This window comes from Solea solea, chromosome 1, assembly GCF_958295425.1.
Source record: "Solea solea chromosome 1, fSolSol10.1, whole genome shotgun sequence".
NCBI classification, from domain to species: domain Eukaryota; kingdom Metazoa; phylum Chordata; class Actinopteri; order Pleuronectiformes; family Soleidae; genus Solea; species Solea solea.
The window spans coordinates 28196001-28337548 of record NC_081134.1 but is presented as its reverse complement, the minus strand read 5'-3'; the positions used below and the strand labels follow the sequence as shown (position 1 = coordinate 28337548).

The following is a 141548-nucleotide window of genomic DNA, read 5'->3' as shown; positions in this document are numbered from 1 at the left end:
CAAATTTTCACCTGATTGTCTTTAATGTCAAAGTTCGTAACACTGACATTTTTACTTTAAGTCGTATTAATTTGGACAAACACTTTAATGTCATAGAAAAACGCGGGTTAAACAAGGTCAAACTGTGCTACAGGGCTAACTCTGTGCTAATATGCTAATACTGTAAAGAGCTAAGCTAGTCCGGCTGTTAGCCGTGATTGAAACAGCATTCGCTTGAATAGCTTGTCTGGGTTGATAGCCTTTTTTTTGTTTACTCAGGCTAATAGCTAGTACTAGCTACCCAGCTGGTTAATTAAGCTAATTTAGCAGAGCTGGTGTTGAGCTAATGGGAAGAACACAGCTAATTAGCCCTGGTTAGCATGTTTGACCCTGTGGCTAATGTCAACCTAGCCCATCCTAAGTTTTATTACAGCTGGCTAGCTAGCTTTTGTAACCCTCTTATGGGGAGTAGTGATGCTATGAATTAGCTTTTGTTATTCTTATGTTAGCCTCAGCTACGTCTGTTAAAACAATTGTGCAAGTAAATCCAGTAACAAACTTAGCCATTAGCGTTAGCTAGCAAAGCCCGGGGGCCACAGCTCGCCCTGACTTAGCCTACAGTGAGCGCAACAGGCTAGCAAAGAATTAGCCCCGCTAGCTTGATGAGGAAGACACAAGATTTAAAGGGGCAGCGACTAGGCTGCGCCTCCGCTCCTTTAATGTTCGCAGTTCTTAAAAAAAGCGGAGATTGAGGTAAACTGAAACCACGTCAGGTTTAGCAACAAGAAAACATTAGCATTCGTCAGAGGCTGAACACGAAAACCAGGGGGCGACGGTGAGACACAGGTGGGAGTCACACACTTTCACTCACGTACAAACAAAAACAAACATGTGAATTGTTCAGTTATAAAAACAAAAAAATTCCCATCCCGACACCCGACATAGCGATAATCGCAAAAACACACAAAAAAAAACACAACCTAAAATACTCGTTCACACGTTCATCTCTGTAGACACACATGGAATCAAGCGAGATATCATTCACACACTCATCGACTCACGGCATCAACGATCGATCGTGTGATTGATTTAGAAAAAATGTCGTAGAAACACACAAGTGATCGCGGAGAAGCCACGCCCACTCAACAGTCAAAAGTTCATGAGTGTTTTCCCACGTGAGTCGGTGTGCGAACGTGAAACCGAAGTGTTTTTGTTTTGTTTTCCAGTTACGAAACCTTTTCTTTTCCAGATGACCACCTGCCGCCTGCTGGTGATTCCAGACTACTGCAGCTGGTGAAGTGAAGAAGCGGCTACAGGGTCAAAGGTCATGGTTTTTTGTTAGCGTCTGTGATGTGTCGCCGTCGTCCAGCTGTGATTTAAATACAAAAAACGTCTCTGCGCCTTCAAAAAAAATCTAGAACAATAATAAATTGTAATTTTATTCTTTTTTTTATTGCTGAAATATAATAGATTTCCCCCGCACAAAAATAGCAATAATGCAAATCATTGTCATCGTAAAAAGCTATAAAAATGAGATACATCCTCCGAATAATGCAGATAAAGATGTAGCAAAAAAAAAAAAAACATCGGACAAGTTGGACTAGTAGTTTAAGGCACTTCAAGAAAACGAGGTTTTCGTCTTTCTGTCAAAAAAAGAAGAAAAAACATCTGGGCTGGTTTTTTTTAGCATCGTCATCATCATCTGTGATGACACAGCATTTTTCCACCGTATGGCACTGTGGTGATTCTCAGTCTACGCCCACCAGAGGACGCTCTCCGTTGGGGAGGATGTGCTCTAACGTCGGCTTGGCGTGGATCTCCAGCAGCTCCTGGATGAAGCCGTCAGCAGAGGGCGCTGTGGTGGTGGAGGAAGGGGAAGGGCTGGAGGGGGCGGGGTCTTTGGAATCGTCATTAATAGTAGTTGTCTTTGTGTCAGTAGCTTTGTCGGCCAGCGTTTGAAGTTCAGGTTTCTCCGCCGACTGCGGATCATCCGAGGAGACAGGGTTTGGCCGATGTGACTCCTCCTCTGCCGTGTTGTCCTCCAGCTTGCTGACGCCACTGACGCCCCCCTCCTCCTCCCCGGCGTCCTCGTCCTCCAGCTCCTTGGCTCCACCGCTGCCGCCACACTCGCTCTCATTCTCCGACGGCGGACAAGTGGAGGGCGGAGTCTGCGTGCATGAGTCGCCATCCTCGCTGGCGGCGTCATCGCCGGCACCATGCGGCTTCCGGTGAACTCGCTGATGGCGAACCAGGCTGTGCTTCAGTGTGAACGTCCGCTCGCACGTCTGACACTGGTACGGACGCTCGCCTGCAGACAGAGGGCGCTACACTTCAGAAGCTTTTCAAAATAAAACCAACAAGAATAAATACTGTGTGTGTGTTAGTCCTGGTTCCTGTGTGGGACCGAGTGTGCATGTGTGTTGGTTCTGGTACCTGTGTGGGACCGGGTGTGTCGGGTCAGGTCCTGCAGAGACCAGAATCGTTTGTTGCAGATGCCACAGATCTTCTTCCTCTTGTCCACTCGTCCTCCTTTCTTCTCTCCCTCCTCCACACTCTTTGGTTCTGTCGCCTCCTCTTCATCGCTCCTCTCCTCCTCCTCCTCCTTCTCCTCCTCTGACTCACCGCTCTCCCCCGCCTCGCTCTCTCCTCCCTTCACTCTTTCCTCCTCCACTTCCATTTCCGTCTCCTTCTGCTGCTCCTCCTCCTCCTCCTCCTCCTCCTTCTCCTCCTCCTTCAACTCCTCGGCTGGTTTGGAGTTGTTCTCTGTCACCTCCTCTCTCACTGACGTCGTCGGCGTATCCTCCACTGGTGCTGGAGTCGTCGGCGTCTCCTCAGAGAGGTGCGCCCTCTCGTGGCGAGCGAGGGTGGTTGCGTAACGGAAGCTCTTGTTACAGACTCGACACACGTGTTTATAGTCGGGCTGCTGCTTCACTGCAGGACTGACGGAGGAGGAGGCGGAGCCAACATTCTGCTCCTCCTTCTCTGGACTCTCTGTCAGTAGTGCAGGAGCAGAGGAGGAGGAGGACGAGGAGGAGGGAACAGAGCTTTGTTCTTCGTGGGCGGAGCCTGACGTTGTAGAGAGTTTGAAGTCGATGAGTTTTTTTCCAAAGTTCAGGTCCAGACTTTTGTTACTGTGACAGTCGTCGTCGTCTGTGACGTCCACCTGAAAACACACCAATACATGACTCAGCAATACTATCAACAGTTAATACGTGACTCAGCAATACTATCACCAGTCAATGATTAAAACAAGATCTCCGACTGTTTAAGCTTCTTAAATATGAGTATTTTCTTGATTTCTTTGCTCTGGATAACAAAGAAATCATTAAAAATGAATCATTTTGGACATTTGACAACATCATCATTTCCAGGTTTGACGAACACCAATCAAAATTCTTTAAGGTTTTCTGATTCTGATATTTTAGGGACCAAACAATTCATCGAGAAAATAATCGACAGATTAATTGATTATGAAAATAATCGTTAGTTGCAGCTCTACTCATCAGTAAGTGTTTTTCAGATGTTACCTTGCTGCTGCTGCTGCTGCTGCTGCTGCTGTTACTCGGTGGAAGCCGTTTCCTCTGAGCTCTGGTCTCTGGCGCCCCCTGCTGCTCCAGCTGCTCTGATGTTTCTGTCTCTGGGTGCTCGGCAACATCGTGAGCAGGACTGCAGCCTGTGCACCAAACAATGACGACAACACGGGTCAATACAGATGAAGAAAGGAATAACTGTTGTGACTCAATATTTACAAATAAACAATATTTAAGTGACTCAGCAGATTAGAAGTATCAGTGCTCGTTTCCATCGACTTACCGTGGCTTTCACTGGGGGTGGGGCTTGTTGGTGCTGACTCAGCCTCTTGGTCAGGGGCGGAGTTCTCTGCCATGGGGGCGGGGTCTGAGTCTGAGGAGGGGGCGGTGCTTCTGAGGTCTCGCACATCCGGTGCAACCTGTTCCGTCTCTGACTGACTCTCTGTGGGACACAACCGACAGTGATCAATACGATCAATAATAACAACATACGAATCAGAACGAGGAGTGGAGGTGCCGACACGTGCGTAATCCCGTAAAATCCGCGTCATGTTTGAAGTCCGAGCAGGAGAAGTGAATCGTGGGAACGCAAAGACGTAAATTTTGTATAATTGGAATTTGAGCGGAAAATTTGAAGAGAGAGCCGATCAGTGCCGAAATTTGCTCGTGAAAAATTTCTGCCGCGTTTTCTGACCTGCACTCTCGGGTGAGCCTTCTTCTCCGTCCTTCTTCGCAAGGGCACCGTTGCGTCTCAGAATCCTGTGGGTCACGCCGTGCTTCCTCAACAGGTGGCGCTCACAGTTGGATTTGGTGGAGAAGAAGGCATCACATTTGGGACAGGGAAACGGTTTCTGACCTGAAGAGAGACAGACGGGGAGGGTTTGGATGAGCTCCAGAAAATGGCTTTAGATCCAGGAAATGTTCAGTTTGTGCACGTGTGTGAGTCAAATTGACGATAAAGGTTTAGTGTGCGTGTGTTACCGGTGTGTGTTAGCATGTGTCTCTGCAGGGAACTGGCCCAGGGAAACACTCGCGGGCAGAACGGGCAGGTCATCTTCTGGACAGAGTTGGAGTAGGCGTTTTTCTTCCCTTTGGGTTGAGAAACTGCCGCTGGCTTCACCTCCTCCTTGACTCTTCCCTCCTTTTCCTCGCTTCCTCCAGTTCTGTCGTCATCTGGTGTGAAAGATGCCTCAGTTTATCGTCTGTCAGGAACTTTCATACGTCACTTTATTCACAGTGCGAGTCTTACCTCTCTTTCCACCCAGATCTGCTGCGCCGGTCTGGAGGTAGGTGCTGAACTTGTTGGTGTCGGTGGTGGCGAGCATCTTTTCCACGCTGGCAAACTCCCCGCTGGACTCAAGGTCGATGCTGCTTCCACTTGCAGCCGCCTTCTCCCTCATAGCCAGGGCAGCCAGTTTTTTCCTGGGCCGTTTTCTGCGGAACCAAAAAATACAAATTTAAGACAAAGATTTTCTTTGACCGAAAGACACAGGGAAAAAAAAACCCCACACACCTGGACAATCCCTCAGATGTGTCATCGCTCGGTGTGTTCAGACCGGCAGAGGGTCCTGAGGAGTCTGCAGCTGAATCAGACTGAGGGGAAGCAACAACTGCCTGGGGTTTACAGTCCAGGGCGGCAGCCTCTCTCTTCAGCAGATCTTGAGCTCCTGAGACAGAGTGGATGATCTGAGCGATGGAGGCCAGAGGAGGGAGGTCTTTTAGGGCAGGGGACGGTGAGGAGGTGGAAGAGGAGGCCGGTTTGGGCAGAAGTGGTTTAAGGCGCTGAGCTCGAGTAATATTGGGGAGAGAGGCAGGTGAAGGGTTGGATCCTGGTGGGAGCTGGTAGCACCCGAGCTGAGGGTGAGGGTGTAGAGCGCTCCCCGCCTTCTCATCCTTGGTCAGAGCAAGAGCGTGCAGCTGCTGCTCAACGATGCTGCCGCCGCTCTGCTCCGTCTTGATCTCCCTCTTTTCTTCATTTGCAGACTCTCTCCGCAGCCTCTTGGCGGGGATGGACAGATCGATGGGCTGATCCGCGGCAGAGCCGTCGAAGGTGGGGGAGATGCTCTCCAGTTTCACTCCTGAAGAACCCACCTGGCTCACAGCTCCACGACCTTTAGCAGAAAAATCCAGTGGTTGGTCCAGTTCTGTAGGATAAACCACATTAGCAAGTTCCTCCACCTTCACAGCTTGCAGCGCCTGGATCGGAGACGGACTGATCCCGTTCAGTGCCATCGGATTCAGCGGAGCAGCTCTGGCAGAGGCAACAGTGGCGGAGGGTACGGTGGCCGGCTGAAGCGTGGCGATATGTTCCTCAATCTCCCTCTCCTGCACCTCGGGGTGCTGCTTCAGGAGGTGGTGGATGCAGTTGCGTTTAGCCAGGAAGGCTGCTCCGCAGCGGCGGCACTCAAACGGCTTCCTCTGGCAACCGTTATTCGTGCGCAGATGGATCTGCAACGCGCGGTAGGTCTTCAGGTCCTCACCACAAAACCTGCACGTTGTCTCGGCGCATCCCATCTCAATGTCCTGGGTGGGTGTGGTGATTGGTGCTGCGATGTTTGCAGCAGTGGTGGAGGTTACGTACTTGATGTTCTTTTCAATGTCCTTCCTCGAGGTCTTAGCATGCTTCTTCCTGAGGTGGCGCTCACAGTTGGCCTTGACGGTAAAAGGATAATGGCAGACCCGGCAGACGTATGGCCGCTCACCGCTGTGCGTCCGCAAGTGTCTGATTAGTGTCGCTTTGTCCGGTGCCAGGTAATCGCAGATGTTGCACTTGTGTGGGGCGATGCCGAGGTGGAAGCGCATGTGAGCCTGCAGGACGCCAGAGAAGGCAAACACCTGGTCGCAGAAGCGGCACGGGTACGAGCCTTTAGCCGAACCTGTGTTTGTGTTGCTCCCCCCTTTGGTTCCTGGTTTTCTGCCACTAAGCCCCGCCTCCTCTTGTACAGCTGTGGAGGCAGCTGGCGGCGAATCAGACAGCGGTGTGTGAGCGTCGCCCATGCACTCTGGATCTATCTGCCCTCCGGTCCCAGCCGAGGACGAGGGCAGTGTTTTGAAGAGTGTGGGGGTGGGAGGGGGCAGGCTGGGGCTGATGCAGCCCAGTGAAGCCTGCTGGGAGCTCTGGAGGGGGGGAGGAGTCGTCGCTGTGAGGCTGGAGCGAGGTGTGATGGGAGGTTTGGGCTTCAGTGGAGCCTTCTGAGCCTGGACTTGACCTGGATGGAGAAGAGAGAGTCAGAGACAGTGAAGTAATTTTCTGTGTCTTGGTGAGCACCAGTATGTCTCAATCCTGGTCGTGGGGGCATGGACCTAAACCTGAATGAAGGTGAGTTTAAATAGCCTCCAACACCCACCTTGACCTCCTGTGATTCCAGGAGCTTTGGCCAGAGACGGTGGCGTCAGTCCCATCTGATTTGGCGCCGTCGTCGCCACCTTGAGGATCTGCTGGATGTCAGCCAACTCCATGATCCCTGCTCCACCTGCCTCACTGGGTTTGGCACCCGAAGATGCAGAGCTGGCCGTTGCGGCGCCGCCATCTGGTTGCAGGAGGAAGCCGGTCTGAAAGGGCTGCATGGACAGCAGGCTCAGTGCATCTTTCTGGGTCAGGCCCTGCAAGGCCGAGGCCTCCAGCAGTGGAATGCTGAGAGCTGCCAGACTGCCGACACCCAGCCCCAGGGTCAGGCCGAGGCCTCCGGACAGGTAGGAGGAGGCCGGCTCCAGAGGAAGGCTGGAGCATGGCGGCTCCACGTGGATCACCTTGATGCTGTCGAGATGAGCCTGATGGATCTCATCGTCCGTGGGACCAGACTTTACCTGAAACACAACAGAGGGGGAACTTTAATAATTCCGTTTCCTTCTGAATTAAAATCTGTGAAAACTTCCTATGCAGATGATGTGCTGTTGTTTCTTTTCTAGTTCCTAAAATTTTATTTTCAACGACAAAACTTGTTTATTTAGCAGAGATTTTTGTCCGTTTGCATGTCCAAAATGCGTAATGTAACTGATCAGTGTAAATGTTTATAAAACAAAACAAATCCAGTGTTTCCTTTAGTTTCTTTCTTAACTAAAATAACAACAATTAGCTTTTGAATCAAAGTTCGTAAACTGAATGTATTGAATATTTACACGCATAATTTCTATTTACCGTAGAAACATGCTGAAGCCCAAGAGCTTTCAGGAAGCCGGCCTGTTCCGGGGGCGGGGCTTCCTGCTCTCCGACCAGACCGGCGTCCTCGGCCGCGTCTTCCGCAGTGCCGTCCTCTCTTGCGCCCTCCATGTCTTCCTCCGTGTCAACGTGTGAGGTGGTTTTGTGGAGGTCGAGGGCGGAGCGGAGAGGAAACGCTTTGTCGCAGCTGTCACAGACAAAGCGGTGGAACTTACTGATACAGCGTCGGAGGTTCGTCTCGCACCAGACCTGGATCGTGACGGACAAACAGGAAAAGTTGGTAAAAACACGGACCCTGGTCATGTGACCCCAACACGTGCGAGCAGCAGTCTGTAGCAGGTTTTTTTTTTTTTTACCTGTGCGATGTGAGCAAACTTCTTGCAGGAGAAGTCAATGAAGGCCAGGTCGTTAAAGCCGGCGGGGATGGAGGGGTTGTTTTGGATGAAGGGGCGGCCGCTGGGGTCCTGTGGGAGGAGCTTATGAACAGCTGCGTTGTGACGCAGCAAACCGCGGTGAGTCCGAAAAGAAAGGCAGCAGAAATCGCACCTGGAAACAAACAAACAAGGAAACAAGAGTTGTTTAGTTCAAAAAATGTCACTGTTTCTCAAATTATTATTCAAATTATTTCTTTATTATTTGGGGCAAAGAAACCAGAAAATATTCACATTTATGACAAAATAACAGACACTTGGTTTTAATGAAATAAAAGATTATATAAGCTAATGGATTGTCAAAATAGTTCAAATAACGGCAAAAAAAACTTGTTTCTTTAACTTCGAACCTCTATTCTATGAGGGAGTATTAGGGCCAGCCAAAAAAATCCGGCACAAGGGGAAAAAGCAGGCAAAAAAAAATCCGGCACAAGAAAAAAAGAGTCAGGCAAAAAAATAAATGAATAAATAAATCTGGCGCAAGGAAAAAAAAGCCAGGCTTTACGTTATTGATATGATACAATATAATTTTTTTTTGCCTGTTTTTTTTTTTGCCTGACTTTTCTTTTTTTTTTTGCCTGCTTTTTCCCCTTGTGCCAGATTTTTTTTTTTTTGGCTGGCCCTAATACTCCTTCGTACTATTCTCGTATGTTAAGAAGACCTATGTTTAAATTTTAACTTTTTCTTATTTATTAACATTGGCCTTTAATACCTGTCTCATTTTATAGATTTTATTCCTGCTATTTTTTTCTCTTTCTTTTAGCACGTTTTGTTATTTTATGTTTGAATATTTCATGGGAAATAATTTTGCTGCAGGATTCAGTTCCTCAAAGTGGCCACCAGGTGGAGACATTTGTCCACGTGTGTGTGTGTGTGTATCTGCACGGCAGTGAGAATGTGAGACGACGAAAGTTTGACGTAAAGAAAAAAATAAAATAAAAACTCACACACTCAATCTTGGGGAAAAAATTTACACAATGCTGGATATTTCACAGTCCTCACAAATACACAATCACAAACACATATTTTCAAGTGTGTGTGTGTGTGTATGTGTGATAACAGCTGCTCAGTGTCACACACACTTATCACATCCATGTGTGTTTTCTGTCATAAACACTGATCTTGTCAGGACCAGTAGTCTTCATGGAGACCAAAAACCTGGTCCTAATGAGGCAGAATCTCAGTGTGTTTTTGTTTATTTTCTGTTTTGTTTGTGTCAAAGTTTTATATTAAAACAAGTTAAAAAAGTGATATTTTACTGACAAACTGAGGATCATTTGTTAAGTTTATTTAAATTCAAAGGTCTGTGGTGATCGATCTGCTGTTTGTTAATGTTTATCGATCACAAACATATGTGCATTTGTGTCACGTGACGTGTGAGACAAGTCCTCGTTACCGTGACGACTGGTCACTTTCACTTCAACTGTGTGTTTTCTTAAGTTAATGGAGCTTCAGTGACGTGAGCTAATGTGGCCCCTCCCACTTCCTCTCATCCTCTTACAGGCTGATTACTGAGGATTTACAGATAACGAGCTCAGCGCCACCTGCTGCCCTCTCCTCACCTCCATCCTTCTTTCTTCTGCCATCTCTTTTTCTCTCTCATCCCTCTTTCCCTCTTTCTCTCCTTCCCTTTTATCTGTACTTAGGTCAGTAGCGGTCCTCCGTGGCTTCTCCACTAATCCAATGTTGAGTGCAGCAGGTCCGAACTTGTTACGTCCTCTCTGTGCCGTGTCCAAAGTCAGCGTCAACGCGCAGGTTCGCGTTCACGTACTGTTCACCGTGCAAAATGCAGTCATTTGAGTTACAAATGAGAAAGTCTTCAAAGTTCTACTGTCCTATAAACATAGCAGTACTGGGCTCCTCCTGAACCTGAGTGCAGCAGGTCCAACCCATCACATGGATTGCTCAGTCCGTCTGTGCCGTGTGCAAAAAAAAAAACGACGTGGGGATAGCAGGCAAAATACAATAATCTCTGTTTCCCAAATGAGAAGTTAATCACGTCCTTCAGCAAAATTACTTATGTGTGTTAAAATGAGTTCAACGCCCCCCTCCAAAAGAAAAATGTGTGAAACCCCAAAATATTCCAATTGCTTATTTACTTAATTAGACAATCTGGAACCATGAACAGATTGTAATTTTTATTTGAAAATGTTAGACAATAAATCAATTGTCTGTGAATCAACTCATCTAATTATTGCTGTAATTAGGTTATTAAAAATAATAAAAAAAAAAAAAACATATTGTGATGTGACTAGCATTAAATCTTTACTCTTTAGGGCACCATTAAGGATTATTTGGATGCATACTTCAGCATGTGTTAATTTATACTCTGTAATAAAAAAAAATCCTAAACTACCACTATGTTACTGTGGGACTTTGTGTAATAGTATAAAGCCAACTTCTGCCAACAATCTGGAATCATATCAACAATACTTAAAATACTGCAGAAATGTAAGTGCACTCAAACCAACTGAGTTATTACTTCAACAATTAATTTTTGAGTTAGGTTAAATTCATGGGAATTAACTTTTCCTTCTTTCCTTCCATCTCTTCTGTCTCTCTATTCCTTTCGTCTTTCTTTTCTCTCTCTTTCTTTCCTTCCTTCCTTTTAATCCTTCCATCTTTTCTTTCTCTCTCTCCCTCTCTCTTTCTGACATGAATGAACCTTAAGTGTGTGTGTGCTTGCGGGGGGGCCTGTTAGGAGTTCTGTTGCCACGGCGACAGACGTTATCCCTGTTTTCAGGGCAGGAGGGTGTCGTCATGGTAACATGGAGCGGCCGAGCACGTCCTGAAAACACCTCCTCCTCCTCCTCCTTCCTGTGACTTATTAAGTTGTCCTCTCTCCCCCCTTTCTCTACCTCTCTCACCCACTGGTGACTTATTACCCTCCCCCCCATTATTCATCCGTTCATCTTAAAGCACCTCCTCCTCCTCTCTGATCTCCTCAGTGTAAAGTTTATTAAAACTAGTAAAAACAAAGTTAAATCCCAGCAGAGTGTGTGTGTGTGTGAGACGCACACACCTCAGCGCCGTGTCCGGGTGTGTGTCCATGTGGGCGTCCAGCTCCAGTCTGGAGCCGCAGGTCTTGAAGCAGATTGGACAGGGGAGAAGCTCCTCTTCCGAGCCTCGGGCTGACGATGTCACCGCTGACGTCATCGACTCCTCCCCCGCCGCCGTCGCGTCCTCCACCACCTGCACACACGTACACGTCTTTACGATCTGTTAACTTTACTGCGAGTGTTGTTTGCCAAGTCAGCATTTTAAACTCTTCACTCGTCTCCGCCCCAAAATGAATGCGTTTTTCGCACGAAAACCCGAAAATATGTGTCCAAATTCAGAAAAACGCAAACATTCCAAACATTAATTAACTTTATCCTGTTATCGTAGCTTTCATTCTTACTTTTATTCACATTTTTCTCGTCTCGGTACAAAAATCTGACTTTTGTGTGAAAGTTCTATGCACTAATGTTTACTCCGAGTCAGAAGTGGGCGTGGTTTAACAGAAGCCAAACGATCACTGACATTGGGACAAAAAGTGCTAAGTCACTGTGACGCTGAGGCCAAAGTAAAAAAGCGCGAGGATTCTGTAGGTTCAGGTTCTGTAGGAGGTTCTGCGCACCACAGTGTCTTTACCTTCTTGGTGGGCGGCTCCTCGCCATTCTCCTCCTCAGGTCCCAGACGCCGCTTCACAGACGGACGCCGGCGTTTGGCGATGGTGGGCGGGCAGATGGGGAGCATTCCTGTGGCCGGGTCTTTGTCGTGGATCTTCATGTGTCTGAACAACACAAACACACAAACACAAGAGTGAGCACAACATTTCAGACAGCGTGTAATCTGGACTCTGTTAGTACAAACTCGGTTAATCTGGACTCTGTTAAATGAATCTGGAGTTGGTTAATTTGCACAAATCTGGACCTGGTTAATCTGGACTCTGTTAATCTGGATTTGCTTGATCTAGACAAATGTGGACTCTGCTCGGGTAGTCTGTACTCACTTGATCTGGACTCTGGTGTTAATCTAGACTCAATTCATCTGAATTTGCTTAATCTGGGCTCTGCTCAATTCATCTGTACTCAGCTCAATTAATATGGACTCTGCTTGATCTAGACTTTTTTATTCTGGACTCCCTTGATTTGGACAAACCTGGACTCTGTTCTGTTAATCTGGATTAAATGGTGTTCATAGACAGATTTAGGTGTGAAAATGACTTTAAACAAACAAACAGGAAGTAAAAACAGGATTAATGTGTGAATATTTGATGCCAACTCATAATCTGAAGTTTTAACTATAAATCAATAAAAAGTGAAACTGTTTCAGTTTTTTAAAATAATTCTAAAAACATTTACTTACACACAAATCTTTCAAGTTTAAACATTAAAAAAGGAGAAAAACACTAATGAACATTTGCTCACATAAACAAAGACAAACATTAAGATTTAAAATGATATTAAAACAATATTTAATTATGGTGAACAGGTGTGTGTGTGTGAATATCACATCATTACACTGACAGACATGTGACAATGTCTGTGTCTGTGAGAGCTGCAGTTGCATTGTGGGTAATGTAGTCAGGTGTGTGTTTACAAAGTTTATCAAAGGTCAAGTCAGTCACGTGTGATGGGAGAACAGAGTCTACCAAGGAGAGGAAACAAGGAAACAAGGGAAGGTTATAAGAGGAGAGAAGAGGGAGGAAGGAAAGGAGGTGAGGAGGGGGTGGCAGGAGAGAGGTGTCAGTGCTAATAATAGAAGCTAACAGGCAGCGAGCTGGACGCCCATAAGAGGTCCTGACAAAGTCAGCAGATCTGAGATCAGCTGACAGGAAGCTGCTGATTAGAGCCAATCAGAGAGCAGCATCTTCACAGGCCCCAGAGAGTGCTGTGACCTCAGTGAGTGACCAATCAGAGAGCAGGAGACACACACACACACACACACACACACACACACACACACACACACACACACACACACACACACACACAAACACACACATTAAAAATCTACATCAGTTTAATTAAGTCTTTCTCTCACTGTTAGACAAACTTTTTCAACAGGAAACTGAAGTTTGTAAACCACTCACTCTCCCACACCAAACCCCATAGAGAAAATCTATGTCACAGTCACAGCACACTAAGTTCAAATGTTAACACTTCGACATTAAAAGTCCTTCGTTCATATTTATCTCAGTGACACAAAGTGACCACAAGAGGCAGCAGTAGACCAGCAGCAGACCAGCAGCTCCTGTGTCTCTGTGAGCTAAAATCACTGATTTTCTCTATGAGGTTTGGTGTGGGAGAGTGAGTGATTTACAAACGTCAGTTTCCTGTTGGAAAAGTCTGTCTCACAGTGAGATTAAGATGTGAACATGATCTTAAATTGAGTGGGATTGAGGAAGTGGCAGAAATTTGCTAATATTTTTATCACTTTAACAAGGGTTTAATCACCATTGTGTGTCTTTTTTTATCATCAGCTAACCTGCAGGGGGCGCTTGTTGAGTGAGTTTGGACTTGGATGAAATTGTAATAAATTTTTCCTTGTCAGTTTTGAAAGAAGAGGTGAAAGAAGACTTTCTTCCTCTGAAGCACTGCAAACTACAACAAACTTTTTCAGTCGAATCACAAGTTTTTATTCTCTACTTTTCACCAAACAAGGATGAGAATTCTTTTTCCTCCCTTCTTTCCATCCCTCATCTTCCTCCTGTCCTCTCCCCTCCTCCTCTCTCTCTGCCCGTTTGAAGACGGGACGAGTAGGAAAATCTCACGTTTCACATTTCAAAGGATGCTCTGCTGCAAAATGGATTCCTCCTCCCTCCTCTCCCACCCTCCCTCCCTCCCTCCCTCCACTCTGTTCCTCCCTCCATCCAAACAGGCCTCCTCTTTATTTTCCTACAGCAGCCTCACAGTAACAGCAGGCCTCACACAGACGCACTCGTCCTCCCTCTCTCTGCAGTTTGCATTGTAAATGAGCAGAGAAGAAAAAGGTGAACGACTCAAAAACAATTCCCTCTCTTCACTCGTTTATTGTACTCGCAAGATTTTAAGGGGAAAAAGAAATTACGCAACTGTTTCCAGGGTGTGTGTTGATGGAAATCAGCATCCAGAGCCTCAGCAGCCTGCAGGAGGCCACACACACACACACACACACACACAGACTCGACAAACCAGACGAATGAGAAGTAAAGCTGCTGCAGGACGAGGCGAGGACAGAAGATTCAAACAGAAACTGAGAATGACTTTCAATGTTTGAGTGTGGACAAACTTTTACTTTGACAAACTTTTATTGTGTAAACTGTGGGGTTGTGTTTAACTTAAACTTAAAATTCATTTATAGGGATGTCCCAATCTAATATTGATATCGGATATCGGTCCGATATCAGCCAAAAAACGCATATCGGATTAAATCTCCGGTATAAGCGCTCTGATACAATTAGTCCGTTCTGCTCCAGCACTTCCATCCAGCAGCACCCGTTGTGATCACGTGGGCTCTGCATGCTGGATGCATGTAGAGCCCACGCGATCACAACAACAGCATGTGTGTGCTACTGATATTTCAGAGGTTAAACATTTTTCTTTAACCTCTGAAATCAGAGGCTACAAAGCTGCACAGCGAGCGCAAGTTAGCCATTAGCACCATGCTAGCTCATCCTGAGGCGAGCTAAAACAACATTATTTCATAAACCAGCGCCACCTGTCGACTTTCAACAGCCTCCGTTTGTTAATTATACCCCAGAAACCAGCCATGCCAAGAGCTTCCTGTGTTTTAAATGTGTCCTGAAGACCTACTGTTGCTGACTATCGTTCTCTGTTTAAGTAATATCACTTGATCAAGCCAATTCTAACATTCCACACTACAAAATAAGTCATTAAAGTATGTATGATTCGTGCTAATATCGTATCAATATCTGCATCGGCCAATACTCAAGGCTGCAGTATCGGAAGTGAAAAAGTTGTATCGGGACATCCCTTACTTATTCTGACTTTTATTGTGAACACTGTGGGGTTGTGTTTGAGTGGGGACAAAGTTTTATTCTAAAGTATCAATGTCAACACTGATACTTTTGTTTCCTGTGATGTCGTTTTTTATAACGTCTCTTTTGCTTCTACACACACAAGCACACGCGCGCACACACACACTTGCATGGACCGTTGGATGTGATGGTGGAGGCTGGATTTAACTGATAAATGACTGGGCGTGTGTGTGTGTGTGTGTGTGATGGGGGTAGATGTTTTAAAGTTGTCTCCCAACTTCCTGTGCAGCCCCCCCCCCCCCCCCCCCCACACACACACACACACACACACACACAGGACCATTATAGTGAATAGTCTAAGTAGCAGCTTCCTCTGCCTGAGGTTATACTGTGTGCTTCTTTAGTGTGTCTCTTTGCCGTGTTTGCCTCTGTGCTGTGTGTGTGTGTGTGTGTGTCTCTGTTGTGTGTGTCTCTCTGCAGCGTGTGTACCTGTGCATGTTGCCGTTGGTGGTGAACGTCTGTCCACAGATGAGACATTTGTACGGCCTCTCTCCGCTGTGGACGAGCATGTGTCTGTCCAGTGAAGACGCTGAGCTCAGACATTTTCCACAGATGCTGCAGGAATGATCTGTGGCTCCGACGTCAGCATTGTGCTGCACACACACAATGTTTAAAAATGTACAGGGGGCAGAGCCTGAAAGTATTAGGTGTGTGTGTGTGTGTGTGTGTGTGTGTGTGTGTGTGTTTACCTGTCTGATGTGCATGGTGAGCTGGTGCTGACTTTGACAGCTCTTATCACAAAGTGGACAAATAAGTCCTCCAGTCTCCTCTTTGGTGGTTTCCTGAAAGACAACACACACACAGGGGTTTTGTTTGTTATTTTGTGTGTAATGACCCTTTAATGTTTTGTTTTTATTGTCAATAAATCACATGACACGAGTGCAACGTCACACCTGTTTACCCACAAACACCAGTGACACACACGCGCGCACACACATGCACACACGCGCACACACACACACACACACACGAAAGCAGCACTTTCCTTTTCCTGTTTCACTGCAAGGAAACAATGACACGTCAAGGAATGCCCCAGTGCATGATGGGAGACAAAAGAGGAGGAAAACAAGGGGAGGAAACAAAGAGAGAGAGAAGGAGAGAGTGTTAAACAACGAGAGGAGACAAGGAGAGGAGAGAAGGAGAAAAAGGTGGGAGGAAAGAAGGAAGGAGAGGAAACAAGTGGATAAAGGTGATGAGGGAACAAGGAGAGGAGGATAAAATAAATAATCAGAGGAAACAGAGAAAGTAGAGAAGGAAACTAGAGAGGACAGGTGATGAGGAACGAAGATGAGAGAAATAAATGGAAGAAGAAATGAGGAGCGGAGAGGAAACAAGGAGAGGAAGAGACAAAAGGAGGAACAGGAAGGAGGGATGCAAGGTAAGTGAGGAAAGGAAACAAGGATATGAAGTGCGTACCTGCGTCCTTCGTGGGTTGCGACTGGGCGGAGCTCTCATGGCTGAAGGGAGTGACTTGCTGGGGGAGGGGCTTCACACAGAGAAGTTTGAACGTTAAACGACAGTTTTGTTTTTTTCTTGAGAAATTAAAAACTTGACTTGAGGTTGTTACCTTGGCGACGGCCCGGCCGACGAGTTGGCCGAGGTGACGGTGCTGCCTCCGTCTCCGTCCGCGCCGCCGTTGATGCTCTCTGCCGCCATCATGACCGTGGACATCATGGCGTTGATGGAGGACAGGTCGCTGCCTCCTCCTCCTCGGTCTCCGTTCTGTAGCTTCTCTCCTCCACCCTCCGGCGCCTCCTTCACACCGTTCATCGCTCCTACAAACAAATTCACAGAGTTGACGTTGAATTTTAGGTTGAAATCGTTTTTTTTGCGATCTCTCATCTTTTCTTCGTACCTTTGAGGTTATTGTGCATTTCCTCGTCCGTCTCCTCCTCATTTATCACAGTGTTGGCTCCTCCCCCTTCTTGCAGCTCCTCCTCTGTGGAGTTTTCCATGACTGCTGTAATATGAAAAACACACAACACAATAACATATTTATATACTATCATAATTTTAAATCTGCCACACCAAACCCCATTCAAAAATGATTCAATTTAGGGATTTTCAGCGTATGGTGCCTCTGTGGTCTTTTCGTCCACAAAACTGCATTTACTTATTAGAATTGTGCCAGTTTTGGTTGTGGACGCACACCAAATCCTATTCAAAAATCTGCCCAATTAAGTTTTTACAGCAAATTAACAAACAAAATGTTTGTTAATTAACAAAATGATAGAGGATAAGGTAATACATTTTATCAGTCAGAAGTGTCTACTCATCATTACGGCTGATGAATGAAATCTGTCTTTTAAGAATCATAATGTCGTTTTCTCGCTCTGAAGAGCAAAACCTAACCCTGAGCTTTACAGTTCTCACACCTGCCTAAGCGAGGCCGAGCGAGACAGAGAGACACACAGGGCAGAGTAGAGAGAGAGAGAAAGAGAGAGAGAGGATGATGGAGAGGACTGAGGAGAAAGAAGAAGAAGAAGAAGAAGAAGAAGAAGAAGAAGAAGAGGGGGTTCTCAGAGGAGAGCAGAAGCTAAGAGAAGCTAATTGGCATTTCCTGTTTGGCAGCCCCCACAGGAAGACACTCTCCAGAACCGACCACTTCCTCCTCCAGCTAAAACTTAGCTCAGAGAGTTTGTGTGTGTGTGTGTGTGTGTGAGACATTCCTCGTTCAAAAGGAAAAATGAGAAAGAGAGCGAGAGAAGCAGTGAACAGAGCCAGGGTTAAAATGATGAAAAGTTGAATGGAGTTGGCAGCAGTGGTGATGAGATGATTGCATCATTAACATTTCAACCAAATAAGTTTGTAAAACTAAACCATTCACTCTCCCACACCAAACCCCATAGAGAAAATCAGTGATTTTAGCTCGCGGGGACACAGGAGCTGCTGGTCTACTGCTGCCTCGTGTGGTCACTTTGTGTCGCTGAGGTTAATCTGAACAGAGGATTCCAAATGCCGAAGTGACAAAATAAGACATTTAAACTTAGAGATGGAGGCAGCAGTGGATCAACAACTCCTGTGTGCTGTGATGTTAAAATCACTGATTTTCTCTATGGGGTTTTGTGTGGTCTGATTTTAGACACTAAACAAAATAATTTAAGTCAGTTTAAGTCGATATCTTTAAGAACACGCTCACGTCTTTATCTCACTGTTAGACAGACTTTTCTAATCGGAAACTGAAGTTTGTAAACCACTCACTCTCCCACACCAATACCCCATAGGGAAAATCAGTGATTTTAACATCACAGCACACAGGAGTTGTTGATCCACTGCTGCCTCCATCACTAAGTTCAAAAGTCTTATTTTTTCACTTTAGTCTTTATTCAAGAAACAGAAAAAAATGTGTTTACCTTGTGTCTTAAAATGTCCCTTTATTTCCTACTATCATATTCTATTTTTTTTTTCATTTAAATAATTTATTTACATTATTATTATTTAAATATTGAAGGAGGGGAAATGTGAGTGAAAGGAAAAAAGCGGGGGAGAAAGAAAGCATGAGGAGACGAGTGGAGCTCTGCGAGTGACTGGTGACAACTGGCTGTGTGTGTCGTTTCCACTGACCTCTCGTTCTATCACTGCTCTTACGTGACAAACTGTAACATGGTCGTGGCAGGTGCGCACACGCACACACACACACACACACACACACACACACACACACACACACACACAGAGAGAGAGAGTGATTGGTGAGCTGAGAGCGCTCAGACAGCACTTTTTACAGCCTAGAGAAACGAACAGCAACAGATGGCTGCAAGAGGAGAAAAGAGGAGGAGGGAGTAGGAAGGATGGAGAGGAGAGGAGAGAAGGAGGGGATTAAGCCATCATTCTTAGACACACACACACACACACACACAATCTTACACATCCATGCAGTCTGTAAGTGTGTGTGTGCAGTTGTGCGGACAGGAAGTTAGGACATTTTGTCTGGTCCTAACTTTCTGTCTTGTCTTAAAATGGCTGTTTACGTGTTTAGACCTGGTTTCAGGGTTAAATCAAGGGTTAATTTAAGGCTAAGTTAAGGTTTGAATTAAGGCTCAAGTTAAGGAAGGTTCAAATTAAGGGTTAAGTTAAGTGTTAAATTAAGATTCAAGTTAATGAAGATTTAAGTTAAGTTGTTAAGTTAAGTTAAGTTAAGTTAAGTTAATGTTCGGGTTAAGGGTCCAAACGTCATCTCTTCAACTTGTAAACAACAGTGGTGAAAAAAGCTTCACTCAGAGCTGCTAGCTTAAACTAAATGTGCTGACATCATCTCCAGCTAGCAGAGCTGTGTTAGCACGGCTAACAGAATCAGAAAAGTGGCCTGTCCTTCCCCTAAAGCTCGTAAATCCTCGGTGCCGCCACCTGACACGTTAAACACCAGCAGGGGGCAGTGTTGCACATCTGTCCCTGATCATAAAAAAACCTCCTGAGTCACTCCATTGTTTATAAGTCTAGCATTGTTACTAACATCTCACATGTAATGAGGAAGCACTTATCAGCCGATAGCAGGTTAGCATTGTTAACAGCCACACACAGGGGCAGAATAAAGCTAACGAGAGCTATGTGGAGCTAACTGACCAAAGTGACACGTGCTACATGAAGCTAACGGCTCTCGTCTTCCTCTTTTTTTTGTCCATTCATTTTTATGTCTCTCTCTTTTTAGCGGGTGTCAGCTAACGGTCTGTGTTTAGCCGTGTGAAGAAGTGAAGATGAGGATGAATGGATGAGTTGGGGGAGGAGCCACTGACCATATGTTAGCTATTTATGACCCGACTGTTTTTACATCCTCTTCATCACACACACACACACACACACACACTGATGTAATTAAATCTACATATATCTGTATATATCTATATTAAATATTATTAAAGTGATGCTGATGTTTCTGTTTAATGACTGAACTGAAACTCTCTCTTTTATCTCTGTCTAAGTCTCTCTATCTTTATCTCTCGACCACAGCAGGAAGTTCACACTCACAGAGAGAGAGCGAGAGAGAGAAAGAGAGAGAGATTGATGGCTATTCTCTATCTTTCTTTGACCTCAACGATGCTTCCCCCACTTTTCCCCCTCACTCAGCTGTCGTTAGCCATCATCCTCTCCTCCTCGTCTACTTATCCTGTTCTCCTCCATTTCTTCTCCTCTACTTTTCCTCTTCTATTTCTTCTCCCCTACTTTTCCTGTTCTTCTCCTCCCCTACTCCTCAGATAAACTACTCCTGTTTAGATCCTTACGTCTAAAGAATCCTCACTGACTTCCTCTCAGCTGATGTTTAAATGACTTTAAGACTGTTTGTCAAACGTCTTTGTTTATATCCACAAACAGGTTGAGTTTTTTAAAGATTTCTTTGTTTCATGGAGCATAGAAAGCTGAAAATATTCACATTTAAGAAGCTGAAAAATCACACAAACTGGATTTAAATGATGACATTTCTATTAAAACAGCTGCATTTAGTCACTGATTACTTGTAACCGCTCACATTAAGGAGCTGGAACAATTTTATTTTGACTGTAACTTTATTTTTATCATTTTTATACAGGTTTAAAGGTTTAAGTGAAGATGATATTTGTGGGATTCTTTGCTAAAAATGAAGAAACTAGTATTTTATTTTAGTTTTCTGTGACTTAGTTCTTGTTTTTGTTTTGTTTCTCCCCATCTTTTCTTTAACTTCTTCAGATTCTTTATCTCCCTCTCATTACAGATTGACCGGTGTGTGTGCGTGCATGTGTGTGTGTGAGTGTGTGTGGAGTTTAGACCTGACATAATAAAGTGTTCAGATAACATTGACGGCGTGTCAGCTCTACTGTATCACATACCAGAGAGGGGAGGGGGGAGGAGGAGGCGGGGGCAGAGTCTGAGGGGTGGAGTCTGTGGGATGGAGGAGGAGAGCGTCTCAACCAACCAGTGAAGAGAGTGACTGTGGAAAATGTCTGCCAGCTATCGGCCAATCAGCATGCAGATTCCTCTACATACACATACACATACACACACACATACACACACACACACTCAGTCTCATCAGTATCTTTATATATTAATATTAATGTTTGTTCTTTTTTGTTTCATTTAAAATAAAGAAAATTAATATTATCATATTGTTAATAATTATTATAAATATTTGATTGATTTCACAGACATTTAAGAAAAGGTGAATTTATTTATATACTCATTCATATTTTCATAATTATCTGATCTTAGGTGAATAAATAATTTAATTTAAAGGGTTGTTCCGTGTGCTTTTGTGGGACAGTTTGAGGCAGTGACGACAAAAGAACCCCAAAAACATCAACAATGAAGAGAAGCAGAGACACAGAGTCAACGCTTCAGAGGACAGAGAGACGGTCACGTGATCAGCAGGTGGTCATGTGATCAACAGGTGGTCACGTGATCAACAGGTGGTCACGTGATCAGGAGACAAAAGCCAGAAGCAGCAACTGATGCAGTGGTTTCTGTTTTAGGTGCAAAAAGTGAGCAGCGGAAACAAGCAAGAGACAAGGAGGAGACAAGGAGCAGGGAGAGGACGGGAGGAGAGGAGACGATGACAAGGAAAAGTGAGAAGGAAATGAGGAGACAAAATGACAAAGAGAAGACAGAGGAAATGAGGAGTGGAGAGGAGAGACAGAAACAAGGAGAGGTGAGGAGACACGATAACAAGACGAGGACAATAAGGAAAGGAAACAAGGTGTCAAGAGAAGACAGGAGGGACATAAACAAGGAGAGGAGAAGATAACAAGGAAAGAGGGAGAGAGGAGACAAGGAAAGGAGACAAGAAGGTAACAAGGAAATGAGCAGACAAGATGAAGAGAAGACAGGGGAAATAAGGAGAGGAGACAATGTGTGAGGAGGAGAAGAAAGGAGGAAAAGTGAACGAGGAGAGGAGAGACACTGAGGAAAAAGGGGAGAGGAGTCAAGGAAAGTAGACTAAAGGGGAGGAGAAGGCAACAAGGAAACGAGGAGACAAAACAAAAAGAAGACAGGAAAACAAGGAGTGGGAAAAAAGGGTGCGAGGTGAGGAGAGAAGAGGGACAGACAGAGGAGGGAGAGGAGACAAGGAAAGGAGATGAGAAGGGTACCAAAGACATGAGGAGACAAAGTGACAAAAAGATAAGGAAAGGAAACAGAGGTGCAGTGGTGTTGCTGTGTACAGCCGGCAGTTCAATGAATGAATGGATGAATGAAGGGATGAAGGGAGTGGGAGGAGGAGCATATTTACCCGTCCTTTTTCGTAAAGCAACGTTCGCTCGTGTCTCGGGGCGGGACAGTATGGGAGGGGGCGGGGTTTGTTGTGTGTGTGTCTGCAACCACTGCTCACACTGCAGGGGGAGAGACACAGAAACACAGTCAGTGACACACACACGCACACAGTGTGACAACATGATCATGTAAACACACACAAGACGCTCACACACAGGGATGACCTGCTGTGCTGTGAGCGCCCCCTGCTGCTGAGAACCAGCCTAAACACAGGCGCTCAACTCTGAGTGACTATATGGCTGCCAGTGGGGACACGAGAAGTAAACCACTCACTCTCCCACACCAAACCCCATAGAGAAAATCAGTGATTTTAACATCATAGCACACAGGAGTTGTTGATCCACTGCTGCCTCCTTTGTTCAGACTGACCTCAGTGACACAAAGTGACCACACAAGGCAACAGTAGACCAGCAGCTCTTGCATCCCTGTGAGCTAAAACCACTGGTTTTCTCTTTGGTGTGGGAGAGTGAGTGGTTTACAAACTTTTTTTTCTTGTTTATGGTAATAACACATGTAAACACTTATACTGATAACTAAAAATCAACTGATTAATTGAATGTGAAATGTCACTCTCCCACACAAAACCCCATAGAGAAAATCAGGGATGTTAGCTGCTGGTCCTCTGCTGCCTCGTGTGGTCACTTTGTGACACTGACATAAATCTGAATCAAGGATTTTTAATGCTGAATCAATAAAATAAGACATTTGAAGTTAGTGATGGAGGCAGCAGTGGATCAACAACTCCTGTGTGCTGTGATGTTAAAATTACTGATTTTCTCTATGGGGTTTGGTGTGGGAGAGTGAGTGGTTTACAAATGTCAGTTTCCTGTTGAAAAAGTCTGTCTAACAGTGAGATAAAGACATGAACATGTTCTCAAGATATTGTAAACTGACGTAGATTTATGAGCTGAGACATAAAATAAACTTTCACTGAACCTCTGTGGCCATTTTTTTGGGTCCAGAAGAGAAGAAACAAACTTTATACATCCAGATAAACACACACACACACACACACACACACAGGTTTGATCAAACACTAACAGCAGGTACAGAGGTCGACATTGAAACAATCACTGCTGTCAGATAACGAGAAAAATCAGATGACACAATTAACAGGTAACAAAGAAGATACTGCTATCAGCACAAGGTGTGTGTGTGTTTGTGTGTAACTGCTGAGACAGCATTATTGACTACTGATCATCACTAACAATATATGATATTAACACTTTAAATAAATAAAAAAATAATAAAAATAATAGTTAAATGAAACTATAACTGCAACGATAATAATTAAAAGGTGGATGACATCAATTGAAATTGCAAAGGTTTAGGTGACGACAGGAGGCGTCGCTGCTGCACTAAAGGTGATAATCTGCTGCTGTGGGACGAGGGAACGAGGGAGGAGATGGAGGAAGGATGGAAGGATGCAGAGTGGATGTATTTATAGATGGATGGATGAGGAGGGAAAGAAGGAGGGAAGGCAGGCAAAGAGAAAGATTAAGAGCTTAGTGTGTAGATAAGACTAATTAGGAGGCAAGTGAGGATGCACAGAGAGGAGGAGGGGGGGAAATGTGGTAAATTACACCTTTAATGAAAGCAAAATACAAACTTTTTTTTAAGTGTTTCACTGCTGTTAGCACCACACTCATATAAATTAACCCCAGCTCACACAGGTCGTAAAGCGGCTCCTTCCTAAACCGGGGTTTATCACCACGTTCCCGCTCCGACACACAAAGCCCCCGCTAAGCCATGAGCTAATGAGCTAGCGCTGGGGCCGCTATCTCACCGCCACACAGATGCACAGCAACGCCGTGTCTGCAGCTTTAAAACGGCGCTAAATGCTTTTAAGCCGTCAACGAGAGATGAAAATGTTTTTAAAAAAAACAACAGACACAAGCGGCGCTGACATCTGAGGCCGTTCTGTCGAATTCTGATGACTCATGTTATCACAACTAATGACTCGTCAGTCTAAAAAGAGCTAATCTAAAAAAGTACTAAACGTTAGCATTAACAACCTTAAGTTGGCTAATTAGGGGCTGAGCCACGAATGATAGGGGCCCAAACAGCTCCCGGAACAAATTTGGGGGAGGACCCTATTCAGATTATTATTATATACGTGGCTTTGCGGTCATTTTTGAGGGGGTTAACGTGCATAAAAACTCCTTAAACTTGGTTAATTCCCAGACCCGTGTGTTGCTCAGGGGCTCTACAGCACCCCCTAAAGTAAAAACAGAGGCCAATTTGAAAGGTTTTGCAGATACAAAACGGTGCGGCCATGGCAACCCTCGACCTTTTGGCGAATTTCGACATTGGCCACGAAACAGGAAGTGCCCTATGACTTCAGCATAGTTCCACCAAATTCCCTGAGACTTGGTGGGAAGATATTATAGACTAAGACGAACAAAAACATCCCCCATAACCATGGCCTCAACTTAACAGGAAGTCTCGGGGTGAAATATTTTGAGTTTTAATTAAAAGTATTTAAGAAAAAAAAGCTAATCTAAATAGGTTGTAAATGTTAGCGTTGACTATTTTAACAGGTAATTGTTCCAATTTTGTCACATGTCGCAACACTTCTGTTAAAGTTATTAGCTTTAAGGCTATTTTCCCCACATTTTCATGACTCATGTTGGCCTCAGACTATTGATAACTGCTAGTATGCTAACTGTAGCATGTTATCTGCTGGTGCTAAAAGTTAAGAATTAGTTTTGTTGCATCAGTAGAATAAAGGTGAGCCTCCTCCATCTGTTTTTTCCTGCTGGATTAAGTTTCCTTCTTTACTACCAACTCACAACTCATGAAACATTAACCAGGGGTGGCGCCGCAGTGCGCTGGTTAGTGTATGTTACACTGTAACCGGGTGAAGCGGGGAGTTGGCAGGAGAAGTGACGATGCAGAACCTGAGAGTGGGTTTGAGGATGATGGGACCGGGGATGAGGAGGCCTGTAACTCACTCTGATGGTAAAAATAACTCGCCAAGCAGGATCAGGAATGTGTGTGTTTTAGAATGCTGCTCTGCTCCGGGTTTGACAGGCATGGACAAGTGCAGAGGGCCTGGAGGAGGAGGAGGAGGAGGAGACGAGGATGCAGGAAAGACAAGAGGAGATGACAGGAGAAAGATCTAACTAATAAAATATAAATATCTCACTGTTAGACAGACTTCCAACAGGAAACTGACATTTTTAAACCACTCACTCACTCTCCCACACCAAACCCCATAGAGAAAATCAGTGATTTTAACATCACAGCACACATTAGTTGTTGATCCACTGCTGCCTCCATCACTAAGTTTAATTGTCTTATTTTGTTAATTTGGCATATGAAATGCTTGTTTCAGATTTACCTCAGTGACACAAGGTGACCACACGAGGCAGCAGTAGACCAGCAGCTCCTGTGTCCCTGCAAGCTAAAATCACTGATAGAGAAACTCCAAAGTCCATAGAGATAATCACTGACTTTCTCAATGGGGTTTGGTGTGGGAGAGTGAGTGGTTTACAAACTTCAGTTTCCTGTTGAAGTCTGTCAAAAAACCTAAACTATCCCTTTAATATGTACATCATATTTAATACTACTTCTGTGTCAGACTGCTAAAAAGGAAGGACACAGGGTAAGGAGAAAAGGAGATAGGAGGGGGTAAACTGGTCGAAACTGGGGGAAAAAAATCATCTCAACAGCTGTTTAAATCACTCACACACACACACCCACACACACACAGTAGACTGTGTTAAGGAAACAGGGTGTAACGCTGCATGGATGGAGAAGGTTGAGCAAGGTTCAAGTGAATTTGAAAAGTAAGAGAGAGAGTGTGTGGATGGCACGTTCACTGACTTAAAAAAAACAGGAAGTGAAAGAAGAAGAAGAAGAAGAAGAAGAAGAAGAAGAAAGAAAGAAAGAAGTGAACGTCTTGTCAGAGAAAATCTGGTTGGACCAGACGAGCAGCTTCACTCTGCAGCTCTGACTAAACTCTGCTCTGATTGGCCAGCTGCCCCGCCCCCCCGCGTGTAAGCACAGAGCTGATTGGCCAACAGCCCTGTGGCCCTGGCAGAGTGCCTGAATCCTGCCTCAAGGACATAAACACCTCCCCCTCTCCTCTCTCCGTCTCTCCTGTTGTTTGAGTACTCGCTCTGTCACAGCATCCTTATCACCTCAGATGAGTCAGTACTTGCAGTTACTGGTTAATTCTGTGTTCATGTCTGATCATGTTTCGAGTGACAGCGACTGTTCCACACGCCTGACAGAGACCCTGAACGCACCGCCAACGACGCCGTCAAGTGTCTCACCGTGAACCTGACACGACGGGAACATCATCGGGTTTCAATAAAGACAGGTTTACAAAGTAAAAGCCTCAGTTACTGAGGGTCCATGCTGCAAATAACCTGTAGCCCTGCAGTTTTCAAAATAAGAGCATGTGTTTGTTTGTCCACGCTAAAACACAGGGACGTAGTTTTCAAAATAAAAATCTCAATTTTCTAATGGTACACACTAAAATACAGCCTTGCAGTTCTCAAAATAAAAGTCACAGTTTATATTCGTCCACGCTGAAATACATCCCTGTAGTTTTCAAAATAAAAGTCATGGTTTTTTTTTCCGTCCACGCTAAAACATCAAAACTAGTTCTCAAAACTAAAAATCTCAACTTCTGATGGTCCACACTCAAATGCAACCCTGCCATTTTCAAAATAAAACTCATGGTTTCTGTTCATCCACACTTAAACACAGGCAAGTAGTTTTCAAAACAAAAGTCTCAGTTACCATTCATCCACACTAAAACCAAAAATAAGAGTAGGTGTTTCTGTTCGTCCACACTAAGTCACAACCCTGCAGTTTTCAAAACAAAAGTTTCAGTTACTGTTCATCCACACTAAAACACAAGCCTAAACTTTTTTTTTTTCAAAATAAAAGTCCCACTTCCAAAACACAACACTAGAATTTAAAAACTAGAACGGCCACCGGCACCATTCCCAGTTTCCGAGGGGCATAACCATAGCAACAGTGATACCATCACATCCCAGCATGTTATCATAGACGTTAATGATGCCTGCAGGGTCCTCTCTGGTGTGTTTAGATGCATTTAAAGGCCTGAACGGTGCCTTTGGGGTCCACATTAAGACGCTCATTACGGTCTAAACAAAGAGTGAGGGACAGTGGCTTCTGCCCATCATCATGACAAAGCACTTTTACTTCCTGTATTTGAACGCGGGGCTGATTCCTCAAATGAACATGGGAAACAAAAAAGAAATAAAATAAAAAAAACTCATCAGCTGACTTCTTATCATGTGTGTGTGTGTGTGTAATGATTTACTGTCTTCTCTTTTTCCAGCTTTCTTCTGTAATTACAGCCACTGTGGTAGAAGGAGGAGGGGGGGATAAGTCAGAATGTGAAGGGAGGGGGGGGGGGGGTAACTGTCAACATGCTCAGCAGCTGTCACACACACACACACACACACAATAACAGGTGTCGGCGACAGCCAACGACCTCTGCTCTCTCCTCTGTTAGACTTCTATTCATCAAGCCATGCTAACAGATGCTAACCTGGACGTGTGTGTGTGTTTCAAAATTAAAGATCTATTCACTCGTGAGTCACCTGCATCACAGACACTTCACCAGATTATGTCTTTACTGTTACAGTGACTGACACACACACACTTGATTTCCTGCACATTAATTAGTCATTTCTGATTTGAAAAACAGAACTTCAGTTACATTTCCTCCGTTTCTACTTTCATTTAACTGTTTTTAAATCGCGAACATGTTCCACCCACTGCAATAAGTCAAAAATAAGTGAGTCTGTGTGTTTAGATTAATTCGGCATCTGTTTTGATCCCATGTACCCTAATCTAGTATTGATTAACAACGATTGATCAATCTGGCAGCCATAATTTTTAAGGATAGACATAATATCAGGACGTGAAGTCAAAGTGTCCTCATGTGTCTCAGTGTTTATGGACATTTTGTCCCCACACAGAACACACACACAGTCTTTACACATTAATCTCTTGATTTCCTGCATGTTAATCAGTCATTTCCTTTTTAAAAATAGAACTTCAGATATATTTTCTGCAATTTTCTGGCTATTTAACCGTTTTTAAAAAAACAAACATTTTCCATCTACTACAATCAGTCAAAAACAAATGAGTCCGTGTGCTTAGAAGAATTTGGCTTCTATATTAATCATTTATAGCCTAATCTAATATTGATTAATATTGATCAATTAATCGGGCAGCCGTAACTTAAAAACAAAAAAAAGGCACGAGGGACACAGCAGACAGAATAATAAGAGGCAAAGTCAAAGTGTCCTCATGTATCGCAGTGTTTGTGGACATCTTGTCCACATACGGAGGACACACACACAGTTTTCCAATTACTTGCGTTCCTGCAATGATTAAAACAGAACTTCAGTAAAATGTCCACGTTTTTCATTTCATTTAACCGATTTTAAAAATACAACTTTCCACCTGCTGCATGAAATCAAAAACATGTTTGTCCGTGTGCTTAGAAGAATTCGGCATCTATATTGATCACATGTAGCCTAATCTTCTATTGATTAACAGTTGATCGATCAAGCTGTCATTTTACAGAAGAGACTAAGAATAAGTCAAAGTGTCCTCGCGTATCTCTGTGTCTGTGGACATTTTGTCTGCACACAGAGAACACAGAGACACACACACACACACACTTCAGCTGTTTTAAAATAGCGACTGAGTGAGTAAAGATGTTACATTTGTGCAGAAACATTAGTCTCGGACTCTGTTCATCACTTCATCCCTGCAGGAGTCCCTCTCTCCTCCTCCTCATGCAGTTGTTTCTACGCTCAACAAAGACACACATTCATCCTTTAGACGAACACACACACACACACACCGCCTGTATGTCTGCTAACACAACTGGAAGTATGTGTGTATAGGAGAGAGAGAGTGAGAAAGAGTGAGAGAGAGAGAGAACACATACTTACATACTTGCAGGCTGACAGCTACTGTGTGTGTATGTGTGTGAGTGTTGGAAAAATGTGCACGCACACACACACACACAGCTGGCCACATCCATAACACTACGAGTGTGTGTGATTCAACAGGCTGCTGCTGTTGAGTGTGTGTTGCCTCTAGGCCTCAGAGCGTGCTCACACACGCTAGAGTCAGTTTGAGATGTGGACTAATTCAACACAAACACACACACACACACACACACACACACACATACACACACACACACACACACACACACACACACACACACACACACACAGGTGATGAAAGAGTTTTCAGAGATGGAGAGAACATAAAAGAGGAGGGATGAAGACGAGTCACACCCAAACTTCTATTGTTGTTGTTGTTTAAACTCAGTGGAGCAGGAGGAAGAGGAAAAAAGACACATTTATCTCGGCTTTCTTTCAAAATAAAACTCATGGTTTCTGTTTGTCCAAGTTAAAACACAAACATGTAGTTTTCAAATATAAAACGTATGGTTTCTGTTCGTCCACACTAAAACACAAACATGTAGATTTCAAAATAAAACTCATGGTTTCTGTTCGTGCACGCTAAAACACAAACATGTAGTTTTCAAAATAAAACTCATGGTTTCTGTTCGTGCACGCTAAAACACAAACATGTAGTTTTCAAAATAAAACTCATGGTTTCTGTTCGTCCACACTAAAACACAAACATGTAGTTTTCAAAATAAAACTAATGGTTTCTGCTCGTCCACGTTAAAACACAAACATGTAGTTTTCAAAATAAAACTCATGGTTTCTGTTCGTCCACACTAAAAACACAACCCTCCCACTTTCAAAATAAAACTCTGAGTTACAAAGGGAGATAAAGGAAGCAAAGGAGGCAAGGGAAGGAGATGAGGGAGGTTTAACTGGTCCAAACTGGGGTAAAAAAAAGTTTGTCTCCTCTGTAACAACAGCTGTTAAAATGACTAACACACACACACACACACGATGGGAGGGTTACAAGCAGCGAGCGATCTGATTGGCTCAAAGTGCGGCCTTGTACTTTAGCCTGTATCAGAGAGAGAGAGAGATTATGGAGGTGTAAAGTTGAAAAGGGGTGAGGAGGGGAAAAGACAGGGAGAAGGAGGGAGAGGAGAGAAAGAACAAGGGAGAAAAAGTTAGTGAGAGAGGAGGAAGAGAGTAGATGATAAAAGGGAGGAGAATGGAGAGATGCAGGAGGACAGAGAGAAGAGGGGGAGGAAGGGAATGGGGGATGGGAGTTAAAGTGGAGGAGGAGAGAAGGATGGAGAGAAAGAGGGAGGAGGAGGAGAAGAGGAGCAGCATCTCCTCAGCTGAACTGAATCATCTCATTACATGTGAATTCTTCTGACACAAAGACAAGCTTTATTGTGAAAGGAGGGGGAGAGACTCTCTCTTTCTCTGAATCTCTCTCACTCGAGTGTCGGCCATCTTGTTTTACAGCATCTTTTACAGAGTGAGAGCAAAGGGCTTGAGCAGATAAGCTGTTAATGTGTGACTGTGGGTGAGGACGAGGAGGAGGAGGTGGTGATGGACTTTGTCAAAGTAAAACCTCCTCCTCCTGTATCACTGCTGAAAAAACACTGCTGCATCCTTCACTTCCTGTCTGGAGAGGAAGCAGGATGAGGAGGAGGGGGAGGGAGTGTGTGTGTGTGTGTGTGTGTGTGCAGAGTGAGCATTCCTCTGTTTCTCCCTCCCTCCCTCCCTCCCCCACAGAGGTGAGGAGCATTTTAGTTTCTTAACTATTAAAAACTACCTCTTCTTTAAATGCTTTTATTTTGAAGTCCTCATGATAAATGGCGAGGTGGCAGTCAGAGTGATACGCTCAGGTGTGTGACCCGAGAGGAAGAGAAGACAACGATGGAGGAGGAAGAAGAAGAAAAAAGGGACAGTGCATGATTTTAAGCATTAAAAGGAAAGAGGAAAAAATGTGAAGGGGGGGCAACAAAAATGTAGAAAATGAAGGAGGAGGAAGTGCAGGCTGAAGAGAGGACAGAAAATGTGATGGACAATGGTGGTTGTTTTTTTTTTAAAAGGGCAGTTCATGGTTTTAATTTACGGAAAAAGAGGAGGAAGAGGAAAAATGGAGGGAGGGAAAGGTAGAGAAAGAGGGAGAGGGGAGGAGAGAAGGGAGTGTGGGAGAAAAGTGGGAAAATATGGAGAGAAGGAAAAGAAAATGGAGGAAAAGGATGAAAAACATGAAGAGAAGAAGAAGAGAGAGAGAGAGAAAAGTGTGTGTAGGGCGTGGTGTGCGAGGAAGACCAGGTTTCAGTTGAGTGAAAAGACTCAGGGCCTGTGTGTGTGAGTGTGCCTCCAGGACACACACACACTTTCCCCTAGCAGTCTTTATTGTCTTCCCACTCAGAATGAATGGAGTCTGGTGGTCACACCTATGACGACTACTGCAAACCCCCCAATACACACACACACACACACACACACACACACACACACCTGAGGCCACGCCCACCACACAAACACACGCATACAGACACACACACCTGAGGCCACACCCACCACACACACAAACATCCCCCATCCCCTCTAACACACACATCCCTAACTTAAGAAACCCACACAAACAGACCTCCAGTGAAATTTTTTACATTTTTCTTTTCATCTCACTGGTTTTCGCGGGGGGAGTTCCCGTCTGACACAGGTGATCAATAAATACATTGATCCATCAGTGTGAAGTAATTCGGCATCTACTTTGAACGTCTACGACCAAACACCTGGTATTGATTAGTCCTGATCGATCAGACCTGCTGTGATCACAACACGAAGAGAAAGACAGACATAGACAGAGCGGGAGGACGTCACCGTGTCCTCGAGTGTCTCAGTGTCCACACAGCGCGTGCACACACACACACACACACACACACACCTCATCACTTGCTGCACCTTCAAAAAAGAGTGTCTTACTCTTTTTTAAAATGTTGCATTTGTGATGTTTTAGGAAACAGGAAAAGGAAAGGAGGCAGGGTAAGGAAACAAGGGAGAGAGGATGGTGAGGTAGCAAAGGATGAAAGGGGAGGATCTGAGGAGAGGAAAGTGAAAAGGGGCAAACAAGGAGAGGAAAGGATGCAGGGTAAGTAAAGGAGGAGAGGATGGTGAGGTAGGTAGGAGAGGAAAGGAGGAAAGAAGATGATGGTAAGGACAGGAAAGGGCAGGAAACAAGGAGTGGCAGAGAGGAGAGACAAGAAACACACGCACACACACCTTTTTACATCCTGCACCTTCAGAATAAAAGCATCTTCCTGTTTTTGGTGCGTTTCTGAAGTTTCTGTTTTGAAGGCGAGGGAACAGGGAGAGGAAAAGGGAAGCAGGGAGGAGGAGGCAGGGGGAGGAAAGTGAAATGAGCAAACAAGAAGAAGACATAGGAAAGAGAAAAAACAACACACACACACATGCTGCACCTTCAAAATAAAAGCATTTTTCCTTTTCTAAAGGAGAGGATGGTGAGGTAGGAAGACGATGAAAGGAGGCAAGGGGGGATTTAAGGAAAGGAGATGAAATAGTAGAGGTACAGAGGACACACACACACACGCACACGCACACACACACACACACAGGGATGCTCATGGATGGAAGGAGAAGAGAGAGAGGGAGAAAAAAGTCTGGGGGCATGTTGGTGTTGTGGTTGTCACGGCAACGAGGCGTGTCCTGTGTGCAGAACAAACAATGGTACCTTTTCACAGGAGGGAGGGGCAGAGTGTGTGTGTGTGTGTGTGTGTCAGATTACAGTCTTACTAACAGTCAGATTAACAGGGATTATTCAGACTCAAGTCTGTTTGCTCCATTCACGGCCTGCTGCTGCTGCTCTGACACACACACACACACACACACCCCCACACACTGACCTTAACCCTCACACAGCTGAATGCGAGTCATAACATAAGGAGGGACACACACACACAAAGTTAGTGAAGTAGTGATTGCAGTTAAAACATTATCTATCTGTACTGATTTCACTGTTATTTGCATGCTCTCTCACTCAAAAACTGCAGAGTCAGCATGGACGTTGGGAGGAGGAGGAGGAGGAAGCGGGCGAGCGAGCTAGAGACAGACAGGGCGATGAAGAGAGAGAGAGACTGGAAACCTCCCTTCAGAGCCTCCAACATGCCTCTAGTGTATGTGTGTGTGGGATGTACCACTGTGCAGCTGCGGGGGGACGACACAACAGGAAAGTTCCACTTTAACGGCACTAATTTATTACTATTAGTTTGTTTATAACTCCATGATCATGTGATCACATGACGAGGTTCACAAAAGCAGCAGATGAAAGCAGTGAGTGAACTATGAGACTTTTTAGTTTGTTTTTCAGAATCCGTGATGAGTGTTTTGTTTTGATATTTAATAATTAAAAACAAAGCTTCTTAAATGGGAATATTTTCCCGCTTTCTTTGCTCCATAAAGCAAATAAATCAGTTTTTGTTTGTGGACGTCGTCATTTCCAGGTTTGTGGATGAATAAATAATGAAAATAACCTTTAATCGCAGCTCTACATTGAAGTAAATCACACATTTAAAGCCTAAATAATGTGTGTATTTTATAATTCTATATTATAATTTGTTGCAGTTTAATTTTCAATCTATTTATTTAATTTAAACTTTTAAACTGTTATTTTATTTTGAAATATTGAAAAATTATCAAATTCTTTTATATAAAACAGTTTGCTGACACAGAGCCAGCTTGATGTGCCCCGCCAAAATAAAAGCCCAAGCGCTATAAACTCACTTTAAACTTCCTCATCATCTTCTTTTTTTTTTTTTTAAACACTGATTCACTGAGGGTGAAACACAGCAGACTCCGCCCACACCGCGTCCCCGCAAAGCCTGTGTTTGCGCGTGTGTGTGTGTGTGTGTAAAAGCTGCAGATGTACAGTGGAGGAATGAAGCTGAGTGCGTGTGTGTCACAGTGTGTGTGTGTGTGTGTGTGTGTGTGAGGCAGACCTGTTGTATGGGATGCCAGAAGAGACAGTGTGTGTCTCTTTGGGTGTGTGTGTGTGTGTGTCTTTGGGTGTGGTGAGACTGTCTTGCTGATAAGCAGCTTGTGGAGCTAACTATCACTGTGTGTGTGTGTGTGTGTGTGTGTGTGTGTGTGTGTGTGTGTATGTGAGAGAGAGAGAGTGACGGCTGACACACACACACACACACACACACACACACACACACACACACACACAGGTCCACCTTCACCCTGTTTGCAGCAAATAAAACCGTATTTACTGCGAGTCCAAAGTCCGAGGAGCTCGACTGTGAAAGAATGTCACAACGGCCGGAGGAGGGAGGAGGGGGAGGAGGAGGAGACAGGTGATATGTTAGAGGAGAAGGGGGTGGATTTGAGGAGCTGATGCTCACAGAGCGTTATCTCTCAGCGTTCCTTTATGATTCTGTACATTTGAAAAGAAGGTGCCAGTTGCAACATTCACTCAGAGACAGACAGACAGACAGACAGACAGTCACTCACTCACTCACTTCTGCGTCAAAGAAAAAGATGGTAAAAGTGAAGATGCAAAATAATCAGCTGAGAGGGACAAACACAGTGTGTGTGTGTTACATGTCCTACTTTAGCCTCTATTCATCCTACGTCTCACGTTACACTCGTCCTCTCCTCGCCACTGTCACAACTCTGTACTCATCATGTGACACACATCACCTGTGCAGGTGTCAATCTGAGACAAACGTCGTCCGCAAACAATCAAACTCTCGCTTATTGATCAATCGTTTCTGCGGGGGATCAATAAAAAAACATTTGTCACATGTTTACAGCTTCATCGATCAATAATCAATAACACAGAAGTCTTTTCTTTTGTTATTTGGAGAAAAGGCGCATCAAAAAACGCAGATTCATCGCTAACAACGTGTCATGTGACGGCTCCACATTAATCCCCGCCCACATCAACACGAAGCGGGTGGTTGCTTTGTAACGGAAAACACTCCAGTTTTCATGCTAAAAGTCAAACCAAGAGATTTCAAAATAAAAGTCTCCGTAACTGTTCATCAACGCTGAAAGACAAACCAAGAGATTCCACAATAAAAGTCTCAGTTTCTGTTCATCAATGCTAAAAGACAAACCAAGAGATTTCACAATAAAAGTCTCAGTTACCATTTATCTACAGTAAAATAGAGCCCAAAGATTTTCCAAAATAAAAGCCTCAATAACATAAAAAACCACTAAGGAGCTTTCAAAATAAAGGTTTTTTCTTAGTAACTACACTAAGAGTAAAAAAGTCAGGATTTTATAGTTAAAAAGTCAGGTTTAAGAGTAAAAAAGTTAGGGTTTTATGGTTTCAAAGTCAGGTTTAAGAGTAAAGTCAGGGTTTTAGGGTTAAAAAGTCAGGTTAAAGAGTAAAAAGTAAGGTTTAAGAGTAAAAAAGTTAGGGTTTTATGGTTTCAAAGTCAGGTTAAAGAGTAAAGTCAGGGTTTTAGGGTTATAAAGTCAGGTTAAAGAGTAAAAAAGTTAGGGTTTTATTCAGTTTTCAAAATAAAAATGTGAGTTTGTTAGTTTAAGTAAAAACAACAAGCAGCAAAGTATCACCATTACAAATGAAATAAAAAAGTTTTTACACAAACTTTTTTTGTAGAAACAAAACAGTTTCCAGGTTTGTGTGTGAACGACACAGGAAGAGAGTGATGAGCCATTTGCTTCCAGACAGAGGTGTAAGAGTGTGACTCCCACCCATCCCCCACCCTCCTCATCCCTCCTCCCCCACCACCGCGCTGCTGCTCCATCTACATCCACAGAGACACCACACCCAGATCAGAAACAACAGGCTGCTGCATCTCCGCCCTGCTGAGGCCCGAGAGGCTCAAACTGGTTTGACACCATCATCATCGTCATCGTCACCACGCATCTTAATCATCTGTTCTCCTCTGTGGTCACATGACCGTAACATCCATCCATCATTGTCCTGATACACTCACCGGGTTTTCACATCAACAATCACTGAACTATTAACTCACCGACTTGTCTGAGTTTAGTTTAGAGTCTTTGAGAGAGACTGTACTACACTAAGAGTAAAAAAGTCTGGGTTTTATAGTGAAAAGTCAGGTTTAAGAGTAAAAAAGTTAGGGTTTCATGGTTATAAAGTCAGGTTAAAGAGTAAAAAGTCAGGGTTTTATGGTTATAAAGTCAGGTTAAAGAGTAAAAAGTCAGGGGTTTTATGGTTATAAAGTCAGGTTAAAGAGTAAAAAGTCAGGGGTTTTATGGTTATAAAGTCAGGTTAAAGAGTAAAAAGTCAGGTTTAAGAGTAAAAAAGTTGGGGGTTTATGGTCATAAAGTCAGGTTAAAGAGTAAAAAGTCAAGTTTTGAAGGTTTAAAAAGTCTCAGCTCCAACAAACAGGTTAAAAAACAGTTTTCTGTGTTTTTAAACTTGTGTCTCTAAAAACATCTAAAGTTTTAAAGCCAGGTTTAACTGTTTTACTGTGTCCACTTCAAACTTAAAAGTTAGGTTTCGAAAGTCAGGTTTTCAAATGTAAAAGTGACCTTTTAGAGACTGATTATTAAAGTTTGAACGATGTGTTTTTTTTAATTTACACTTTGAAGCTGATTTTCTTTAGTTTTAATCAGGTTTTAAAGTTGACCCAAAAAGTCACATTTGTAAGTTGAAAAGTTAATACATGACATTTTTACGTTGTGTATTTAAAAAGCTGATTTTTTTTTAAGTTCTAGACTCTAAACTAGAAACCACGAGGACGTCATTTGAATAAAAATGTCAGCATCACTGAGTTATTTCACTCGCACCTGTTGGATGTGACATTAAAACTCCTGAAGTCAAACATTCACCTCCTCTGCTCACCTTCCTCCTCCTCCTCCTCCTGCTGGTCGGGGGATGGAACATAATCTTATCTAAAAAAGGCGTGTCTATAAATAGAGGCTGGGCGCAGAAACACATGAGTGATGTTGTTCTGTGTGTGTTTAAAAAACCTCAGCAGGACGTAAATGTAAAGCTGCTGCTTCAAAAAAACACTTATGGCAAACGACAAAAAACAAACTTCGTCTTCAAAAAACGACTATACAACTTTATAACTTTATAAACTTGAAAGTGAGTCACGTGACCTCTGACCTCAAATAACGACACCCTGATTTAATTCAGAGAAAAACATTTTAAAATAAATGTTTAAATGTTTTTAGCTCGGACAGAAAGAAAAGACAAAAACACGTTTGACTGGTATTTAACTTGTCTCAACTTTGTCAATGAACACAGACGTGTGTGTGTGTGTGTGTGTAGGTTAATGCGTCTCCGAGGGAAAACAAGAGCTTTTAATTAGCGGTTTCACTCGTGTCCCTGTGGACAAAAGGATCCAACTGAGATTTCACATTAACACACACACACACACACCGCATCTATTAATAAAGAGTATTTATTCCTCCCAATTACAGCCATTAAATACTTTTAATTATGTCCATATGTTTGCGTTCTCTTGTTTACATTACATTACATTGGGAGTTGTGATACGATGTGGACTACTACTGAATTAATTGATTTTTTTTTTCAATCATTTAAACCAGTTTGTGTGATTTTTCAGCTTCTTAAACGTGAATATTTTCAACATTTTCTGAACCAGATGAATTGATTAATCAAGAAAAATAATCGTTAGTAGCACATATAGACAATATAAATACATGTGTGTGTATATATATATATATATATACAAAAAACCCATTAATCAATTAATTCAGTCAAGAAATGTGTGTGTATAGGACTGGTTTCCGGTGATGGACAGAGAGAAACCAGGACTGGATGTTTGAGAGTAAACAGATGAAACACTCACAGAGAATCACCTGCACACGTGCAACAGCAAACACCTGAGTGTCATGTCTTTACATGACTGTAACTGCAGGCTGTGTATGTGTGTGTGTGTACGTGTGTGTGTGTGCGTGTGACTTCATTTCCCACAGAAACGCTTCACACTCACAACCGAGGAGGAGGAGGAGGAGGAGGAGGAGGATGCTCCTCTTGCACAAGACACTCTTTGTGCGTGTGTGTAAGCGTGTGTGTGACATCATGGACTACATCATCTCTCGTCAGCGTTTCAAAAGGTCCACCTCCACAGAAGGAGGAGGCTCCATCGTCATTTTTAAAGATTCGTTTTCATATTTTTACTTTAATTTATCAACGATTTGGTTCATAAAATGTTTAAAAACCTGAAAAATCCTTACGTTCTCGACTGTAATGTTGATTTTTGTTGTAAAATCTATGATCGTCAAATATATACCATACCGAGTTATCGATCTTCTCTGCAAATATCAATTTAACACAATTACTTTCGTTATAAACCAGTTTTTTTATGTACATACAGCATATATTGGATCAATTTTAAATTTTGAAAACCAACAGTGTCACCTCCACAGACACCAGGATGTCAAAGAAGAGTCATATTAATAACGGAAAACAACAATAAAAACAAGTACATTAAGTTTTTCAACAACATATAACTATTTCAGCTTCTTAAATGTGAAAGACAACGATTTTTTCAACCAAAAACAACGAATCAAAGACGGACAAATGATTAAAAATAAGCGTTGAAGTGCGAGTACGTCATAAACAAACGTCTCAGGTAAAGAAATGTAGTGTTTGTTTGTTTTGAGTGACGGCAGGACACTGATTAATCAGCTGATGATGACATCATCAAACAAGATCAATACACAAGCTCGTCAACTCTCTGCTGCCGAGAGAGAGAGAGAGAGAGAGAGAGAGAGAGAGAGAGAGAGAGAGAGAGAGAGAGAGAGAGAGCGCGAGAGAGAGAGAGAGAGAGCTGTCGCCGTGGGCCCAGCTCGGCCTCAGTGTTGAATTTCGTGTTGGAATGCTAACTGCTCATCCAGATCTCTCCTCCTCCTCCTGACAGAAGAGGAAGACGAGGACCAGAGAAGCCATCAACACAAGTTTTAAAGAGCTCAAACTCACAGAAAAACACAAGATCAAACTCACAAGTGTTTAAAAACGTCACCAGGACGACAAAGTCAAAGTACGAGTACAATGAACGAGCAACTGAAATAAATGTCCAAAACGTCGCAACAAAGGTCAACAAAAGTACCTTAAACACAACAGTGGCAGAGACACACTGTGCATCCCACAATATTCGCAACAGCACAACACAAACGAGTCAAACTCATTCATTTAAAAACTTAAGATTAAGTCACAATCAATGTGTTGTTTGGTGTAAAAACAATGTTTTTAAAAAGGAGAAGTTAAAGAAGAAAAAAAGGGACATAAAAAGCATCAAAATGCTGAATTTACACATTTAAACGAGCTATAATCCCAGAGTCCAGATTAAAACCACTTCAGATGCCTTAAAAACCTTACGACCGCAAAGATGCTGGAAATCCACAAGTGTGACCGTTAAAGGACTTTAACGTCACTGATGAGAGTCTGCGAGTGAAACTGTCCAAGAGGTCAAAGGTTAAGATAAACTCAGCGATGACGTTAAAATATCAAACATATTTTAAAAATAACATCAGTAAAAAGATTCAATAAAGTCACAACTCACATTCTAAAGTTGTGTGATTTAAGGTTTTATTTCCGTGTTTATGTAAAAATACATTTTGGGGAGGGGCATCTTAAAAGCTAGCTTCCCATATTTCAGCTAAAGAAAAAATGGCCGCACATCAGAGGTTTGCAACTTTTCGGAGTTCAAATGGTTGCCATGGCAACCACCACACACCTGTGAGCAACAATTTTCTGAATCTCCGGAGTAAATTAAGATTATTTGCCGAGTCATCGAGTCAAAAAGTTGATGGGGAAAAAAGGATGAATTATCGTTTCCCTTAAAGTCAAAACTCTAACTTTGCAGATTAATCTGATAATAATTCATCTTCCTTAACCACAGTTACTTTGAAAGACTTATTTTGAAAATTCACATCCATGTATTTGGATGTAAACATCATTTATGACTCGATAAAGTCCAACAAACGTGTGTGTCAACTAACAGAAAACTACTGTAAACTTGCTTTTATTTTCCATAAATAGCATTAAAGTCTTAACTTAATGCAAACTGGGATCAGACCAAAGATAAATGAGGGGGGTTTTCTTTTAGATAAAATGTGTAGAAAAAGCAGCCGAATTTCGAAAAATAAACACAGCAGGGGTTTGTATAAACTCGTGTTAGTCGCTGGAAATAAACTTAAAGTCATCTTAAAAGTGCTTTTTTGGTGAAATATTAACTCAACAAAGTTGTGCAAAGTTCAAAGTTCCTGAGCAGCGAGGAGGAGAGAGAGGTAGAGAGACATGGGGCAAACACTGGGGGAGAGAGAGAAAATCCCTAGCAACCATGATCTCACCAATTTCAGCGGAGAGTCGGAGGAGAAACAGCCGAGCAGAGCAGCTCTTCTCCGGCACAGTGACAAGTCCAGTCCCGGCCCCGGCTCCAGCCCCTGCCGCGGCTCCAGCTCCTGCTCCAGCCGCGGGCCTGTCCGTCAATCATTGACGGGCTTCAGTGACACCGTGAACCCGCTTCAGAGGAGTGAAGCTCCGCGCAGAAGAGAGAGGAGCATCCTCCTCCTCCTCCTCCTGTTAGCAACACGGAAAATACACGCACACACTCACGGCGGAGGAGCTAACGGCTAAAGCTAGCCGCCGCGCGAGGAAAAAGTTAACGGAGTCGACGTTTGAACCGCGGGAAGAGTTTAAAGTGCAGTTTAAAGTGAGTTAACGTGTAAAATGGAAGTTAACGCGTCGAAAAGATGATGTCGAAAGAGAGAAAAGAGAGGAGGAGGAGGGGGAGGAGGGTGAGGTGAGGAGAGGGAGGGGGGAAGGATGCAACAGGCGTCACGTCGATGCTGCTGCCGCTGCGCGTCACCGCGGACGCTGCACGAAAAGTACCCGAAACGCGGCGAAAAGTCGCTAAACAGTGATAGGAACTCCGCCACGTCGAGGGAGTCACGGGCCCGGTCCGCCGCCGCGCCGTCCCGGTGCTGTTAATTAGTCAACGGCGCTCGGTTTGTGGTTGAAAAAATGTCTGAGCAAGGTCACGGCAGCGCTGTCAAGCTAACCGGCGTTAGCACGAGTCGCGACCGGAAACGGCCATATTGTCCCTTCAAAATAAACCGGGCTTTATTTTTTTTGTCTTGAAGTCAACTACACAATTGTACTGTAATAACTTAATTTGACAAATGTTCCGAGTTTACATTCATAAATAAACGTGCATATTCTGCCATAAAAGTATGCAGAATTGTGATTTTTGAGATTGACACACCCCAGCACTGACACTAACAGACAAATACTTCCATTATTAATATATATAGGATGAACTTATTAAATTCACATGTTACTTAAGTAAGTGATGAAATGGAAGCAGAGTGAAGACATGTCAGAGTCTAAGATGGCGGCGGCCACTGCAGCAGCACGGCGACAGGAACACCACACACATGAACTGATGACAAAGCAAAAACTCGCCCTGCCTGTTTCACATAGCATCACTTCAGCTGTTCCTAATTTTCTGAACATGACACACACATGCACCTCAGTGCCTCCAAATACAACCACAACAATAAATAAACACACACACAAGTAAGTGTTGACAAACCTGATTTTGAAACGTTTGTAGCCGATGCCGAGTTAAAACTGAGAAGTTATAGAAGTTATTTCAGGCAATAAACAAATGCACTGAAGTCAAAATGCCAAGAATGAAGTCAAAATGAAGTAATCCCCCCTTAAAAGTGGAGTTAAAATTGAAATAATGTAATAATAGGAAGCAGTTCCACCAGAAATTGTGAGCGTTGAGTCAGAAAAGTCAGTTAATCAGGAAGGTAGCAACAACTGAGAGGGAAAAATAAAGAAATAATAAAAGTAGAAATAATGTGAACAATTAAAACAATTCCACTTTAAAATTGTGAGTTGTGATTCAGTTCAAGTTGAATTTTAAGTCATTTTGTGTTCAACACACACACACCCACACCAATCCCCACAAGATCACCGTCATCATCAACAGGTGCTTTTACTTTGAAAGCGCACTGCGGAAACGGCGACGCGGGTTGCCGCCAGCTTACCGCGGGTGTCTGGTAGCTTTACACATGGCCACTAACAGCGAGGCTCCGACCAAAGTGCACCCGAGATATAGATGCTCGAGTCCGGCGGAGCAGACTTTGAACCCCCCGCTGCTGCCGCCGCTGCACCGACAACACCGTGCGAAACCCCCGCCCCCCCAACCCCGGTGTGCACGCGCCACAGGCCGCGAACAAGAAAAAGTTTCCAACAAGAAAACAAAAAAGCAACGACACAAAGTAACGAGAGCGAGTGACTTTAAGGAGTGAATGAGGAAGAGAAGTGAGGCTGAATTCCACCGCTTGGATGCGCATCAAACTAGGAAGAGGAGAAAAAGTGTGTGTGATCGCATCAACACACACACACTCACACACACTTTAACACACACGGAACCAGAACCACACACACATGAAGAGAGAGCGAGATGGAGAGAGAGACACTTACGCTTCACTTTGTTGGGGTTGGGCTGTTTGCGGCGAGACATCGTGGCGAGGATGAGGATGATGGTGGTGGTGGGTGAGGATGACGATGATGAGGATGATGATGATGAGGATGATGATGAAGGAGCAGGAGGGAAGGGAGGGGGGGCGGGTGGTGTTTGTGGCGCTGGAGAAAAAGAGGGGATGAAGGGGAAAAAAAGGGGAGAGAGGAAGAAAGAGAGAGAGAGAGAGAGAGAGGCAGCAAACTTGCTCCGGAGAGGAGAGGAATCAAAATGGCGTTTCCGAAGGGATGTGCAAACTTGGACAAACTTTACTCCGGCTTCTCCTCCTCCCTCCCTCCCCCCTCTCCTCCCCTCCCTCCTCCTCCTCCACCTCTGCTGCTTCTCTTCCTCCCGTCTCTCTCTCTTTCTCTCTCCTCTCTTTCACTCTCTCTCTCGTTCTTCCAAACAGAAACAAACTGAAGCTAAATATCGATGTTTGTTTGTTTGTTTGTTTTTATTTAACCCCCCGCCCTCCCTCCCACTCTCTCTCTCTCTCTCTCTCTCTCTCTCTCTCTCTCTCTCTCTCTAAACCTGATAAGTAAAGCTCATCACGTGTTTGCGTCTCAGTCTCCAGGGGGACGTGGCCATCACCGAGCATCTCACACACACACACACACATACACACACGCGCGCACACCTTTCATCGGTTAATAAAAAAAACACTGTGTTCAAACTGCACGCGCGCACTTCCAGTAAAAGGATGAAGTTTGCGCGAGTTTAGTTTATTGTCACGTGATGTAAATGTGTGTGCGTGTTCACGTCTGAGCTTTAAACTTTAAAAAGAAAAACATCAAACACACACGGTGGTGGAGCCGCGGCGGCAGATATCGCGAGGTTTCAGGTAAAGAGGGAGGTGTAAGTTGGGAGGCAGGTATCGCGAGGTTTGAAGAGAAGAAGAGCATGATGATGGTGTGTGCGTAGGGAGAGGTGTGAGTGAAGTCACTTTGATGTTGAGGTAATAAACACAGAACTTTAAGTAAGTAAAAAGTAAATTCCACCTTAAAACAGGGATGAAAGTAAAACTTTAAGTAAAGAGTAAATCAAGTTAAGTAAACTTTAAGTACAAAGTGATGTAATTCCACCTTAAAACAGAAGTTAAATTCAGTGAAACTTTAGCTAAAATGTAATCCAAGTTAAGTAAAACTTTAAGTAAAATTAAAGTAATTCCACCTTGAATTGAAATAAAAGTAAAGTAAAACTTTAATTATAAAGTTAATGTAATTCCTTGTTAAAAGAGAGGTACAAGTAAAGTACAAAGTGATGTAATTCCACCTTAAAACAAAAAGAATTTAGTAAAAAAAAATTAAAGTAATTCCACCTTAAATCTGGGGTAAGAAAAAGAGTATTTTCATCTTAAGTGAAATTAGTTGTGGCCCTGTGACCTTCATGTAAATGAATGAATGAATGTTGAGTTTTATTGTGAAAAACTGGACATTTGATGATGAGGATGTGTGTGTGTGTGTGTGTGTGTGCGTGTGTGTGTCACTGTCTCTCAGACTAAACTCAGTCACTGAAGCTGAAACTAAATTTAAACTTTCTCCCACTTTCATTGTTAAATTTAGACGCAGCAGCAACTCCTCTCTCTCTCTCTCCTTCTCTCTCCTTCTCTCTCCTTCTCTCTCCCACATTCCTGCTCAGCCTCCATCTCCAGATACAAACCCCTCCCTCTCCTCATCCTCCTCGCCCCTCCTCTTCCTCCCATCATTCCCTGCTGGAGAGAGAGACACACACACACACACACACACATATCTCCTCCTGCCTGCAGCAGCAGCAACAGGCTGAACCAGCCTGATGAAGTGATGATGATGAAGGGTGAGGAGGGGGCGGAGTGGGGAGGAGGGGGAGGGTCTGGGTGTTTCCCTATTTATTTAGAAAAAGTGACTTAAGTTTAGATTAGAAACAAAGTGACAGGAAACAGTTTGAGCTGCATAAACTACTGTAACATTAACATATATACACGTATATATACATACATATATACATGTACATTTACCTGATAAAGTACGACAGTAACTGTGAAGACAGATGCTACAGTGTGTCCACATTTACCTTTAACTCACTTCACTGAAAAAATATAAAGTGGTTCTTCAAAAAGTCCTCAATTTAAGAGAGGAAAGTAATTCCACCTAAAACCTAAAAATTAAACAACAGAGTGAAATAATTCCACCGTAAAATGCCATCGTAAAGTAAGAGTAGTCATTCCACCTTAAGATGTCAAACATTAAAATCTTTAAAAAGGTAACAGATTTAAGTAAGTCCACCTTATAAAGTAACACAGTGAAGCAAATCCACCTTAAGGAATCCAAGTGAAATCAAAATTAATAATTCCACCTTAAAAATGTCAATTAAATAACAACATAGAGTAATTCCACTTTAATATTATATAGTGAAGTTGGGAAGTGAAGCAATTCCTCCTTAAAATCTGAACTATATTAAAAGAGCAAACTAATTTAAATGTATAAAGTAATTCCACCTTAAATTGTTGAATAAAGTAAATGTATAAAGTAATTCCACCTTAAATTGTTGAATAAGCTGTTCTACAGTTGTCCTGAAGGGGGCAGAGTTTCTCCCATTCAGGCGTTTTTCAGTTTATTAGGAACACTGTGGTGTTCCTAATAAACGGAACTTTTATTTTGTTAAACTAACATTAAAGCTCCCGTAGACGAGTTTCCTCTGTCTTTAAAGTCAAGTAAAGTTGTAACGCTCCTCCTGCTCCTTCTGCTCCTTCTGCTCCTTCTGCTCTTCCTCCTCCCTTCTGCTCCTCCTCTTCCTCTTCCTCCATCACATAGTGTGATGTTATTTATTGGACTGTAACCATGGAGCTGTTGCCGAGGAACCAACCATCGCTAACAAAAGGGTGGATTCATCCATTCATCCAGAGGAGGAGGAAGAAGAGGAAGAGGAGGAGGAGCAGCCGAAGCATCACTGAACTCAGCAGCAGTGTTTCCTTTAAACACTTGATACATTTGTTGTTGTTGATGAAACTTTACACACTCCTCCTCCTTCTTTAAGGTCGAATTACTTTACACTTTTTTTATTCAACAATTTAAGGTGGAATTACTTTACACTTTTCCTTTATTCAACAATTTAAGGTGGAATTACTTTACACTATTACTTTATTCAACACTTTTTAGTTAAGATTTAAAGGTGGAATTCCTTTACACTTTTAACTTAGTTAAGATTTTAAGGTGGAATTACTTCACACTTTTACTTCAGTTAAGATTTTAAGATGGAATTAACACTTTTACTTTAATCAACAACTTTAAGGTGGAATTACTTCACACTTTTGGTTTGTTTAAGGAGTTTTTTGCAGCAGTAACAGCAACAGCAGTAACAGTAAACAGCAGCAGTAACAGCAGCAGTAACAGTAACAGCAGCAGTAACAGTAACAGCAGCAGTAATAGTAACAGAAACAGTAACAGCAGCAGTAACAGCAGCAGTAACAGTAACAGCAGCAGTAATAGTAACAGAAGCAGTAACAGTAACAGCAGCAGTAACAGCAGCAGTAACAGTAACAGCAGCAGTAGCAGTAACAGCAGCAATAACAGTAACAGCAGCAGTAACAGCAGCAGTAATAGTAACAGTAACAGTAACAGCAGCAGTAACAGCAGCAGTAACAGTAACAGCAGCAGTAACAGCAGCAGTAGCAGTAGCAGTAGCAGTAACAGTAACAGCAGCAGTAGCAGTAACAGCAGCAGTAGCAGTAGCAGTAGCAGTAACAGCAGCAGTAGCAGTAGCAGTAGCAGAAACAGCAGCAGTAACAGTAGCAGCAGCAGTAACAGTAACAGCAGCAGTAGCAGTAGCAGTAACAGTAACAGCAGCAGTAGCAGTAACAGTAACAGCAGCAGTAACAGTAGCAGTAACAGCAGCAGTAACAGCAGCAGTAACAGTAACAGCAGCAGTAGCAGTAGCAGTAACAGTAACAGCAGCAGTAGCAGTAACAGCAGCAGTAGCAGTAACAGCAGCAGTAGCAGTAGCAGAAACAGCAGCAGTAACAGTAGCAGCAGCAGTAACAGTAACAGCAGCAGTAGCAGTAGCAGTAACAGTAACAGTAACAGCAGCAGTAGCAGTAACAGTAACAGCAGCAGTAACAGTAGCAGCAGCAGTAACAGTAACAGCAGCAGTAGCAGTAGCAGTAACAGTAACAGTAACAGCAGCAGTAGCAGTAACAGTAACAGCAGCAGTAACAGTAACAGTAACAGCAGCAGTAGCAGTAACAGTAACAGCAGCAGTAACAGTAGCAGTAACAGTAACAGCAGCAGTAACAGCAGCAGAAGCGTCAGCAGTAACAGAGCCTGTCTCTGTTACTGCTGACGCTTCTGCAGCTAACACCTGTCCACAGTGTGGGGGGACAACGAGCACATGCTGCTCTGTTTCCTCACACACACACACACACACTGTGTGAGTGTGTGAGTGTCTGTGTGTGTGTTCATCATCACACTCTTTTTTTCTCCTCTTCAAACACAGAGAACGAGGTTTGAAAAGTCTCACACATGTGGAAGTTTGAGCTGCTGAGCGAGAGAGGGGGAGGGGGAGGAGAAAAACCGGTTTCCAATAGTGACGGATGATTTGTAGGTAACAGTTGTTTGCTGTTGAGCCCGAGGCCGAGGCTGAGAACACAACCATCAAACACTCTGATTTGTCACAAAATTGACGCTTTTTTCTGGTTAAAATGACAGATACTGACACAAAAAGCTGTTAAATATGGAGGTTTATGTTGTTTACTGACCTACAAACACTCACTCTCCCACACCAAACCCCATAGACAAAAACACTGATTTTAACATCACACACACAGGAGTTGTTGATCCACTGCTGCCTCCATCACTAAGTTTTAATGTCTTGTTTTGTTAATTCAGCATTTAAAATGCTTTGTTAAGATTTTACTCAGTGACACAAAGTGACCACACGAGGCAGCAGTAGACCAGCAGCTCCTGTGTCACCGTGAGCTAAAATCACTGAATTTCTCTATGGGGTTTGGTGTGGGAGAGTGAGTGGTTTACAAACTTCAGTTTCCTGTTGGAAAAGTCTGTCTAACAGTGAGATAAAGATACGAACGTGTTCTTAAAGACATCTTAGACTTAAACTGACGTATATTTTGTGAGCCAAGTCTTTTGTTAAGTGTCATGTAATTAAATGTATTAAGTTTACTGTTAAACAAACTCATATTTTTAAAATAAAAACATATGACAAACACTGAGAAACGGGTGTTGACATGATGTAATGACATGTGCAGACTGTAGGGGGCGCTACACACAATAGTCCTGCGTGTGTATGGTATCTGGACAGACCAGTTTTCTGATGCTGACACATTAGATACAGTTGCCATGACGATGACTCACCTGTTGCTGTCAGGGACGGGGGGGGGGGGGGGGGGGGGTCATTTCGAGGGTCAAAATACACACACACACACATATATAAACCAGAGGGATCTTTGACCTTCCAGTCAAACTCACGTGATCATAAACAGAAAAATAAAAAAAGTGAACTTTAACGTCTTTAAAGACACAGTACGTGACCCTCAGGGCCACCGTAACACATGACCTCATCACAGTAAAGTCAGTTTGGTGTGTGTGTGTGTGTCGTCGCAGCTGCTTTGACACAAACAGCTGGACCAAGACGTCCACATACAGACTGAGGACAGCTGCGGGACAACAAGAGGACAACTGAGGAGGAGCAGGAGGAGGAGGAGTCAAGTGAACAGACAGAAATCCATCTTTCATTCTACGTTTATGTAAAACTCTTTAGACTCATTTAATTATTTATACTAAGAAAAGGAAACAAAGTAATTTCATCTAAAATAAAAGTAAAAAGTCCTTCTACTTTAATGTTTATATAAAAAGATAACAATATCACAGAGTAAATTTATTTCATCTTAAAAGTGTAGTAAAAAATAAAAACAGTTCCCCCTTAATGTTATACAAAGTAACAGGAGGGGAATTCCACCTTAACATTCTTGAGTAACAGAGAAGTCATTCTGCCTTAAAAGTTTTCAAATGAAAGTAACAGTGGAGTAATTCCACCTTCAAATGTAGAAATAAAGAGTTAAGTGATTCCACCTTAAAGGTTTTAACATAAAACAATGCAACCTAAAATCTTAAATTAAGGGACAGATTAAAGAAATTCCACCTTAAATTGACAGACACACACACACACACACACACACACACACACACAGACATACACTGAGAAGATTTGAATAATCTCTAATTCCTGATCTTTATTTATTAAAACTAGTTCATGTTAATTTTCCAGATTAAATAAAATAAAATAAAATAAAATAAAATAAAATAAAATTAAAATGAATGAATCAAAGTTAACAACTTTCATTGTGTTAATGACAGAAACACTATGAATAACTAACAAAATAAAAGCACAATAAGAACAGTGTGTGCTTTCATTTTGGAGGTCAGTGATGATTAAAGATGTAGAAAAAGCCTCTGACTCCATCTAGTGGTCAAACTCTGTAACTGTCATCACAAAGACAAATGTTTCCATGTTTGTCAGTGAACGTATTTTGAAAGGATTTTAAAGGGACAGTTCAAGGTTTATAAACCACTCACTCTCCCACACTGAACCTCATAGAGAAAATCAATGATTTTAACATCACAGCACACAGGAGCTGTTGATCCACTGCTGCCTTCATCACTAAGTTACAATGTCTTATTTTGTCAATTCAGCATTTAAAATGCTTTGTTCAGATTAACCTCAGTGACACAAAGTGACCACACGAGGCAGCAGTAGACCAGCAGCTCCTGTGTCCCCGCCAGCTAAATTCACTGATTTTCTCTATGGGGTTTGGTGTGGGAGAGTGAGTCGGTTTTACACGATTTTCTGAAAGTAAAAGATTTAGACATTTTTAGTTTCACTGTGTTCATTTTATTTTCACTCAGGGTCACGTGATCCATGTTTACATCACTGAAGCTACGTTTACACACGCATAATAATCACTGTTCAAGTTTGTCTTCTGCTGAAAAATCATCTGAAAACAACTTTTTTTACTGATCATTAAAAACACGTACCGTCAACAAAAACAGTACGGGACAATATTAGCAGAGATAAAGGAGACTAAGCTCCAGCAGGAGGCGCTCCGCTGCCCGGGCGCTCCCCATTGAGTCAAATCATTCCTCCTGCAGCCAGGAGGAGGCACTCTGCCCCCTCCTCTGGGAGCATGGCACAGACTCCTCCTCCGTTCATTTCTTCTTCTCAACACGGCGGGATCGTGAAGATGCAGCGTTGGTGGACGGCGTTAGTCGGCGGCGCCGGGTTTTAAAGGCGGGTCGTTTTCTTCTGACAACACCGGGAACGTTTTCTTCCCTCGCCTCTGGACGTGATCCTCGTTCCTCTTCTCCAACGCCACGATCTGTCACACAGACGACAGGGAGGGGCTTAGGACAACGGCACAACATGGACACTCACGATAATAATGTCACAAAAACATCACCATAATGTCATGATAATATCACAACAACATCATGATAATATCACAACAATATCACAATAATGTCATGATAATATCACCATAATATCGTGATATTATCACATCGTCAATTAAGTTTAGATAATGATGTTATTAAAATTTATGTCCTCACAACAACAACTTTGCTGAAACAGAGTAAAGAAAAGAAGTGTGTGTGTGTGTGTGTGTGTGTTACCTCAGCTATAAACTCCGCCTCGTCTTCATCAGCCACAGAAATGTTGAGTCCAGTGACGGCGTTGAAAAGATCGTATACGTTCATCGCGTCACTCACTCCTTTCTTCTGGAAGAACTACACACACACACACACACACACACACACACAGACATTATAAAGTACAGAATAAAAAAGAACAGTTTCCTGCTGAAATGTGAAAAAAAAATAAGCGTGTTACCGTGGAAACGTTCCTGCAGTCTCTGAAGAGGAACTCCAGGCCGTGAGGGTGAGTGGGTTCAACTGACTGACTCACATCTATGAACCACACCTGTGAGACACACACACACACACACACACACACACACACACACACACACACACACAGACAGACAGACAGACAGAGAGAGAGAACAACACAATATGAAGCAAAAACAAACACAACGATGGAGAAGTGAGTAAACAAAGAAGAGGTTTTACTTTGCCCTCGTGCCACAGCATGTTATATTCACTGAGATCAGCGTGAACCAGGTTACACTCCTGATACATCTGCTGCATCATCTGTGAACACACACACACACACACACACACACATACATTCACATCAACAATAATAATATTAATGATAACAGTGGTGTGTGTTTGTGTATTTGTGTGTACATACATGCAGAACCTGGAAATACGCCCTCTTCATGTCGTCAGAACTCAACTTGATGTCTTTTAGTTTAGGAGCAGGGATGTGGTCTTTACCGATGAACGACATCACCAGGATGTGTTTCTTCAACAAAACCACCTGAGGACATGGAATCTCCGCCTTCTTCATCCTGAACACACACACACACACACACACACACACAGTCAACAAATACACAACAGAAATTGCGTCACAGCACGGTTAGCCATAGTAGAATTTTCAGAGTTAGCAACATAATTAAAACTGTGTTGGTAGCGAAAAATGTGTTTGCGGCAAATGAAGTGCGCTACCAGCAAACATAGCGTTAGCTGCATTAGCAGCAAAAAACAGTGTTAGCAGCACAAGCAGCAAAAACAGTATTAGTGTTGGTAGAGAAATTGTTTTAGCAGCAAAAATAGTGTTAGCAGCACTGGCAGCAAAAATAGTGTTAGCAGTGCTAGCAGTACCAGTAACATTAAGTGTTAGCAGTGTGATGAGCATTAACAGTGTAAGCAGTGTGAGTAACATTAACAGTGTTAGCAGCATCAGTACCATTAACAGCGTGAATAGCATTAACAGTAGCAGTAGCATTAACAGTGTTAGCAGCATCAGTAGCATTAACAGTGTTAGCAGCATCAGTAGCATTAATAGTGTGAATAGCATTAACAGTAGCAGTAACATTAACAGTGTTAGCAGCATCAGTAGCATTTAACAGTGTTAGCAGCATCAGTAGCATTAACAGTGTTAGCAGCATCAATTGCATTAACAGTGTTAGCAGCATCAGTAGCATTAACAGTAGCAGTAGCATTAACAGTGTTAGCAGCATCAGTAGCATTAACAGTGTTAGCAGCATCAGTAGCATTAACAGTAGCAGTAGCATTAACAGTGTTAGCAGCATCAGTAGCATTAACAGTGTGAATAGCATTAATAGTAGCAGTAACATTAACAGTGTTAGCAGCATCAACAGTGTTGTGCAGTATCAGTGGTGGTGTGGTGGGCGTGGTCAGTCACCTGGTCAGGTTGTGCATCTCTTTCTCCGCCCACAGCCTGATGACCTTGCGTGGGTTGAGTTTACTGAATCTGTCGATGAAGCGATAATCGTCTTTGATGTAACGATCTCTGTTCTTGAAGTCGTTGAGCGTCGTTTTGAAAACCTTCAGGACAACCTCGTCGGGAACAGGCTCCTCCCCCTCCTCCAGACTGACAAAAACAACAACATTTTTTTTTTTTGTATTTTTCCTGTTTTTTCTGCCTCTGAGTGTTCAGCGACTGACCTGCCGCCATCAGCGTGGAAGACGACCGACTCTTTCCCGGTGCTGATGCAGCCGTTGATGTTCTCCAGGACGCCGGCGTTCACCATCTTATACATGAGCAGACGAGTGCGAGGGTCCACCGCTTGTTCCTGACAAGAGAGCACAGACGTGTTTGAGTTTAAAATGTGAGGAGGAGGAAGTTGCATGTGTCATTTCCTGTGGCTGCGAGTCATACGTACGGCAGTGGAGTGCTCCTTCTTCTCGTGCAGCCTGGCGCTGCGGCGCTGCTCGCTGTAGCAGTGCTGCTTCAGAGAGTTAAACACCTGATTGGGCAACTTCAGGTCCATCCCCAAACCGTCACCCACAAGGACTTCAGGAGCAAACTGGAGGAGGAAGAGGAGGAAGAGTGGGCATTAACATCCTGCTGACCACACCTCTTTTATGTGTCCACTGATTTGATTTGTTGGGGTTTGATCGTGGAAGTTCCATGATACAGTTCTAACTCGACTCAGTTTGGTATCACAGACAAGAGGGAGGGGCTTAGGAGATCGCCACTCACAATAATAATGTCACGATAACATCACGATAATATCACAACAATATCCCCAATGTCAAGATGACACCACCATAATATCACTATTATCACTATCTGCCACCAGTGACAAAAGACATGGTACCCGTGTACACAGTCTCACAGTGAGTTCTCATCAATAAAACTGCACTTTCCATGTGGAAAGTTTCCACAGTCTTTTGTATTATGATGTTTTTATTTTTTGGAAAAATGCTTGGTTTTCACCGAACCCGTAGTCATATCGCATCATATCGATATCGAGATATCTGCCATGAATATCGAGATATGAAATTTTGTCCATATCGTTCAGCCCTAGTCATCTGTAACGATAGTAACGTCTGTTATTCAGTTGTTATTCAATCATTAGAATCTGTACTAGAATCCGTACTTCCTGCATGAGCGGACAGTCATTGAACTGAAATACCACTGAGTGAGTGAGTGGTCTTACGTTGTCCATACGTGCTGCGTTCTTGCGACCGCAGGTCACCTCGTCGTGTTTAGTCGTGATGTTCTTGCCTTTTCCTGTGAAACCTTTACGAGGCGTCGTCTGAGGCTTGTCTGCAGACACACACACATTAACTCTGTGACACACACACACAGTGTTTGTTATTGTGTCCACCTCCTGCAGTTACCTTACCTGCCCTGTAGGGGTCGTGTCTGGTGTCTTGCCAGTCCACCTCGTCCTCGGAGCTGTCGCTGTCCTCATAAGGGTGGACTTTCCTGTAGTTCTCAAAGGAGATGGACACTAGACACGAGACACGACACACACACACACACACACACACACACACACACACACAGTCACTAAACCACATTTAAATTAAGACAACTCTTAACTTAAATCCGAACAGAACTTTAATGATATCTTTTAAAAAGTTTCCCCATGAATTCAGTATCGTTTCAAGAAATGTTGTCATCTCAATGCTGTAGTACATATGCCAGGCCTGTGTGTGGCACTGTAACGCAGCCACAGACAAACAGCAGACAATGTGGAGCATGCGCATAAAAGCTAGTGTGGGTGGGGCTATGACATCATCATAAGTTGCGTACTGATTGTGTTTTAGGACTCCAGAAATGTCAGATTTGCGTGAATTAAAAAAACCTTCGTGGATTCTACTGATTTCGTTCTTGTGTGTGCGGCCCTCTAAGTTAGCTGCTATAACAAAAGGAAGCAACACAAAGGCGGAGAGAGCAGCTATTTTGAGAAATCACAGGTGTCAGTCAAAATGTCATCCTTCAAAGCTGACACAGTAGTTGTTGCAGTGCTCTTCCTGTCGTGTCATGGTTGTGCGTGTGTGCGTTTACCTTTGCTGTCTCCGTTGAACTTCTTCTCTTCGCGACGCAGCTGGTCGTCAAACTCACGATCAAACTGCATCTGCAACATCTGAGCGAGCATCAGGTCGCTGGTCGTGTCAGCACCGGTCTCGTCTGACAGCAGCAGGTCAGACACTGATCTGAAAACAACAACAGCAGCAGGTCACACACTGATCTGAAAACAACAACAACAGCAGCAGCAGGTCACACACTGATCTGAAAACTGGAAAGTTACAACTGCATCGTAAAGAAAAAAAAAAATTGCAATCTCGATTCACAAATACACATGATCTCATTTCTAAATGACAGCGATTCTTCTGCATTTTATTTCTGCTGCAGCGCAAATAAAAAAATTCCTATTTTCCTCAAACGCAGCCTTCTCTCTCAACATAGGAAGCTCCTTTACGTCACGTGATTGAGCGGAGGCGGAAGCACAGACCATCTTCTCGTGTCTCTTCCTGTGACATCAATCAGTGCACGGCAGTCGGACGACGTCACACATAGTATTGGCCCAGCTCACTCCCTGTGAGTTCTGCATTCTCATAGTGTCCATTTCATGTTATATAAATCGGAATTTACAAAGTTAGTGAGTCCATTCAGAATCGTCCACGTCTGAATCGCGACGCAACTCAGAATCCACAATATTTAAACCAAAATAACCCTTTCCCATCTTTACATTTCACTTCAAGGTAAAGGGGAAACTTTGAGTCGGACAGAAACATAGTAATGTGATTTATATCATGATAGAGAAGATATGATAAAGTTTTTAAAAGCCGATAACAGCCGATAATATCGTGCATTCCTAGGGTTTAGAGTTAGGACCAATTGTTATATAAATTAAAGAGGTCATCTGAGAGAGTTACTTCTGATGTCAAATATTGGCCTGATTGATCAGTTTATTTTCACGTCTGATAAAGACGATGAGCTTACTCAGTGAGATCAGGGAACTCATTTTCGTCGTCCAGCTGTTTGGCCAACTGTTCACTCATCACGTCAGTCAGAGAACAGGCAGGAGCGTCCACGATCACTGACCCCCACGGACTCTGCCATACACACACACACACACACACACAGATTATTATCATCATAAAAAAACAACAGTTTAATGCTGAATGCCCTGCTGTGTGTGTGTGTGTGTGTGTATGTTGCAACCTATGATTATTTTATTTCTTCAATAAAATTTGAGTTGTTTAGTTCAGAAAATGTGTATAAATATTGATCAGTGTTTGACCTGTTCTCAAATGTCCACAAACACAGAATGATTCAGTTTAAATGATTTTATTTGTTTTTATGGAAGCTGAACAATCTCATTTATCATGTTAACGACAGCAGCAGTTGCCATGATGAGATATTGTCACGATCTTGCAAAAAACAGTGAGTATTTGCAAAATCATACATTGTGATATCCTCATTAAATGTGGATATTTTATATTTTATTTGCTCCTTAAAAACAAAAACAGGAAAAATGTGTATAAAATGTTTTTTAACATGAACTGAACCTGTTAACTAACACGATTCATATGGCAAATGATTAATTTTTGTACTAAAATTAAACCAGTGACTCATTATAAAACATGTTCAAACATGTCTCATCTTAGCCACGCCCACCACGTCATGACCTAATTTAACACCCACATATATAAATGTAGAGGCTAAATTAATCACAATTACATACGTTTTAAGTGATTATTATAGATATGTTTAATGGCAACACGTGGTCAAACTATATTTCAAATGTTATCCTCACGATTTAATAAAGAGTTCAGTTAATAAAACTATTTCTACAACGATGTTTATAACATACTGTCAGTGTTTGAAATGTGTCGAATCTGACTAGCATTAGCAACTAACACAATCGAGCAGAGTTAACGGACCCAAAACAAACAAATACGTTGTTTTACCTTCGGTGTTGCTGTCGTGATTCCTGTTTGATCCATGTTTGCGACGACGATTAATCGACTCTTTCTTCGGGAGACTGAATGGCGGCTAGCAACGGCGGAGGTAATGTTAGCACGACCCGACAGGGTTTGTTTTTTTTAACTGACGATGCGTAGTGACGTGTCTAACAGTGGTCACGAGTCGTTAGTGTTAAAAAAGAGGACGAAGAGTCGGTGTCCGTGATTAAAAATGTCGGGTTTTATCGAAGTGACGCAGCTGCCTTTTAAGAGTCCACCAGCGATCACAGAGAGAGACCTACACAGCAGCAGGAAATGCGTCACCGGCGCACCTTCACAATAAAAGCTTCCGCCAGTTTGTTTCACGATTTTCTTAACATGAAAAATATTTGAATGTGAGTACGAAATTATTTTCATATTTTAAAAATAACAAATAACAGTACCAACATAATAACGTATTTTATATTGTTATTGTTATTATTATTATTATTTTTATTATTATAAGAGAACGCGTTACAGTGTGTAAAATTGCCGTTATGTATCAGAGTAAGAAATGTGCTCTGAATAATTCAGGAAATAATCGGGCTTTTTTTTAAGAGAAAACTTGATTGAAAATTATGCATAAATGTGTTATATATATACAATATAATGTTTTATACACATACTATTATTAAATAAAACTATAAAGTAAAAGAAGATAAGAATACATATTCTGTTTATTCTATTGTACGCGCCCTCCGCTATAGGGAATCCAGGTTGTCTCGTGAACGCGCACGGACGCACAACACACACACACACATACACACACACACACACACAAGCGCGTGCAGGTTCGCACAGATCACACCAGAAACCAGAGGAGCCCTCCTTCAAAATAAAAGTCTGGATTTTGTGACAGGAAAATATTTTAAAAAGTCCAGACGATTTGATTATTATTTATTGTTATTGTAATTATATCATAGTATCATTATTAGTATTATTATTATTATTATTATTATTATCATCAACAAAATTATTATTATTATTATTATTATTATTATTATTATTATTATTAATAGTAATAATAATAATCAATACACGTTAATAATTATAGAATCATTGTTCAAAACTATTAAATAAATGATTATAAATAAAATTATTGACTGTACATACGCTGTCTTTGCTGCTCATTCAGAAAAACATATCTATTTAAATTGTAATTATTTAATTTGTCTAACTTTTATATTGAATAAAGACACATTTGCAACTAAAACATGTTCTTTATATATACGGTATATATAGTTATTATATACAGCGTTTATTTAAAATAAATAAACCTATAAAAGTCTATTTCCATCAGAAAAACCTGTGGAAATAATAGCTTATTAATTATGAACATGTATGTCATATAAAACAGATAATAGTTTTAAAGTATGATGGATTTTTTTTAATTGAAACAATTAAAATTATTAATGTAAAAAATAATTTCTCTTCATTTAATGTAAAACAAAATTATTATTATTATTTTAAATTTTGTTTGTTGCTGTGAGACAGTAAGTTTTCCTGTTCGTCTTATTTTGAAGGGTCAGACAGGAAGTGTCTGTGTGTACGTGTACGCGTTGACAGTCGCCTCCTGACGTCGTCTCACGGTGTAAAGTGAGAACGCACCTCAGTATCTTCCTCCTCCTCCTCACGTGTCCTCGCGCCTTCATCGTCTTTGACGACATTTTCATTTTATTTATATTACATTTTTTTTACATTTATTAGATTTTAATTTTTTTGGATTCGGATTCGGACGCAGATCTCTTTTGTCCGCGCGGGAGACCGATGTCCTCCGTCCTCAGCATCAGCAGGAGCTTCATCATCATCCTCCTCCTCCTCTTCATCATTAGTGAGTAGTTATTTTTTTAATCCGAATGAATGAATGAATGAATGAATGAATGAGTGAATTTAAAGATGATGGTGAAAAATCACAGTTCACCTCTGGAGGACGCTCTCAGTCCCTGTCTCCTTGTGAGGACCCACACACATGTCTTCTGAGCGATGGACAGATAGACAGATGTACAGATAAATAGATGGACAGATGAATGGGTGAGGGACGTTCATGTGTCTCCACTGATCCACAGCTGAGCCTCAGTTTCATGACAACATCAGATGGGGGACTCCATGTTTAAAGGGGCGGAGTCAGGCACGTACAGGGGGCGTGGCTAAACCGAAGGTGTCACTCGTTGACCCTCAGCGACTGACTCATGCTAACACTAATAACATGGAGCTCTGATGGGTCACGTGATTTGGACGATAATGAACAAATGTTTGTTTAAAAAAGAAAAAAAAATCATATTTTTACAAAAACAAATTAAAAAAATCATACATCAAGTGTGTCTTTTAATCAGTCAACTAATACATTTATCGAAATGCGTTAAAAATTTGCTGTTTGGCAAAATAGTGCTATATAAATATAAGAATAAATGGAATACAAAGATAAAAGGATAACATTCGCAAAAATAACCATATAATATTTTTATAAAATAAAAGCACAAAAATCCAAATATTATCATTAAAAAATTCAAAAAACTCTGCTCTGATATAGAAGAGACTAGGGAAGAGACTCATGCTAATGCTAATAACATGGATCTACTGTGTCTGTGATGCTAAGCTATGCGCTAACATGAGAACAGTTTTCATTTTTTTTTATCAGTTTTAACCTCAGGTGGATTATTTTGTGTCTTTTCAGTTTTTAGAATTTTTTAATAAAATTTTTAAAAATAAATATTATTTTATGGGATAAGTTTTTGAAAATATCTTCGTTTTTTTTCTGTCCTGATGTCCTTTTTTGTCTTTTTAATAATTTTTGATACATTTCTGTTTTTTTTAAATCATTAATGACATTTTCTTTCATATTTTTTGAGGTAACTTTGACCTTTTCTTTTTTTCTTTCTTTCTTTCTTTCTTTCTTTCTTTCTTTCTTTCTTTCTTTCTTTCTTTCTTTCTTTCTCGTAGTTTGAAGAATTCCCGTGTCAGTTGTCTTATCTGACCTCTGACCTCAGGGCTGCGACTCATCGCCATGACTCAGCAGAAAGTTGACGACTCAGAGTGACGAAGCAGAAAGTGAAAAGATGACGAGGAGCCGGGACACGTGAGACTTCCTGCGTCGATGATGTAGAGGACGACGACGATGATCACGTTTACGCCGTTTTTCTGAAGACACCACAAAGTCGACGGAGAAAAAGCAGCGAGAGACCGAACTGTCGCAACGTTTGATCGTAAAAAAATCGGAGTTTGTAGGAGGAAGAAGAGGAGGCGTGACAATGATGAGTCACCTTCACGCCGATCTGAGCTTGGACACGACGGAGAAAGCTCGTTTGGAACTGAACGAGAATCCCGACACTCTTCACCACGACATCCAGCTGGTCCACACTTTTCCTTCTTTATTATCTTATCTATTGTACTATTTCAATTTTTTTTTTTTGTAAAAAAGTGTAAAATTTTGCTAAGAAAATCATATAAAATCAAAGAATATTTGATTATTTAGCTTTGATTTACAGTCAATAGTCACCAGACATAGACGACAACAAACAAATTTCTTTTTAAAAGAATATTTTTGCAAAAAAATATTTGTCAAACATTTTCCCAGTTTTGGGATAAATAAAGTTTGCCTTTCAATCAGTCGGGTGGATTGAAAGTTTCAAAAAAAAAAAAATCCCGTTCACACAAAACAGCGGGATGTTTGCTTGAATTGTTTTTTTTTAGCAAATAAAATGTTCATATAAGATTTGACTTTTTAGCTTTGATTTGCAGTCAGTGGGTCATGTGACACTGACACTCCCGAACAAATGTACGTTCTTTTTTCATACATAAAAAAATTGTCCGATTTTTTCCCAGTTTTTATTAAATAAATGATGTTTCAAGAAAGTGTGATAAGATAAAAGATAAAATTCCTGTTCACAAAAAACAACGAGAACAGTTAAAATTTTTGCTCAATTTTGTGACTCAAAATAGTTGAATTTGAGTTTTTCTTGTATTTTATATGGAAACTTTTATTTTATAAAAATATCGTGACTGAATGTTGAACTTGTTTGTTCGCAGGTAACGTTTTTGACTCCACTTCTCTGATTACGCACTAAATAAATCTGTCTTTGTTTCTTTTTAACTTTTGTTATTTTCGCGGCGTCTCCAGGTTCGGGACATGATCGTGACGCGGCCCGACATCGGTTTCCTGCGAACGGACGACGACTTCATCCTGCGCTTCCTGCGAGCACGAAAGTTCGACCAGATGGAGACGTTCCGGCTGCTGGCTCAGTATTTCCAGTTCCGACAGCAGAACCTCGACATGTTCCAGAGTTTTAAGGTAACGATGTGTCGATGACACCACGCTCTATATTTTATTTACCACATTTTATCAACGAAAAACCCGACGTTCACACATCGTAACTCACTCAGGTTTTCCTACGTCCTCTGTGGACAAAGTCAGAGTGATGTCATTGGTTTACCGTTTTTTTACCGTTTTGTTTTAACTTCGGTTTTTCCTTGTTTGTCTTTCACGTTTTCCTGCGCTCCAGGTGGACGATCCCGGCATCAAGCGAGCGTTGATGGACGGGTTCCCGGGCGTTCTGGAGAGTCCGGACCAACACGGGCGGAAAATCCTCCTTCTGTTTGCGTCCAACTGGGACCAGAGCAGGTAACCATGGTAACCGTGTGCTGCAAGTGAAGTTGTTTATTTGAATGACTCATGTTGTGACATTGATGAATGAATGAGTGAATGTGACCTTCAAGATTTTAGTTAAAGACTAAAAAATAGTCACCATTGATTATCTCCTCCTCCTCCTCCTCCTCCTGCAGGAACTCCTTCACAGACATCCTGAGAGCAATCCTTCTGTCTCTGGAGGTTCTGATTGAAAACCCTGAGCTTCAGATCAACGGTTTCATTCTCATCATCGACTGGAGCAACTTCTCCTTCAAGCAGGCGTCAAAGCTCACGCCGAACATCCTGAGACTGGCCATTGAGGGCCTGCAGGTGCCCTATGTGTCTCTGACGTGTCCTCTCTTTGTCTCTAACGTGTCCTCTCTTTGTCTCTAACGTGTCCTCTGTGTCTCTGACGTGTCCTCTGTTTCTGACTTGTCCTCTCTTTGTCTCTAACGTGTCCTCTGTGTCTCTGACGTGCCCTTTCTTTGTCTCTAACGTGTCCTCTGTGTCTCTGCGTGTCCTCTCTTTGTCTCTGACATGTACTCTGTGTCTCTGACGTGTCCTCTCTGTGTCTCTAACGTGTCCTCTGTGTCTCTGACGTGTCCTCTGTGTCTCTGACGTGTCCTCTCTGTCTCTAACGTGTCCTCTCTGTTTCTCTAATGTGTCCTCTGTGTCTCTCTGACGTGTCCTGTGTCTGTGACGTGTCCTCTGTCTCTCTGACATGTCCTCTCTGTCTCTGACGTGTCTTCTGTGTCTCTGACGTGTCCTGTCTCTGATGTGTCCTCTCTCTGTCTCTGACGTTTCCTCTGTGTCTCTGACTTGTCCTCTGTCGCTGATGGTCCTCTGTGTCTCTGACGTGTCCTCTGTCTCTGATTTGTCCTCTCTCTGTCTCTGACGTGTCCTTTGTCTCTGACTTGTCCTCTCTGTGTCTCTGACGTGTCCTCTCTGTCTCTGACGTGTCGCTCTCTCTGTCTCTGATGTGTCCTCTCTGTCTCTGACGTGTCCTCTCTGTGTCTTCAGGACAGTTTTCCCGCTCGTTTTGGAGGAATCCACTTTGTGAATCAGCCGTGGTACATTCACGCCATGTTCACCATCATCAAACCTTTCCTCAAAGACAAGACCAGAAAGAGGGTGAGGACACTTCTTCATCACTTCATCACTCCTCCTCCTCTTCTTCATCTTTGTCGTTTTGTTTTTCTTGTTTCTTAATTTCGTCCTTTTTTTCATCTTCTTTTTTGCACGTCTTCTCTCCTTTTTCTCCTCCACTTGTTTCTCCTTCGCTTGTTTGTGTACTCCTCCTAATCTTGTTCCTTCTCCTCTTCTCCTTGCTTCCTCTCCTCTCTTCCTTGTCTCCTCCTTCTGTTATACCCCTTGTCTCTCCCTCCTCTTCATCTTCTGTACTCTTTTCTGGTCTCCTGCTCCTCCTCGTTTTGCTCCTACTCCTCCTCTCTGTCTCTCCTCCTCCTGTCTTTGCTCCTGCTCCTCTCTCTCTTTCTGTCTCTCCTCCTCCTGTCTTTGCTCCTTACTCCTCTCTCTCTTTCTGTCTCTCCTCCTCCTGTCTTTGCTCCTGCTCCTCTCTCTTTCTGTCTGTCTCTCCTCCTCCTGTCTTTGCTCCTGCTCCTCCTGCTGCTCCTCCTCAGATCTTCCTCCATGGTAATAACCTGAACTCGCTCCACCAGCTCATTCTTCCCGACTGTTTACCGTCAGAATTCGGCGGAACGTTGCCGCCGTACGACATGGGAATGTGGGCGCGAACTCTGCTGGGACCGGATTTTAACGACGACACGGAATACACGCTGACGTACGACGCCCTGCACGTCAGGGAGAACGGAGGAGGAGGAGGGGAGAAGGAGATGATGATGAAGAGGTCACAGTCTGTGGCTGAACCAGGACGACTGAGACACAACGACAGAGACACCAGTTCACCACTGCTGAGCCTGGACTGAACACATGAACACTCATGTACACACACACACACACATTAACACATTAAAAACACAAACACATATGAACACATGAATACACACACACACAGAGGTATTTCTCTCTTTAAATCACACTCATCATGTCGGTCTTTCTGTAGTTGTGAGGACATTCTGACTGAATGTAGGCCCCGCCCCCTGACCACACCCACACTCACTCACACGCGTGTTTGTGCATCACTTTCTCTCTGGATTTCGTAAACTCGACAAATTGACAAACATGAGAATCAACGAAGTGACAAAGAGCGACGCCGACGTCAAAGGATCGTGAACCAGCATTTTGTCGCAGAACAAATGCGCTGTCAAAAAAACTCTGAAAACTTCGAGACACAAGCGTTACGTCAGCAAACGCAGCATTCGCAAACGTGGCGTCGACAAAACAAACGCGACTTTAAAAAAAAGTTAACGGAAAAAGAAACGCGACATTGGCAAATGACTGGAATCAACATTTAGTTGCAGAACGGCGTCAGCGACGAACAAATGTAACTAAAAAATACTTTAGTGTTAAGTATAGTAAGTTTAGATTACGAACAAAGTCACAAAGAACGGAGTTGCAAACAAATTCATGAAAATGTGAATCCTGCAAAATCCGGGAGTGATGTGAAAATTTGCGATGTTCTCTCTGGTTCACGTTAAAGTATTTGCGCTTGGTGCTAAAAAATTGCGCGACGCTATGTTGCGCAACTTTTGGAGATTATCGAGTTCAAGTTTAAAACTACATTTCTCACAATGGTTTTGGGGGGGAAGCAAACAGGAAGTCAAATGTCACCAACGTGTTGGTGACGATGTCACACTGCGAGTTCGTTCGTGTTAGCGTAACGGCTAGGTTTGCAAACTAGCAAGATAAGGTAGTGTGAGTTTTTTTTCCATACGTAAACACAGCATCGCAACAAATCACACACACACACACCAGTAGGGGGCAGCACTGTGTATATGACACATAAAAAAACCCACAAAAAATAAACAGTAGACAGAAATGCTGACTCAGCTCGGGGCAGCCATCTTGTCTTGTGAATTTGCGGGGATGACAAGTTTGCGAATTACGTCTTCAGGGGACGCTGCGCCTGAAACTTCCGACAAATACCCTGGAAAAATGACTACTTTCGCGTCTTGTGGAACTCGCTCTCAGCGAGTCGTAGACGACGGTGACGACTTGCGATTTTGCGTCCTCTCATGCGAGATTTCAAAATAAAAGCGCTGCACAATGGTGAATGGTGAAATGACGCATGGTCGCGCGTCTCCGATCTTTCTGACTAACGAATGCGTTAAATGCCAAACGTTGACCTTTAACCTCTCCTGCAGTGGAAGGAGTGTTTGTACTGAACTTAACTGATGAAGATTGTATATTATTGTTACAGTATTATTGTTATGACCCTGCAGAAAAGGGGCGGCGGCACACTTCTCGTGAACAAACCGTACTTTAGATGAGAGGAAATCATTTATTTATCGCAGTGACTCGACGAGTGTGTGATTGACTGTTTTCTGCAGTGTTCGATTATTCGTCATCAGGGCTAAAGACTGAGCTGATCTTCACTCGACTGTATTTCCTTTCAATGAATGTATAGAATTAAAACATTTACACTGACGTCGTCTCCTGTTGTCTGTGTTTTATGAGAAATGTAATAATATTCAATAAAATTAAAGCTGTTAACACGTCTTTATCTCAGTGTGAGACAGACTTTTCAAACAGGAAACTGAAACTGTAAACCACTCACTCTCCCACACCAAACCCCATAGAGAAAATCAATGATTTTAATGTCACAGCACACAAGAGTTGGTGATCCACTACTGCCTCCATTACTAAGTTCAATTTTCTTAATTCGGCTTTTAAAATGCTTTCAGATTTACCTCAGTAATACAAAACAACCACACGAGGCAGCAGTAGAGCAGCAGCTCCTGTGTCCCTGTGAGCTAAAATCACTGATTTTCTCTATGGGCTTTGGTGTTGTTTACAAACTTCAGTTTCCTGTTGGAAAGTCTGTCTCACAGTGACATTAAGACGTGAACACGTTCTTAAAGATATCTTTTACTTAAACTGACATAGATTTATAAGATGAGTCTTTCATTAAGTGGCTAAAATCAATTTAGCTTCTCATTTCGACATGAGCTGAAAGATGAAGAAAGAAACAAACAAACTCTGTTTATTTTTACACATTTTTTCCTGTATTTTCATATAAATATAAATCATTTTTTCCACGTTTCTTAAGGTCGTTGATGTGCAAAGGTGAAGAAAAACCAAAGTTAAAATAAAGTTGTGTAGTGATCGAGCGGAAAAAAACATTCACTCAGTGTTTCCTCCAGTTGTTAGTGTTCTTGTTGTGATGTGAGTCCACAGAGCAGAACGTCAGGACGCAAGGACGTCAAGACGCCAGGATGCTCGGACTCTCAGGAACTCCTGTACCTTTGAAGAAAAAGTCAAAAACTGTCAAGTGACACTAAACTTCCCACCAAGATTTCCACGTCCTTACAAACATAAACCAGGTCCAGAACCAGGTTCTGTGAGTGTTTCTGGTCAAAGGTCAAGTCAGTAGTACGTCTCAGAAAAAAAAATAATAATTAAAAAGACACATTGAAATTTGAATTTCCATCCTTTGTTCCTTCATCTTCTGCAGTTTTTAGTAGTTCATCCACAAATGAAGCAGCTCCACATTCACACTGGTCTGAGTGCTGGTCTGGGTCCTGGTCTAGGTCCTGGTCTGGCCTAAATGGTGCTGAGGGTCTGGCGCTGGTACTGCGTTAGCTCCGGGTGCCAGACGTCAACGATGAAGATGAGGCGGTAACTGTTGGCGTCCTGCCAGACCTCGTGTTCGAAAGAGTCGTCAAAGATGAGGACTTTGCCCTCGTCCCACTCCCTGAGACACAGACACATGAGGAGACGAGGACCAGGATAGAGACGAAGACGAGGACCAGGACAAAGACAAAGACGTTAGCGAGGCGGAACGAAACACTGTTTGTGAAAGTGAAATTTTTGACTGACACCTGCTCAGTCTGCATTACTGAGTCAGCGTTTCCAACTATTGTTTTCCTGAGTGATTGTAAATGCTGAGTCAGCATTTGTAACAATTTTCCTCCCCCCGTTTCTTGATTATTATGTGAATGATGAGTCAGCATTTCCAACTTCTGTTTCCCTTATGATAGAAAAACGCTGAGTCAGCATTTCCACCCTGTTCCAACCTTATTATTAGGAATGCTGACTCAGCATTCCGACTTCCGTTTCTTGGAAGATCGAGAATGCCGAGTCAGCATTTCCAATTACTGCTTCCCTAATTATTGGTAATGATGAGTCAGCATTTCTATGCAGTGGAATCAAACCCCAGTGTTTTTTCACCCAGCAGCTGATTGGACTAATCTAGTAATGACATCACAAGAAGATGGATGAGGATGAGGATGGTACCTGGTCTGGTCAGTGCAGCGGATCCTGCAGCCTGGTTTGGGGATGACGAGGCCGAGGTGCATCCTCAGTCTGCAGTTAGTGGGACCTGTGTGAGGCCACACATGAGTCCCAGGCTGCATGACTGAGAACTTAATCTGAAAACACACACACACACACACACATATTAATGACTTATTTCACTTCCATCTAACTATAACCAGAGTTAGCTGTGTGTGTGTGTGTGTGTGTGTACCTGTCCTCTCTTGCAGCCTGTAGCCTCAGGATGTCTCTCCATCATGGAGCAGGTCTTGGGGACGTTCTGACAGACGTTTCCAGCTTTCCTTCCTGAACAAAACAATCAGAATCAGCTTATAACATTTAAGAAATCAGAAATAGACGAGAGAATAAACACACACACAAAAAAAAATTAAGAGTGAGCTGAAGTTTGTAAACCACTCACTCTCCCACACCAAACCCCAAAGAGAAAATCAGTGATTTTAGCTCACGGTGACACAGGAGCTGCTGGTCTACTGCTGCCTTGTGAGGTCACTTTGTGTCACTGAGGAAAATCTGAACAAAGGATTTCAAATGCCAAATTGACAAAATAAGACATTTGAACTTAGTAATGGAGGCAGCAGTGGATCAACAGCTCCTGTGTGCTGTGATGTTAAAATCACTGATTTTCTCTATGGGGTTTGGTGTGGGAGAGTGAGTGGTTTACAAACTTCAGTTTTCTGTTGGTAAAGTCTGTCTCACAGTGAGATAAAGACATGGACATGTTGTTAAGATGTCATAGATTTAAGCGATGTAGATTTTATAAGGCGAGTATAAACTTAATACACCAACATTTAAAAAAACAAACAAACCTGAACTGTATCTTGACATGATGTATTTATAGTGTGTGTGTGTGTGTACCTTGCTGCCACAGTGTGTACTGGCCCCACTCTCCTTTCTCTCTCAGGTTTTCCTCCTCAGGTACGAACAGTCCAGTGTTCTGGTCCATCACGGCCAGAGCCTCGTCCCTGATCGTCCTCCAGTTCTTTTCCAGCATCTACACACACACACACACACACACACACACACACACACACACACACATACACATGCATGTTGGACATTCATGACTTGAGGGGACATTGCATTGACTTACATTCATTTCCTGGAGACTTACTCTAACTTAATCCTAACCCTGACCCTAACCTTACCCTAACCCTAACCTCAACCTAACCTTAAAACATATCTTCACCTTAAAATGTAGTTATTTACGTTGTGGGGACTTGTTTTTTTTCCCCACAAGGAAGACAAGTCCCCATAATGTGACTGCGTAAACAGTTTTAGGTCCCCACAACCTTAGTAATACCCGCACACACACACACACACACACATGTTCGACATTCATGACTTGAGGGGACATTGCATTGACTTACATTCATTTCTTGGAGACTTACTCTAACCTTAACCACAATTACTACTGGCCTAATCCTAATCCTAACCCTAACCCTAACCCTAACCCTAACCCTAACCTCAACCTAACCATGAAACATATCTCCACCTTAAAATGTAGTAATTTACGTTATGGGGACTTGCTTTTTGTCCCCACAAGGAGGACAAGTCCCCATAATGTGACTGTGTAAACAGGTTTTGGTCCCCACAACATTAGTAATACCTGGTACACACACACACACACACACACACACACACGGTGTTACCTTGACCAGGTCGGTGTACCCGGTCTCTCTGGGCGTCCACCAGGGCTGAGCCTTCAGTCCATCCACGTTGTACAGTGACCTCTGCCACACGGACGCAAAGTGTCCACGTTTGTGACCCAGCTCGTACCAGTGATACGCCTGAAAACACACGCAACATAACACTGAGCTCATAAAATCTTTAGGAATATAAACTTTTACAACAGGAAACTAAAGTTTGCAAACCACTCACTCTCCCACACCAAACCCCATAGAGAAAATCAGTGATTATAGTTCGTGCTTACACAGGAGCTGCTGGTCTACTGCTGCCTCATGTGGTCACTTTGTGTCACTGAGATAAATCTGAACAAAGAATTTTCAATGCCGAATTAACAAAATAAGACATTTGAACTTAGTGATGGAGGCAGCAGTGGATCAACAACTCCTGTGTCCCTGTGAGCTTAAATCACTGATTTTCTCTATGGGGTTTGGTGTGGGGGGAGAGAGCTTTTAAAGCTGTTTTTGGTGGTCAGCACTGACTACGTGTCAGTACCGCGCGTGTGTGTGTGTGTGTGTTACTTACACTGTCATCTCCGACTCTCTGCAATGCGTCTCCCAGGTGGAAATAAAAACGTCCATCGTCCGTCCCTGGTTCACCAGACTCCAAACCTTCCTGTGGACAGAGGAAGGCAACAGAATTAAAAAAGAAATACATACATAAAAAATAAGATTTTCTGTGTATGTGTGTGTGTGTGTGTGTGTACCTTCAGGTATGGTATACTCTCTGCGATCATGTTTTCAGACTTTAGGACGAAACCATAGTGAACTTTAGCAAAGCCGTTGTCAGGGGCAACCGCCAGGACCTGGAGGGGCGTGGCACAGGGGACAGTCAGCCAATCAGTGACAAAGTCAGACATGAATAAGTAAACAAACAAACAAACAAACAAACAAACAAACACACCTCCTCGTAGACCTTCTTGGCACCTTTGTTGTCTCCTAGCAACAGGTAGGCAACACCCAGGTCGTTCTTCAGGCCGACGTCATCAGGAAAGTTCTGAACCAACAGGCCCAGCGTCGCCACAGATCCTCGCATCCGACCTGAGACACACAGAGATGTGGAGTCACCGCCTAGTGGACGTTTGGTGCCACTGACCAACAGTTTCAGGTTCTTTTGTTTATTTAGAAGAAAATTAAAGGTCAAGAGGCTTAAGACCAAATGTAATCTTAACCTTAGAACTTTGGCCACACTTAGACAGACTTTTCCAACAGGAAACTGAAGTTTGTAAACCACTCAGTGATGGAGGCAGCAGTGAATCAAGAACTCCTGTGTGCTGTAATGTTAAAATCAATGACTTTGTCTATGGGGTTTGGTGTGGGAGAGTGAGTGGTTTATAAACTTCAGTTTCCTGTTGGAAACGTCTGTCTAACAGTGAGATAAAGACGTGAACGTGTTCTTAAGACATCGTAGACTTAAACTGACGTAGATTTTATGATCTGAGTCTTTTGGTAAGTGGAATTTATGTTCCAACCCTGATGCATGGTCACCACACTTAAAAAACCTGTACTATACCTTAAACAAGTGGTTCCCAACCTTTTGTCCTTGAAGCCCCCCTTGCTTGTGCCCAGGACAAACCAGGCCCCCCTGACCCGAACCCTTGTCCAGGGCACGCACACAAAGAATAAAGAAAAAAGTTCACATGCAAAAATAAACAGCAGTTGTAGGTTTTTCTTCCTATTCTCACAGTATGTATAGATAAAACCTGTCCTGTGCTTCCATTAAATCAAAACTAAGGTTTTGCCTTGTTTTCTTTTCTTTTTTTTCTCACACACAGGAACGTGATCAAGTGTTGGTGATAAATAGCTTAATATATTGAAAGGTGGGCCAAAGAAAACTAGTTTTTATTTGGGTGATACTGACTTCTAATTATCCAGTAGAGTGTCTGTTTGGGATGCACAAATATAAATACATTAACCTCACAAACTCTTGGAACCCAGGTTGGGAACCATGGCCTTAAACAACCTGGGGCCCGTTTCAGAAAGCAGGTTTAGTGAAAACTCGGAGTTAGTTAACCCTGAGATGAGGGAAACTCTGGTTTTTCGGTTTCACAAAGCCAGTTCAGCTTAATGCCGAGTCAGTTACCCTGGCAACATACTCCGTGAACCTAACCTGCTCGCTGGCAGGTTTTCTTCAACAAACCCTGAGTTTCTCTGTGTCTCCTCCTCCTGCTGCTGAGCCTGAAGCAGCTGTCTGACACTCCGTCTCATTTCCTCATTTATATAGTCGATATCAAAACAAGTATCAGAGCGCATTCACCTGCCAAATTAATGACATTTATGTCTTTCAGAACATCGAAATCCCAATCACATGTTACTTCCAGTGTGCGAACTATACTGCAGGTTTCGGGGGGCTCACGTATATGGGGGGGGTTGCAGGACGGACGCTTGCGCGTGCCTCAGAGCAAGGACTTGAGGTGTATTCCACCGGCTCTACTCGCCTCGGCACGGCACGGCACGACACGGTTTAGGTTGCATCTCCACTAAGTACAAACGCAACACATCCATTATTACAAGCCTGTACGTCTACTTGTCTTAAGTCAGCACATATCAAATCCAACCTCCACACACACATCACATCTGAATCAAATCAATCAAAAAACAATATTACGCCCCCATAATCTCACAAATCATGTTTCCAGGGGAGCTCATGTCTCATTAAGCCCGTAGTTCACACCAACACTGTGACTGTGTGCACATTAAGACTCTGTCAGATTGTTTTACCGTGTGTTACTGTAGGCTCATCATCACTGTAGACACTCTCTGGTACTGTAGACATCATGTTGTGAAATGTTTCTGTCATAGATCACATCATGATGGAGATTATAGCTGATGTGAATATTTGTGATGCAGCTGGAAACACTTGAACTTCACTGTAGTTTAGAAGTGACTTTTTGAATCTAACTGTAGACAAAATCTAAATGTTTGACAGCATTTCAGTGACTGTGTTACACTGTGTTATATTTACACGTGGAATTATAGTCATGAAATAGCGTTGAGCAAGATGTTTTAATGTAAAATAGAGTCAAAAAAGTGAGTCAGTTTGAACATTGACTCTTCAGTTGGACTTTATATTTATAGGTCCTTTAGTAAACTATGTTTTATCAGTTTGATCCATATTCTCATCTTCAGTTTGTGTCTCGTCAGGTTACAGCTGAATAAATATCAAATCAAATGTAACATAATGTTAGGACTGCAGCATTTCAGCATCCATTAATGAAATTAAAGTCTGTTAAATGATGAATGAGTGGATTACACTGTATAAAATGTGATAGTGTTCATTTATTGACTCCTCTCTTCACATAAATGTCATGGTCATTGGCATGTGTTAATATTTCTGCTCAACTGGATAAAAATGGAGGCTGTGCTCTTTGATTACCCGTTGCCATGGTGAATCATAGTATCAGAGCTCCATTGATGACAGCTTTTTTCATTCCTAACGCACACGCTTAACTCAGAGTGAACATACTCAGAGTTGATTGAACTAATGCTGATCAGCTGTTCTGAAACCGAAAACTCAGAGTTTGACAGCTCAGAGTTGGCCAACCTAGAGTTAAGGTTTTAACTCAGAGTTTGTAGAACCTGCTTTCTGGAGATGAGACAGTGAATACTAACAGATCCGGCTTAAAGGGGACAGATTATGCAAAATCAATTTTTTAACCATTTCAATACTTATTTTTGGGACTCTGGAGGCTGGCGATCAGCGGTGCTGTCCCTAAGTGTTTTTAACTGATTTACAGTTCGGCGCACGCTCCCATGTTGATATTGTCAGAGAACTAGTGGAGGGAGGGGGAGAGGAATGGAGCGGAGGGCACAGGAGCTGAGTGAGTGAGCGCAGTAAAAAGGACAAATCAGAAACCCCCTGGAAGAAGTGGGTGTGTGTTTGCCTGTGTCTCATTTGCATGTAAAGGGACCAGGCACAAAACCGAGCGTTCTGAAAGGGGCAGTTTTGGCAGGGTTATTGAACTGCTATGGTGCTTCATCCTTATGGTATTTTGACCAAAGCATGTCACAGACAAGTTCATTAGGACACCAGGGAACTATTTTAACTTGGGGAAATAGTGTATAATATGTCTCCTTTAAAACAGGACAAAAATCCTGCAGTACCATCTACTGGCCACAAGATGATGCCAAAGGATGTGATTAGGTAATCACACCAAACCTGGGACCCATTGAGAAAATCAGCGATTTTAGCTCACGGGGACACAAGAGCCGCTGCTCTGCTGCTGCCTCGTGTGGTCACTTTGTGTCCCTGAGGTTAATCTGAACAAAATACTTTAAATGCCAAAGTGACAAAGTAAGACCTTTTAACTTAGTGATGGAAGCAGCAGTGGATCAACAACTCCTGTGTGTGTGCTGTTAAAATCATTGATTTTCTGTGTGTCAAAAGAATCATGCGACTGGACTGTGTGACGTCTATGTGTTACCCAGAAACTGCTGCCTCTCAGCGCGTCTCTTTAGCGCCGCCCTCAGGAGGTCAGGGGTCGCGTCGGGAAGCTCCGCCGCCTCTCTGTAGGAGTTGATGGCTCTCTGCAGCATGTCGTTACTCCGCAGCTTCTCCGCCAGGTCGTCCTCCACCTGTAAGTCAACGGCATGGTCATTAGCGCCGACTCATCGCTACACTGACGCGGCGGATATGCGGGTTGCGCGGCGCAGCACCTGGGCTTTTCCATAGCGAGCGCGTGGGCTCAGAGGATTCTGCTGCACCAGGGTCTCGAAGGATTTTAGCGCCTCCTCCACTTTACCCTGAGACACACACACACACACAAAACCATTAAAATACAGAATATTTTGAAGTTAAAGGGATAGTTCAACTGTTTAGCTCAAAAAAAAAACTTGGCTGGTTCTCAGCAGCAGGGGGCACTCACACCACAGCCAGAGTCGGTGTCTGTACCTTTTTACGAAGCTTTTCTGCTGCATCGAGCTCTGCTTTAATGGTTTTGTCCAACTTATTCAACAGTTTTGGTTTCTTCTTCTTTGCTGGAGGAGAGAGAGAGAGAGAGAGAGAGAGAGAGAGAGAGTTAGAATAATACGTTTTTAGACATTTGTTGACTTTTTGTTTAAATCTTAAATCTAATACTGTGTGTTTGAGTCTGTGTGTGTTCTCACCCTCAGCTTCTTTGTGTGTCTCTCTCTGTGGTTCTGGGTCAGTTTGTCGTTCTGGTTCCTTCTCAGCTTGTGTAACAGGAGCCTCTGACGGCGACATCGACAAAAACATCAAAACATTTTCAATCCAATGAAATTAGCTCACAAACGTTCCAAAAAACACAGAAACCCCTAAAAAACCACTGAAACCCCCTAAAAATATACTGTACCCCCCAAAAAACACTGAAAACCCTTAAAAAAAAACACTGAAAACCCCTAAAAAAACCTCTGAAACCCCTTAAAAACCACTGAAACCCACTAAAAAAAAACACTGAAACCCCAAAATCCCATGTAAAACCCAGAGAAATTAAGTGAATAGTCAAACATTTACCTGCTTCCTGTGAAAACTTAGAGCTGGTGACAAAGTGTCCAGACTCCACTGCTGAGGAAACAGAAAACCAAAGGTCAAAGGTTAACGAGTTCCCTGACGTCATCACAGCTCATGAATCATGAGGTTCATTGTTTGGTGGAAACAGTGACTGTGACTCACCAGTGCTCTCTGCTGGTGGAGGATCCTCCACTAAAACTACACAAGACAAAAAGAGGTGCAGGTGTTTGTTTGTTTGTTTATTTGTTGTTGATATTTAAACATGTTCATCATTTTTACCTCCGCTCGTGTCAATGGTGCCGACATCGTCGTCTGAAACAAAAACACATTATGTTTGTTCTGTTATTAAAGACAAACAAAGAAAGTCCATAAAGTCAGGCGTACTGACCTTGTGGATGAAGACTGTCTCGAGGATCATCTGGAACAAAGTCGTCTTCCACCAGAGGAGGGAGGGGCACAGCAGCTGGAGACACACACACACACCTGCTCACAACACATCATAGAGAGAGAGGGAGGGAGAGAGAGAGAGAGAGAGAGAGAGAGAGACAGACAGACAGCACTAACCTTGTATCTGTGACTCCACATCCTCTGATCCAGATTCTGACACACAAACACACACACGTGAGAGTGTGTTCACTGAGTGTGTGTGTGTTCACTACTACACACACACACACACACACACTTATCACAGCAGCAGCTCCTGTCATTTATTACTACACACACACACACACACACACACACACACACACTCACCGTCATCATGGAGACCAGGCCCAAGATCCTTTTCTGAAAAGGACAAAGAATAACAAAGAGTTAATAATAAAAAATATATACATTTGTTAAATTGAGACATTATCATATGAAGTCATAAACAAAGCTGTAGGCCCCTCCCCCTGCTGCTCTGCAGCCTGCTGAATAGCTGTTTCTGCTACAGACTCCCTCACTTCTTCAACATGGAAGAAAGAAAGTCATTTTTTAAACGAGAAAACTTCAGGGAAAGATGCTGAAAAAAACATTATGTTAACTATATGTATACATATATATATATATATATACAGTATATACAACATATATATATACCATATATATATATATATATATATATATATATATCATGTATATAACTATAAATATTTTTATTTTTGACTCATTTGTCGACTAAACTGAAGGAAACACAAACGTGACGATTATGAGACTCATTTATTCATTCTGAAAAACTGCTGAGTCATGGTAAGTTTTATCTTTGTTTTTATTTTAATCAATTAAATTAAGTGTAGTCAGACAAACGGTCAAAAACCTTTTAAGAATTTTAAAATAACATTTAAATGAACCACTCACTCTCCCTGCACCAAACCCCATAGAGAAAATCAGCGATTTTAACATCACAGCACACAGGAGTTGTTGACGCACTGCTCCTCCATCACTAAGTTCAAATGTCTTATTTTGTCACTTCTGCATTCAAAATCCTTTGTTCAGATTTACTTCAGTGACACAAAGTGACCACACGAGGCAGCACTAGACCAACAGCTTCTGTGTCCCCGCCAGCTAAAATCACTGATTTTCTCTATGGGGTTTGGTGTGGGAGAGTGAGTGGTTTACAAACTTCAGTTTCCTGTTGGAAAAGTCTGTAAAGACGTGAATGTTTTCTTAAGACATCGTAGACTCAAACTGACGCAGATTTTATTGAGTAAGTCATTTGTAAAGAGGGTTAAAATGGAGTGGGCGGGGCTTGTACAGTGAGTTTTTTTGTGGGTGAAACACAGAGCGTTGTCTTGTCTGACACTGATCTGGGATCAGTGTTGGGTTCAGTTGAGGTCGAGCGGGAACAAGGCTGCTTTACTCAGGTGTCAGGTCAGTGTTTGTGTGTGTGTGTTGTTACCTGTTTTCTCGTCAGGTGAATCTCCCACACTCGCTCTCTGTGCCTCTTTCAGACCTGTTCCACAGTTTGAAAGGCGTCAAATGTAACAATTTGCTGTCGTTACACAGTTAATAACAAATGAAATGACAAACAAAAGCATCATCTACTCTTCTGTTTCCATTACTGATTGTCTCGTTTTTGTCAGGAATCAATAAAAAAAAAATAGGGTAATTTCTTTGACCAGAGTCGTAAACAGACAAGAGGACACGTGGAAAACACAGAAAAACGTGTCAGTGCCTCAGTGACTCGACAGCGAGGAGGCGTGGCTCTACGATGGCGTTTGTGTGGAAGGAAATGAGCTAAGTGTGGAGGAAACTGGAGGAGAGAAATAGCACTCAAGGGAGGAAGTGTTTAGAAGTGTGTGTTCACCACATTTATCTTTTATATCACACGTTCTACTGCACACTGAAGAATAAAAGTATAAAAGAGTCATTAACTAGATATTTTGTGGAGATAAATGCTTTTCTGCTGCTTTCAAATCAAGTAACGTGTCATTTCTGTTCTGTTTTTCTGAAATATGTATTAGTGATGGGCATTTCTAGCAAAAACGAGGGTAAGAAACCCTGTAAATGCACATGAAGTCCACAAACTGCATGATGTTGCTGCCACCTTGTGGTAACAGATGCATTTCAATGTCGTGCCCGTCCCTGATATTTATCTAGTTTATGTTATTGCTGTACGCTTCCGTACCTACTTCACAATTCTGTAAAAACCAACAAGAAACAAACACATTTCCATTCCATTTATTTATCTCCTTTTGAAATAAAAGCCGATTTTTATAAGTGTCAAAGGACTAAATTAAAACATGTGAACGGAACAAAACGTGGAAAAAACGTTTCTTTTTCAGTATCACAGACACTGCAGTTATTGTGATCATCATTACCCTTGTTCATAAAGTCCATAACGTCTCAATAGAATTTCACTGTGAGACAGACTTTTCCAACAGGAAACTGAAAGTTTGTAAACCACTCACTCTCCCACACCAAACCCCATAGAGAAAATAAGTGATTTTAGCTCACAGGGAGCTGCTGGTCTACTGCTGCCTCGTGTGGTCACTTTGTGTCATTTAACTAAATCCAAACGAAGGATTTTAAAAGCCGAAAAGACATTTTAACTTAGTGATGGAGGCAGCAGTGGATCAACAACTCCTGTGTGCTGTGATGTTAAAATCACAGATTTTCTCTATGGGGTTTAGTGTGGGAGAGTGAGTGGTTTTCAAATGTCAGTTTCCTGTTGGGAGAGGCTGTTTTTGGGGCAGAAAAATAAATGTACGTTGTAAAACTTCTCTAAATATCTATTAAGTGTTATGATTTACAACAAACTCTCAAGTATAACTCAAAGTCACTGAGGCGAATTCTGTAATTCAACTCCTTTTCAACATGAGGAGGTTTTAAATAACACGACAGCAAAGACAGTAAAGTCATGCAGTCAGCGGCTGTAACACGACACTGTTGTTACACAGTGAAACAAAGACACGATCGGGGTTAAAAGGAGAAAAGAAACAGTGGTGTGGATTCTCTGGTCCGGCTCACTCGTCTTCATTCACACCCTTTTTATGAAAAAGGTGCAGAAAACGAACCCGAGTGGTTTCCACCGGAGACGGACGTCACCGCGAAACCTGAGTTCCTGCTGCTGCTCATATTTACATCCAAACCAGACTGAACGAAAACACTCGTACTGTCTCCACACTGCACAAACCCCGTTAAAAATGAGAGAGACTTTCAGAAACAATGACACACAAGCCCCAAAATCTACTTCATTTGTTTGTATCAATGAAGAACGAAGAACACTTTCTTCTAAATTCAGTTTACGAAAAATTTTGAAAAAAACTTAAAATTGTGACAAAATGATATCCCAAAGTCACTAAGTTAAAGAAAAAGTTGTCGTATGAGGTATTGACACGCTGAAAACCAGGCTGAGACACAAAATGGCTGCCAGCGGAGACTCGTGGAAAAAATTATCCAACAACAGACTCGGCTTAAGTTTAGGTCTACGATGTCTTTAAGAACATGTTCATGTCTTTATTTCACTGTGAGACAGACTTTTCCAACAGGAAACTGAAGTTTGTAAACCACTCACTCTCCCACACCAAACCCCATTGACAAAGTGCCCACACGAGGCAGCAGTGGATCAACTCCTGTGTGCTGTGATGTTAAAATCACTGATTTTCTCTATGAGGTTTGGTGTGGGAGAGTGAGTGGTTTACAAACAGTGTCTCACAGAGAGATGATGTCGCGTACGTTTTATTGCGATCATTGTAGACTTTATCGCTCAGTACCTCGTACGACACTTCAAAGAACTTGACCTACGACCTTTGGAGGTTTTGGTGGATCTTTAACACTCGCCGGGCCCGTTGAATATATAGCGTTTTTTTGGACGTAGCCGTTTCATTGCGAAAATACGTAGCGTTAGCGCTAACTTTGTGCGTCACTTTTGCGTTTTCTTCTGACTGCTAACACCTTCTTCTCCTCGGCTGTCGCAGATCTCAGGTGAGAGATGTCTGGGTTTCTCGTCTGAATTTCTCGTCTGGTGGTGTTGAGCTTTGCGATGTTTCGCAGTTTCTCCGCCTCAGTCTTGTCACGCAGAGCTCTTTCTCGGCTGAGCCTCTGTCTCTCCATCGCCTCCCGCTCTCGTCCTCCTCTCTCCTCCTCTGCATTCTGTCGCTCCCTCTCTTCCCTCGCCGCTCTTTCCTTCTGCGATCTTTCTCGATCCGCCATCTCCTTGGCCAACCGCTCTCTCTCCTTCTCCTGGGCGATTCTTGGTCTCTCTTCCTTCTCTCGCGCTGTTCTCGCCATCCTCTCCCTCACTTGCTTTTCTCTTTCCGCTCTCTCTCTCTCCTGAGCGACGCACTCTCTCTCTGTCCTCTCTTTTTCCGCTCTTTCCTTGGTGATCCGTTCTTTCTCAGCTTTCTCTCTCTCCGTCCTCTCTCGTTCCTTCATGATCCTCTCCGCTTCGGCGACCCTTTCCTTCTCTTGCTCCTCTCTCTTCCTCCTCTCTCTCTCCTTGGCTATTCTCTCTCTTTCTCTGGCGATACGTTCCCTCTCTATCCTCTCCTTCACCAGTCTTTCCTTCTCCACTTGTTCCCTTTCTTCTCTGGCTACCTTTTCTTTCTCCACCCTTTCTTTTTCTAACTTTTCTTTCACCACCCTTTCTTTTTCTACCTTTTCTTTCTCCATCCTTTCTTTTTCTACCTTTTGCTTTTCAATCCTTTCTTTCTCCATCCTTTCTTTTTCTGCCTTTTCTTTCTCCATCCTTTCTTTTTCTACCTTTTCTTTCTCCATCCTTTCTTTTTCTGCCTTTTCTTTCTCCAACCTTTCTTGTTCTGCCTTTTCTTTCTCCAACCTTTCTTTTTCTACCTTTTCTTTCTCCATCCTTTCTTTTTCTGCCTTTTCTTTCTCCATCCTTTCTTTTTCTGCCTTTTGCTTTTCAATCCTTTCTTTTTCTACCTTTTCTTTCTCCATCCTTTCTTTTTCTACCTTTTCTTTCTCCATCCTTTCCTTTTCTGCCTTTTCTTTCTCCATCCTTTCTTTTTCAATCCTTTTATTTTCTGCCTTTTGCTTTTCAATCCTTTCTTTTTCTGCCTTTTCTTTCTCCATCCTTTCTTTTTCTGCCTTTTCTTTCTCCATCCTTTCTTTTTCTTTTTCTGCCTTTTCTTTCTCCATCCTTTCTTTTTCTACCCTTTCTTTTTCTGCCTTTTCTTTCTCCATCCTCTCTTTTTCTACCTTTTCTTTCTCCATCCATTCTTTTTCTGCCTTTTCTTTCTCCATCCTTTCTTTTTCTACCTTTTCTTTCTCCATCCTTTCCTTCTCTTCCTTCTCTTCCTTTTCTCTCTTGGTTCTTTCCTCCTCCTCCTCCTCCTCCCTCCTCTTCCTCTCCTCTCTCAGTCGATCCTCCTCCTCTCTCCTCTTCCTCTCCTCTCTCAGTCGCTCCTCCTCTTCCCTTCTCTTCCTCTCCTCTCTCAGCCGCTCCTCCTCCTCCAGTGTCTTCCTCTTGGCGGCCCAGGCCGCCTCCCTCTGCTCCGCCTCCTCGGCGAGGAGCGCCCTGATCTCAGCCAGTGCGATGCGGGCGATCCTCTTGGCCTCCATCTTCTCGTGGATCGCCCTCAGCTCCGCCCTCAGAGCCGCGCGCAGAGACTTGCCTTGCACCGGAGGCTCTGAGGTTCGAGGTCAAAGGTCAAAGGATTTTAATTTTAACAGCCACAAAGAAGAGCAAAGAAAAATGCATCATCCTTCAGGGTGAGTGAAACATGCAGAGTCACTGCTCGTTAAAGTGCTGACTCACACCAAACAAGGGAGTGTTGAGGATGCAGCCAATCACAACACGGCAGATGCTTCTGTTCACCACAGATCGGGGGTCAAAGGTCATATTAGAGGAAGACGCTGGAGGATCCGATGTTCATGCGATCTTTGAATCAAACACGCACTGAGATCAAAGCTCTAACCTTTAATTTGTTGACCGGCGTCTGCCAATGTCTTCTTTTCTAGGACACACATACACACACACTTTTGGTTCCGGGGTCAAAGGTCAAAACATTACACCACAAAAGCACTACAAGACGAGCAACATACATAAAAACTGCCGCAAACTCACACCAGAGACGTTAGCGAGCAAAGACGGAGCATGTCGTTCGACAAATATGTCCAAAGAGCAACAAATGCACATCATTCCTCAAGATGTTTTTCATTTAGTTTTTACAAGACTTCACGTAGCGACGGAGTGTCTGTAGAGTAGCAGAAAAGGTTTATTTATCGCAAGTCAATAACCGCCGTCACATCATTTGCATATTTTCTTTAATTTCGTGCTGCCTTGAAAAAAAACCTGCGACAATAACAAGTTAAAAAAAACATAAAACCCCAAAACAAACATTTCTGAGCATTTTAACCCAGATTAATAACTGAAATCACATTTGTTTGCAACTATGTGCATATTTTGTTATCAGCGGTTCCCAAACACTGGGTCGGGACCCACAGATGGACCACAAGACATTACTTTTGGGTCAAGACGTATGTATTTTTAAGTAGCGTGTATAAAATGATGTCAGGTGTTACAGATACGTTGTGACATGACGCACAAATTTGCCCACTTGCGACTTGAGTCACGGTAATTCGCTGTCTTTAAAAAAAAGTGGGTCATCGTATGGGAAGTTTCGGAAACACTGTCCGTCCGTCCGTCCGTCCAGACCAGGGGTCGACTGATACTGACACTGATTATTTCTCGAAACGTCCGTCATTGTTAGCGACATTTTTAACTTTTAACAAGAAATTTACATTTTCAAAAATGAATAAATAAATCGATAATACCGAATTCTCGACTGCGACGTCCGAGTTCAGGCGTAAATGGAAACGCAGAAGAATGTCAGTGATTGTTCAAATAAAAGGCTGATACTGATAAACGCCAAAACCCTTGGCCGCCTCATTGGTTGTCACCTAGTCCAGACCCGGCTTAGTCCCGCAGTAGAACCCAAACTTCAGGTGCGGGATCAACATGTGTCATAAAACTAAAGTTTAATAATTTGGAACTTTCAATGTCATGTTTTTGTTTCTTTAAACACAGGAACAGAGCGCTATTATCCACTGGCAAAAGCTAACAATGCTAACCCCGGAATACATTTGCGCTCCTGAATTGCGGTGAACTCACTCCCAGTTTCCCAGTTCTGACGTCCAAGTTCATGCGTAAATGGAACGCAGCAGAATGATGTCGCTGATTTTTAAAATAAAACGCTGATACCAATAATCGGCAAAATCCCAAAAATCAGCCTTGTGGATAATTGGTTGATCCCTAGTCCAGATCCGGCTTCAGGTCTGGGCTCCTCCTCCAGTGGAACCAGACCAAAACAATCTGGTCCAGGTCCCTGCCTGGTTCTCATTGGTCGGCAGAGAGACCAGGGAGCCTCGTTACGGGCTGTGGCTCTGCCTCCCGTCTTCTCATTGGTTCTGGAGGTCCAGTAGGAGCCCTTTAACCTCATCATCATCAGAGGAGGAAGAGGAGGAGGCCCCGCCTTCTTTATCCTCCTCTTTCTCCTTCCCCTCCCCTCTCTCTACGGGCGAGGACACTACATCGTAGAGGAAGGTGAAGAAGCCAAAGATCCAATCAGAGCCCTCCTCAGCTAAAATATCGAGAACGTCCTCGAGCGACTCAGTATTTGCGCTGCCGCCGCCATCTTTGGTCAAGCCTGACGGAAGAGAGAGAGGGAGGGAGGGAGGGAGGGAGAGGGAAGGAGCGAGGGAAAACAGACCGGGTGCATGAGAGAGAAAGGTGAAGGAAACAGGACGCATCGAGGTAGGATGGAGGGATGGAGGGAAGGAAGGAAGGAGAATAACCGCAACAAAAAAGGATAAAGAATGATGATGATGAGAGAGAGAGACAGACAGAGAGAGAGAGAGAGAGAGAGTCAGTGAGTTAAAGTGAGAAACCACAGACATGAAAGAAGCCTCACGTTCCTGTCTCGCTTGTGTCAGGTGACGAAACCGACATATTCGGTTTCACAAAAAACTTCACAATCATGTCCAGACAGACTTCCTCCACAGGCTCTGAAGCCCTGCCCACATTTGTGCCAAAACACACACACCAACGTGAAAAAAATAAAAAGTCTACTAAAACTAAAAATTAATCTTTCGGACCTTCAAAAACAGCTTTGTGAAAGACAGTCATCGTGTTATTGATTATTTCCTTATTTCGAGACTAGAACTGCAACAATATTAATAAATTACTAAATGTTTCCACTAATTAAAACTCTCACTATGAAAAAATTCACTAATGAAAAATTCTCAGATTTTTCATCTTATTAAATGTGAATATTTACTGGTTTTCGGCTCCATATAACAAAGAAATCATAGAACCCCATAGAGAAAATCAGTGATTTTAGCTGGCGGGGACACAGGAGATGCTGGTCTACTGCTGCCTCGTTTGGTCAATTTGTGTCACTGATGTAAATCTGAACAAAGCATTTTAAAAGCGGAATTGCCAAAATAAGACATTTGAACTTATTGATGGACGCGGGTTAGGGGTGGATCAACAACTCTTGTGTGTTGTGATGTTAAAATCACTGATTTTCTCTATGGGGTTTGGTGTGGGAGAGTGAGTGGTTTACAGATGTCAATTTCACATAAGGTGTGAATGTTATCAGTGTATGTGTGTGAGCATAGGCGCCGATCCCGTGGGTGCTCCGATGCTCGAGCACCCACTGAAAAAGTTGAGCACCCACCGGGGGATAGCCATAAAAAAAAACAAAAAAAAACAAACAAACTAAATAAATAAAACTGCATCTTTAAAACCAACTGCACATATCGGAATCACATTATCCAATGAAAAGTATTACAGCTCTGTGCATGAGCATAGTCACATTGCTTGTATAGCCGGTTCAGTGTCACAGCACCGTGGACAGCGCTGTTTGTGTGTGTGTACAGGTGCAGCACGATTGATAGACAGAGACCGTCTCACTCAGTTTAATCTTGTAAATCAAACTTTCGGCTGAAATTAAATTAACCCTCTATTGACGTAAACGACGTAAAGTGAGGACAGAGAGACGGAGGTTCCAAGTCCATCAAAATAGGCTATATAGCATGAATTAGAAAACTAAGAAATTCTTTGTAAAATCAGATGTTCAGAAGCAGTGAGCACGCCACCCCTATTTTATATATAATTTTATATATATTTATATAATTTTATATATATTTATATAATTTGGGCACCCACGGGCAAAAATAAAAATCGGCGCCTATGTGTGTGAGTACAACCATAAACCCATGAACAGGTGACGTCGCTCACAGATTCAGCCGTGGTTTAGTGTCACCGTGGAAACCTGAGGCACTGACACGACTACAGACCACACGTCTCACACACTCACAAGCTCACGAGCAGCAAACCGAGCGATCAAAGTCCACTCACCGAGCAGGACTTTAGCGTCTTCCACGTCAAAGTCTCCGTCTCCGTCCGAGTCGTAGGCCTTCAGTTTACCTAGGGGACGAAAACGGAGTTAAAATAAAAACGTTCGTGAAAAGTGAAAATTTACAAAACTACAAAAATGAACTGAAATGATGCTCAACAGAGATAATATATAAGTTTGCAGCACGTTTTCGAGAACATATTTTCTTATATTTAACTGTTCGAGTATATATTATTGCTGGATAAATATTTTTGAAGCTAGAACAGTAATGGTAATGGTAAAAAAGTGTGTGGGCCTAAAATGGAGCCTTGTGGAACACCACAATTCCAATTATAGCTTTAACATTATGAATATTAAGTACTGTATTAACATGATCTTGCTGTCAAACTATGGAAGAGGACCAGGGTCACATGTGAAACTGTTTTTGAAACAAAGTCAGAATTCTGAGATTTAAGTCAAACTTGTGAGGAAAAAAATCAGAATACTGAGATTTAAGTCAAACGTAAGGAAAAAGTCAGAATTCTGACATTTAAGCATGAGATTGTGACTTTTTTTGGTTTGATTTTGTTGTCACATGTGTGGTCCTAATCCTCCTCCTTAGTCAAACCCTCAGGTTTTTATAAGAGCATAATTATACACACAGAAGCAGCAGAGATTATGAGATTACATGGATCATTGAAATACATCTCTCTCTGTATATGTGTGTCCTACACCAGATTAAATGGAGTCTGGGTTCATTCAGTGGAGACAACATTGACTCTGGTGGATTCACACAGTGTGACAGTGTTACCTTGTAAAACCTCAGAAAAGTTTGTGTGAAACTCCTTTGCTCTGGCTGCGTGCAGAGAGAAGAGGAGGGGGAGGAGGAGGACAGAGAAGGCGGAGGAGGGGGAGGAGGACAAAGAAGGTACAATCATCACCTTTACTGTTTTTATACCAGAGAAGAAAAGGCCTCACTTCCTTTCGTCTCTTGTGCTCACGCACAGAGGAGAACAGTCTGTGGTTATCATTTATCATCTTCACACACAGTTTCTCTTTATGTTTCATGGAAGTCGATCATGTTTCAGCCACAAATATACACAGTCACTGGGTGTGTGTGTGTGATACAAAGAAAGAAGAAGTACTCGTTCAAGTTAATACAAGGCTAATTATGACCCATATCATCCACTTCCCTAAAATATGACGTGTATTTGAGAAGCAGCAGCAAACAAAACGGCTGCCTGCGGGGACACGAAGAAAGACTTCGCTAAAAAAAATCAGTTTCAATTTTACGACATCTTTATAAGAACATGTTCACTGATGTCTCCATCACTAAATTCAAATGTCTCCTGAATTTGGATTTACTTCAGTGACACAAAGTGGCCCCACGAGGCAGCAGTAGACCAGCAGCTCCTGTGTCCCCGGGAGCTAAAATCACTGATTTTCTCTATGGGGTTTGGTGTGGGAGAGTGAGTGATCCCGCACATGGAGCTGTACTCAAAATAAAATGACTCCGTGTTTACGTTGTTGTTCAAAGTCATCTTGCTACTCACCGATGACGCTGTCATAGTCCACAATGTCAAAGTAGACCACAGCCATGGAGGTCCACACTCCCAGCAGAGCCAGGACCACAAACCAGGTAAACATAGAGTGTTTGGAACCTCCTCCTCCTGCGTCTCCTCCTCTTCCTCCACGGCTGCCTTCTGTCCTCTTTCCATTCTTACTTTCCAGAGGTGGTACTTTTGCCTCTGAGGACAAAAACACAAAATCATTTAAGTTACATGATGAGCTGCAAGAACAAAGTCTGTGAGGTTCGTAATCTCAAGTTACGAAAGGAACACAAAGCATATAATCTGCCAAGGGTATAATAATAATAATAATTTATATAAATACATAGAGATAGATAGAGAAAATCAGTGATTTTAGCTGGCGGGGACACAGGAGCTGCTGGTCTACTGCTGCCTCGTGTGGTCACTTTGTGTCACTGAGGTTAATCTGAAGTAAGATTTTCAAAAGCCAAACTCACAAAATAAGACATTTGAACTTAGTGATGGAGGCAGCAGTGGATCAACAACTCCTGTGTGCTGTGATGTTAAAATTACTGATTTTCTCTATGGGGTTTGGTGTGGGAGAGTGAGTGGTTTCCAAACTTCAGTTTGCTGTTGGAAAAGTGTGTCTCACAGTGAGATAAAGACGTGAACACATTCTGAAGACATCGTAGACTTAATGTTAATGTAGATTACATTAGAGGCGTCTTTTGGTAAATGTCTAAAATCAGTTTTTCCTTGTTTTCACTGAACTATCCCATTAAATATTACACTTATTTATCAGTAAAACACATTAAGAATGTTGCTGTTTTTCTTTTTGTTTTAGAATTTCTGCTTCTGCAACAACAGCTGTGACCAAAATGATAAAGGTTTCAGTATAAACGGAGAGAGAAAGAGGAAAAAGATAAGATCAATGTCAGGAGCTGTAAAAAAAGGGCAGGGACCCAGGAATAGAGCGAGGGACATAGATTAAACATGAGCCTAACAGAGAGAGAGAGAGAGAGAGAGAGAGAGAGAGAGAGAGAGAGAGAGAGAGAGAGAGAGAGAGAGAGAGAGAGAAAACAGCTGCTGGTCGTCCAGTTCTGTAGTCCATGTAGTCCAGCTGTGATACAGAGCAGCGGTGACTCCATCAAAATTCAATGATTTCTCCCTTGGATCTTAAATGACATCGCCAGAAAACGTTAGAGCCAACTCTGAGTAAAAGGCTTTTATTGTGAAAATCGACTGCAGGATGTTAAAGCTCAAATCAAAGCAAAAACAAAAACCACACACAGCTAACCTGTTACAGGTAGATGCTAACCATGCTAATCCATGCCAAACCAGGCTCCTACCTGAGTCTGAGTCAGTAGGTGTGACCTCCTCCTCCGCCTCCTCCTCCTCCTCCTCATTAAAAACCCCTGACCAACACAAACCACGCCGAATGAGAATCAAGCCCAAACTGAACCCAACCTGGTAATTCACACCTTACCTGTTTGCTGAGCCACAGTCTCCACCTCCTCAGCACTGACCTTCTCTACCCAAGCTGAGGAGGGCAAGGAGAAGGAGGTGTCATAGCGCTGCATGAGTGAGTCCAGAACCAAAAAAAACCCGGTTATAAGCCACAGAGAGAGAGAGAGAGAGAGAGAGAGAGAGAGAGAGAGAGAGAGAGAGAGAGAGAGAGAGAGAGAGAGACAATTTCAAAACCAAGTCTGAATTAAAAAATTGGAAAATTGGAAAAGCAGAAGTTGAAGTAAAACAGAGAGAGAAAAGGCTGCTGCTGCTGCTCTGATTGTGTTGAGCTGAAGTCTGAACCTGATCCACACTATTATTAGAGCTGACAAACCCAGAGACGAGTGTGTGTGTGTGTGTGTGTGTGTGTGTGTGTGTGTGTGTGTGTGTGTGTGTGTGTGCAGATGCCAGAGAGGACAGAAGTACACACCAAATAACCTTGACACTTTGTTTGTCCACACACACACACACTCACACACACACACACACACTCACACACACACACACACACACAGCTGGTCTCACTGGGATTGATCAGGGTTTTTCAAATGTGTTTAACAAAAGTCTCACCTCATAAACTCCATGTCACACCAAACCCCATAGAGAAATTCAGTGATTTTAACATCACAGCACACAGGAGTTGTTCAAATCTTAAACATCTTCATAAAGATTTACCTCAGTGACACAAAGTGACCACACGAGGAAGCAGTAGACGAGCAGCTCCTGTGTCCCCATGAGCTAAAATCACTGATTTTTTCCAACTTAACCCCTAACCCTTGGAAAAGTCCGTCTAACAGTGAGACGAAGATGTGAACATGTTCTTAAAGATATCATAGATTTAAACTGATTTTATTACGTTTTTCAACACTCTCCCACACCAAACCCCATAAAGAAAATCAGTGATTTAAGCTAGCGGGTACACAGGAGCTGCTGGCCTACTGCTGCCTCGTGTGGTCACTTTGTGTCACTGAGGTAAACTTGTATGCGGTACTTTTTTTTTTGTCATTCACTTTTGATTGATTTTTGATTTTATATACAAACAAACAAAACAAAGAACATGAAGACTTTTAGACGAGTGCAATAACATCAGGGAAAAAGTAGAGATGTACATAAAAAGACTCGTAAACACCACCAGACATGAAAGCAAGCAACAAAAAGGGGGGCTAAGATGAGAGTAGATAAATAAAAGTATTAATGATGGACAGATGATCAGCAATTACCTGAAGTCCGGTTTGATGGTAGAAACATAGGTAATCCACTTTTGCCAATTTTCAATAAATACCTCTTTTTGTGCTCTCAGGTTGAAAGTAATTCTTTCCATTACAAAGATGTTGTGCACAATATCAATCCATTCATCTATACTAGGTGTCTCCCTCTTCAGCCATTTCTTGGTTATGGATTTCTTACACGCCACCAGTAATATTCTCTTTACTTATTAGCGAATGGTATGTTGTAAGCCCTAAGGAGGTCCATTCCTTGAATCTATAGTCGTGTTGACTAGGTATGAATTATGGGTCATATGCAAACCACTTTAAGATTTCAAATGTCTTTTTTAAATTGGACTGTTTCAATAAATCACTCAAAATCTGCAATGAATTTGTGATCCATGGATTATCGTGATCTGTAAGGTGTTTGCGTAGTAATGGATCGCCAATCAACGCCGTGACTGGAAATCCTCTCGCCATTGTTTGTTCAATATTTTTCCATCCGGCCTTGTAACTTGGAGTACACCAACCTATTAAAGGCCTAAGTTGGGCTGCCTTTTAATAGTCCTTTAGAATAGGAAGAGCCAGTCCTCCTTTTTCTTTCGATAGCTGAAGTATTCTATAACGTATCCTAGGTTTCTTCCCAGCCTATATGTATCTAGAACTTACTTATCCCATTCTTGGAATTGTTTTTCTGATGCTTCTAAGGGTAATGACTGAAAAAGGTATAAAAGCCTTGGCAGGATGTTCATCTTGATGGATTCAATACGTGAGCTGAGACTCAGATATGGGATCAAGCTCCATCTATGAGTATCTTCCTTAATTTCCTTATTGAGAGGTTTATAATTGATTTCTGCAATCCTTGTCAAATCTTTAGAGATATTAATTCCCAGATATTTTATAGATCTTTCATCCCAGTTAAGACGATATTCCTGACGGAGATCAATAGGAGGGTTGTAGTCAAAACTAAGAACCTGTGTTTTTTGAACGTTTAGTTTATAACCCGAGAAAGAGCCATACTCATCTAAACATGTCATTAGAGCTGGTAAAGAACGTGATGGATTACTAAGATATATTAACACGTCATCTGCAAATAATGCCAATTTCTGATCATCTACCATGGTTATCCCCGAAATTGCTTCATTTTGTCTTATTCCCTGAGCCAGAGGCTCAATAAAAATAGCAAAGAGAAGAGGACTCAATGGAAATCCTTGTCTCGTTGACCATTCTAATATAAATGATTCTGAAAGTTCTCCATTAATCTTCAATCGTGCTGATGGGCTTTTGTATAGTGTTTCTATTGTTCGTATTATTGTCTCATTGAAGCCAAATTTTTCGCAGAAATTAATGTATTATTCTGAGTGTCAGAGAGGACTGGCAGATTCACTGATTTCAAAAAATCATTCATCTTGCTGGCATTATCTACCTGTGGTTGGGTGTATAATTTTTCATAACATTTTTAAAACAACTAAAACAAAACAACTAAATCCTGATTTAGTTGTTTAGTCACAGGGTTCCTTATGAAATAAACGGTATTATTTGCTAAAAGTAATCCAGTATTATCTGCTAAAAGTAATCCAGCCAGTCGGCAGCAGTATTCTGTTGGTTTAGTAGTGAGCAAACAGTTTTGCAAGGCTATAGAAGGCTATACATTATAGGATCCTGTAAGGAGAAGACAAAAAAAAGGAAAAACGCATACCCTGCATCCTGAAACTGAGTGTAATAAAATGAATAGAGTAAATAAATAAATGGAACATTACTTTGTCCTTATTAAATATTTCAGAACTAAAATTTTCTCTATCCTGAGCAATGTCCCTGTGTGTCTTTCACATTTCCTCGGATTCAGCCTTGCATGGTCATTTATCTGTTTCTTCAGCGCTGCGCTTCTCTCCTGAACTCCTGTAGCTTTTCCCTCACACGTGTTGCCTTTTGGTTTCCATCATCTCTGGAAGCTACACGTTGCCATGGGAAAGCCTTCCGTATACATTCCTCCATGTCCATGGTCGATGAGACCCTCGGAATTTCCAATTCCATCCCGTGTACCCTCAGGGCAAGTGCAGCCTCCCGGGCGTCCTCGTAGGTCCGGATCCCGCTATCCCAGTGGATGCGGATTCTTGCGAGGGGGGTCTGGAATCGTATTTCTTTTTCTTTTAAAGCCTTCTTGATTTCTTTTTAGGCACAACGCTTCACCATTACTTCGTTTGAGTAATCATGGTCAAAAAGATCTGTTTACCACCCACACACACCTTCTTTTTCCAAGCTGACTTTAGCACCATCTCTTTGATTTCAAATCGAACAAAGTTCACGATAACAGATCTGGGTGGTGCGTTCGGGTTAGGCTTCACCACTGATGCTCTGTGCGCTCTCTGGATCTCCGACAGGTTGACCGGTTGTGTTATATTCCCTACTTTCTGCGCGCCCTTTGTCCTCTAGTTGTCTTCGCCCCTTTCATAGTGACGAAACACAGCCCCTGAAGTAACAATACCTCGAGTATTATTCAGTTTTGCCGCCGACTGGTGTGGAGCTACTGTCTACTGCTGCATTCAACCATGCCACCTCAACCGGAAGGCCGTACGCAGGACTTTAATGCAGAAGTGTTAAAATAAGACATTTGAAGTTAGTGATGGAAGCAGAAGTGGATCAACAACTCCTGTGTGCTGTGATGTTAAAATCATATTACAAACTTCAGTTTCCTGTTGGAAAAGTCAGTCTAACAATACGATATCTACAGAACATGCTCACGTCTTTATCTCAAACTTAAACTGACGTATATTTTATTAGTGGAGTCTTCTTTTCTTTTTTTTTACTTTTTGTCCCCGCTGGCAGCCATTTTGTTTTGTTTGTTTGCTGGTTCACTTGGGAAAACCCCGGTTTACTTCAGTGCAGTGTGTAAGCTGTTTGTGTTCTGTTGTGCTGTTTTCCCTGTCCAAGAATGACAGATGAAACGAGCTACGAGCTAACTCTGGTTTTCAATCGCAAATAGTTCCCGTCAAAATAAACACATTTTCTAGAAAACACAGAGCAGCAGCTGAACAAATCTATTATCCTCCGTTACTTTAGCTCTACTGGGACCTTTCTATCGTCCCCTGACGACAACCAAGAGAACCAATGATACGAGCAGAGACAAAGACTGAGAAGAGTTTTTCAGTGACTAACACAAGCTGCAGTTTGCATCGCATGAATAACCAGAGTGAACACTGGCCTGCTTCCTGCACACACTGCAGGTAGGTCAGGGGTGACGTGCAGTTCCACATTTAAAAGATAGTTGAGGTATCTTCTGACACACCTTTTCATGTCCTGAAAGGCAGCAACGTCAACTTACACAGTTCCCACACCTTCCATGGTCAAATTCAAGCACTTTTCAAGCACATTTAAGGTTATTTGTCAGGCTTTTCCAGCACCTCCATGTTTAATGATGTCTAAAATCAGTTTTTCCTCGTATACCAAATCCATCTCATGTGTCAGTGCCTCACAGAACCATTTCACACATCCTTAGCAAAAAAACCCTTCATTTGATGATGTACTTTATGTTAACTTCTGTTCGTCAGTGATCTTCATTATGAATATAACATTTATTTATTTTATATTTAAAGGCGTTTATCAGGTACATACTATGAATTGTCATTAGTATTTATTTATTATTTTCCTCTGACACTGGTTATCACTCATTTATCATTCGTTTAAGATCAAAATGCCAGATTTATTTGACTGTCTTGATAGTTTACCACGTACACAGTAGTACATAGATATCACAGACGTCTTAATGGCTAACGGTTATCTGTTCAAATATGAGTTGTTAGCTGCTGTGAGCAGGCTATCACTAGCTGTGTTAGCTTAGCATCACTTACAGGGCCACTTCCATGATAACACCGGGCAGAGGAGGTGATGATCGGTCACACGGAGCATCCAGGAGTAAAAACTGTGTCATTGTATTTTTGGCAACTTAGTTCATCCACCTCTTGTGTGTATATACAACAACAGCTAGCAATGCTAGCTTAAGTAGCCTTAAATGTGAAACTTGACTCGGTTCGAAATTCTGCAAATTGTACACGATTTCGTGAACTGGAATGATAATCGCCTGAAAAGACACAGACTATGAATGACATCATTAAGAACACACACGTAACGCTGCTCAGGTCGGCAAAAGTTAAATGTGTTAACTGATTTGAATTTAACGACAATACGAGTTGGACTGCGAGTTGACACTGCTTTCAGGCGCCCGGTGGTAGACACCGTTACTGAGCCGGAGAAAACCGTGGGGACGGCGGGTGGAGCAGCTGATAAAGCTGCCTGCTGCCGTTTCTGTTTCGTTGTTGTGTTGGAATGTAAGCCGTAAAGAAGAACCTATCTTTAAATGATCGAACAACATATTCGCTTTCAATTTGATTTGCGTGCACATTTGACACCAGGGATAGACAACTTTAAATAGAATGTTAAACAGAAGACTGTTTACTTTACTGACCTTTTTTCTGGTGAATTTTCGGAGTCTTTCTTTGCGCCATTGCGTCGTAAATTCCCTTGAGTGGGTTTGTCAGTTGTGCAGATTCGAACTACGACGCTAACGTCGCTGTAAATACGTGAAACACTCCCGGTCTCTCTCCTGTCCACGCTCTCATTGAAGAAAACACAAGTCTAACACAAAATCACGTCCTCACTTGGAAACCAGCAAAGCCACAGTCCATAGTAACCCTGATTGACGTCGTATTCCACAAATCACAGCCGTACAAACAGCGAGTGGGCGTACCCAAAGGCGGGCTCTTGGAGATTTTAACCAATCACGTTATGGCACAGCTTCCCGGTGTCGTCCTCCGAGCAAAGGAGCAAAAAACGTGGCAGAGGAGGAAGAGGAGTTTAAAACATAATGTCACTTTATTTGTATCGCTCACGTTCGCAAACAGTGCTTTTATTTAAATGACAAAGCCACATTTTCTGCCACATGGAAAAAGAAGAATGTTTACCATAATGAGATACTAAGTCATAATGATGGGATTCTATGTCATAATAATCATTATTATTATAATCAGTATCTCATTATTATAACTTAACATCTAGTAATTATGACTTAGTATCTCATTATAATGACTTAACTTCTAGTAATTATGACTTAGTATCTCATTATTATGACTTAACTTCTAGTAATTATGAACTAGTATCTCATTATTACGACTTAACTTCTAGTAATTATGACTTAGTATCTCATTGTTATGACTTAACTTCTAGTCATTATGACTTAGTATCTCATTATTATAACTTAGCACATAGAGATACTAAGTCATGATTATAACATGAATACATAAAATATTAAGCACTGTCCAAAGTTGTAAAAAGTTTGCAGAAAATGGTCATGGCTTACAGTTGAGCTAATGGTCAGAAAATGAATGCACATCACAGCGAAATGAAGCAGGAATTTGCACCCCTGCCAAAAACAAAAAAAATGAGCATGTTTAGCACGTTTTATAGGCTACTGTAAAGTGTGAGGTGCTCAGTTTTTTCTTCACATGAGTGTCGAGGTCCTCGTGGTCTTCAGTGCACATGGACACTTCGACCTGCTGCTCTCCACTGTCCTGCAGCATGAGCGAGGAGGACTGCTAATTTCTTCAGTTGATCGCAGGTAAATTTTTGTTTTCTCCATCATTTCCTTCTAATGAATGTAGTTCGATCTCGTCGCCCCCTGCTGGACTCTGTGTAAAGCAGAGGTGAAAGTGTGAGGTGGACATAAACGTCCCAGAGAAATACATAAGACTCATTTAACGCTTTCTCACCTGAGTCTGTTGGACAGTTGGACGTGTCGACTTATAATGCCTGAAAGACGGAAGTTTTAGTGAAAATAAAAAGAACAATGACATCACAGGAAAAGGTTAGTGATACTCACCAAACATAGACGGCGACGACCCAAACGAGAACCATGAACCCAATGATTCCTCTGCCGATCTGTTCCCACGGTAGAGATTCTTCTGACGGGAAAACAAAACCAGAATGAGACACAGGGTGATTCAAAGAAGTCGCAGTTTAACGATAAAAACTATAAGATTCAAAGAAGTCGCAATTTAATGACAAAAATTTTTGATTCAACAAAGTCGAAGTTTAATGACAAGAGTTTTAGCTTCAACGAAGTCGCAGTTTAACGATGTCGGGAAACGAGGAAACAGCAGAAGATCTTAACATCAGTGTTTACCTGTGAGCTGGATCTCTGCTGACCTCTGCTGACCAACAGCATTGAAGGCCTCGCAGAAATAAACGTCTCCATCTGTGAATGTGACGCTGAGATCAGCTCCTTCAGCCACCTCCACGTCTCTGTCGAGGTTCTTCTTGTACCAGGAGAATCTGCTGACAGAAGGTTTGGCTCTGCTGGAGCAGGTCATGTTCACCTGGTGACCTTCTGACCTGCTGATGGACACCACTGTGTCCTTGGGTGCATCTGGAGAAGACGTGAGAGTGAAGTAAGAGAGGAGGAGCATCAGGCTGCTGAATCAAACTGAGATTATCTTACATGAAACACTGAGAGACACGATCTTCTCCACTGTCCTCTCTTGTCCTTCATTCACAGGATACACAGCAGAACAGCCGACGCTGCGTCCGTCGTCTCTGTCCGACAAAATAAAGGTGCGTTTGATTCTCGTCGTAAAGGTTCCATCCGAGTTTTTCTTCATCTCGTTGGGAGGGTCCTGTTGGAGATGCCAGGTGAGTCGAGGGGCGGAACCAGGACAGGGGGTGGGAGCTGAGCAGGTAAGAGTCACAGACTCGTTCTCCTTCAGATCTGGTGGTATTTCAAGGGTGGGGCTTGGAGGAGAATCTGTGATTGTGAAATCACACGTTTGACAGTAAAACTTCCATGTGAACTTTTGGACATTATATATATATAGATCAGGGGTCGCGTTAACCGAATATTTTCCGTCATTGACCGTTTTTTTAAAACGGTGACGGAAAAATCTGAGAGCCATCCGTCATTTTGACAGATTGCAATTCACACCCCTAAAAACTATGTTGATAAAAGAGGTGAAAAAAGAGGGATAGATGCAGATGAAGGACAAACTCAGCCCTTGGCCTCAGCGGAGCGAGGAAGCGGCAGTAAGGAGGTTAGGCGAGTTCAGTGGGAGCGGGAGTTCTGGCTGAGGAGGGCGGATAGAAAAATGTTGTGCGACAAAATAAAGATTCCCATCGGAGAATCCGAGCATAATTTCTGACCTGGACACCGTACTCAATGCATCTCGCTATCCTTGTAGTGCTGACAGCGTGTTAAAGAGCTATGGACAGGAGGCTTTGGAGCGCGTCTGTGACCGGTGCAGCTGATCCACTGGTGCAGGAGGAGCGCATGTTGCGGGATTTCCTACCACGCGCAACTACGCGCAAGCAGGCACGCGATTTAAGTCCATGTGGACCAGGAGGAAGGTGTGCGTTTAGGCCACAGGTTAACTGTTCATATTCCACTGCAATATGAACAATGCAATTGAATATGTCATTATTATCATTTAAAGTGACCGGTAAAAATTGATTATGACGGGATTTTTATGACCCCTGTCAAAATGACAGACAACAAAAAGTCTAGCGCAACCTCTGATATAGATATAACAGTGTCATCAGTGTATACTGTAAGCAGTTCTAGATATAACATAAAAATCGTTCAAACAAAAGTGAATTGTGGAGTTCCACAGGGCTCAGTGCTTGGGCCTATACTATTTACCCTATTTTAATGCATTTGTGAGGAACACAAACACGGTGGTGACAGCGTACAAAGAAAAATGGAACTGCCGAAGAATTTTATGAAATAAGGGAAACGTGTAAAAGTGGCGCAAAATGGCACGGCAGTGCCCCATAACACGGAAACCTGGTATGACATAGCTGATACTAAGTTAACAAAAAACCAAACTTGACAGAAACATGTCACAGACCAAGACATCCAAAAAAGTCTCTGGGCACCACAGCCTAAACTCAACAGGAAGTCAGCTATTTTGAATTTTGCGGGCCATCTTGCATGTTTCTCAAGAACAGAAATGCATCAAAAGGTCTTGCAGCTTAAAAAGGGGTATATCCACGGCAGCCATCGCAATTTTGACAAATTTTGATTGTTCGTCATGAAACAGGAAGTGACCCATAACTTCACCATACATTGACCGATCTGCTCGAAACTTCATAGGCGACACGAGAGACCCACCCTGAACATGTCGGCATGACCCCCCAACAGGAAGTCAGCCACCTGAAGCTGGCTGTGCCCCGTAACTTTGCCGTATATTGACCGATCTGCTCAAAACTTCATACATGAGACCAGAGACCTGCCCTGAACACGTCCATGAACATGATCTCTGCACTTGAAAACCGAGTCAAGCGCATACCTCCACCTGAAGGGAGGACAGCGGCTGCAGCAGCCGCTGTCCGGCTTGCAGAGGTTTGCACAAAAGGCGTGCTGCAACGTCACCCGGCTTGCATCTGATAACAGGTCCGAGCACACCTGACTTCCACGTGAATAAGGCACATGAGACTGTGTTGGGCGAGGACAAAAGTCATGCAAAGTGCGTGAAACCAGGAATCCATTGCGGTGTCTTGGAGCATATGGTGTCAAAGAGAGGAAAGCAGGGCGGGACAACTCATACAGTGCTTTTTACAGATAAATAAATAATTATCAGGTTAGTATTTAAATTCGTGAAATTCTATTCGGGTTAAACACTGGCACCAGAAGCTTAGCAGCGGCCCTGCTGAGAACCTTCACAAACTCTCACCTGTAACATTGATGTAAACAGAATTACAACTAGCTGTTGCCTTGAATGACTTGCTCTCAATCCTGAAGAAGTATTTGTCGGTGAAGTTTGTCTGTACGTTGTAAAACACTGTGCTACAGTTTTGTTCCTTCAGGTTTCCTCTTATTTCACCGCTGTAGATGTTTTTTTTATTGGTGCTGTTGAAGATCACGTTGTTGGGATTTTGGCCAAACTGGAGTTTATTTTTAATCCACACGCCGGATAACGTCTCCTCAGTGGTCACAGGTTCGAAGCTGCAGGAAATCCACACACATGATCCTGTCAGTGCTTGTATCTTCTGTGGTGCAGTGATGAAGAGATGGGCACCCGGACAATCACCTGAAACACCTGAAGAAACAACAATGACCAGGAGAAGTTCAGAGATACGGTCGGTCACCTGTCACTCACAGCTCTGCTGCGTTATTAATGTCTGTAATTCAAGAGGGCGCTCTAGAGCAGGTACACACTTTTGTAAATATGACTTGTGCATTATATAACATTTTTTAAACTAGTTGTAATAGGTAAAGCAGACAAACATGAATTGATGATGTTTGATGAATTACCATGGAAACCATGGACAAACAGATGACTGGTCCTCCCAATTACTATTATAACATCCCATAATAACAATAATAACTTGTTTCTTAAAATTGCATTATTTTAACAGTTTCTCAAAGCTGTCGTAGAAAATAGTGAATCACTTTTTCAGACCAAAATGTCATGATTGAGCAAACAAATCCAATCTCTGGTTTAGACGAGTAAACACGAGTAAATTGGCGAGAATCAAGGCGCCGACAAAGATGTTAAAAACATCCTCTCACCTGAAACGACCAGGACACTCAGAAACGCGCCAACTGCCTCCATATTCACACACTGCTACTTCTCCACAGCATGAAGCTGAGAAACAAGCGTTCTCTGACTCTTAGAAAGCTACTTCCCCAGTTTGACCACGGAAACATGCCTCATTGGTGGAGGCTGCACCGGTTTGATGACCACACATCTGTGTTGTAGACACACAGACTCACAGCAGCAACATGGATGGGAAAAAACCCAAAATGTCTTTTCTCACCTAAAGACCTCATTCCAGATTTAGTTGAACTGTGTTAAACGACTTTAAACGAAGTGCTACATGCACACACTGGTCATTTTGTTGTGTAAGTGAGGAAATCCTGCACGTATTTTTAGGTATAAACTTTTAAGAGATTGTTCCCTTTTTTTTTTAAGTCTGCTTGTGCTGTGACCGGACTGAAGGACAAAAGGACTTCAAGGACTTCATGAAATCTACGTCAGCTTAAGTCTACGATAACTTGTTCACGACTTTATCTCACTGCGAGACACACTCTTCCAACAGGAAACTGAAGTTTGTAAACCACTCACTCTCCCACACCAAAGCACATCAGTGATTTTAAATGTGTTCATTTGTAAATTTGACATTTAAAATCCTATCTTTGGGTTTAAATCAGATTTTATTTAGTGAGTTTTGTGGCTGATATCTGTTTTCACTCTGCCAGAATGGAGTCAGAGTTATTATGAGGATTTGTAGGAGAGAGCTCCAGAGACGGGGAGCTGAATGGATGATGTAGATGGGAGAGTACAGGAGTACAGGGAGATGGGGGAGTGCCACTATGGAGAAGTTCAGAGAGGTGTGGGAGTGCCAGGTTAGAAAGATCTAGTCTACATGGTGTTTGAAAGGGAACCAGTGCAGTTTTGGTTGTTTCTATAATGATGACGAGGTTATGAATGCAATTCAGGCCCCTGGCAATAATTCACGTCCAAAGTCCCAAGGCCGGACATTCTGAAGACATCGTAGACTTAATGTTAATGTAGATTACATTAGAGGCGTCTTTTGGTAAATGTCTAAAATCAGTTTTTCCTTGTTTTCACTGAACCATCCCTTTAAATATTACACTTATTTATCAGTAAAACACATTAAGAATGTTGCTGTTTTTCTTTTGTTTTAGAATTTCTGCTTCTGCAACAACAGCTGTGACCAAAAATGATAAAGGTTTCAGTATAAACGGAGAGAGAAAGAGGAAAAAGATAAGATCAATGTCAGGAGCTGTAAAAAAAGGGCAGGGACCCAGGAATAGAGCGAGGGACATGGATTAAACATGAGCCTAACAGAGAGAGAGAGAGAGAGAGAGAAAACAGCTGCTGGTCGTCCAGTTCTGTCTGTAGTCCATGTAGTCCAGCTGTGATACAGAGCAGCGGTGACTCCATCAAAATTCAATGATTTCTCCCTTGGATCTTAAATGACATCGCCAGAAAACGTTAGAGCCAACTCTGAGTAAAAGGCTTTTATTGTGAAAATCGACTGCAGGATGTTAAAGCTCAAATCAAAGCAAAAACAAAAACCACACACAGCTAACCTGTTACAGGTAGATGCTAACCATGCTAATCCATGCCAAACCAGGCTCCTACCTGAGTCTGAGTCAGCAGGTGTGACCTCCTCCTCCTTCTCCTCCTCCTCCTCCTCCTCCTCATTCAAAACCCCTGACCAACACAAACCACGCCGAATGAGAATCAAGTCCAAACTGAACCCAACCTGGTCATTCACACCTTACCTGTCTGCTGAGCCACAGTCTCCACCTCCTCAGCACTGACCTCCTCTACCCAAGCTGAGGAGGATAAGGAGAAGGAGGTGTCATAGCGCTGCATGAGTGAGTCCAGAACCAAAAAAAACCCGGTTATAAGCCACAGAGAGAGAGAGAGAGAGAGAGAGAGAGAGACGATTTCAAAACCAAGTCTGAATTAAAAAATTGGAAAATTGGAAAAGCAGAAGTTGAAGTAAAACAGAGAGAGAAAAGGCTGCTGCTGCTGCTCTGATTGTGTTGAGCTGAAGTCTGAACCTGATCCACACTATTATTAGAGCTGACAAACCCAGAGACGAGTGTGTGTGTGTGTGTGTGTGTGTGTGTGTGTGTGTGTGTGTGCAGATGCCAGAGAGGACAGAAGTACACACCAAATAACCTTGACACTTTGTTTGTCCACACACACACACTCACACACACACACACACACACAGCTGGTCTCACTGGGATTGATCAGGGTTTTTCAAATGTGTTCAACAAAAGTCTTACCTCATAAACTCCATGTCACACCAAACCCCATAGAGAAATTCAGTGATTTTAACATCACAGCACACAGGAGTTGTTCAAATCTTAAACATCTTCATAAAGATTTACCTCAGTGACACAAAGTGACCACACGAGGAAGCAGTAGACGAGCAGCTCCTGTGTCCCCATGAGCTAAAATCACTGATTTTTTCCAACTTAACCCCCAACCCTTGGAAAAGTCCGTCTAACAGTGAGACGAAGATGTGAACATGTTCTTAAAGATATCATAGATTTAAACTGATTTTATTACGTTTTTCAACACTCTCCCACACCAAACCCCATAAAGAAAATCAGTGATTTAAGCTAGCGGGTACACAGGAGCTGCTGGCCTACTGCTGCCTCGTGTGGTCACTTTGTGTCACTGAGGTAAACTTGTATGCGGTACTTTTTTTTTTGTCATTCACTTTTGATTGATTTTTGATTTTATATACAAACAAACAAAACAAAGAACATGAAGACTTTTAGACGAGTGCAATAACATCAGGGAAAAAGTAGAGATGTACATAAAGAGACTCGTAAACACCACCAGACATGAAAGCAAGCAACAAAAACGGGGGCTAAGATGAGAGTAGATAAATAAAAGTATTAATGATGGACAGATGATGAAGGGTCATGGCTTACAGTTGAGCTAATGGTCAGAAAATGAATGCACATCACAGCGAAATGAAGCAGGAATTTGCACCCCTGCCAAAAACAAAAAAAATGAGCATGTTTAGCACATTTTATAGGCTACTGTAAGCGTTGACTTCACACACAAAAAAGACATGGCTCAGTTTTTTCTTCACATGAGTGTCGAGGTCCTCATGGTCTTCAGTGCACTTGGACACTTCGACCTGCTGCTCTCCACTGTCCTGCAGCATGAGCGAGGAGGACTGCTAATTTCTTCAGTTGATCGCAGGTAAATTTGTGTTTTCTCCATCATTTCCTTCGAATGAATGTAGTTCGATCTCGTCGCCCCCTACTGGACTCTGTGTGAAGCAGAGGTGAAAGTGTGAGGTGGACATAAACGTCCCAGAGAAATACATAAGACTCATTTAACGCTTTCTCACCTGAGTCTGTTGGACAGTTGGACATGTCGACTTATAATGCCTGAAAGACGGAAGTTTTAGTCAAAATAAAAAGAACAATGACATCACAGGAAAAGGTTAGCGATACTCACCAAACACAGACGACGACGACCCAAACGAGAACCATGAACCCAATGATTCCTCTGCCGATCTGTTCCCACGGTAGAGATTTTTCTGACGGGAAAACAAAACCAGAATGAGACACAGGGTGATTCAAAGAAGTCGCAGTTTAGCGATAAAAACTTTAAGATTCAAAGAAGTCGCAATTTAATGACAAAAATTTTAGATTCAACGAAGTCGCAGTTTAATGACAAAAGTTTTAGATTCAACAAAGTCGCAGTTTAACGATAAAAACTATAAGATTCAACAAAGTCACAGTTACACGTAGTCGTGTAACGTAACAACAGAAACAAATCACATGTTTGACAGTAAAACTTCCATGTGAACATTTGAACGTTATATCTAAATATAACGGTGTCATCAGCATATACTGTAACTGTATGAAGCAGTTGGAGAGACTCTATATTTTCTGTTTTCTTTGCACCACAAAACAAAGAAATCATTCAAACTGAATCATTTTTGGTTTGAGGACAAAAAACAAGACATTTGAGAAACATCATCATTTCCAGAGTTTGACAAACAACAAGAAATAAAGAACAAAAATATTCAAACGTCCGTCTTTATATCACTTCTTTAAGGCATTTTTGACGTTTTGTTTTTTCATCTCAACTCTTTACATTTGACATAAAGTTTATAATAAACCTTTACTTTGTATTTGAAAGGTGCTACATAAATAAAGTTATTATTGTTGTTAAGAATGACAACAATAATAATTATAATAATAATAATAATTAAAGCTGCAAGCAGCGTTGTGCGGGCCCTCGCAGCTGCCGCCCCACCAGCAGGCCGGGTAAGCCCTGGACTCTTGTGTTCTGGCTGGGTCACTTATCTCGCATGATGTGAAGTTTAGTGTAGACTGGTCATTTAAATTAAAATACACTTTCTGTTTTGGGTGGCCGACTTCCTGTGTGCAGGTGACAGCTTACAGACGTGTTCAGGGAGGGTCTCTGGTATCACATGTGAAGTTTTGATCAGATTAGTCAATGTACGTCAATGTTAAGGGTCATTTCCTGTCTGGAACGACATACTTCCTGTGTGCAGGTAATGGCTTGGTGATGTGTTCAGAGCGGGCCCTTGGTCTCAAATATCGGTCAATATACGGGCGAGTCACAGGGCACTTCCTGTTTAGTGGCAAAATAGTGTCATGTAAAACGGCCGACATTGTGTTGGTCAAATTCACATTTGTAGACGTGTTCAGGGTCGGTCTTCGTGTCATGTATGAAGTTTTGTGCTGATCGGACAAAATATAGCTAGGTTATAGAGCACTTCCTGTTTCTTGGCGAACCACAGAAATTAGCCAAAATTCCAATAGCTGCCGTGGCCACACCCTTTTAAATCTGCAAAACATTTCAATATTTTTTTGATCTTGGATGGGTCTAGTATAATTTGACGCGTTTTCCGCGTTGCTACGACAAACGCCCTCAGACGAGTTCAGTCAGTAACGAAAGTTGCTAGACACCAAATCCAAAATTGCTGACTTCCTGTTGAGTCAAGGTCATGGTCTCAATAGGATTTTTTGTTTGTCCTGGGCCGAATCACGTTCCCACCAAATTGCGTAAAATTCGGTGAAACAAAGTTTCGACCAGCTCCATAGGCGTTTGACCTGAGGGGGCACTAATGAGCCATTTTGCATTGTTTTTTTTGCATTTCCATTAATTTATCAAATCTCATAGCCAGTTCTGATTTGCGTGCCAATTTTCATCTGTTTTCACGCACGTTTACGGTCAAATTAGAGATTCAATGCTGAGAAAAATAATAATTCCTACAATTACAATAGGTCCTCGCATCACAGTGTGAGAGCATGGGCCATATTGATAAAAGATGACGGAGAACCTTCACACACACAAACACTGTAACAAACTCTCACCTGTAACTTTGATGTAAACAGATTTACAAACATCTGTTGCATTGAATGACTTGCTCTCAATCCTGAAGAAGTATTTACCAGTGAAGTCTGTCTGTATGTTGTCAAACACTGTGGTACAGTTTTGTTCTTTCAGGTTTCCTAGTATTTTGATTCGTTTTTTATCTTTCATCCAGATCCCGGATTTTTCCTCTCTGCTGTTTAACATCAGCTGAGTTTCGAAGCTGCAGGGAATCCACACACATGATCCTGTCAGTGCTTGTATCTTCTGTGGTGCAGTGATGAGGAGATGGAAGCGCTGACAATCACCTGAAACACCTGAAGAGACAACAACAACGACATGGAGAAGACGTTCAGAGACACGCTCCGTCACCTGTCACTCACAAGCTCTGCCAATAAAACAAGAGATAACATAAAACGTGTACTTTTTTATCGTCTAAGAATAAATATTCAAACTAAACTTTAAATACAAACGTCTCATTTACGAGTAGGAACACAACATCCTCCGCCCACTTTGGAGCCTCACAGTGTCGTCACACTTTAACTTTTTCCCGCTTGTTACATCTACAGTTTTGATCAAAAATGTAAAACCCGACTAATACATGTGTCAAAATAAACTGGTGTCATTTCAAAATATACAGGGACATATCCCATAAACAGTCAACAGACCCAGTCCCAATACAAGCACGTGCCCAAATAAACGTGAGTTAGGAAACTAAGTTTTTCTTTTTACTTTGTAAACACTACAGTTGCATAATTAACTATTTATGCAACAAGAACAAGAACAAACAGGTATTCATATTTAAATGTAATGCAACCATTTCCTCATCAGTGAAGCGACTCAGAAGCCAATAGTTAAGACACGATCAATAAGTTAGAAAACAGCATAGAAGTGAAGGAGATTCAGCTCACCTGAAACCAACAGGACAGTCAGGAACACGACGACCGTCTCCATATTCACTCACTCAAACGACAAGCTCAACAATCATGTGTTCACTGACTCTTTTAAAGCTAAGTCATCACTGTCAGCATGGAAACTTTAAATAAAACACTGTGTTATGAACTTCCCTGAAGGTTTTCACACCTATTCGGCCTGAATTTGACACGTGGTTTGTTTTTCCGCTGGTTCACGTTCACAAAAGACACATACGATAAATACACAACTATGAGACGCAGTTTCACACAAATGTGTAGATACAATAAAGAAAAACTAACAGGATCTTTTAGACCTTTTATATCGCACAAAGTTACAGTAGATCAAAAGAACAATACAGAAAAAAGCATTAAAAAAAGACATGTTTGAATAAAAATAAAAGCATATTTCACATGAATTGTATGAAACTAAGTTTTGACTTCACAAAAACCAAACATGGCTCAGTTTTTCTTCACTTGAGCGTAGATGTCCTCGTGGCCTTCAGTGGACGTGGACACGTTGACCTGCGCGTACACCGTGTCCTGCTTCCGTCCCCCGTCCTGTGGCACGAGCGCGGAGGACGCCTCATGTCTCGGCTTGGAGAAGTCGATTTCTCCGTAATGTATGTTTTCTCCGTCTGACTGTGGGTCGACGTGAACGCCACCTGCTGGACGCTGTTTGAAACAGAGGTAAAAAAAAAAAGTGAGGTGGACACGCTCGTCCACAAATGTAGAGAAATAAACGTACAACTCGTTTAACGTTTTCTCACCAGAGTCTGAGGGACAGATGGATGTTTGGACTTCAAATAACTGAAAGACGGAAGTTTTAGTTAAAATAAATGGAACAAAGAAATCGCTAGCAATGGTTAGCGATGGTTAGCAATACTCACCAAACAAAGATGACGACTGTGCAAACGAGAAGCACAAACCCAACGATTCCTCCGACGATTGGTTTCCACGGTAGAGATTTTTCTGATGGGAAAACAAAACCAGAACAAGACACAGGGTGATTCAAAGAAGTCGCAGTTTAACGATAAACTATAAACTATAAGATTCAAAGAAATCGTAGTTTAAAAACTATAAGATTCAAAGAAGTCGGAGCTTTTTTATTCCAATCATGGGTTACATACATACATTACATTTCTCTTTTTTCTTTTTTCTTTTTCTACACCATGAAAGGAAAGGAGCAGGATGAAGCTTATAGTACCTGCCCCTATCTAATTTATAAATTCATTAACGATACCAAGCGTTAACAGCAATACTACAAACTATTTCAGCAAATTAAAGAGGAAACATATCACAACAATAAAACAAACAAAAGAAAAAAACAAAACAAACAAATGACAAATATAGAACAGCAATGAAAATAACTCATCTGTCTTTAACTTTCAACTCATATACACCTATTTTCACTTTTTTCTTCTTTTTTTTCTCTCTTCTTTTTCTCTTTCTCCTTCTTCTATTTCGTAGGCTCTTATTTTTTCTTTTTTTTTAAAAATCTTCTTAAACTGAGATATACTTCTACTTTTTTTCAGTTCCTTACTTTGTGAGTGCCATAATTTTACACCCGCAACAGAAATACACATTTGTTTTAAAGTTAGCCAGGCAAACGGACATTTATAAACAGACATCCTCTTATCCTCTTCCTCTAACTTGAACATGTTCTGCAAATGTTCCAGTAAAGCCCTGCTCTTTGCTCTAAACATTATTTTCAAAGTCTGAAGATCTTTTATATCTGCCATTTTTAATAAACCTGAAGAAATAAAAAGTCTGTTAGAAGGTTCTCTCTTGCCCCCCTTATGAATGACTCTGACTGCTCTTTTTTGCAGCAGAAACAGAGGAGTGATATTACTCATATAAGTATTACCCCACACTTCCACACAATAAATAAAATATGGCAAAATAAGTGAACAATATAGCATTCGCAATGTGTTCATATCCAATACACACTTAACCTTATTCAAAATAAAAATATTCTTTGCCACCTTGGCTTTTACATATGCTATATGATTTTTTCGATTTGTAAAGACCATGAACTTAGTTTTTTTTAAACAAAAGCTTATTTACATCAAACCATCTTTTTGTTCATGATGTTTTCAAAAATGAGCTCTAAATTGTCCCCAGAACAAAAACATTTAGTATCATCTGCAAACAAAACAAACTGTAGGATCTTATAAACTTCACAAATATCATTAATATATAAAATAAAAAGTTTAGGCCCCAGCACTGATCCTTGTGCGACTCCACATTCAATCCTCATGCATTCAGATTTGTAACCATGTAGCTGTATATATTGTTGTCTATTATGTTAGTAACTACTTAACCAGTCCAATGCCACTGCTCTCACGCCATAATTATGTAGTTTAGAAATTAAAATCTGATGATTTACCGTATCAAATGCTTTTTTTAAATCAATAAAAACCCCAACTGTATGTTTTTTATTATCTAGTGCTGTGGTTACTTCCTCCGTTATTTTCATTAAAGCCAAAGCTGTGGAGCGATTGGTCCAAAAACAATACTGACTCTCACTCAGCAAGTAGTTATTTTCAATAAAGTGATCACATTTCTGTACAAACAATCTTTCAAGCAGTTTAGAAAATTGTGAGAGCAGTGACACTGGTCTGTAGTTGTTAAACTCATGTTTATCACCCGACTGAAGTAAAGGAATAACCTTTGCTGACTTCATCCCGTCTGGAAAGACACCTGTACTAAGAGAAAGATTGAATATATAATGTAGAGGTTTAATTATACCATCAATAGTTTTTTTCACTGTGTTCATGTCTGTCCCATCACTATCTCCTGGTCTTACTCTTTGTTTTGGCTAAACTGGATATAATGTCATTTTCACTCACCCCTCCCAAATACATCAAGTGTAATACCCTGCTTCCCCTTTTTTCTTTACCCTCTGCTTGTTCATTCTGTATTGGAATTGAGTTGGCAAGATTTGGCCCAATATTTACAAAGAAAGAATTAAATTCATTGACCATGTGATTCATATCTTTAATGTTCCGATTCTCACTAATAAAATAGTTTGGTGTAACTGTGGATGCAGAAGTATTCCTCATTACCTCATTTAAGATCTTCCACGTTCCTTTTAGGTTATCTTTATTTTCTTTTAACATTCTATTGTAATAATCCTTCTTGGCCTGCCTCATTATAATTGTCAACGTATTTTTATACCTCTTATATTTCTTTTCTGCATTACTTGTTTTACCTTTATACTTATATTGTATTATTGGAAAGTGTTTATCATAATGTGATAGGACACATTTTAAAAATGAATCATATGCCTCATTTACTCCCTCTGTATATACCCCTTTCCATACTTCCTTTATTAGATCCTTTCTGAGCTTAACCATTGCTTCCTCTGTTCTCACCCTTACATATCTGTAACAGTTTTCCTTTACCTTACTCTTAATTTGACAGTCATACCCTTGGACCCTGGAGTCCTATATACACAAGTAACCACAATGTTTCTTCTATTTTCTAACTCAATTTCCACAGTTATACATTCCATTAGGTTTTCTTTAACAATTGACATATTTTGTATTAATCTGTACCTCAAATCTCTATCAACAAAAAAAGCCACACCCCCGCCAACCTTATTTTCTCTATTTATATAGTGTAACTCATAGCCATCAAGATGAAATTCCATACTATTCCATAATACTTCCTGTTTCTTGGCGAACCACAGAAATTAGCCAAAATTCCAATAGCTGCCGTGGCCACACCCTTTTAAATCTGCAAAACATTTCAATATTTTTTTGATCTTGGATGGGTCTAGTATAATTTGACGCGTTTTCCGCGTTGCTACGACAAACGCCCTCATACGATTTCAGTCAGTTACGAAAGTTGCTAGACACCAAATCCAAAATTGCTGACTTCCTGTTGAGTCAAGGTCATGGTCTCAACAGGATTTTTTATTTGTCCTGGGCCGAATCACGTTCCCACCAAATTGCGTGAAATTCGGTGAAACTAAGTTTCGACCAGCTCCATAGGCGTTTGACCTGAGGGGGCACTACTGAGCCATTTTGCACTGTTTTTTTTGCATTTCCATTAATTTATCAAATCTCATCGCCAGTTCTGATTTGCGTGCCAATTTTCATCTGTTTTCACGCACGTTTACGGTCAAATTAGAGATTCAATGCTGAGAAAAATAATAATTCCTACAATTACAATAGGTCCTCGCATCACAGTGTGAGAGCATGGGCCCTATTGATAAAAGATGACGGAGAACTTTCACACACACAAACACTGTAACAAACTCTCACCTGTAACTTTGATGTAAACAGATTTACAAACATCTGTTGCATTGAATGACTTGCTCTCAATCCTGAAGGAGTATTTACCAGTGAAGTCTGTCTGTATGTTGTCAAACACTGTGGTACAGTTTTGGTCTTTCAGGTTTCCTAGTATTTTGATTCGTTTTTTATCTTTCATCCAGATACCGGATTTTTCCTCTCTGCTGTTTAACATTTTCCAAGTTTTGAAGCTGCAGGGAATCCACACACATGATCCTGTCAGTGCTTGTATCTTCTGTGGTGCAGTGATGAGGAGATGGAAGCGCTGACAATCACCTGAAACACCTGAAGAGACAACAACAACGACATGGAGAAGACGTTCAGAGACACGCTCCGTCACCTGTCACTCACAAGCTCTGCCAATAAAACAAGAGATAACATAAAACGTGTACTTTTTTATCGTCTAAGAATAAATATTCAAACTAAACTTTAAATACAAACGTCTCATTTACGAGTAGGAACACAACATCCTGTTTTAAATTTGCTTGTGCGGAACAAAAATGACCAAAACTCCGCCCACTTTGGAGCCTCACAGTGTCATCACACTTTAACTTTTTCCCGCTTGTTACATCTACAGTTTTGATCAAAAATGTAAAACCCGTCTAATAAATGTGTCAAAATAAACGGTGTCATTTCTAAATATACAGGGACATATCCCATAAACAGTCAACAGACCCAGTCCCAATACAAGCACGTGCCCAAATAAATGTGAGTTAGGAAATGAAGTTTTTCTTTTTACTTTCCAAACACTACAGTTGCATAATTACCTATTTATGCAACAAGAACAAGAACAAACAGGTATTCATATTTAAATGTAATGCAACCATTTCCTCATCAGTGAAGCGACTCAGAAGCCAATAGTTAAGACACGATCAATAAGTTAGAAAACAGCATAGAAGTGAAGGAGATTCAGCTCACCTGAAACAAACAGGACAGTCAGGAACACGACGACCGTCTCCATATTCACTCACTCAAACGACAAGCTCAACAATCATGTGTTCACTGACTCTTTTAAAGCTGCGTCCTCACTGTCAGCATGGAAACTTTAAATAAAACACTGTGTTATTAATTTCCCTGAAGGTTCTCGGGGTGTTTTCACACCTAATCGGCCTGAATTTGACACGTGGTTTGTTGTTCCGCTGGTTCACGTTCACAGAAGACACATATGATAAATACACAACTATAAGACGCAGTTTCACACAAATGTGTAGATACAATAAAAAAACAGGATCTTTTAGACCTTTTATATCGCACAAAATTACAGTAGATTAAAGGAATAATACAGAAAAAAGCCTTAAAAAAAGACATGTTTGAATAAAAATAAAAGCATATTTCACATGAATTGTATGAAACTAAGTTTTGACTTCACAAAAACCAAACATGGCTCAGTTTTTCTTCACTTGAGCGTAGATGTCCTCGTGGCCTTCAGTGGACGTGGACGTGTTGACCTGCGCGTACACCGTGTCCTGCTTTTGTCCCCCGTCCTGTGGCACGAGCGAGGAGGACGCCTCATGTCTCCACTTGGAGAAGTCGATTTCTCCGTAATGTATGTTTTCTCCGTCTGACTGTGGGTCGACGTGAACGCCACCTGCTGGACGCTGTTTGAAACAGAGGTAAAAAAAAAAAGTGAGGTGGATGCGCTCGTCCACAAACGCAGAGAAATAAATGTACAACTCGTTTAACAATTTCTCACCAGAGTCTGAGGGACAGATGGACGTTTGGACTTCCAATAACTGAAAGACGGAAGTTTTAGTTAAAATAAATGGAACAAAGAAATCGCTAGCAATGATTAGCGATGGTTAGCAATGGTTAGCAATACTCACCAAACAAAGATGACGACGCAAACGAGAAGTACAAACCCAATGATTCCTCCGACGATCAGTTTCCACACTAGAGATTTTTCTGATGGGAAACAAAACCAGAACCAAAACTATAAGATTCAAAGAAGTGGGATTTTATCGATAAAAACTATAAGAATCAAAGAAGTTGCAGTTTAACGATAAAAACTATAAGATTCAAAGTAATCACAGTTCAAAAACTATAAGATTCAAAGTAATCACAGTTTAAAAACTATAAGATTCAAAGAAGTCGCAGTTTAACGATAAAATTTATGAGATTCAAAGTCGCAGTTTAAAGATAAAAACTATAAGATTCAAAGAAATCGTAGCTTAACAATAAAAACTATAAGATTCAAAGAAGTCGCGTTTTATCGATAAAAAGTATAACATTCGAAGAAGTCGCAGTTTAACGATGAAAACTATATGATTCAAATAAGACACAGTTTAAAAACTATAAGATTCAAAGAAGTCGCAGCTTAACGATAAAAACTGTCAGATTCAAAGAAGTCGCAGTTTAACGATAAAAAACTATAAGACTTAAAGTCGCAGTTTAACGATAAAAAACTATAAGATTCAAAGAAGTCGCAATTTATCGATAAAAACTATAAGATTCAAAGAAGTCGCAGTTTGACGTGGTCGTGTAACGTAACAACAGAAACGACATGATAAACATTGACACACTGAAAAAGGTCCAGATATCAAAAATGTCTGGACTTAATTTTCCTGGAGTTGATTTATGAAACGGCTTCAGTCAAAGGAAACGAGGAAACAGCAGAAGATCTTAACATCAGTGTTTACCTGTGAGCTGGATCTCTGCTGACCTCTGCTGACCAACAGCATTGAAGGCCTCGCAGAAATAAACGCCTCCATCTGTGATGCTGAGATCAGCTCCTTCAGCCACCTCCACGTCTCTGCCGAGGTTCTTCTTGAACCAGGAGAATCTGCTGACAGAAGGTTTGGCTCTGCTGGAGCAGGTCATGTTCACCTGGTGACCTTCTGACCTGCTGATGGACACCACTGTGTCCTTGGGTGCATCTGGAGAAGACGTGAGAGTGAAGTAAGAGAGGAGGAGCATCAGGCTGCTGAATCAAACTGAGATTATCTTACATGAAACACTGAGAGACACGTTCTTCTCCACTGTCCTCTCTTGTCCTTCATTCACAGGATACACAGCAGAACAGCCGACGCTGCGTCCGTCGTCTCTGTCCGACAAAATAAAGGTGCGTTTGATTCTCGTCGTAAAGGTTCCATTCGGGTTTTTCTTTATCTCGTTGGGAGAGTCCTGTTGGAGATGCCAGGTGAGTCGAGGGGCGGAGCCAGGACAGGGGGTGGGAGCTGAGCAGGTAAGAGTCACAGACTCGTTCTCCTTCAGATCTGGTGGTATTTCAAGGGTGGGGCTTGGAGGAGAATCTGTGATGTGAAATCACACGTTTGACAGTAAAACTTCCGTGTGAACATTTGGACATTATATATATATAGATATAACAGTGTCATCAGTGTATACTGTAAGCAGTTCTAGATATAACATAAAAATTGTTCAAACAAAAGTGAATTGTGGAGTTCCACAGGGCTCAGTGCTTGGGCCTATACTATTTACCCTATTTTAACGCATTTGTGAGGAACACAAACACGGTGGTGACAGCGTACAAAGAAAAACGGAACTGCCGAAGAATTTTATGAAATAAGGGAAACGTGTTAAAGTGGCGCAAAATGGCAAGGCAGCGCCCCCTAACAGGGAAACCTGGTATAACATAGCTGATACTAAGTTACACCAAAAAACCAAACATGTCACAGACCAAGACGTCCAAAAAGTCTCTGGGCACCACAGCCTAAACTCAACAGGCAGTCAGCTATTTTGAATTTTGCGGGCCATCTTGCATGTTTCTCAAGAACAGAAATGCATCAAAAGGTCTTGCAGCTTAAAAAGGGGTGTATCTGTGGCAGCCATCGCAATTTTGACACATTTTGATTGTTCGTCATGAAACAGGAAGTGACCCATAACTTCACCATACATTGACCGATCTGCTCGAAACTTCATAGGCGACACGAGAGACCCACCCTGAACATGTCTGCATGACCCCCCAACAGGAAGTCAGCCACCTGAAGCTGGCTGTGCCCCGTAACTCTGCCGTATATTGACCGATCTGCTCAAAACTTTATACATGAGACCAGAGACCTGCCCTGAACACGTCCATGAACATGATCTCTGCACTTGAAAACCGAGTCAAGCGCATACCTCCACCTGAAGGCCGCAGCCCGGCTTGCAGAGGTTTGCACAAAAGGCGTGCTGCAACGTCACACGGCTTGCATCTGATAACAGGTCCGAGCACACCTGACTTCCAGGTGAATAAGGCACATGAGACTGTGTTGGGCGAGGACAAAAGTCATACAAAGTCGTGAAACCAGGAATCCATTGCGGTGTCTTGGAGCATATGGTGTCAAAGAGAGGAAAGCAGGGCGGGACAACTCATACAGTGCTTTTAACAGATAAATAAATAATTATCAGGTTAGTATTTAAATTCGTGAAATTCTATTCGGGTTAAACACTGGCACCAGAAGCTTAGCAGCGGCCCTGCTGAGAACCTTCACAAACTCTCACCTGTAACATTGATGTAAACAGAATTACAACTAGCTGTTGCCTTGAATGACTTGCTCTCAATCCTGAAGAAGTATTTGTCGGTGAAGTTTGTCTGTACGTTGTAAAACACTGTGCTACAGTTTTGTTCCTTCAGGTTTCCTCTTATTTCACCGCTGTAGATGTTTTTTTTATTGGTGCTGTTGAAGATCACGATGTTGGGATTTTGGTCAAACTGGGGGTTCTTTTTGATCCACACGCCGGATAACGTCTCCTCAGTGGTCACAGGTTCGAAGCTGCAGAAAATCCACACACATGATCCTGTCAGTGCTTGTATCTTCTGTGGTGCAGTGATGAAGAGATGGGCATCCGGACAATCACCTGAAACACCTGAAGAAACAACAATGACCAGGAGAAGTTCAGAGATACGGTCGGTCACCTGTCACTCACAGCTCTGCTGCATTATTAATGTCTGTAATTCAAGAGGGCGCTCTAGAGCAGGTACACACTTTTGTAAATATGACTTGTGCATTATATAACATTTTTTAAACTAGTTGTAATAGGTAAAGCAGACAAACATGAATTGATGATGTTTGATGAATTACCATGGAAACCATGGACAAACAGATGACTGGTCCTCCTAATTACTATTATAACATCCCATAATAACAATAATAACTTGTTTCTTAAAATTGCATTATTTTAACAGTTTCTCAAAGCTGTCGTAGAAAATAGTGAATCACTTTTTCAGACCAAAATGTCATGATTGAGCAAACAAATCCAATCTCTGGTTTAGACGAGTAAACACGAGTAAATCAGCGAGAATCAAGGCGCCGACAAAGATGTTAAAAACATCCTCTCACCTGAAACGACCAGGACACTCAGAAACGCGCCAACTGCCTCCATATTCACACACTGCTACTTCTCCACAGCATGAAGCTGAGAAGCAAGCGTTCTCTGACTCTTTGAAAGCTACTTCCCCAGTTTGACCGCGGAAACATGCCTCATTGGTGGAGGCTGCACCGGTTTGATGACCATACATCTGTGTTGTAGAAACACAGACTCACAGCAGCAACATGGATGGGAAAAAAACCCAAATGTCTTTTCTCACCTAATGACCTCATTCCAGATTTAGTTGAACTGTGTTAAACCACTTTAAACAAAGTGCTACATGCACACACTGGTCATTTTGTTGTGTAAGTGAGGAAATCCTGCAAGTATTTTTAGGGATAAACTTTTAAGAGATTGTTCCCTTTTTTTTTTTTTAAGTCTGCTTGTGCTGTAGACGACTGAAGACGTGGCTGCCAGCAGCGACGCAAGAGAAACACGATTTTAGCCACTTAACAAAAGGACTTCATGAAATCTACGTCAGCTTAAGTCTACGATAACTTGTTCACGACTTTATCTCACTGCGAGACAGACTCTTCCAACAGGAAACTGAAGTTTGTAAACCACTCACTCTCCCACACCAAAGCACATAGAGAAAATCAGTGATTTTAAATGTGTTCATTTGTAAATTTGACATTTAAAATCCTATCTTTGGGTTTAAATCAGATTTTATTTAGTGAGTTTTGTTCACTAAATGTGATATCTGTTTTCACTCTGCCAGTGTTATTATGAGGATTTGTAGGAGAGAGCTCCAGAGACGGGGAGCTTCACACTCGTGTGAAGAATGGATGATGTAGATGGGAGAGTACAGGAGTACAGGGAGATGGGGGAGTGCCGCTATGGAGAAGTTCAGAGAGGTGTGGGAGTGCCAGGTTAGAAAGATCTACTAGTCTACATGGTGTTTGAAAGGGAACCAGTGCAGTTTTGGTTGTTTCTATAATGATGACGAGGTTATGAATGCAATTCAGGCCCCTGGCAATAATTCACGTCCAAAGTCCCAAGGCCGGACAAATGGGGAAGGCATCCAGCGTAAAACCTTTGCCAAATAAAATAAATATAAGATTCACTTAAAACATTACTCCACTGTGGAGACCAGTGAAGAGTCTAGTTTTTGTTTTTTTGGTGGCGTTCAAATATGAAGGCCATGTCTCCTTTCTTCTTGGGGTCAAAGCCTACAAATATATTGGTCCGCAGCTCAAAGTTGTTGAACCTTGTACGAACAGCCTTTATCACGTCACAGTTGGTTCCTGGAAGTAGCCCTCGAAAATCCCAGAGAAGCAGTGTATCCCCCCCCTACTTCCGGTTATTGCTCCACTCCAGTACATAAAACCAGGATGCTGAGGGGGCAACCGCATCCCAAAACATCCAGAACATCTTCTCTGATGGAAAACGGGTGCAGAACCAGAATTCCTCGTCTGGGGCACAGTATCAGTTGACGGTATGTGTGCAGGACAGGTCCCTCAGCTGACTTTCTGACTCACTTGCAGAGTTGCAGGCGTAGATATGGTCAGTCGCGGGCTCCTGAGCCTCATCGACTGTAGGCTTTTCTTCCTCCACAGCGGAGCCACTAGCATTAGCCTCTTCGCCTGCTCCAAGGCGCGCATCAACCCTTTCTTCATCAAAGTGCGAGCTGCACACAAACGTGCTTCCGTGAAGAATATTAAAAGAAGGCCCTTCGTCCCTCCCTTTCAACCTCACCCAAGTTTGGCGGAAGGTGGTCGTCTATTGGAAAATTGTGAAAACTGAGGTATGGCTGTGAGAGGAGGCAGCCATAGTTTATCAGGTAACTAGGGAACAACTGGAGGTGCAAATACACTGCCCCCCGATTTAACGGCCTTTATTACACTGTGATAAGGTGGAGTGCTGCCCTCCACAGCTCAAAGTTCTTCTGAATTTATCTCAAGCTTCAACTGACTGAGCCCACGATACAGAGTCAGTTGATGCGCGAGTCCTTCCATCGTGGATGTAACATCGCAGTGTCGTGTAAATCAAAGGTAAGTCAAAATGATCTTATCCTTTCATGTGCCAGTGACGTCATCAATCGACCCATGTTGCTAACGTCTCTGTTGCTTCATCACATCAGTCAAAATAATTAAAAGGCGTACCTTACAATTACAAATCTAAATTACTGAGCTTATACGAAAAAGCGAAGAGATATATTTGAGTCTCGAATCAATAAGGACTCAATGGAGACCAAGAACATGGCAGTCGAAACTGTTTTTCCGCACGTTGAAACCTTCTCAAAAGGTTTGACTGCGGAGCAGTGGGGGTTGTTGTCAGAGGGTAAACCTGACAATGACACCAGACTCAGGATGGCAGATATGCTGGTCAAAGTCCTTTACTGCTTCATGGAAACTGTGTCAAACTCTTTGAAACGGGATGCTTCAGTGAAGAATGTGCGGAACATCGTGGAGGACTCCATTGCCCGCAGTTTTGCCGAGGCTCTGGGCGTCGAGACAGTCCAGGGTCCGAGTTCTGAAGCTCTGACGGATTTGATTACAAAAGAGGTTGTCACTCAAGCCGGCAGTAAGAGACCTGTGCAGCCCAAACCGACCAATTCAATGATTCGCTTAGTCTGTAGAATGTTGAAGAAGTTTGCAGGCAAGATGTGCTGCTGCTCAAAGAAACAACGTCGATACAGCAGTGTCCAGACCTCGTCCTACCACACCCAGGCTAAAAGGAATATAGATAGAGAGACATCAATCACACAGTCTGTCCAGTCTGTCCTCAGCGTCAAGATGAATCTTATCATTGAGCCCATTGTGGAGGACGTTGAAAAAGTCGAGTACAACCAGCTGCAGAAGCAGTTTTCTCGGGAGACTCAAACTGCAGCAGAGGACATTGCTCAGTCTTTTACTGAGTACATCAGCTCCAAAGACACTGAATCTGTCCAGTCAAGCCCCACGTCCCAACAGCAGGAGGGAGTGAGGGCAAAGATCTGTAACTTTTTTGCAAGGATGTTCGCCAAAGCCTCCATTTGTCGAATCTTTTCACAAGTAAAGACAAAGTACCACAGTGAGGCCAACGTCTCAGATGATGACGCAGTCAATTCATTGATGGTTGATGTTGAACCTGTGCTGCAGACCGGTGGAGACCCGCTTGGTTTGATTCACAGACTTCAGAATATGACGCGCGACGACATGCTCGAAATGACAAGTGAGCTCAGTGATCTTCTGTACAGCCACTTCACTGGAGATCCTGTTCCAGAAACACTCAAAGACGTCCCACCAGGTGCAGCAGGGCCTGAAATTGAGCCATCTGCCAGCATTTACGCAGATATACGGCACAGAGTGATCTGCTTCCTGTCACTGATGAGCTGGTGGCTTGAAAACCAGGTTTCCCGCTACAGTGACAAGGTGCTCGCGTTAATGGAGAATAAGAAGTCAGCACAAGCTGAGGAGGATGCACAGCGGGAAGCAACAGCTGCTGCCGAAGCTTTGCAGGATGAAGCAGAACGGAGAGAAGTTAGCAGGACGTGTCTCAGATTTGTCGTCACATCACTCATCAGAAAAGTCAGGAAGGCAGTTAAAGGGGACAGGTCCTTTTTCACAGACTTGGAATCCACCATTCAACGTATGGTAGATGAAACCTGGGCTCAACTTAAAGGCACCGAAGTAAACATAATCCCTATAACTGTTGAGAACCTCGACAGGGTCGTCTTCAGAGACCTCCGCAAGAAATGGGACTCCTCTTGGAGGGTCCTGGTTTCCATGGAACGAGGGGACCCGGAGCTTCTGCAATGTGTTACAGCCTCTTGTAAAACTCACCTGATGAAACCTCGCAGTTCCACCTGCTGCTGAAGTCAGATCAGAGTAAGGACAGGACAACGTTATGTGTATGTTGATGTTTAATTCAAGTTCTCCAGTTTGCGCTGTCAGCGATTTCTGCACTGGTGGCTGGTGAGAATGTCCTGAACCAGTATAAGGTTTTTATATATAAACTGAAATCGGCTGAAAAACGGAGGACTAAAAAAACAGTGGCTCATAATAAAAATAACAATAAAAAAAAAAACACAACACTACAGATGGAAATCCTGACTTAGCACTATGAACATGAACCAGTTGATTTGCAAGGGTATGAACTGAATTTTTAACTAGTTCTTCTCAAGCGTGAACTGGCACAAAACGGTGAAACGACCCAGTGATGCAACGCGAAAAATCGTTACACGCTGGGTGTGAATGCACCACGTGACAACTGCAAAAGAAAGTCATCCGAGCGTGATTTCATCTTCACCCAAGATATTCTTGTGACCAAACAGTACCAGGCAATTCTGTTTTTTATTTATTGTATGAAAGTGTACAATTAAAACATTAATATACTGTGTACTTTTAAAGCATTATACAAGATGACATTTTTGAGCTAAATCAAATCCATAATGAACAATAACGTGTCTATTTGCAGGGGTCAGTGCCACACAATGAAAGCAGCGTCTGCCATGTCCAACTGTGTCTGTGAAGAGTGACCGGTCCAAAGATGAACCTCCATAACTCACTGCTGAACCTGGACCTTCACACATGAAGTAAGAGACGTTTCTCGTCGAAGCCCCGGGACGTGACCGAAACCTGAATCAGTTCTATGACTATAAAGCATCACAGAATGACATATGGGTCAGTTACAGTCGTATAGTTACCATAGAGTGTAGTTGTCAGTCGTCAACTCGTGTATGGAACGTGTGTATGCTGAAACAGTGCAGTGTGAAAATAAGAAGGTTACATTCAGCGTCTGTCTTCATACGTCGTTTAGATGTAAATGTCCATGTGACTTCATGTAACGCAGGTAGTTTGTAAAAATAGAGATGGATGCTGTGTGATATTAAACAGGCAATAGTACCTTGTGGTGCCAGGTGTATTTTGTCACTGAAGCTTGTCCATGTGCCTCAGTGCAACAGAAACTTATTGAGGTTTATTTATTTCAAGTAAAAAAAAAAGATTTTAGCAACTTAACAAAAGGCTTGCCCAACAGACTCTAGGCTAGCTTGAAAATAATCCTGAAGCACTTAGGATGCAAACTGCCTTGAAACACCAAAGAAGATGACGTCACATTTACTGCACAGATAAAAAAGTAAATCCAGGTTCCATCCTTTCATGTCCCAGTGACCTCATCAATTCAGTCTCACTCATTCAGGAATGCACGGTTGAAAATTACAAGTCTAAGAAGAAGTACAAGAAGGAACTGCAGAGGAACACCTAAATCAAGAATCAAGCAGGAGACTTACAATAAGGACGCAATGGAGGCACCGAAATTGACAGTCGCCTCTGTCAGTCCACACGTCAAAGCCTTTTCAAGAGGTTTGTCTGCGGAACAATGGAGTTTGTTAGCAGAGGGTAAACCCGACAATGATACCAGACTCAGGATGGCAGACATGCTGGTCAAAGTCCTTTACTGCATCACGGAGACCGTGTCAAACACTTTGAAACACAATGCTTCTGTGAAGAATGTGCGCAAGATCGTGGAGGAGACGATCTTCCACAGTTTTTCTGAGGCTCTAGGCGTCGACTCAGTCCAGGGTCCGAGTTCTGAAGCTCTGACGGATTTGATTACAAAAGAGGTCGTTACTCAAGCCGGCAGTAAGAGACCTGTACAGCCCAAACCGACCAATTCAATGATTCGCTTAGTCTGTAGAATGTTGAAGAAGTTCGCAGGCAAGATGTGCTGCTGCTCAAAGAAACAACGTCGACACAGCAGTGTCCAGACCTCGTCCTACCACACCCAGACTAAAAGGAATATAGATAGAGAGACATCAATGGCACAGTCCGTCCAGTCTGTCCTCAGCGTCAAGATGAATCTCATTATTGAGCCCATTGTGGAGGACGTTGAAAAAGTCGAGTACAACCAGCTGCAGGAGCAGTTTTCTCGGGAGACTCAAACTGCAGCAGAGGACATTGCTCAGTCTTTTACTGAGTACATCAGCTCCAAAGACACCGAATCTGTCCAGTCAAGCCCCAAGTCCCAACAGCAGGAGGGAGTGAGGGCAAAGATCTGTAACTTTTTTGCAAGGATGTTCGCCAAAGCCTCCATTTGTCGAATCTTTTCACAAGTAAAGACAAAGTACCACAGCGAGGCCAACGTCTCAGACGATGATGCAGTCAATTCATTGCTGGTTGATGTTGAACCTGTGCTGCAGACCGGTGGAGACCCGCTTGGTTTGATTCACAGACTTCAGAATCTGTCACGTGACGACATGCTCGAATTGACCGGAGACCTGAGTGATCTTCTGTACAGCCACGTCACTGGAGATCGTGCTTTAGAATCAGTCAGAGAAGGTTCACTCGGCACAGAAGAATCTGACCTTCATCCAGCTGCTACCATTTATAACGATATACGGAACAGAGTGGTCTGCTTCCTGTCGCTGACGGGCTGGTGGCTGGAGAACCAGGTATCTCGCTACAGTGAAAAGGTGCTCACGTTAATGGAGAACGAGACAACAGCACAGATTCCACAGGTCACAGAGCCAGAGCAGGAAGATCCAACAGCTGCTGCCGAAGCAGAACATAGACAAGTTAGCAAGACTTGTCTCAGGTTTGTCATCTCAACACTCATCAGGAAAGTCCGGAAGGCAGTTAATGGGGACAGGTCTTTTTTCACAGACTTGGAATCCACCATTCAACGTATGGTAGATGAAACCTGGGCTCAACTTAAAGGCACCGATGTAAACATCATCTCAAGAAACGCTGAGAACCTTGTCAAAGTCGTCTTCAGGGACATCCGCAGGAAATGGGGCTCCTCTTGGAGGGTCTTGTTTGCCATGGAACAAGGGGACCCAGAGATTCTGCAATGCGTCGCAACCTCTTGTAAAACTCACCTGATGAAACCTCGCAGTTCCATCTGCTGCTGAAGGCAGATCAGAGAGTAAGGATAGGAGACCTGACACACACTTTAGTTTTCTGCCACATTTGTTTATTTAATCCAGGTGTTCCTGTTTCAACTGATTCCAGATTAGGTTTTATTCAGGCTGCGGTTACAGACTGTAAAACCTAATATTTTAAATTATTTTGAATAGGTAAACCAGACGTTTTCAAGACATTGACAAATAAATCCAATGATCATTTTATGTGCGTGTTATGTAATCAATTATAAGTAAAAGGCTAGTAAAGGTGGCCCAAAATATGTCTCCTGTGACCTATCTGTGGAGCGTGGCTCAGGAAGCACCCAAGCCCGATAGTTCAGTCAGAAAAAGCAAAGGTCCTTTAATTGGCAAGAGTCTGATGGGGACGCTATGTGAGAGACGCGGCAGAGGCAGCTTGTTTAGTGATATTATCAGTAGTATTTCTACCGATATCTCTTGCATTTCTCCTCCAAACACTGCCAACGTCAACGCGGCACTCACCGGTGCCCTGAGTAAGTCACCTGCCAAGTTTAAAGCCCGTCAACTGAACCATTGGACAGTTGTGCAATTAACAGACAGAGGTTTGAATTATTAGAGATTACTTCTAATTTTAGTTAATTCAAACTAAATTAAGCATGTCTTCAAATAACTTGCTACCTGTACTTTGAAGTTAGTTCATTTAGGTTTTACCAAATAAAGTACATTTTGTACATTGGTCAACCATTTTCTTTTTTCAGTGCAAGTAATTTATATTACTTTAAATGTCCATGTGATGAATGCTGTGTGATATTGAAGAGGCAATAAACAACTTTTACGTACCTAGCGATACCAGGTTTATTGTAATTTTGTCATTGTTGATGGTCATTGGTTGGTTTTGCAACTTAACAAAAGGCTTGACTAACACAATCTAGGCTAGCTTGCATGTACAATAACGTTACAAAATTCTTGATACTTCACCTCACTGCTAGATACAAGTTTCCAACAGCACGCAGGGTTAAACACCACTCACTCTCCCACACCAAAGTCCATACAGAATAATCCAGGTTTTTAGCTAGCAGCGAGAGGGGCTGCTGGTCTACTGCTGCCTCGTGTGGTCAGTTTGTGTAATAGGGATAAATTTGAGATGCCTACCGTCTTAAAAAGACAACGAAGAAAAGCAAGGCTGCAAGCAGCACTGAACGGTTCCTCACACACAGTGCATGTCAGGTCGTGGAGTGACCACAATGGCCATTGTGGCCATTGTGCTAGAGAGGCCACCAATAATTTGTTATGTGAGAGTATAGTAAATGTAGGCCACACCCTGATAGCTTAAGCTGAATGAAATAATGTTTGTTACTGAAGGTGAACTTCCTGTTGCCAGTAGGTGGCACAATGGCTGGCTTTGAGGGGGTATCACTGAGGACCAAGATGAAGAAGGATAGAGACTGGGTGGAGGCCTGCTGTGTGCTATTCCTGCAAGCAAACATTTGGCCACTCAGGTGAGGGCGGTGTTTGTCTTGGCGGAAGCCTGCTGCGCAGCTAGTGGGAACACCAAGTGATCACTCGAAATATTGGTCAGGTCGCAATTTACACAAGTCATGATGTGAACACAAGGTTTGGTGAGGTTTTGTGCATGACAAGGCCCTTAAAGACTAAAGGCATATTTTCAGTGAGTGGAGCGGTTTGGTTTGGTCAGCTCCACCCATGAAACCGAATGAGGGACCAATGGGACCGGAGTGAGGTCACATGATTACACACTCCAAGGGCCGGGTTCCATCCTTTGATGTGCCAGTGACCTCATCAATTAATTTTAGGTTATTCCAGTGCCCTCAGCAAGGCAGTGATGCAACTTAATGGATGCCAACTGCCGTAAGACATCCCAAAACAAACAAGAACAACTAATCAGTTCTTGCTAATTCAAGGAATAATAAAAGTGAACTTGAAAATTACAAATCTAATTTAAGGAGGAACCCCAAAGAAACACTTGGATCAGGAATCAATAAGGACCAAATGAAGACGCAGAACATGACAGTCGCCTCCGTCAGTCCACACGTCAAAGCCTTTTCAAGAGGTTTGTCTGGGCAGCAATGGAGTTTGTTGGCGGAGGGTAAACCTGATAATGATACCAGACTCAGGATGGCAGACATGCTGGTCCAAGTCCTTTACTGCATCACAGAAACTGTGTCAAACACTTTGAAACACGATACTTCATTGAAGAATGTGCGCAAGATCGTGGAGGAGACAATCTTTCACAGTTTTTCTGAGGCTCTGGGCGTCGACTCAGTCCAGGGTCCGAGTTCTGAAGCTCTGACGGATTTGATTACAAAAGAGGTTGTTACTCAAGCCAGCAGTAAGAGACCTGTGCAGCCCAAACCGACCAATTCAATGATTCGCTTAGTCTGTAGAATGTTGAAGAAGTTTGCAGGCAAGATGTGCTGCTGCTCAAAGAAACAACGTCGACACAGCAGTGTCCAGACCTCGTCCTACCACACCCAGGCTAAAAGAAATATAGATAGAGAGACATCAATGGCACAGTCCGTCCAGTCTGTCCTCAGCGTCAAGATGAATCTTATCATTGAGCCCATTGTGGAAGATGTTGAAAAAGTCGAGTACAACCAGCTGCAGAAGCAGTTTTCTCGGGAGACTCAAACTGCAGCAGAGGACATTGCTCAGTCTTTTACTGAGTACATCAGCTCCAAAGACACCGAATCTGTCCAGTCAAGCCCCAAGTCCCAAAAACAGAAGGGAGTGAGGGCAAAGATCTGTAACTTTTTTGCAAGGATGTTCGCCAAAGCCTCCATTTGTCGAATCTTTTCACAAGTAAAGACAAAGTACCACAGCGAGGCCAACGTCTCAGACGATGATGCAGTCAATTCATTGCTGTTTGATGTTGAACCTGTGCTGCAGACCGGTGGAGACCCGCTTGGTTTGATTCACAGACTTCAGAATCTGTCACGTGACGACATGCTCGAATTGACCGGAGACCTGAGTGATCTTCTGTACAGCCACGTCACTGGAGATCGTGCTTTAGAATCAGTCAGAGAAGGTTCACTCGGCACAGAAGAATCTGACCTTCATCCAGCTGCTACCATTTATAACGATATACGGAACAGAGTGGTCTGCTTCCTGTCGCTGACGGGCTGGTGGCTGGAGAACCAGGTATCTCGCTACAGTGAAAAGGTGCTCACGTTAATGGAGAACGAGACAACAGCACAGATTCCACAGGCCACAGAGCCAGAGCAGGAAGATCCAACAGCTGCTGCCGAAGCAGAACATAGACAAGTTAGCAAGACTTGTCTCAGGTTTGTCATCTCAACACTCATCAGGAAAGTCCGGAAGGCAGTTAATGGGGACAGGTCTTTTTTCACAGACTTGGAATCCACCATTCAACGTATGGTAGATGAGACCTGGGCTCAACTTAAAGGCACCGATGTAAACATCATCTCAAGAAACGCTGAGAACCTTGTCAAGGTCGTCTTCAGGGACATCCGCAGGAAATGGGGCTCCTCCTGGGGAGTCCTGGTTGCCATGGAGAGGGGGGACCCAGAGCTTCTGCAATACATTGCAACCTCTTGTAAAAATCACCTGATGAAACCTCGCAGTTCCATCTGCTGCTGAAGGCAGATCAAAGTAAGGATACAAGGACCTTTTTTCTTTCCAGGAGCTTCAGTTTCCCCTGAAAACCCCCGACACCACCGAACAGCGTCTCAGTTTGATGACAGGTAAATCATGTTTTGGGTTTGCCTCTTCTTCTTTGGTGTTTTACAGCAGTTGGCATTCATAATCCAGCATTACCGCCCCCTTTTGGATTTAATCACCATGACAGTCTTAGCCAAACTACTTAATTCTGCTGAACATGAACGTTTTGGCCCCAAAGAAAAGCAGAGCGCACACAAAAAAGTCTACAAGTTAACTGCCTTGTACCAGTGAGACCCACTTAATAGTGGCTCAGGAACACAAACTTGTTTCAACAAGTGTGTACGGCACTTCAAACCGGAATTTTTAAATTAGCAGAGGGTCAAATATCTCTATACAATTCCCGATTCAGGGAAGTGAATATAGGTATCATATAGGTACTTAAAAAGTACCTATAAATTTAAAAAAATTATAAACATTTATATTGTTTACACTTGATTCATACATCTGAGCTAAGCCAAACTTGTTTTAACTATATTATTTAAATTGTTCTTAAAAAAATATGAAAAATAAAACCAAACAAAAAAAGAATTTAAAAAAAACCTATTGTAAAATATATGAAAAAAATAAATAAATAAAGCATGTCTTAACCTGCCTCATAACAGGAAAATCGTACCCTATTAGAACGTGACAAAACGTCTGACAAACATTTCCAGAATCCAGAAGAGGGCAGTAATTCAACATGATGGATGCTAACAGCTGTCAAACCCCACAATGTAGCGGGAACTTCAAAAACCTATGTACAAGCTTAAATGTTCTCAATAAGACTAACGTTTCCATACCGGAACGGTTGAATTTGGACAAGAAATGTGGGAGGAGACAGGAACGGAAGAATGGTGACTTAGCGTGGAACAGTTCGGTTTGGTTTAGTTGCATTCCCATTAGGAATAGAACCAAAGGAACCAATAGACCCCCAACTGTTCCGCTCTTTGGCACCCTTCCCTTGGGGTACCAGAGTAAAACGGTACGGTCAGGGTGGAGCTGCAACAGCTGATTGGGGCGACAGAAAAAGTCAAGGCAAAACGCCGGCAAACGTTGTGTTGGTGTCTTTTGTTCCATGTCGTTGTCCACTGTTGTCTGTTGTGTTGGTGTCTTTTGTTCCATGTCGTTGTCCACTGTTGTCTGTTGTGTTGGTGTCTTTTGTTCCATGTCGTTGTCCACTGTTGTCTGTTGTGTTGGTGTCTTTTGTTCCATGTCGTTGTCCACTGTTGTCTGTTGTGTTGGTGTCTTTTGTTCCATGTCGTTGTCCACGGTTGTCTGTTGTGTTGGTGTCTTTTGTTCCATGTCGTTGTTCACTGTTGTCTGTTGTGTTGGTGTCTTTGTTCCATGTCGTTGTCCACTGTTGTCTGTTGTGTTGGTGTCTTTTGTTCCATGTCGTTGTCCACGGTTGTCTGTTGTGTTGGTGTCTTTTGTTCCATGTCGTTGTCCACTGTTGTCTGTTATGTTGGTGTCTTTTGTTCCATGTCGTTGTCTGTTATGTTGGTGTCTTTTGTTCCATGTCGTTGTCTGTTATGTTGGTGTCTTTTGTTCCATGTCGTTGTCTGTTATGTTGGTGTCTTTTGTTCCATGTCATTGTTCGCTGGTGGGCAGTCAAGGTTCTGTGACCCAGGACTTTACCATTCCAAACCGTACCGTACCACCAGTGATATGGGTGAAAGACAGTATATTTGCGTGATTGGAATTCTGTTGGTTGTGGTTAGCACTCCTGCTTTTGCAGCAAGAAGACTTGGAACAAGGGTCTTTCCGTGTGGAGTTCGCATTCTCTGCTCGTGTGTGCGTGGGTTTTCTCCAGTTTCCTCCCACAGTCCAAAAACATGCAATATGGGGATTAGGTAAATTTGACAATTAATTGACCGTAGGTGTGAATGTGAGAGTGAATGGTTGTTTGTCTCTATGTCCCTGTGATGTCCGTGTCCATGATTTTATATTTTAATTTATTTTTTATGTTGGTGCTGCCCTCCACAGTTCAAAGCTTCAAAATTCTTCATTGCAGTTGTTTTTTTTGAATCGCAACTTGAAATTCTTTCTCGCAGTTTGAAGTTCTTTCTCGCAGTTCAAAGTTCTTTATCGCGGTTCACAATTCTTTATCACAGTTCAAAGTTCTTTATCGCAATTTGAAATTGTTTATTGCAGTTCGAAGTTCTTTATCATAATTTGAAGTTCTTAATCGCAATTGGCAAGTTTGTTTTTATCCCAGTTGCGACTTGTCTCAGGTGAAACTTCTAATGACAGCCTCCAACAGACTGACAGGTGTCACAGTTGTCGACCGCAGTTTCGTTGTTAGTTATTATGTAATAAATCACGTCTCATGCAGATGTTAGTGTCATTCATTTCATACCAGTCATCGCCTGCTGGTGGCGCTACAGGTAAAAAAAAATACCAAAAAAGTTTATTTATTCACTATTATTAGATTTTATAAAAATTTTAATACATAAGAAAATCATCAAATGAAGAAGACGAAGATCGCACAAAAGGTATGTAGCTACTTTCATGTTCTTTTAATAATTTACAATAAATGATTGTTTTCATACTGTGAGCCTTTTTTTAATATTATTGGGTTTGTTATAATTGTTTTATAATTTGTTAAAAAAATTATTTTGTTTTCAGTTGAATTGTGTGTGAGATGAATAAAGCTGTAATTAAAGAGTGTGTGTTTTATTAAAAGTGTTTCTTATGAATGTTTATTTATGAATTCACTAACAGCATAATAACAGGACACTAAATACAATCGAAAGTGCAGTTTTTACAGTTATTTTAATACGGAGTAAATATTTAATTAAATAAATAAATAACATCTGTTATATGTCTTAAAATCTCTTTTATCTTTTATTTACTGAATATTGTAATATAATTTATCTCAGACGTTGACTGAAGTGACTGAAAACACAAAAACAAAAAAGACAAAGACGTGAAACCAGGATTCATTTATCTGGTTTAACTTCTGTCTCGTCGTGGTATTTCTCTTCTTCTTTCAGTCGTTGAAAAAAAGACGAGACACAGAGGATAATAATAATAATGGTGATGTGAAACCTGGGTTCATTTATCTCAGTTTAATGGCGAAAGGTCGTCTTAGAAAAGCTTATCGTTATAAATAAAGTCAACCTCTATGACGACATCATTCTAAAATCCGCCTCCTCTGTTTAGACTTAATGCAAATAAAAGTACAGTTTTTGTATCTTTTATTTTGTCCAAAAATCTCTACAGAAAACCTGTAAATAACTGCCAGAGATTAAAAGTTCTTCTGGAAGTAGAGCTTGAGTCGTGATCATTTTGTAAAAGTCACAAAATAAGGTTTTTATTTTATTTCTGTTCATAAAAACGATTTTAAAAAAGTTTGCGGGTTTTTTTGCTCAGGTGTTTATGAAGTTGGTGAAAATGTCAGATTATCTTCAGGTTTGCAGTCTTACAGCCTCTGTACACATTTCAACACTGTAATCTCTAAGAGGAAAAGAGTTTTAATCCTAAGGTTTTAAATAATGGTTCATTCATTTGTGTTACAGGAAACTCACAAGTAAGTGTCGTCTCAGTTCTTATCTCCTCATAGTTTCCATGGTAACGGAGCGTGGCGTGACGTGACGCACACTTGACTGGACTCATTCCACCTGATTCTTGTCTCCAGTTGACAGTTGTTTTTTTTAAAGCTTGCCTTTCAGACGCAGTTAAGTCGAGGACATGGCAGAGCGTGTGGACGGAGACGGCCGGGACAGAGCAGAGTCTCCGGTGTCCGTGTGTCTGTCCGTGAGGTCCCGCCAGTCCAAAGATGAACCTCTGTACTTTGCTGGTGAACGTGGACCCGGGAGAACAGAGTGAGTTGGATTACTTTTAGTTTATTTGAAGCTGCTCCTGGTTTGTTTAAGGCACATTTAAACTCTTAAAGTGGTTACATTTACATGCTACTTTTAAGAGTTTCCCACTGACAGACTTTTTCCCCCCCCTTAAAACAAGAATGAATCCGTTGCTTATGACAACGACACGTTCAAGTCAGTGAAGAGCGACTGGTCCAAAGATGAACCTCCGTTCTTCAGTCCTGCACCTGGACCTCCACACAGGAAGTAAGAAACTGAAGAGTAATATAATAAAAATCATCAGCTCATTTATCAAATGACCAGTGTCTTCACTCTTCAGCTGCAAGTCCATAATGAGCGACTGGTCCAAAAACCAACCTCTGAACTTCAGTTATGTAGAGAGAAACTCAAAGACCTGCACCTGTGGAGTGACATCGAGTCGATCCATTTACACGAGAGAGGGGGACAAGTATTCAGGGCTCATCAGAGACGAGTGTCGGGTTCCGAAATAGTTTGTGTGTTTGTGTTGCGTAGAAAACCACGACACAACTGTGCTATGATGACGTCGCCCACGTTGACATTAAAGTTCCATTAAAGTTGTTTCACTGAACGTGTCGAGTGCACCTGAATCATCATCAGTCATGTGATGAAACAAACACGTACCTGTGTGGATGAAGCCACAGACAGACTCAAACATGCTCCTCCCACCTGGTTTCACCAGTCGACCTGTCAGCAAAGAGACAAAGAGGGAAAAACCTGCTGAGTCATGTTCAGTCGTACATTGTAAACGATAAGGTATGGAATCAAAACAAGAGGTCACATGACAACACTTGTCATGTGACTCAACTGGCTGCATCTGATTGGCAAGATTTTGTCAGCCATAGCCAACAGGGAGAGAAATAGATTGTGCATGTAATAAAGAAAAAAAAAAAGATTGAACGTCACTTAGCCAAATGGAACGGCGTAAAAGTACCATTCACATATATACTCAAGTAAAAGTATGTTGTAAATGTAGCACATTACTACCCACCTCTGGCTCAGGGGTATTACAGATTTAACCTTTATCTTAAGGCCCTGGTATACCTCCGTGCACCAGGCTGCGTGTTGAGCGTGCTGGGTGTGCGTGTACAGCACAAACCGGTAGGAGTATTAAGCCTCGCTCACCAAGCAGAAAATAACATTTCAACAACAGAAGATTGTCATCTGACCCTCGAACCGGTGGACACCCCGACTCCCCTGCGTGACAGACCTTTCAGCTGTGAGCTGCTCGAACCAGACACCCAGAGATCATCCAGAGAGCCATCAGTGGCCTTAAGGAGATCAAAAGTGATCATTTTTCTCCTGACAGAAACATCAACATCTTCCACTGTCTGACAGAGATGAACGACCAATCGGTGCATCAGGAGATCTAGGGTTCCTGAAGTCTGAGGAGAGATCTGAGAAGAAGCTCTCTGAGATCCACTGCTCAGCTCTGGCTTACATGTTGCAGATGTCAGAAAAGGTTCTGGATGAGCTGGACCTGGAGAAGTACAACGCATCAGTGGAGGGACGATGGAGACTGATCCCAGCTTTGAGAAACTGCAGGAAGGCTCGGTGAGTCCAGAGGTCTGATTACACGACTCCACTTCATCGTCAATGGACTGTTCAGAATAGAGGCGTTATGTTTTTAACATTAGTTGAGGCTGATGCAGGGTCACTGGCTTTCAGGCTATAATAGGGTACAATATGTAGCCTTTAATGATGATGGTTTTACCAAAGTTATTTGGTAATATAAGCAAATATTAGACTGTAGAGTATTTTTATGCTAACAGAGTTTTTTTTGTGTAACCTCAGACTCACTGGTTGTCGACTCACTGTGGCGTCGTGGCCTCAGCTCTTAGGTCCAACCCCTCCCACCTGAGAGAGCTGGACCTGAGTGGAAACTACCTGGAGGATTCAAGAGTGAAGCGGCTGTGTGATGGACTGAAGAGTCCACACTGTCACCTGGAGACTCTGAGGTCAGTCCACTGTAACTGATGAGCCAATCACAGTATCAGCTTTGCTAATGCCCGCTAACATTAGTTGGGATGCAACATTAATATATTCATATATAATCAACTCAACACAAACGGGAAACGCTGGTTCAGGTTCAGAGACGGACTGCACATGCTAATGCTAATCCCGCGTAGAACACGAAGAAGAAAACCATGTTTACTGGAAAACAAAACGGCTCCAACTCTAATAAACTAAATCCACACGACACGAACAAAAGACCAGTTTAGCTGTGTGCTGACAATGCAACACGTAGCCTACGATCAATAACAGAAGATAAAACTGCGTCCAAACAGTAACTTTCCATCAACTTAACTCACCGTTTACATACAGATAAAAATTAAACAACACTGTCTGCAGGTGAGAACGTGAGATTTATAGTAAAAGTATCTGTGTTTACAAGCGGCAGCCATCTTGGAATCCGGTGTCAGAATGTCGACATGAGGTTGTTCCATCTTCTTCAGGAATTAATGGTTCTTACACTTTTCTTTATCTTAAAGGTTGAAAGGGTGCGGTTTGACAACGTTCAGCTTTGCTCCTCTGGCGTCAGCTCTGAAGACCAACCCGTCCCACCTTAGACATCTGGACCTGAGCAGCAACGAGCTGCAGGACTCGGGAGTGGAGACACTGAGTGGTTTCCTCCAGAGTCCCAACTGTCATCTGGAAACTCTGAGGTCAGACACACATGTTTTAGATCCATGCTGAGATTTACCTCATGTTTTTTAAAGTGGGTTTTTTTGTGTGGTGACCAAAACCCAAAACCAGTCAGCTGGTTCTCAGCAGGAAATTTGACCCTTGTGATGGGGTTTCTTCTCTTTCAGAATGAGCTACTGTTATTTGTCAGGGGTCAGCTGTTCTAATCTGACCTTTGCTCTGAAGGCAAAGGGCTCCCACCACCTGACGGAGCTGGACCTGAGCTACAACAACCTTGGGTTGGCTTTGGACCGGGAGGAGCTGTGTGCTCTGGTGCCCAATGTCCAGTGTGAACAGTGGAATTTGGACCTGGTAAACTTGCATTTGGCGAAAACATGACTGCAAACAGATACACGAGGAAAACAATGTTAACATGTTCAGTAAACAACTTTTTTTTTTTTCCAATGTCTGCCACGCATAAATATTTGTTAATTTGTGTTTATATCATTAAGACTCAGCTTCTAAACTCTACGTCAGTTTAAGTCTATGACATCTTAAGAACATGTTCACGTCTTTATCTCACTGTTAGACAAAATTTTCCAACAGGAGACTGACGTTTGTAAACCACCTTCTCCCACACCAAACCCCATGGAGAAAATCAATTTTTCAAGCTATTATTTTAGCTTGTGGAGACACAGGAGCTGCTGGTCTACTGCGGCCTCATGTGGTCACTTTGTGTCACTACGGTAAGGTAAATTGGAATGAAGGATTTTTAATGCCAAAAATTACAAAATAAGACATTTGAACTTAGTGATGGAGGCAGCAGTGGATCAATAACTCCTGTGTGCTGTGATGTTAAAATCCCTGATTTTCTCTATGGGGTTTGGTGTGGGAGAGTGAGTGGTTTCCAAACTTCAGTTTGCTGTTGGAAAAGTCTTTCTAAAATGAGTCAACTTAAGTCTACGATATGTTAAGAAAAATTGAAAAATTACAAACAAGGAAACAAGGACAGAGGAAAGGAATCAAAAAAGAGAACGAGACTTGAAGTGTGGTGATACGAGTCACACTCACGAGAAAACAAAATGGCCGCCAGTGGGAAACCAAGGAAAAACAAGATTTTAGCCACTTAAAAGTCAGCCGATAAAATCAACATCAGTTTAAGTCTGCGACATCTTAAATGTCTTATTTTGTTAATATAGCATTTAAAATTCATTGTTCAGATTGACTTCATTGACCACACGAGGCAGCAGTAAAGCAGCAGCTCCTGTGTCCCTGTGAGCTAAAATCACTCATTTTCTCTATGGGGTTTGGTGTGGGAGAGGTAAACACGTCACCTCCATTTTGGGGCCAGCATTGAGAGCAAGTTCATATTTTGTTCTGCGTGGAGTATGACATGAATGTAAATCTTTAAATACAATTAAAGGAAGCTGTTATTCTGGAAAACTAGTTTCCATGTCTACTTTTACTGGTGAACAGTCAATGTGGCGTCAATAACAAGCTAACATGAAGGCTAACTCACCGCTGTGAACGTTTCAAGTAGGTCGAACTTATCACACCTGCCCCAGAACACTGCCACCACTTCTGCACACGGGTGCAGAACACCTCCACCTGCTGGACGGGAGGTCTCACAGCACAACTTTTACTTTCTCAGAATACATTTTTCTTCACACAAATATGAAAGTGAAAAAAACTTAAGTGCCACACTTGCTTCCCCCCAACCTCCACACACCACGTGAAACATCCAATTAAAAGGTGCAGTGTGTAACATTTACGACAGCTGATCGGAGGAAACTTAATACACTCAATGTTTTTTATAAATTTGTATATCCTTTCTGGTCTGTGAAGGCCACCATAGATCTCCCACACACCCATGAAAATATTCTCAGAATTCTTTTTCTCCCCTCAAAATTCAAGATTAGAGTCAGAATTCCATGAATTTCCAAAATTAATCTTAGAATTATGGCTCTTGTTTAGTTTCTCCTGGGTCCCTGCTCCTCTTTTATGAAACGATGAAGTTGTTACGAATGACAGACAAGCAGACAAATAACATACAGCAAATCATCCAAGTTTATTCTCCTGCACATTTAAAAGCAAATGAACGTAAAAGCTTGTATGAATAAGTGTCGGCCCCCGTCGTCTTAGAAAAGAAGAAACAAAAATAAACGTCTGTGAGAAAACAACAGTCCTGCACAGCCTGTCACTCACCTCACCCCCTCCCCCCGCTGCCCCCTAGTGGTACAAAAAAACAAAAAGGAAATACAGTTAACAGCAAACCCCGCCCCCTCCTGTCACGCAAATAAATTAGCTGAGTCATTTATCTCTCACACATTCCATCGGGCACTATTTACACCAGTGCTTCAGACACTTCCGACATTTTTACCGTCCGGACGAAAAAAAAAAAAAAATCTGATTTAAAAAAAAAAGCTGCTGGAGAGTAGGAGCCTAAAAAAAGAAAAATCTGCGGGAAATAGTTTGTTCTTGATCAAGTTTTTTAATCCATGTCAACTTTGTACGCAAACAAGATGTCGCAAACGGTCCGATAAAGTACAGCAGTGACAGGACACTTCGCAGTCGCGATTACACGTCGTTGCCCCCACCCCCCATTTCCAAAATCTTGTCAAATTTTTCAATCATCGATCAAATTAACTGAAACTTTAAAGTTCCAGCATTTTTTCGTAAACACGTGATCGTCGCGGCAGATGGAAGCCACTACCGTTTATTGCGATTTGAACCCGTCAACGTTCCATCTTAAGTATCAGAACAGCGCTCACAGTTGAGTCACAGCCACAAAAAAACCTGCTACGACTCCAGATTAATCCGAAAAATCTGTGGTCGAAGGCAATGATTTTCCAGATTTAAAAGTGACTATGGTTTGTGAGTTGAGTAATTGAGAAAAAACCCAAAAACAAACCTACCGCAAATGTCTCACGATGACATCAGCAGTAAACTGTCAGCGTAGCTACATTCCGACAACGATCGATTAATCCACAAAATCTGATACTCTGTGGTTGAAGATGTTGAAAAAAAAATTACAAAGATGAACGTAGATTTAATTTCTGTGGTTCGACTGAATGATGACATCGGCAGTTTAAGTCACAAAATTCATTCAACGACTCCAGATCAATGAATCCCCCCCCCCCCCCCCCCCCCAAAAAAAAATCAGTTAATCTGACGTCAAATTTTCATCTGTAAAAAAAATGACAAAGACGAACGTGGATTTAACTTTTGTTATTCCAGCGAACTGAGGAAAACATTGATGACATCGGCAGTTTACGTCGCGACACTTTAAATCGTCAGTTGAGCTACATTCCTGCAACAACTCCAGGTCAATTCATCTGAAAAAATCTGTTGATCTGTGGTTGTAGACGCCAAATTATTTGCTTATAAAATGACGACGACTTGCGAGTCGATAAAAAAAAAGAAAAAAAACCTTTGTCTCAAGGTGATGACAAAAACAAACCTGGTACAGGGAGATTCTTCTTCTCTCCCTCAGCTTCACAAACAGAAATTACACTAAAAGGGGCACAGAGTGTGTGTGTGTGTGTGTGTGTGTGTGTGTTGCTGTGCTTGGCACTGCTCAGAGTTTCTCAGTAGAGGGCAGCGTGGGCTCGATTTAACGCTCGCCACTGCCGCTATTCCCCCCCCCCCCCGCTTCTTTCCACAGTGAAGTCGTTGCCGTGGTGACGGGCAGCGGTCACTCGTCTGAGCCGGCCGAGCGTTTCTGGTTCCTTTTGCGTGGAGATCGTCTGGGAGAAGCTTTGTCTGCAGGAGGAACGGAGAGGAAAAAATACAAAATACAGTGAGACGTGAAGGATGGACGCTTTCAAAAACAGGAAGGTTCACCCTGACATGATCTTAAAGGGATAGTTCAGGGTTTAGTGAAGTGTGATTGTATGAGATACTGACAACTGCGTCAGACCTGACTGTGCTGTGAGGGTCCACAGGTTTTTAGCCACGAAACCAACGTTTCGTCAGTTGAAGTCCACGATATCTTTAAGAACATGTTCACGTCTTTATCTCTCGCTCACTCTCCCACACCAAACCCCATGGAGAAAATCAGTGATTCTAAAGTCACAGCACACAGGAGCTGTTGATCCACTGCTGGCTCCATCACTAAGTTCAAATGTCTTCGTTTAGGAGTTTAGCATTTAAAATCCTTTATTCAGTTTTACCTTAATGACACAAACTGACCACATGAGGCAGCAGTGTCCCTGTGAGCTAAAATCACTGATTTTCTCTATGGGGTTTGGTGTGGGAGAGTGAGTGATTTATAAATGTCTGTCTAACAGTGAGATAAAGACATGATCATGTGATGTAGATGTCGTAGACTTAAAACTGACGTCGATTTTATTAGCCGAGGATTTTGTTCAGGGTCTCGGCAGCAGGGGGCGCTAACAGCATCTTCTACAGCTAAATCTGAACTATTCCTTTCATACCTGTCGAAAACATTTCCGCTTGGATCAGAACACGAGTACATCCAGGCAGAGAAGGATTAATTTAGGTTTTAGGCAAAGAGAACAGTGAAGAAAGCTCTCACACTCACAAACACACACACACACACACTGAGGGAGAGCTCACCTCGGCGACTCTGCACTGAAGCAGCAGGAAGTGCGACAGCGAGCAAGAAGAACAGAGAGAAAGAGGAAGGTGAGTGAACGTGTGCTCAGGTGAAGGTTAAAGTTCACACAGAAACAGGTGAAGCAAGAAAAAAGCTCAGTCAGCTGATTCAGCCAGGAGGACACACGTGGAGGGACAAGGACAAACTGAACGCACTAAAAAGGTCCAATGAGTAACCTTTAGGAGTTTTTGGGAAGATGAAAACAACACCACCACCACCAGGGGGCATCAAATGCTTTGAGTAGCACTTGTGAAAACCAATTTAATCAATTTAAGCGTTTCTTCACTAACACAGCAGACTCTGGACAAGATCCTCGCAGACAAACGACAAAAAAACCCCAAAAACTAAAAAAACACACTGTCACGATTAACGCACGTTTCTCTGAGGTGAAGTTTTGTGGATGTTCTGGCTGCGATTAAAAAGGTAGAGTTTGCAGCATGTGCGTAGATTTGTACGTACTGATCTGGTTGAGCGTTTCCTGCGGGATCCAGCTCAGGTCCACGTCGTTGTGGCTCGATGTTCCCATTTCCACCTTTGGAGCTGGACGCCTCCTCTGCACACACACACACACACCATTGATGGAAATGTAAACAATAAAGTTGCAACGATTCACAGATTTACATTTTTTTTTTTTTTTTTAAATAATTAAACCCTCTTCCTTTGATTTTTTTTGTTTCTTTGCTCCATAAAACAGAAGAAACCATTTTGTGGACAAAAAACAAGACATTGCAGAAACATCACAACATTTTACAGACCAAACAAGTGGGCAGATTAAATGATTATGAAAATAACCGTTAGGTTTCAGCCCTGGAAAGCTGCCGTTTCCTGATATTTTCTTTGTTAACCTTTAACACCCTTATTTTAACCAGAAAATCTCTTGTAAGTGCTTTTGCCCATTTTTCCAGAAGAACTTTAAATAACAATATCTTTATTTACAATTAACTGCATGTTAAAATACCAATGAACACCAGATTTTGCAAGCTCAATTTGAAATGTGAACTGTATAAAACATATTTAAAATAACGCTTGTCTGAGTTTTTGTTTTCCCCAACTCTTTCCTCTCTGGTGACAAAGACGCTGATTCTCCAGCTTCCTGCGACAGCGCGAGTGAAATTACCATAATAAACACACGCTGGCTTTGATGTGCAACTTCTCAGCTTTCAGAAACCATTTAAATGAAACACTGTGTTACAGTTAAAGAAAATGTACAACTTAACCCTAATTTCTTTAAAACTTCAGTGATGTTTTTGTCACGTTAAAAGCCAAGGTCTCTAACTTCCTTTATACAATAACAGCCAGTTTTTACTTTAAAATAACAAAAAAATTTCAAACAATGAGGAAAAAAAAAACACAATCCTGGATTATTAGCGGCTGCAGCCAGTGACAGTTTTTCATTCACAATGAACCAAAACGAGCAAAATTAGAAACAAATCATATCAAGTCCAGTTTTAAACAACAGACATCATTAAACGATCACTCTTTACCTTTCTGGACTCGAGCAGCTGGTGAAGGCCGACGACGACGAGCAGCCCGAGGCCTGACAGGAAGACGTACAAGAAGATTCTGGGAAGATAAATAGGATAAAACGACAAAGACAGATATCAGGTCCTCGTCTTTCCAATCCAACTTTATTTGTTAAGCACTTTAAACAAACCACAGTGGACCAAAGTGCTGTACAGAATAAATAAAAGACAGGTGGGTGAATATGGGTGTAGAAGCTCAGAGAGGTAGGGCGGGGCTAGGCCATTCAGGGATTTAAGATATCATCCAAAAGTTCAGGTGTGGAGGCAAAACAAGAGAGAACCATGAGAAACCTAATAGAACTCACACATACATTTTCACCACAAATCTGTTGAATTTCTCATTCGTTCAGACCCTTAAATTATTGTTGGTTTGTTGGTGGAAAGTGTGGAATGGACTTTAGAAAACAAGCAAAGGATCCAGTTACTCACGTCTCTCCGTCGAGTCCGTCTTCTCTCTCAGTGATAGTGACCGTCTGGTTAAACACTGCATCCTGGAAAATGTTTCCCTGCAGAGAACGAGACACAGAAAAGTTCAGAAGACCTGAAATCCTTCAGCGAACCCCACATGTTCTCGCACTCGCTCCTTACACTGGTGTCCTTGTAGTTGAGGTTGATGACGAGTCCGAACGGCCGCCCTCCCATCTGCTCCGCGGGGATAAAGGAGTACTCGAAGGTGGCCTGTTTGCTGGGAGGAACCTCTGTGCTCAGCTGGAGAGCCGTGAAGTTCTGGATGTAGAACTGATAATCCTGAACAGTGAACAACAGATCCAGGTTAGACTCTGCTGAACCGTTTATTTATTATTAGAGCCAAACAGACTTAGCAAAGAAAAAAACTACTTCAGTTTCAGCCTACGATATCTTAAGAACATGATCGCGTCTTTATCTCACTGTTAGACAATTAAACCACTGTAAACCACTACTGCTGCCTCGTGTGGTCACTTTGTGTCACTGAGATAAATCTGAATAAAGGATTTTAAATGCCAAACTGATAAAATAAGACATTTGAACTTAGTGATGGAGGCAGCAGTGGATCAACAACTCCTGTGATGTTAAAATCACTGATTTTATCTATGGGATTTGGTGTGGGAGAGGGAATGGTTTACAAACTTCAGTTTCCTGTTGGAAAAGTCTGTCTAACAGTGAGATAAAGACGAGATATATCGTAGACGTTGGTGTAATAGTGTGTAGGATTTAGCACCATCTACTGGTGAAGTTGAAGCTGCTCCTGATGCAAGTAGTGAAAACATCAATACTTTAGGCGATTGTACAAAAGAGTGCAGTGTTTAAAAAACAGTGAACAGACGAGAGCATCAGCGACTCTGCCACTCACTGGTGGGGTGAGGTGAGATCTGTACCTGTGGGTAACGGAAAGAAGCATCCAGAGACTCCACAACAAAGTTCTCCGCTCCCTTGTTGTTGAAGCCGAGCAGGAACTTGACGATGTTGTTGGCGGGAAAGTCTGGAGACAAACAGGGACGGGACAGAATGACGATGAGACCCCGTTCACTTTTCTGCTGCTGCAGAGCAGGAGACAGCATACACACTTACCGTCTCCTTTGACAAACAGGATAGTGGTATCAGCGTTAGGGGAAGCCTTCATCTCTCCGACCAGAGCTTCTTCCTCCTCATCCTCCTTTTCTTCCGTCTACACACACAGGATAACTTTGTGTTAATAAAAACAAAACTCTTTACAGATCCATCATCAAATAATCATATTTATTTCCTTCGACATTTATTCATACAAAATGGAACGACAACCAAGGAAAGAAACAAAAATCGAAAACAATAAATAAAGTGTTCTGTGATTTTTCCAGCTTCTTAAATGTGAATATGTTCTGGTTTCTTGGCTCCATATCCACAAAGAAATCATTCAAACTGATGAATTTTTTGTTTGTGGACAAAAACAAGACATTTGAGAACATCATCATTATCTGCAGGTTTGATCAACATTTTCTGACAATTATTGGACCAAACAACTCATCGATTAATGGAGAAAATAGTGAACAGAAATTCATAACGACGAATGTCAGCGACTGAAAAGACAAGGAATGTTTTCTCACACTATTTCTAAGAGAATTTCAGATATTTTGAAGCTTTAATAAAATTGTTAATGATGACTTCCTGAACAGTGAAGGACAGTTTCACGTCTCTGTCCACACTACAACAGCAATGATTCATCAATTACTGCCTACTATTGTGGTAATTGATTAATTAAAACCAGTTTGTGTGATTTTTTCTGCTTCTTAAATGTAACTATTTTGCTCCACATCCACAAAGAAATTATCCAAACTGAATCATTCAGCATTTGTGGACAAAAACAAGACATCAATTCCAGGTTTGATCAACATTTTATGTTACTTTTTGGACGATTTAGATTAATTGAGAGATCAAATTTAATTAACCAACAACCGTTAGTTGCAGCTCTGTGTTGAACCACTGTTATATTTTGATTGAATAAAACTACCTTGTGGTATACATCATAATATAATTGATGGATTGTAGCCATCACATTCACTAAAACACAGATATCGTGTAATTCTCTCTGTGATAAAATGATTGAATCGTGTGATATCATCAACACTCACTAATTCCGTGTTCTCGTCGTCTTCCACTTCCGCCTCATCGTCCTCGTCCTCAGCTGCAGCGTCGTCCACAACGTCTTCATCAACGGCCTCGGCCTCCTCGTCCTCTGTCAGATCCTGAGCGCTCACCGCCGGCCCTGGAGAAGACAACACATACACGTCTTATTTTCTCTACAAACCAAAAACATATTCACATTTAAGAAACTGAAGAAAGACTCAAACCCATATTAATCAAAATAGTTGATGACTCATTTTGTCATTGGACTGAATTTAAGCCCAGAACTCTTTGTGTCACATTTTTATTTTCAGTCAAACTGAAGTTAAGACAACTTCCGTTATCTGGCATAAAGACTACACTAATATACAGTGATTAACAAATGTATTATTAGACCACTTATCATGAAAACGAGAAAACGTATTTTAGAAATCCTTAAAAGTGTGAGCGTTCCGTCCACACAGAGACGGCATTTTAGGACCTGAAACTGTATTATTTGAAAACGCTTCCCAGAGCGAGAGAAAATCTCAAAACTGCCGGCCTCGCATTTCAGTGTAGATGGCGAATAAGCTACTAGGAAAATGATGACGTCATATTCCCAGCTCTCTCTTGCGCCGCCATTCATCGCCTTGTGTTTTGGAGGCCAGAGTCGTCAAAGGAAGAGCACGAGTGAGACGTCTGACAAGAATCAAGTCGAACAGTAGATCAGTTAAAAAGTCCTAAAAATTTGGCTTAATCTCCAACAATTAGCAGGGAAATGTCTAAAAATCGCAATATTTAACAGGAGTCTGGTATATTTAGCGACAGCACTGCTGATCATGAGCAGCGTCACAAAGTCTGCCGCTGTATTATAAGCGACTGTGTTAGATGGAGTCTGCGCTCCGGTCATGGAGGAAGTACTGAACAAAGTTTTTATTAAGTGATGCTAATGATTTTACACTGAAAACAACTGCTTTACAAGTCACTCGTTTGTGTGTGTTGCATGTAAAACTAAGTCACGGCAGTTTCATGCAGCCGTGCGGTGATGACTCCGCCGATGTTGAGTAGGTACTATTTTGTAGTGGAAAACCAATCTAAGCTGGGACCATAGGTGGAAAGGAGCTTAGAACACATCCTGTCTTTAGAGATTTCAACACACCCGAGTGAAAAAAGTGTTGAATCATAAATAAAGAAACAGGACAAAACAAAACCTATTTTACTTGAATAAACAAAAACAGATCAGTGATTGTTCCACAGACAGTCACAGCAAATACAGTTAGATGGATCTCTCTCATGTGGCACAATTATGCCTTTCCTTCTTGCAAAGTATTTAGGTTTATGACAGAAAGTCGGTAGATTTTCTGTCACAAAAATCACAAAACTTTAACGTAAACAAACATTATTTCTCTCTTTCCTCTGGCTCGGTTCATTCCATCTCCATTTGTTATTGTATCTGTGATGTGTAAAATCTTACAGTGCTGGCATATGTAGTACAGTGTTTATAGTCATTTTGGGGGGTTCTGTGTGGACGGAGATATTTCCTGAAATGGTGCTGTCGACTGGGATTTTTTTTTTCTGTTAAGAAAAAGATCTGGAGCTGCAACTATTGATTATTTTCATATTAGATTGATCTGTCGATTATTCTCAGTTAATCGAGTTGGTCCATAAAATGTCAGAAAACGTTTAAAAATTGTTGATCAGTGTTTGTCAAACCTGGAAATGATGATGTTCTCAAATGTCTTTGTTTTTGTCCACAAACCAAAATGATTTCTTTGTTTCTTTGCTCCACACAACAAAAAATTTTTTCACATTTAAGAAGCTGAAACAATCAGAAATTTTGTTCATGTTTTTGTAATCATGAAAATAGCTTCAAACCGATAATCAAAATAGTTTTTAATCAAGTAGATTCAAGATTAATCAAGTAATTGTTTGAGCTCTACAGGAATGCAAATAAATTTGACATTTTAATCAAGAAACACCATTGTGCGTTACTATCCTTTGTAAATCAGTACATTTGAAAATCCACAGATAAGTAATATTACAGCTTTAAAAAGTCATTTCGGTTAAAGACCTTCTACGTACTGGTGTATTAATAACCATCACAGAGACATCAAATGTGATTTTGATGATGGGTGTCGGTTTGATAAAGCTGTGCATTAAGCAGGGTATATCCAAAAAAAACAAAGAAAATATAGCAGCAGTAACAAATTCAGACATTTAAACTGACAACCAGGTCAAACTTTAGCATCTGCAGTGTGAGCTAACGTGGCTAAAGTGTAACAAGGTAACTACAGCTATAATTATGTTTATTAAACACGGCAGACATAATATTAAGTTACCATAAACTATACACGTCTATTAAAACCAAGTTAATCTTGATGGTTTTTTTTATGTCTGTTACGGGACAGTTAGCACGAGCCACTTAGCTTCCCGGCTAACAGCTAAGGACACGTCACGCTAAACTCTGTCCTGACATGAACAAGTAAAACATTCACATTAAAATAAACGCCTTAAGAAAACAATTTAAAAGAAGAATAAGCACCACTTATTAAAATAAACGATTCATTTTTTATTTTAAACTCTTTTATCTTTGAAAAAGAAGAAGGTGGCCTTTCTCACAGCGGCTAGCTAGTTAGCTGCTAAAACTAGCACGTGAAGGCTCAGTAGGCTAATTACAGGCTAACGTTGTTGTCGCAGGTGAATTAAAGTTTTACCTTTGATTAGCAGAGTTGCCGGGAAAGCTAACAACACCAGCAGCAGCAGTTTGGGCACAAACTTCATCATGTTTGCAGCGGGAATCAGTACGTGTGTGTATGTGTCAGACAGTCAGGCTCCGTGTGTGTGTATGTCAGCCGCCGAGCTTTTTACTCCTCACACAGCGCATGCGCACAACAAGCTGACCGGAAGCTGCTGTGGCCGAGTTCCTTCTTCTTTCTTCTTCTCTCCAAGTAGGTCTAGCTGCAGACCCGAAGAGGATTTGGGCCATATTTGGAATCTAAATCGATGTGTTTGTTTGTATTTTGGTTCCGTAAATGTTTAAATGCTGTGTCTGTTAAGTGTAATAATGTATGACGGAGTTATAGGACCAAAACTGAAGAAT

The 141548-nt window shown here is 42.2% G+C and overlaps 7 protein-coding genes and 1 long non-coding RNA gene across 27 annotated transcripts in view; 2 read left to right on the top strand and 6 right to left on the bottom strand.

Moving 5' to 3' along the window:
- Window positions 1-43082, bottom strand: part of rreb1a (ras responsive element binding protein 1a) — a 45126-nt gene extending 2044 nt beyond the window's left edge. The window contains exons 1-21 of one of the 8 annotated variants that reach the window (XM_058650386.1): window positions 42763-43080; window positions 22322-22421; window positions 20925-21073; window positions 16979-17083; window positions 16691-16898; window positions 16540-16609; window positions 15813-15905; window positions 15553-15716; window positions 11733-11874; window positions 11122-11291; window positions 8025-8214; window positions 7648-7917; window positions 6857-7316; window positions 5023-6718; window positions 4759-4943; window positions 4491-4682; window positions 4204-4365; window positions 3793-3951; window positions 3507-3652; window positions 2413-3142; window positions 1-2287 (exon numbers count right to left, since the gene is read on the bottom strand). The exon at window positions 1-2287 is cut by the window's left edge and continues 2044 nt beyond it. In XM_058650386.1, the coding sequence (XP_058506369.1) occupies window positions 1728-2287; window positions 2413-3142; window positions 3507-3652; window positions 3793-3951; window positions 4204-4365; window positions 4491-4682; window positions 4759-4943; window positions 5023-6718; window positions 6857-7316; window positions 7648-7917; window positions 8025-8214; window positions 11122-11291; window positions 11733-11874; window positions 15553-15716; window positions 15813-15905; window positions 16540-16609; window positions 16691-16898; window positions 16979-17078 (5697 nt within the window). In that variant the 5' untranslated portion in view covers window positions 17079-17083; window positions 20925-21073; window positions 22322-22421; window positions 42763-43080 and the 3' untranslated portion in view covers window positions 1-1727. Of the gene's footprint in view, window positions 2288-2412; window positions 3145-3506; window positions 3653-3792; window positions 3952-4203; window positions 4366-4490; window positions 4683-4758; window positions 4944-5022; window positions 6719-6856; window positions 7317-7647; window positions 7918-8024; window positions 8215-11121; window positions 11292-11732; window positions 11875-15552; window positions 15717-15812; window positions 15906-16539; window positions 16610-16690; window positions 16899-16978; window positions 17084-20924; window positions 21074-22321; window positions 22422-40616; window positions 41494-42762 lie in introns of those variants that run through there. The other 7 variants (XM_058650370.1, XM_058650378.1, XM_058650354.1 and 4 more) reach the window with 7 other exon arrangements.
- Window positions 43083-49655: 6573 nt separating this feature from the next.
- Window positions 49656-56448, bottom strand: riok3 (RIO kinase 3 (yeast)). 2 transcript variants are annotated; one of them, XM_058617629.1, is made up of 13 exons: window positions 56143-56448; window positions 55172-55284; window positions 54233-54381; window positions 53565-53672; window positions 53376-53485; window positions 52596-52739; window positions 52378-52505; window positions 52115-52303; window positions 51095-51254; window positions 50911-50991; window positions 50672-50761; window positions 50455-50568; window positions 49656-50162 (listed from the first exon to the last, which is right to left on the bottom strand). In XM_058617629.1, exons 1-13 carry the CDS (start codon window positions 56176-56178, stop codon window positions 50049-50051), a joined length of 1536 nt encoding a protein of 511 aa, XP_058473612.1. In that variant the 5' UTR covers window positions 56179-56448; the 3' UTR covers window positions 49656-50048. The 2 variants fall into 2 exon arrangements, with proteins under 2 accessions (XP_058473612.1, XP_058473693.1); XM_058617710.1 differs by lacking the exon at window positions 55172-55284.
- A 1292-nt stretch (window positions 56449-57740) lies between these two features.
- On the top strand, window positions 57741-64366 carry LOC131446755 (clavesin-1-like). 2 transcript variants are annotated; one of them, XM_058618272.1, is made up of 7 exons: window positions 57741-58006; window positions 59116-59525; window positions 60293-60463; window positions 60675-60793; window positions 60955-61129; window positions 61820-61930; window positions 62479-64366. In XM_058618272.1, exons 2-7 carry the CDS (start codon window positions 59424-59426, stop codon window positions 62743-62745), a joined length of 945 nt encoding a protein of 314 aa, XP_058474255.1. In that variant the 5' UTR covers window positions 57741-58006; window positions 59116-59423; the 3' UTR covers window positions 62746-64366. The 2 variants fall into 2 exon arrangements, with proteins under 2 accessions (XP_058474255.1, XP_058474209.1); XM_058618226.1 differs by having other exon boundaries at window positions 62440-64366.
- A 561-nt stretch (window positions 64367-64927) lies between these two features.
- Window positions 64928-92062, bottom strand: unm_hu7910 (un-named hu7910). 8 transcript variants are annotated; one of them, XM_058617170.1, is made up of 24 exons: window positions 86164-86489; window positions 86027-86092; window positions 84702-84896; window positions 83960-84004; window positions 83172-83240; window positions 75246-75299; window positions 74120-74152; window positions 73931-73966; window positions 73755-73829; window positions 73646-73678; window positions 73529-73564; window positions 73370-73420; window positions 73003-73086; window positions 72788-72873; window positions 72553-72639; window positions 72321-72471; window positions 68801-68937; window positions 68604-68702; window positions 68423-68512; window positions 67864-68001; window positions 67070-67205; window positions 66408-66499; window positions 66176-66309; window positions 64928-65633 (listed from the first exon to the last, which is right to left on the bottom strand). In XM_058617170.1, exons 1-24 carry the CDS (start codon window positions 86255-86257, stop codon window positions 65483-65485), a joined length of 2172 nt encoding a protein of 723 aa, XP_058473153.1. In that variant the 5' UTR covers window positions 86258-86489; the 3' UTR covers window positions 64928-65482. The 8 variants fall into 8 exon arrangements, with proteins under 8 accessions (XP_058473153.1, XP_058473327.1, XP_058473407.1 ...); XM_058617344.1 differs by lacking the exon at window positions 73931-73966; XM_058617424.1 differs by lacking the exon at window positions 83960-84004.
- Window positions 92063-92244: 182 nt separating this feature from the next.
- Window positions 92245-99020, bottom strand: LOC131446513 (B-cell receptor CD22-like). Of its 3 annotated transcripts, none has more exons than XM_058617828.1 (8): window positions 98685-99020; window positions 98542-98613; window positions 96103-96468; window positions 93879-94181; window positions 93564-93806; window positions 93261-93342; window positions 93151-93190; window positions 92245-93069 (listed from the first exon to the last, which is right to left on the bottom strand). In XM_058617828.1, exons 1-8 carry the CDS (start codon window positions 98776-98778, stop codon window positions 92986-92988), a joined length of 1284 nt encoding a protein of 427 aa, XP_058473811.1. In that variant the 5' UTR covers window positions 98779-99020; the 3' UTR covers window positions 92245-92985. The 3 variants fall into 3 exon arrangements, with proteins under 3 accessions (XP_058473811.1, XP_058473893.1, XP_058473977.1); XM_058617910.1 differs by having other exon boundaries at window positions 93261-93339; window positions 98685-99019; XM_058617994.1 differs by lacking the exon at window positions 98542-98613 and having other exon boundaries at window positions 98685-99019.
- Window positions 99021-108755: 9735 nt separating this feature from the next.
- LOC131446680 (B-cell receptor CD22-like) lies at window positions 108756-130132 on the bottom strand. The gene is made up of 8 exons (XM_058618103.1): window positions 129985-130132; window positions 127751-127813; window positions 111938-112303; window positions 110446-110748; window positions 110137-110373; window positions 109324-109402; window positions 109194-109233; window positions 108756-109098 (listed from the first exon to the last, which is right to left on the bottom strand). The coding sequence occupies exons 2-8, from the start codon at window positions 127782-127784 to the stop codon at window positions 108886-108888; spliced, it is 1272 nt and encodes a 423-aa protein (XP_058474086.1). The 5' UTR covers window positions 127785-127813; window positions 129985-130132; the 3' UTR covers window positions 108756-108885.
- Window positions 126520-130073, top strand: LOC131447063 (uncharacterized). Its single transcript, XR_009233991.1, has 4 exons — window positions 126520-127108; window positions 128921-129084; window positions 129619-129792; window positions 129940-130073. It is a non-coding gene; the product is annotated as an uncharacterized LOC131447063 (long non-coding RNA).
- Window positions 130133-133411: 3279 nt separating the features above from the next.
- ssr1 (signal sequence receptor, alpha) lies at window positions 133412-141331 on the bottom strand. 2 transcript variants are annotated; one of them, XM_058618364.1, is made up of 10 exons: window positions 141163-141331; window positions 138478-138611; window positions 137441-137537; window positions 137248-137351; window positions 136481-136639; window positions 136322-136398; window positions 135854-135932; window positions 134829-134922; window positions 134330-134344; window positions 133418-133513 (listed from the first exon to the last, which is right to left on the bottom strand). In XM_058618364.1, the coding sequence occupies exons 1-10, from the start codon at window positions 141230-141232 to the stop codon at window positions 133446-133448; spliced, it is 897 nt and encodes a 298-aa protein (XP_058474347.1). In that variant the 5' UTR covers window positions 141233-141331; the 3' UTR covers window positions 133418-133445. The 2 variants fall into 2 exon arrangements, with proteins under 2 accessions (XP_058474431.1, XP_058474347.1); XM_058618448.1 differs by lacking the exon at window positions 134330-134344 and having other exon boundaries at window positions 133412-133513; window positions 141163-141330.
- Between the last annotated feature and the right edge of the window lie 217 nt (window positions 141332-141548).

What these genes read in the sequence shown, in the direction of transcription:
- LOC131446513 (XM_058617828.1), bottom strand. Translation starts at nt 98,778, where the DNA reads ATGCAGCGCTATGACACCTCCTTCTCCTTATCCTCCTCAGCTTGGGTA. An exon ending in GACTGTGGCTCAGCAGACAG is followed by an intron (nt 98,614 to 98,684) that starts GTAAGGTGTGAA and finishes TGTGTTGGTCAG; the next exon opens with GGGTTTTGAATGAGGAGGAG. An exon ending in CGTGTCTCTCAGTGTTTCAT is followed by an intron (nt 93,807 to 93,878) that starts GTAAGATAATCT and finishes CGTCTTCTCCAG; the next exon opens with ATGCACCCAAGGACACAGTG.
- LOC131446755 (XM_058618226.1), top strand. Translation starts at nt 59,424, where the DNA reads ATGATGAGTCACCTTCACGCCGATCTGAGCTTGGACACGACGGAGAAA. An exon ending in TTCACCACGACATCCAGCTG is followed by an intron (nt 59,526 to 60,292) that starts GTCCACACTTTT and finishes CGGCGTCTCCAG; the next exon opens with GTTCGGGACATGATCGTGAC. An exon ending in ACATGTTCCAGAGTTTTAAG is followed by an intron (nt 60,464 to 60,674) that starts GTAACGATGTGT and finishes CCTGCGCTCCAG; the next exon opens with GTGGACGATCCCGGCATCAA.
- LOC131446680 (XM_058618103.1), bottom strand. Translation starts at nt 127,784, where the DNA reads ATGTTTGAGTCTGTCTGTGGCTTCATCCACACAG. An exon ending in CGTGTCTCTCAGTGTTTCAT is followed by an intron (nt 110,374 to 110,445) that starts GTAAGATAATCT and finishes CGTCTTCTCCAG; the next exon opens with ATGCACCCAAGGACACAGTG. An exon ending in TGCGTCGTCATCTTTGTTTG is followed by an intron (nt 109,234 to 109,323) that starts GTGAGTATTGCT and finishes TCCGTCTTTCAG; the next exon opens with TTATTGGAAGTCCAAACGTC.
- ssr1 (XM_058618364.1), bottom strand. Translation starts at nt 141,232, where the DNA reads ATGATGAAGTTTGTGCCCAAACTGCTGCTGCTGGTGTTGTTAGCTTTC. An exon ending in GACGGACTCGACGGAGAGAC is followed by an intron (nt 135,933 to 136,321) that starts GTGAGTAACTGG and finishes TTATCTTCCCAG; the next exon opens with AATCTTCTTGTACGTCTTCC. An exon ending in AGCTGCTCGAGTCCAGAAAG is followed by an intron (nt 134,923 to 135,853) that starts GTAAAGAGTGAT and finishes GTGTGTGTGCAG; the next exon opens with AGGAGGCGTCCAGCTCCAAA.
- unm_hu7910 (XM_058616907.1), bottom strand. Translation starts at nt 91,890, where the DNA reads ATGGCGCAAAGAAAGACTCCGAAAATTCACCAGAAAAAAG. An exon ending in GAAAATTCACCAGAAAAAAG is followed by an intron (nt 86,218 to 91,850) that starts GTCAGTAAAGTA and finishes TGCCCTCCTCAG; the next exon opens with CTTGGGTAGAGAAGGTCAGT. An exon ending in ACCTACTGACTCAGACTCAG is followed by an intron (nt 84,897 to 86,026) that starts GTAGGAGCCTGG and finishes TTTTGTCCTCAG; the next exon opens with AGGCAAAAGTACCACCTCTG.
- riok3 (XM_058617629.1), bottom strand. Translation starts at nt 56,178, where the DNA reads ATGGATCAAACAGGAATCACGACAGCAACACCGAAG. An exon ending in TCACGACAGCAACACCGAAG is followed by an intron (nt 55,285 to 56,142) that starts GTAAAACAACGT and finishes TGTGTATGGCAG; the next exon opens with AGTCCGTGGGGGTCAGTGAT. An exon ending in GAGATGCACAACCTGACCAG is followed by an intron (nt 51,255 to 52,114) that starts GTGACTGACCAC and finishes GTGTGTGTTCAG; the next exon opens with GATGAAGAAGGCGGAGATTC.